Source organism: Canis aureus, chromosome 21 (genome assembly GCF_053574225.1).
Source record: "Canis aureus isolate CA01 chromosome 21, VMU_Caureus_v.1.0, whole genome shotgun sequence".
NCBI lineage: Eukaryota > Metazoa > Chordata > Mammalia > Carnivora > Canidae > Canis > Canis aureus.
Window position 1 is genome coordinate 11,220,910 of NC_135631.1, and position 141,510 is coordinate 11,362,419.

Here is a 141,510-nt window from a genome sequence, read left to right on the forward strand (position 1 = left end):
CCTTAGTGAAGTTTTGGGGTCCAGTCTGCTCCTGGTCTAGAGCACTCCAGGACATTACCTCTAAAGCAAAGGTCACAGTATTGTGTCTTATACCTGTTACCATCAAAACAGAAGTACGATGCCAGTAGGCCTCTTCAGGTTCTAGAGGCAGCATGTTTCACATGTGTTCTAGCCCATTCATCAGATGTATGAAAAGCATCCAGCTTTGAGCAGAGACCAGAGCAGAATGCATCTGCAACAGATCCAGACGTTAGTGTGAGAAGCCCAGCTGCTTGGGCCATACAACCTGACAGACTGTGGTATTGCTGGAGCTCTCCATGGTGGGAAAAAAAGGCCATGTAGATTTTATGGCAAGCCCCAGTAGGAGAATCTCTGTGTAGACCTCTGAAGTTCTGGAGCAAGGTTGTGCATCTTTATTTCTATCACCACATTTCTCTGACTCTCACCCTCCTGCCTTCCTCTGATAAGGACCCTTGTGATCCTAGTGAGCCCACCTTGACCATTCAGGCTTCTCCCCTCATCTCAAAGTCCTTAAGTTAACTGCATCTTCAAAGTCCCTTTTGTCACACGAGCCAACGTATTCATGATGGCTGATCATGAAACCCTACCTGTAGTTCTTTCACGCACTGTGGCTTGCAATCTAGTGAGCTGGTCTGCCTGATTTTGGCCAGGACAGAGAACAGAGCAAGGCCATGTTGATTTTGAACTGTTGAAAAGCTAATGGCTTGGTGGGAGCTGAGGGGTGGCAGTGGTGGTGATGCTGGGCAGGGAGATTAGCCCAGCGTCTCCGCACAGGGTGGCGATAGGGAATGTGACACGCGGAACCTGACAGGATGGCACTGTTGTGTTGGTAAGACAGCCTCCAAGCCATAGTCCATAAATATACCCCAGTCACCTGGCCACCACTATTAGAACACAGGAGAAACTGATACTTCTGAGAGTCAGAGTTGTAACAAGGCCCCTCAAGGCCTTCATTCCTTAGCTGGGAGGAAGATGGGGTAATAATAAGGATCCTCCCTCATGGAGCTGCCATGAGCATCCATGAAGGATAGGTGTAAAGGACATCATGTGGTGCCAGGCATGTAGTGGCACTCAGGGAGCATTAGTCATTGAGACGGGGCAGCCGTCTATCCACTAAGACTCATGCCACCCTTCCAGAGTGCAGAGTCATCACTGGCAAACAGCAGTCCAGCCAGACTCCACATTTCCTAGCCCACTTGCATCTGTGTGTGGTCATGGCCTTGTTTGCATCAATGGAATCTGGGGAGAAGTGATGAGTTTCTTCCCAGCTCAACCCATACAATCCCTCCGCCATATCATCTCTCTTACGTTTGGTGACTCAACGTGGATGCCCAGCCTGGCCTTTGAACCTAGAGGGTGAAGATGGCAGAAACTCCATCGACCTGAGTCCCTGAGCACACAGGGCTGGCATCTTCCTGGTATCTCACTGTTGTTGTTCTAGTGTTAAACCACTAAGATCTTGGGATTTACTCTTTGTGTACCCTAACAGATATAGTCGTCAATGATTGGTTGGCCATCTGATCATCCTGAAGATCCAACCCAAGAAATAAACTTAGCAGGAGGCTCAGAGAGAAGCCTCAACAGATCTGAAAATGAAAGGATGGGACAGTGCATCAATTATGACCCTCAGGTACCAGGACTGACCCTGCTGGATAGTTTGGGGTACAGAGGCTAAATGTTGTGTCTGGGGTCAACGGACCTGTTCCTCATGACAGATTCAAATCATCAAGCACTTCTCATGTGCTGTTTCTCAGATGCTTTGTGGTTTTCTTAACATTGCCCCGCTGGAGGAGCAGGGGAGCTGGGATTCAAGTCTAGGGCACGCTCCCTGTGCCAGACCCCCTCTGTGGTCGGCTTGGGGGAGCGAGTTGCCAGACTCCCAAGGAGATTTTTAGTTTCAACAATGTCCAAGACATGGCTAAAGCCATCCTAATAAGATGCTTAGAATCAGATCTGTATAATCAACACAAAAGTCCTCAGGAGAGGGCTTTAGTTTATAATTCTGGGGCCAAGAAGTCTACAAAATTTGGGTTAGAAGATATAGAAAGAGAGAATGACCTGGCCTGTTTTCTCCTCTTGCTTCCTCTGTCTGGCCAACATCATTAATGTTTCTGGCATTTTTACTCTTGGCTCTTTACCTCAAACAAAACAAAACAAAACAATGTAGCTTATTTATTATATTTTAGATTTTGAGATTTATGGGTTCACAGTTAAATAATCTTACGGGGATTAGGACAAGGGTGAACTCTCATTACAGATGTCAATATCTTTGGGTCCCAGATCCCTGAAGAGCCGTCTAAGAGAGTCTGTATTTCATAAGCAAGCATTAGTAATATGGCATATTAATATCTATATTCATTATCTGTTGCCACAATAATGCTGAGTTATGGCCACAAAGACTCAGAGGCACACACCAATAAGCGTGTGTTTGGCTCAAGGGTCTGTAGGGTTTCCTGGATCTGGGGCAGGCTTGGCTGGGCTTGGCTGACCTCGGCTGCATTCACCCACGCCTCTGCAGCCAGCCGCAGGTTGTCTGGGCAGCTCCGCCGATCTTGGCCGGGTTTGTGCTCCGATCTGGAGTTGATGGGCTCTCAGCTGCTCTGGGATGGCCTGTTCTGAGATGCTGGACCGACTCAACACTGCTGCACAAATCACATCCTCCAGCAGGATAGACCAGACCTATCCTCATGGCAGGTGCAGAGGAGCTGCATGAGGAAGTAGAAACATGCAGAAGCCTTTCCAAGTGTGTGCCTGCGTCACATCTGCTAGCATCCCATTGGTCAAAGCAAATCCCACATCCAAGCCACAGTCCAAGAGGAGGGACACTAAAAAAGGTGTATAACAGAGGACACAGGGAGGGGTAAAGAATTTGGCAGTAGGAGGAGAGGGGAGGAGGCATTAATGCCATCGATCTACCACAAAACTGATCATTTATCATGTGTTTACTGTGAGCCAGGTCCTGAGTCAGGTCCCTTATACACACGACCTTCAATACTCCGGAGTATTATCCTTCTGTCTCTGACTTGGAGCCTCAGAGAGGTGGAGTAGCGTGCCCAGGGTCACAGAGCTGGCAAAGGGCAGAGCTGAGATCAGAATTCCAGGTCTGCTGACCGCAGGAGGTGACCTTTCCATACCAACCCATGGCTTGGGTGGACGTTTATTTTATCGCTAATTTTGAAGGATGTCTTACACCTTAACTGTTTAGATTTCTAACTAAAACAGAAGATCAACGTAGAGGGTTTGGGCCTTCGTTGGTTTGTTAGTGTGAACACTGTGAGTATAAAATTTTCACATAAAACGATTACTCCCAGATAACAAGAGTAACAGTGGTGGCAATAAAACCTTAACGAGAACTTACCAGTGACAAGCACTAAGAACTGTCCATATGTGACACTGTCCATAAGATTTAGGCCTCATAATTACCTTATAACACAGAGTCCATTCTCCCTCATTTTAGAGACACTGGTAAGAGGCAGATGCGGGCTGTAACCCAGGTAGGATGGTGCCAGAGGTCATGCTTCTAACCATCCCGCTAAATGGCTCCCTTCCTTTGTTAGGTAGAATGCAATGGGTTTGGGGGCCACTTTGGGGACAGTCGGCCATGGCCCTGTGAGCCTCTCTGCCTTCACAGTGCCCCTCTATCTCAGGTGATCCATCTTCTCGGGCAGGGATGAGCCAAACTTGGGGCGGGGGTGAGGTGGGTGGAGGGGAAGCTTCCAAAGCTGCAGCCAGGAAATTGTGCTGGGAGAGAGGGGTGGGCGGGGGGACCTCTGCATGGAGTGAGCAGACCCTGGCCATGGGGACTCGGCTTCTTGGCAGTGTAGCCTCCAAGATGGATGGCCATGGCCTTCGGGGCTGGACAACCTCTTCTTAGGCCTTTGATGCCGAAAGCAGAACAAATGGGAGCCGGCCGCCCGGCCGCAGCTGCCTCTCATTAGGGCCTGCTTCCTCCGGCTCAGGACAAGGTGGACCCACGCGGTAAGCCGGGGCAAACACCAGATGTGTCCGCCACAGCTGGCTGCAAAGCCTTGCTCTTGACTTCTTGGCCTCCCTGCCCCTCACCGGACGGCCCCCGAGCCCTCCAGCCAGAACCTGAAGTCAGAGTGGGTCCTCCCTCCTGCTCTAGCACCGCTTTCCCCCCACACCCACCCCGGGCAGTGCACCCCCCCTTCCCCCGCCAGCTCCTCTTTCAAAATTCGTCCCTGTCTAAACACTCTCTCCACCTCCACCTCGGCTGACAGGGCCCGAGCCAGGCCATGCACTATCCCTCCCCAATATTGCAGTAGCCTCCTGTTGTGGGTTGAAAAATCAAGAATTTTAAATTCCTGTGTTACAGTCCTAGCCACCCCCCATCCCCCCTGCCTCGGAAATGGGACCTTACTGGGGACCAGGGTCATTGCCGATGTCACTAGTTACAATGAGGTCATACAGGATAAGGAGGGGCCTTAACCCAATAGGACTGGTGTCCTTATGAAAAGGGGAACCTTGGACACGGACAGGCCCACAGGGAGAGCACCATGTGAAGAGGAGGCAGGGGTCAGGGTGGCTCTCTGGAAGCCTTGGAACACCGAAGATTGCGGGCAAACCACCAGATGTTAGGGGAGAGGCCCAGGACACACTCTCCGTCCCAGCCTCAGAAGGAGCCAGCCCTGCTGACGCCCCGATCTCAGGCTTCCAGCCTCCAGAATAGTGAGACAGACGATTTCCATCGTCCAAGCCGCCCAGTCGGTGCTTCTTTGTCGCCACTAGCAAACCAGTACATCCCTGAATTGCGATCTCTGGTTGCTTTCTCGTTCCTCTCTCCTCCCCCACATGCGCATTACACTCCAGAGAAAATGGATATTTTAGAATTTCAGTTTAGGTCGTGTAATTCTCCTGCTTAGCATTCTGCAGCAGCCCACCATGGCCTGCGAGGCTCCCGAAGATGTGGCCCTGCCGGGCCCTTCCTCTCTCCCTCTTTTGCCCTGGCCCCCTGCACACCACTCTCACCAGGCTCCATGCCAGTCTTGGGCGCACCGAGCCCTTCCAGCTAAGGGCCTTTGCACATGCTGTGCCCTCACCCCTGTTCCTAGGCTTTGAGTGGTCCCCTTGGCTAAACAGCCAGGGAGACAAGGACACCAGATGCCATCATCATGATGGGGAGGAGGACGCCGACAGAGAAGGGGAAGGGGCAGGGAAGGATGCTGATGGAAAGCTGCCCAGCTCATAGCTCTGAGACGGGAGTTCTGTTTGCCAGGGATCTTCCAGTTTTGATATGAAGACCCAGACTCTTATCTCTATTCTTCTCCAGGGACTTGTGTAACCTGGTATAGAGAGTCTCTGGCAGAGTGGTGTGGCCTCACTTTACCCACCTATAAAATGGACCTGTATATGACCTCATTTAATCCAAACAGTGTAAGGTAGATGGTGCCTCCCTCAACAGTCGATGCTATCACTGTATTTGTTTTTGGAGGAGAGGAAAGCAGGCGGAGTCACCCAACACGAAGAGAGGCAGAGCTGGGATTTAAACCTGACTGTCCCCGGCTCCAGAGTTCACATCCTTGGCCGCCTTGCTACAGTGACTCCTAGAAGCTGGGCCTGTGACTGTCCACATCTGTGACCGTCCACATCCATCATGGGCAGGTGTCCATGGAGGTAGGGTTATGAGGCACTGCGTGCATCTGTCCAGTGTGAGTCCACAGAGCCTTTCTAAAAGGTGAAGTCCCTGCAGGTATAATGCAAGGCGGGAAAACACCCCACAAGTACATACACAGAACGGGTAGAATGGGTACACACGGAACACATTGTGTGCTATCTGCTCTGTGGCTTAAATAGGGGAGAAATCCCAAGGACACAAGTCACACTCTGTAAGGAAAGCAACAGTCACTGCTTTTAGAGAGAGAGAGAGGGTGCAACAGCTGGGGTAACCTGAGATTTTCATCAAGAAGGGGATGTTCCCACTGGGACACAGATTCCGTCTTCTCCCTTACACCAGCTCTGAGTTTGTTTGTTTGTTTGTTTGTTTTAAGCATGAGCAATATCACAAAATCTATATGTTTGAAGCAAAATTTTAATCTATGTAAACAAGCTGTTTTTAAACATTCCTAATGTGGATTGCACATTCTTAGTGGAAAGTCTCATATACAGCTTCCCTGTCACCTGAGTAGCAACTACTGACCAGCACCAGGCCTGTGTGGAGAGCCAGGCCGTGGGCTAAGAACCTTGTACATGGCTCCCCTGCAGCCCCACACGACCTTTGGAGGTAGATGGCAACATTGCTGTGCCCATTCTACAGAAAAGGAAACTGAGCTTCGGTGATGGTGGACAGGGGAGCCCATGCTGTCATCACACTGGGATCATGGCAGGCTGAGAAGTGACATCTTAATTACCTTGTTTTTCAATAACTTTATTCCAAAGATACAGATGTAGTGATCTGAAGGGGCACCTGCACCCCAATGTTTATAGCAGCGATGTCCACAATAGCCAGACTATGGAAAGAGCCCAGACGTCCATCGACAGATGAATGGATAAAGATGTGGTCTATATAGACGATGGAATATTACTCAGCCATCAAAAAGAGTGAAATCTTGCCATTTGCAATGACATGGATGGAACTAGAGGGTATGATGCTAAGCAAAATAAGTTAATCAGAGAAAGGTAATTATATGGTTTCACTCATATGTGGAATTTAAGGAACAACGCAGAGGATCATAGCAGAAGGGAGGGAAAATTAAACAAGATGAAATCAGAGAGAGAGAGACAAATCATAAGAGACTCTTGATCATAGGAAACACTGAAGATCGCTGCAGGGGAGGGGGGTGGGGGACAGGGTACCTGGGTGACGGGCATGAAGGAGGGCACGTGATGGGATGAGCATTGGGTGTTCTATGCAGCTGATGATCACTGACCTCTACCTCTGAAACTAATAATACACTATATGTTGATTAATTGCATTCAAATTTTATTTTATTTTATTTTTATTTTTTTTTTTTGCATTCAAATTTTAAAAAGAAAAAATAAATGAGTGAAAGAAAAAAATATATTTTTCGATGACTTTCTTAAGTCTTTGACGCTCTCCACCTCTCACACCCGAACATTGTGCCTTTGGCGTTCAGCAGCCCTTAGCTAGTAGCCCTTAGCCAGCCCCCAGGGAGGTGTCACGAGCAACTGAGAAAGAATGGATTTGATGTCATTTTGGTGAAAAGCAGAGCACTTTGGGAAGAGGATCCTTTTCGGGAAGGGCTGAACCTGGGGAAGTAGCAGGAGGCTTTGTCTCAGAATGGGGGCTCTCGCAAAGCCTTGGGGGGCGGGCAGTGGAGGGAAGTGGTGCGTTGAGGCTCAGGGAAGCCCACAAGCCTGGAGCTTAGCCCTTTGTCCCAGTGAGGGGACAATGGCCACTCGAGGGGGCCTGTGTCCACCTCCCACCCCCACCCCGAGCAAGCAGGATCTGGAGCCGGAGCACAGAGCTGGGTGTGCGGGGTCTCCCGTGGCCCAGAATGTGGTGGGGGGGCCTCCAGGTGGGTGTCCAGGGACTTCCTTGCTGCCTCTGTGGGGTCAAGTTGGCTAAATGATAGAAAGGTGGGGAGGTGGGGAGGGCCCCAAGCTAGGGGGAGCTGAAGGAGAGGCCGGAAGGAGGCCAGGCTGCCTCTCCCCAATCCCGGGACCAGCCTGAGGGGTTCAAAAGGCCAGAGGGACGGGAGGCAGGAATCCACCCGCATGGCCCCCGGAAGCTCACTGCCCTCAGTGTGTGGAGCTAAGTGTTATTCCGTCAGCAGAAGGAGGCCTTCTGGTAAGTGAACATTTGTCGCAGAAAAATAAAGTTTCAGGTATTTGCACACCTGGGTTCACAGCCTATAAAACTTACACCTGCCTGATTGGTCTGTCTCATGCTGAGCTGGTTCCTGCTAGAATGTCCACCTCTCTGCACACCCATCAACACACACACACACACATGCATACACAACACACACCTACTTCCATGCATGCACACACACCATCACAGATACACACCTACTTCCATGCATGCACACACCTTCACACACACACACCTACTTCCATACTTACACACACTCCATCACACATACACACACACCCACACACACACACTCAGGAGCGTCTCTCGCTGACCCTGTGTGAGAGGCAGAAAATGCCACCCCTCCTCCACATTTGTCCGCGTCCTAATTCCTAGAACCTGTGTTGTGTTATGTTCCATGATGGGGGAACTAAGCCTTGTCCTAGTTCAGGCTGGGGGCTTGCACAAGAACTTATTTCTCATGGTTGGGGCTGCTGGGACGTCCAATATCCAAGCACCTACAAGTCCAGCATAGAAGGTTCAGGCCTTTTTTGGTCGTGAGTGTGAACGGCTTAAAATAAAATACAACTTTAACACAAAATGATTACTCCCAAATCAAAATAATAACAGCAAGCATGACCATGATTTACTGAGAACTTACCACGCAGCCAGCACCGTGCCGAGAGCTTCCCCGTTCCCGCCTTGGAGGCAGTCACATTCTGCATGTGTCTCACGGGGGGCGAGGAACCGGACTAGCTCTGTTTCCCCTCTTATAGGAACACTGACCCGATCAGGGGGCTCCATCCTATAACCCAGTTGTGTCCAAAAGGCCCCCACCAAACACCATCACGTTAGGATTTCAACATGTGAGTTCTGGGGGAACAGACGTTCCGCCCATAGCAAGGTTGCAGAAGGAATGAAAGGTGCTGTGGGTCCCGCTAACCTCGAGAGAGGAGATTAGCCTGGATATCAGGGGGCCTTGTAAGCGAACGAGAGTCAGTGTCAGAGCCACAGGGGGTGTGCAGGGAGGCCTGTACCGCTGCCTTTGAAGAGGGAAGAGGGCCCTGGGCCGAGGAGCACAGGGCCCCCAGGGGCTGGAGAGGGCAAGGGAGTGGCAGTCCTGCCAACACCTTGGTTTGAGCCCAGTCAAACCCACTTTGGATTTCTGACCTCCAGAACCATAAAATCATAAATCTGTGTGATTTCAGCAATGAAGTTTGTAACAGCCATGGTGGGCAACTGATACACCTGCATCCTCGGGGTGGCCCTTTCCCTCTGCTTCCCTCCTCCTTGCTGCTGTTCCCTCACCCCATTCCCTTATTCTTTGTCCCCCAAGACAACTGCTCTCCATTCCTGGACCTCTAACCTAGTCCAGAGCAGGGCACACTCCTGGCATTGGGTGGCTCCCCAGTTCCCGTTCCCACGGGGCATGGTGAGGGTGAGACAGGCGGAGGTCCGGGCCTTCCTTGGGCCTTGGTAGTCTTTTCTGGGCCAGGCCAGCCGCCCCCACCCCAGCCAAGGGTGAGAGTGCAGGCGGGGGCTCCTGCCTGGAATGGCTCAGCGAGGGCCGGGAGCAGGGAAGGGGGCCAGAGGGGCTGCTGGAGGTGAGTGGAGGGGGTGGGTGCACAGGGAGAGGGTACCAAAGTGTATCACACCTCGTAAAACAGTGCAAACTGGAGCGCGGAGAGGTACTGGCCTCAGGACTTTCATCTCCTGTCAGTGAAGCCTGATCAGCACTGAGCCGGGTTTTCAGCTCTTTAATTCCAGATGTGGCTCAAGGCCCATCCGCAGCAGGGCTCCTTTCTCCCTGCCCTGTTCCCACAAAGGCCGAGCAGGGAAAGGCTGGGCTGGATGGGGAGGGGGCGGAGGCCTTTGGGACCGTGTTCTGGCGTCACAGGAGCCCGGCCAGGCCAGCCCGGCTGGTGGAATGTCACGGGCCACACTCTCCACTGGGTGCTTGGAGGCCTGGAAATCGGAAGGTCAGGTCCTTCTCCTGAATGGAGACCTTGGTCAAGTCAGTTTCCTTTTCTGCCTCAACAGTCTTGGTAAAATGAGGCACCTTCTCTAGCTCCTTGCGTTAGTCAATAATTAAGCCTGTAGTGTGTGCTACTTTTTGTTTAGTCTTGGGAGACGCAGGGGGATGAAAAGCAGGTCTCTCTGCTCTTGTAGAGTACCTATTCCAGTGGGAAGGAGCAGTGAGTCCCACATAAACACACAAAGAAGCAAATTACTCAGACCATGAGAAACGAGATGGTGCGGCCAAGAAAACCTTAGGGGAAGGACCTTCAAGAGGAAGGTGATCAGGTCTGAAGAGGGGATGTTTGAGTGGAGCCAATGGCCAGAGGAACAGCATCCTAAGCTCAAGGAACAGCAAATGCAAAGTCCCCAAGTGGGAACAAGTTTGGCGCATCAGAGGAACAGAAAAACCACTAATGCTGGCATAGGGTGAGGGACAGGGGTAGGAGGTGAGGACAGATGGATAGTCACAGGGGTCAGATTCTCTAATCTTAAGACTAGGTCAGGTGCATGGCAAAGTCTAGAGGTATGTAGTTTGGGGCTGGCATGGCTCTACGCAGCGTCACGTCCCCCGCTCCTTCCACGTTGCTACTCCACATTCTCAGCACGTGACTTCTCTCCTCATGATCCAATGTGGCTGCTGGAACTCTAGGCATCAAGTCCAGTTCCCAGTTACACAGAAGGATGAATTAAACACAAAGGCAGGCAGCCTTTCTCCTGTTTGGGGCACTGTCTAGTAGTCAACACAACATTTTTGCTCTTATTAGCAGGAATTCTGGGAAATATACTCTTTATTTCAGGTGGTTACGTATCAGCTAAGAATCAGGGAGGAAGAGGAGACTGGGTATTGGCTTACACAACAGGCAGCCCTGCCACCTGCCTACAAGGTAGAGAGTTCTCATCTAGAGCCCCCCATCCCTGCTGCTTGCACCTCTCCAGCCCACATCCAGTAATACACGACTTACCCCATAAACTTAGTCTTCCCCGTCTTAGAAATTGGTACCATCCCTCTGTTGCCCAAGACACGAATTTGACAACTGTTCCCCCAGCCCTCACAAAGACCCACATCCAACATATCACCAAGGTCCTCCCATTCAGCCCTCAAAATACGTCCTGAATCCATCCTCTTCTCTCCATCCCCCCTGTCACCACCTTAATCAAAGGCCCAGCTCTCCCTTGGCTCACTCCAGCCACAGTGGCCTCCAGATGGTCTTCCTGCTTCGTCACTATCAGTTCTCCACGGAGCAGACATAGTCATCAGTCTAAAAGTCACTGGCTCTGTCTCAAGTCCTTCAGGGGCTTTCAGGATAAAAATAATGAAGTCCCAAATCCATGACATGGTTCTGTGATGACCAGGCTCTTATCTTGTCTCATCTCTCTCACCTGTCTCTCTCTTTTTCTCTCTCCTCCTCTCCCCCCCCCCCCACCTGTACCCCGGGCCTTCTTTCAACTCCTCAAACTCCCCAAGCTCCTTTCTCTCACAGGGCCTTTGCACATACGGTTCCCCCCACTGAGAGCACCTCTCCTGCCTCCTTCCCACCTGATTGAATCCTATGTAACAGGGCCTTCTTACCGCCCTACCCCGGAGGAGCTAATTTGCTCCCGCGCCACCCTGTGTATCTCACCAACAGTCATCGCAGTTGCAGATAACCCACTGTTTCAAGGCCGTTCTCCTACCAGAATGTCCACTCCCAGGGGCAGGGAATGTGTCATTTTCACGAAGGGGGGGTGGGTGTGCAATAAACACCGGTTTAATGAATACACTGAACTCTGTCAACCCCTGCCCTCGGGCCAGTGCCAGCTGAGGCCTCCCAACCTAAGGAGGGACACCAAGCCTCCTCGAGGGGAGAAAGCATACATGGTGGGGAGGAGCATGTGGCTTCTACTCCCCGGGCCTGCCTCAGTTTCTCCATCCATGTAAAGGGGACAGTGAACTATAAGGTCCCGAGAGTCCTTGCAGTTAGCTTTCATATTGGTAAATAAGAGCAGAGCCCTTGAGTATCTCTGAAAAACCTAGGAGACGTATTTAAATGTGCAGCTACCACTCCGTGAGGTTTGGCTACGCTGGTCGCCGATAAAGCCTGACATCTTGGTGGCTTTAGCACATCAACAATGTATTTCTGGCTCACATCATGTCTGCTGTATGTCAGCTGCTTCATCTGGAACATGTGGCCGCCAAGGTCCGGAGGCAGGGGAGAGAAACTGAGGGAGCGCATACCGGCTCCGACTGCCTTTGCCTGGAAGGGACGGCACAGTTTTCGTGCAGCGCGCACTGGCCCCAAAGAGTCCGGCGGCCTCATCCCAGCTGCAAGGGAGTCTGGGAGACGGGAGAAGCACTTGGAATATTTGGTGGGTCCTGACTGCCTCCGACATGTCCCCACGACGAGAGGTGGCGGGGAGGGGCGGCCTCGGGGCAACACGGGGCAGCCAGCACCTTCCCAGGGCGGGCCCCCCAGCGCACTCTTGCGCTCACGTCCGCAACCTCAGCTGACATTCAGGGACCCCCACCTCTCCTCTCTACCCGCGGAGCATCCAGCTCCTCAGAAACATCTGGAATCCCTCTTTCCCAGTGGGAGACACGGGGCTGGCCACAGATGGTGTCTCGCCAATTCTGGGACATCCTTGGTATGACTAAGGGGACATCTGTTCTCCCTTTGTCTGGAGTGCGGTCAAAGCGAATGAAAAAGGAGAGTGGTCGTTCAACCGAAGAGAACACATTCGACATAGCTAACTCGCTCCGTCTGCCCTTCATCCTCGCACCCGGCCATTCAGTGATGCAGGACGCGTTTCGTACCAGACGCTGACTGACACTTTGGATGCAGAGCCCCTGGAACGTGCAGAGGAGGGCTGAGGACGCGCGAGCATGGCACAGGGACCTGCCCTCAGCAGCAAGGCTAACCGGCTCGGCGGGACGGATAATCGGAGAGTAGCCGTGATGACGACAAGGATGCTGAAGACCACGGTGACAGCGGTCATTTCCTGAGCGGTTGTGTGCCAGGCACTGGGGTGCTGCGCTGAGCGCCTTACAGACAGGATTGCCTCTGGACCTCAAAACGATCCCAGCGGAGCGATAACGACCATCCCCACTTTCTCAGTAACTTGGTGTCCGAAGGCAGCTTGTGGCAACTGTCTTCTCAGGGAACGTGGCGGTGTCTCCACGGATCAGTTCCCCAGCGTGATTGAGAGCATGGGTCCTCACGGCAGGGCCTCTGAGCCTGGGTCTCCAGCCCTCCTCTGTTTAAAGTAGCTACTCCAGGAGCTCTGTGTAGGTGGCATCAGCCTGTGGGTCAGTGCCCCATCCTTTGCTTCCCCTCTGCCTCTGCCTCTGTCCAAGGCCATATCAACTCTCCCTGGGTCTTAAGATGGTCCCCTATATGGCCTCCTTGGTTGCTCCTCTACCCACCGTGCATATGGCCAGCAGAGGGCCCTTTCCCATGTAGATGACCCTCCCACCCCAGCTACAAAGTGCCGTGACCTGTAGGACAAAGCTCCTTCCACCACCAGGCCTTCCAGCCACTTGCGGTCTGCCACTGCCTGCCTGGAACCCCGGCTCCAGTCCTGCCTTCTCTTGACCCCTCTGGCCTATTTCTCCAATTGTGCCCTGACCCTCAGCTCTCTGAGCCCTCCTTCACCCTGCCCTACCCTAGATCCCTATTTACCCAGTAAATAGTTGTTGAGTGTTGAGCCCATGTTGGTTTTGTCTGCATCTGTAGTGTCCACACAGTACCTGACACATCTTGGGTTTTTGGGAAACGGTTGTTGAATTCATGGAGTTAAAATGAGATGAGATGGGACCCTGAGCGATTGTCTCATTGAGAGGTTTCAAACAGGTGGCCCATAGGCTGGTTTCAGCCAGCATCATTTAAAATTCAATTTTAAGCAACTGTCAGCATTTTTAAAGGGGGCGATTCCACAGAGGAATGAATCCCGCTTTCCGACTTCTCTTCAATAATCAGAAGAGCTGCCCCCTCCGCCCCCCTCTTCCAGGACCAACTCTGACAATGATCCCATTGGTTGGAGCTGAGTGGTGGCTGCTTCTTACAAACAGGGCAAAGGTTCTCCGTTCTTCTACAGCTCCTACCCAGCTTACTTCTGTCATTTATGCAACATGTGTCCTGGGCTTCTGTAGGCATTGACATCTTCAGTCATTTAAAATCTTATTTTATGGGATGCCTGGGTGGCTCAGTGGTTGAGCATCTGCCTTTAGCTCAGCGCGCACATGATCCCGGGGTCCTGGGATTGAGTCCTGCATTGGGGTTCCTGCAGGGAACCTGCTTCTCCCTCTGCGTATGCCTCTGCCTCTCTCTGTGTCTCTTATGAATAAATAAATAAAATCTAAAAAAAACCCAAATAAACCTTATTTTCTGAGTGGACATAGGTGCCTGCTGGGGGTGGTGCACGGTTGCTCTTAGCGGCAAAGCTAGGGCTAGGACCAAGGTCCCTGCCTCACCTTCTCCACGCCCCACTCCCCGCGCGGTGCAATTGGCCCTGCACGCACCCCACACGTGCTTGGAATCTCCGTTTTGGATTTGACTTAAGCTCCTTCTGCTACAAGGTTAGGATGTTTTAGAGCCTTCCTGAGTCTCCATCGGCTCCTCCCATGACCACCCCCAGCGAGCTCCTCGGTGCCCTGAGCTGGGCGTCCAGAGCCACATCCATCACGGACACTGGGCTGTCAGCACGGCCACGTGCCCCACTCAGAGGCCTGAATCCAGAATGGATTTATCCCAGGGGGAGCCCCGTACACTTTTATGTCTTCAATTCATTAGATGTTCTGTCAGCAGCATAAATCAGGGCTGGACCCTCTTCTCGCACACTCGGGAACGGGGAAGACACGCAGGGAACAGATAGGAAAAGCCCGGAGGGCTGGACGGGGCAGATGGTGATTTTACAACCCTTACATTTATCCCTGTGTGTGTGTGTGTGTGTGTGTGTGTGTGTGTGTAAACCGAAAAGAGGTCTTAGAGAAATCCTAGAGGGGACGAAGAAGGAGAGGATGGATGAGGAGACTGAGATTGGGATTGTGGCTTTCTCATAATCCTACTAGATTCTTCTAACTCCATAGTCAAAAAATCTTCCCTTTTATCCTGCCCAAGCACGCCTAAGGGGAGTGGTCGTCAAAACACAAACAAAAGGGACGCCTGGGAGGCTCAGTGGTGGAGCATCCGCCCGCGGTCCTGGGATCGAGTCCCGCATTGGGCTCCCTGCAGGGAACATGCTTCTCCCCCTGCCTGTGTCTCTGCCTCTCTTTGCGTCTCTCATGAATAAATAAATAAAATCTTTAAAAAAATGTTGTGTAGGTGTAATGTCCCAGGGCATGCCCCAGCAAACACCCACGGCAAAAAGCTCCATTCTCCATTCTCCTGATGCCAAGAATGCCCCTCCCGCTCCTCCCTCCCTCATCTCCCCTCTCTAGCTCAGGTCCTGCCCAGATTATTCATTTACAAGGCCTCCCCATGGTTTATCCCACTGGAAGACAGCACACGGAGTAATCCTTTTAAAATGTAAAGATGAGTGTGTCACTCCCCAGCCGAAACCCCCAGAGCTCCCACCACATTCAAAGTACACCCAAAGTCCCTACCATGACCAACTGCCCCTGCAAGAGTTAGCTTCTGGCCACCTCTTATGACTTCACTTTTGCCACACAGGCCTTCTTGTATTTATTTGCATCAGAACTTATGCAAAGTACTTGTACTTATTTGCATAAGGAACTTGCATGCTCCTACCACAGGGCCTTTGCACTTGCTGTTATATCTTCCTGGAGAGCTCTGCTTCCTTCCGTCCTGGAGGATCATGCCCTCATTTCACTCTGATCTCTGCCCAAATGGCACTGCTTCCTTGGGTCTCCTTGGGTCACCCTGTCCAAAATATTCTCCCCTTTCATGCTCTATCCCTTGTTCTGCTTTCTTTTTATAGCACTTACCACAATCCAACATGTTATATGTGTTTGTGTATTTGTAATATTGCCTCCCTTCCATTAAAAATGTAAGCTCTGTCAGGGCAGGAGTTTTCATGTGTTTGTTCCCTACTGTACTCCAAGAGCTTATAAAAGTGTCTGATGTCTAGCAGGTCCTCACTAAACATTTGTTGAATGAATGAATGAATGAATGAATGTAAGTGTTTTTGCAACTTATCAAACAAAGGGGGCAGGGTTGTACAAGATGAGATGTGGAGAGGGAAAGGCTCAGACCACAGAGGTTTTGGGTGACCCTGGTAGGGAGTTTGGGTTTTGGACTAATTGCAATGAGGAGCTGCTCAAGAATTGAGCATGATTTGGGGTTTTATTTGTTTGTTTCTGTGTTTTTAAAAAATATTTTATTTATTTATTCATGAGAGACAGAGAAAGAGGCAGAGACATAGGCAGAGGGAGAAGCGGTCTCCCTGCGGGGAGCCTGATGCAGGACTTGATCCTGGGACCCCAGTATCATGCCAAAGGCAGATGCTCAACCACTGAGCCACCCAGGGGTCCCACCTACACACCATTTTTATATTATTATTACCTCCACTGAGCCACCCTGCTGTCCAGGAACCACCACAGGCGTGGACTCTCATCTATCTAGCCTCCCCCGCCCATGTTTTCCACACACCTGAAAAGGTATTAGACTCACCCTGGCATGAAGTCAGACTCGTTGGGAGAAATGCCCTTCTCAGGATGGAGAAGGGAGAGGCAGGGATTTTGTTCCTCATATCCCCAGACTCCTTCCCATGTCAGGGCTGCTGCTTCTAGAAGGTGGGTTCCCCCAGCCCGTCTGGTACCTTCGCCTAGAGCTTCACCCTACCATCCTTCCCCGATGCCTATGTTGAAGTCCTAACCCCCAGCGTGACCGTATTCACAGTCAGGGCATTTAGGAGGCAATTAAGGTTAAATGAGGTCATGAGGATGAGGTCCTGACCCAGTAGGATGGGAGAAGAGGAGGAGATGGAGACAGCTGTCTCTACTCCCTGCTCTGGCGCCTCCGCACCCACACAAGGCCAGGTGAGGACACAGGGAGAAGGCAGGTGTCTGCAAGGTGGGAAGACAGCTCTCACCAGGAACCGTCCTGGCGACACCTTGATCTTAGGCTCCCCGGCCTCCAGAACCGTGAGAAATAGCCTAAGTCCCCAGCCCATGGCCGTTCTGTTAGGGCAGCCGGAGCGGACTGGGAGGTCTCGATCATGCGGTAAAAACACTGGGCACACCTCCCGCCCCAGACGTACAGCTGTTGATGAATTTCTTTTTTTTTTTATTGATGAATTTCATACACATATCACGTGTTCTACTCTCAGTCTGTATATTACATGCACAGAAAATGTCAGCTTCTCATTTTTAAGATGGAGAAATAAAAACAAAGAGAAGTTTTGCTCTTCTCAGGTACCCCCGTGAATCCTCTTCACCCCACTTCACTTTGGAGAGATTATTTTAGAACGTAATGTCTGTTCTTCAGGAAAGCATTTTCTGACCTACAACTCATTCATTCATTCGTTCATACACTCGGTCACTCATGGAACAAATCCTCATCGAGGACCTACCAGGAATGGAGTAAAATACAGGCTGCATCAGGCACCTGGGTTCTCCTCTTGAAGGCAACGTCTTATGGGCCTCGCTGTAATGCTGTCTCCTCTGTAACTGGCTGTTTAATTACCTGTATACGAGACAAGACATCTTTCTTTCCTTCTTTTTTTTTTTAAATTTTTTATTTATTTATGATAGGCACACAGTGAGAGAGAGAGAGAGGCAGAGACACAAGCAGAGGGAGAAGCAGGCTCCATGCACCGGAAGCCCGACGTGGGATTCGATCCCGGGTCTCCAGGATCGCGCCCTGGGCCAAAGGCAGGCGCCAAACCGCTGCGCCACCCAGGGATCCCTCTTTCCTTCTTTTTAAGATTTTATTTATTTATTCATGAGAGACACAGAGAGAGAGGCAGAGACACAGGCAGAGGGAGAAGCAGGCTCCCTGCAGGGAGCCCGATGTGGGACTCGATCCCAGGACTCCGGGATCACGACCTGAGCCGAAGGCAGACGTTCCACCACTGAGCCACTCAGGCGTCCCCAAGACATCTACCTTTCCCACCAGAGGACAGAGGCCGTGACAGTCCTCACTCAGTGTTGCCTCTTCGGTCCTTGGCGTATAGAGAGCATTCAGCAAATAGTGGGTGGATGAACCATGAATGAACCACTCAACGCAAAGTGAATGATAGCATTCACTCCCCCTTTTCTCTCCCTTTCTTCGGTTCAGTCTTGCCATGAAAACACGTTGGAGTAGCTCAGGGGCAGGCGGGCAGGCGGGCTGGCCAGCAGAGTGGGAGCGGGCTGGGGAGAGAGATTTGTGAGCAGGGGCCAGGTTAGCAGTGGTTCTATTACATCCCATTAAGCATATGGTCATGATTATAATAAGCACATGAGTTATGGCGAGTGACATATGTTTCTTAAAAAGAAAAAAAAAAAAAAGGAGTGAGGAGGAAGAGAGAAAGAAACACAGCAAGGCCCAGAAGCAGCCTGGCTGGCTGGGCAGGGGAATGGCCCAGAGGGGGCCTGCTCAGGCCCACAGGGGCCCCTGTGGTTTTTAACTCCTTCCCATCCTGGGCATGGTGTGCAGGGAAAGAGGGACTCCTGGGGGTCCAGTCAGGGTCCAGGGCCTCCAGAGGGGATCTTACCCACCTGTCTGAGAGCCACCAGAGGATGGGGATGTGGTCAGCCCAGCTTGGTGGCCCTGGATCTGGGGCAGGGCCTGGCCCAGAGCAGACATATGGTGTGGGTGCGTATGGAAGGAGAGAGGCAGGGTGGACAAAGGAGAAGAGGAAGGAGAAAAGAAAGGATGAAGGAAAGAAAGAGGGAGGGGAGGGAGGAGAAGGGAGTTTCACAGCTTTCTTATATTCCTGCAGCAGCTGGGCTCCATGCTGGACACGACGTGGTGTAGCAGGGGAGCCCTGGGTGGGGGTGGGCACCCCTGCGTCCTCCCGGGATTCACCATGCACATCCTGTGTGGTCTTGGACGAGTCACTTTCTTTCTCTTTGTCTCCCCTGCTCTGACTTTATGGGGGCTGCAAACCTCCAGGTGGAAGGAGCACAGAGTCACCTGCCTTCTGCCCTAGCCTCAAAAAGCCCTTAGCAGGACAGGTCCTAATGGATCACCTGTTCACCTTCTTTCTCACCCATTTTTTCTGGACCAGAGGCCTGTGTGTCTGTGCTGCCTGACAATGAACTTGCCAGTTTTCTTTCACCTCCCTTTCCTAACCTTCCCCTCGCCCCAAGGTCAAAGGGGATTATAACCAGAGAATCAAAGACCTGAGCATCTTCAGCACACCTGTGACGGAGGAGAAGACCACATCTGGGCAGCAGCAGAGGACAAAGCCTCCTGTTCTGGAAAACTCCACCTCACCCTCTTATCCAGGCTCTGGGAAGAGACATCAGTGGCTGTTGACGGAGGGCGTGGGACTGGGTGTGAGACCTCGCCCACCCAAACCTGGGCAGTCAAGACGCGCCAAGCCCCATCTCTGAAAATGTGCCCAAGAGCCCAATCACCTACTGAACTGCTCCTTGACTCACTCGAACAGTTTTACACCCTCTTACCAGATGAGGAGACGTGGTCTGCTCAAAATGTCACAGCAGCAGGTGGCAGAGCCAGGCTGGGATCAAGCGTCCTCCTCCCTAAGGCCTCTACCCACCACTTCGGAGAAGAGATTGGCTTCTCTCAGCTGGTGTGACTGCGGGCAAATCGGGCTACCTCCTCAGGACTCGATGCCCTCACCTGCAGAAGGCGACCACCCTCAGAGGACGTCTGGAGGGGTAATCACAGCGACACCAGGCACAGAGCTGGGGCAGCAGCATGGGGCTGGGGGCTGGACCAAATTAGAGCTTTCCCGGCCTTTCCCCACAGGCAGGCTGCTGGACTATCCTGTGTTTTGAAAGATCTTATCTCTTGAACAAACTTTGTTTTAAAGTAATAATTAATTTATTTCCCCCTTCTTATCCCTCCAATAAGCCTGTGGTCATCCTGTGAGATGACCTCCAAGTCCACACTGGGCTGTGGGAAGTCCAGCCACCTCCACAGGAGTCCCCGAGGAGGGGAGCTGTAAGGGCCTCGGATCTGTCGGGCCCCACCACTACCACCCCTCCCCGGAACCCCTTGCTTAAAGCCCCTGAGAGGTGGTGATGAGGGCAAACGCGGTCACGGGCCACCATGGAGCTCACCTTCTGGGCCTACTTGTGTTCATTTTGCATGGGAGGAACCCGAAGTCAGAGACATCATGTGCCCCCCAGGTCAGGAGTTGGGAAGGGGAGAGGCAGGGCTCCAGCCCTGTCCGACTCCAGAACGAACCCTCTGAATTCCTTCCCATGCCTGAGTCTGGGATTCTGTGATTGGGGTGGGGATGGGTGGGGGGGTCCGAGGCACCCCGAGCCTTGCCTGCAGGACTTCCCAGACTAGCAAAGGCCACCCGACTCCAACTGATTTGCCCCAACCTGCAGGGCAGCAATGCAAAGGCACCACAAGGCCCTGTGTGATGCGGCCAAAGGCTGGCAGCCAGGGGGCCCTTGAGCTGAGGGACTTCCGTCTCTGTGCCTCAGTGTCCCCCAGTATCCAACACAGCCGCTAGGGCTTCAAAGGGCTCTTGTGAGGCTGCCAAGAGCTAGAGGCCAAAATGTCCAGCCAGCATGGCCTGCGGCTAACAAGAAGGGCCCCGGGGCGGCTGCAGGCCTTCTCTGTGCCTTGCCAGGAGGGGGCGGGAGGGGAAGGCGGGGGAGCAGCGCATTCTGGGGGCCTGTCCTGAGAACCCGGGGCCGCCCCGCAGAGTGATGGCCGCAAGGGGACAGACCCGAAGATAAATAAGAACAGTCCGCGTGAGCCGGGGCTCATCTTAACACTAAGCAGAGGGCCCGAGGCTGGACTTGAAAGCCTCCGGGGGAGATGGATGGGCTGCTGCCGAGGCGGGGGCGGCCGGGCGTGGGGGGATGAGTGATGGGGTGTCGGGGCGCTCGGTCCCCGCCAGCGCGAGATGCCGGCCTCTGTCCGGGCCGCCGGGACATGTGCGGGGCCCGCCCCTCCCGCCGCCGGCCGGGATTTATGGCTTCGTTAAGGCCCGGAGAGGGGCCGCGGCCAGGCCTGCGGAGGGAGGGTTTGATGTCAGCCCGGCTGCCCCTGCTGGATTTCCGCCCTGCGCAGCCGAGGGGAAGCCGGGCCGGGCCCCGCGGGGCCGCGGTGACTCGGGTCACGGAGGGAGGGGGCGAGGCCTGGCCTCCTTCCTTAGGTCCCTGAGGATTCGGGGGTGGAGAGGCCCGGGCCTCCGGGTGCCTCCCTCCGTGGTGCGTCCTCCGCCAGCCTCTGCCCCTGCCCCTGTGCTGCCCCAGCGCTCTGGCTCTTCCAGCCACTGTGCTTTTCCCTTGCAAGCCCGACGGCCCAGAGTGGGGGCTGCTCTGGAGACGTCCCACCCAGCCTCGCAGCCGTGGCGTCTGTGCCACCTGCTCCGGGAAGGCCTCCGGCCAGGCAGCCTGGAGCCCCTTCCTTCTCAGGGCTCTGGCCCAGCCTCTTCCACGATCACTGGGTCTTTGTCCCTTAAGAGACCATGAGCTTGAGGGGCCGGGAACCCATTTTTCTTCACCTTGACATCTCCAGAATGTACTCAGTGGCATTAACCAAATTACCATTTACTGAGCTCTTGCTGGGTGCCAGCGGCAGTGCTAAGTGTTTGACGGGAATGGAAACTGAGGCTCAGAGAACCATTAGCTATGATTCAAACGGAGTCTGTCTGAGTCCAAAACACCAGTGCTCCGACTACTCAGCTAAGCACCAGCCTGGGGCTTAACCAGCAAACGGGGAAGGAGAGGTTTCTCTTTTCCTCTGAGGTCGCCACCCAACCGCCACGGTGCTCATCTGCGTGACAGTCTGACTTGGCGTCTGTCCTCCCATTGGTCCCCATAGCAATCCTGTGAGGTCAGCATATTATGATCACCCATTTCACAGATTGAAAAAACAGATTCAGAAAGGGACATGCCCCCCGCCAAGGTCACAGCCAGAGGGTGGCTGAGCCAGGCCTAATGGACGTTTCCCTCCTACCCCATGCTCAGGAGGACCAACCTCGGGGCCGTGCGGGGACTCTGCAAGTGGACCCCTGGTCCTTCCAGCCGGGGGGAAACAGAGGAACCTTCTAAAGTCCAGGCCTTCCCTAACACATCCCCACTCTGGGAGGGATCGTTCCCTTCGGTGGGATAAATCCTCTGGCGGGCAGCCAGCCTGCTCCCTCCCGAGTCCGGGATGCTCCCAAGTGGGCCTGACTTCCTGCCCACCTTCAGCCCAGGCCTCTGCGCCGGCAGTGGGGCCCCTGCCATATTCCCCTTCCTGTCCCGGCCTGTGGCTCCAGAGTCAGCACAGCTGTCGGGAAGCAGCCTTCTCCCACCACCTCGGCATCCCCAGTGGAGGCTCTGCTTCGAGCCGGGGTGTGGGTGATGGTCCATCAAGGCCGTCGGGGAGGAGTGAAGCCAGGCGAGCTGGTTCCACCTCCAGCCTGCCCCCCCTGTGCCCTCCCCTTCCCTGCGGTTGACAAGTTGGGACTCTCAGCACCTGTCCCAGAAGATTAGTCAAGATCCTGTCCACTCACCACTTAGGAAGGGAGGGAGGCTCGAAGGAGGAAACTGGCAAGACTGCAACCTCTTTGGGACAGGAGCACGGTCAGAAGTTGGGTCTGTCTCTGTCACCCATTTTTTCACCCATTCGCCCATTCACCCACTGTGTGCAGGGCAGGGCTGGTGGGACGCCTACTGTGTGAGGCGCTGTTCTGAGCATCGAGAGGCTGCCGTCCTGAACAAGACAGTTTTCATAGAGCAACAGTCTGGCAGGAAAGATGGACTTTAGACAGATCACGAGAGAATGACGAACTCCCGCCTTGACACATCACTTGCCTCACTGTTCTGCTCAAATGTCACCTCCTCAGAGAGACTTTCCCTGACCTCCAGGCCTAAAATCCCACCCTGTCAATCACCATCTCGTTTCTTGATTACTTAATAGCAGCATGTGTGTTTGGTGCTGTGTATTTTTTTATCTACTGTGTTTCCTACAAGGACGAGGTGCCACGAGAGTGGAGATGAGGTTTTCTGGTGCCCGGTCTTCACCACCTGGCAGGTAGTAAGTGCTCAATAAATGCCTGTTGAATGAATGATGAATGGGTGAATGAGAGGAGGCAAAGAAGAGCCTCCTGTGCAGAGGCCAGGATGCCCAAGAGAACTGATCAGGCCCCTCTTGATGTTCTCGAACAGGAGGGTCCCTGGAGGTGGTGGAAGGAGAGAAGGGCGGGCGGTGGGAGTGAATGGGTGACGGGCACTGGGGGTTATTCTGTATGTTAGTAAATTGAACACCAATAAAAAATAAATTAAAAAAAAAAGGAAGGTCCCTGGAGGCTGCCAGAATGGCACTTGAGGGGGGTGGCATCTTTCAGCAAGCCCTGGTGCCACCACGAAGGACTGTAGATCTTTGGAGTAAATCCTAGAGCTGCCACCTGCTGCATGAGTGATTGTGGGCAAGCGTTTAACCTCTCTTCTTCTCGGTTTTCCTCATCTGCAAAACGGGGATGAATGGAGCAGCTACCCTGCGGGGCAATGGTGAGGACACATGGAATGACAGCTGTGGGGTTTTTTTTTTTAAGACGAGAGCTGACCTGTGGTGAGAGTGTCGCACATCCTGGCATCATAACCCAGTGCTGCCTCTCGTGTCCCATGAAAAATTGAGCCAAGGCGTTCAGGAGTTTAAAGAAGTGGGTCCTGGTTGGCTTCAATTTAGGAATGATGGGGTGAAAAGTCGAAAGCACTGAGCGTTAGTCCCTTTCCGGTCTCTCGCTGGACCATATCTGCCGCTCAGCCTCAGTGTCCCCATCTGCTTGAGGAGGCGTCAGCCAGCTTCTCTCCAAGGCTGAGGCTCCTCCCCCAGCCCATTCCCAGCCAAGCTCTCCGTTCCCAGAGGCCTTAACTTCCCGTCAGAGACCTCAGGGCCGTGCACAGCCAGGCCTTCACCTCCTGCACGAATATTTTGCACCTTCCCCCAGCCCAGATGTCCTGGAGTCTTGCCTCTTTGGCTCTCTCTGGGCCTGCTCTCTGTCCTTGCTGGCTCCTAGCCAGAAAGCCATTGGCTGTTCCCCATGCCCCTAATGCCTGCCAGGGGCTGCTCTGCCCTGAAAAGCCCTCAGGACCCCCCTCCCCACACATTCCCTAACTCCCATCCACTTTCTGCAGAGGAGGTCATGCCCATACTTGCAGTAATCAATTTCAGGGGGTTGACTCACAGTGTGGGTTGGGAGCTCCTTGGTCTTGAAAAGGGCCCTGCTTGCCCCTCTACCCCCTATCCTGGGGAGACATGCCCCAGGAAAGTGTACACACACACACACACACACACACACACACACACAGAGACAGCCTCAGGAGGGCTGCAAAAGCTTTCCCCTCAAGACAGAGAGCTTGTTCCAGAAACTCAGGACAGTGGGAAGGGGTGGCCGAGGGGCAGGCTCTGGCAGCGGGCCCAGAGCTGTGGTTTCTGACGCTGCCTCTGCCTGGGGGTTGGAGGGGAGCTGGGGGAGGGGGAGGAGGGATGGAGAGGAAGCGCTGAGTCGGCAGCTGAGCAGTGATGTGGAACATCTCGCAGGGCAGACCCCGGGGCCAGGTGACCTGGCTTCTCCTAGTTCGCTGAGCCCCGGGAAGTTACTGTCCTTCCCCAGGCCTATTCTGGCCTCTGCGAAATGTCAGTTCCAGACATCAGGCAGGGTGCGGCCACGCAAAGAGCAGGCCAACTCAGGTCCCGGTCCCAGCCCAGAGTGGAAGGCTGTCCCTTACCCTGTAGAGCTGCCATGAGGATAAGAACTAGTCTGTGGAAAGCATCTACTGTGGAGCCTGGAACACACATCCCTTCCTTGGGGCAGCCTGCCTGAGCCCAGGGTGAGCTCCATGCCCCCCTCCGTGGGCCCTTTCTCCACAGACCCTATCCTTCAGAGCAGTGACTGCTGTCTGTAATCATACATGTATTTATGGGGTGATTGGATGAACGCCCTCCTTCCCCACTAGATTCTAAGGCAGGCACCTGAGCGGGGCATGCAGTAGGAGGTTCTATGAGATCCAATTAGGAAACCAGAACAGGTATTTCAATGGAGGGAATGTAATACAGGGCACTCGTTCTGAAGATGCTGGAAGAGGCCTGAGCAGGATGGTGAGGCATGGCACTGACAAGGAGGGACAGGAGACCGATACTTCCTGAGGTCCAGGGGACCAGAGACGAATGATGACGACAGAGCCTGGGAGTCAGGATTATTGGTAGGGACTTGGACCGTAGTAGTACAGGGGCTGCCCACAAGAGCTGAGACTTGGAAGGAGGGCCTGTCTCCGGGACCTGGAACCATAGAAGTGACCCAGCCACTGCCCAAGATGCCATGAAAGCAGGGGGTTGGGGATAAAGTACCCTGGCTCCTGCCCTCTGGTTCCCAACCTGTTCTTCCCACTGGCCCAGGTGACAGTGGCAAGGGAACCTGGGAGAGATGTAGTTCGGCAGGCTCAGCCCTGAGACACAGAGTAGGATGGAGAGTAGGGGACATATCTGAGAGTGAACAGACAAATGGCAGGCCCAAGCCCCAACTCTCTTATCTGCTCACAAATATGTAGTATTACAAGGCACTGGGCATGGATTTAAGCTCATTTATAAGCTCACTTATTTTTTTTTAAGACTTTACATATTTGAGAGAGAGAGAGATTGAGAGAGAATAAGAGAGAGAACACAAGCGGAAGGGAGGAGCAAGCTCCCCACTGAGCAGGGACCCTGATGCTGGGCTCGATCTCAGGACCCCGGGATCATGACCTGAGCCAAAAACAGATGCTCAACCCTGAGCATTTGGCTCACTGAGCCACCCGGGGGCCCCAGATGAACGCATTTAATGAGCATTTGTGTGTAAAGAGAGAAGAGCGGACACACAACAAATGCTGAGGATCCTTGTTAGCGGTGCTGCTGTTGTTAGACTGGCTCGAAAGGACTCAGTTCTGCCGTGATTCTGGGATTTTCCTGACTCCAAGACCTGCACCCCTGCCCTGGCCTACGTGGGCCGAGAGAGCCGGCACCCAGGCCCCAGGATCCCACGGCTGAGAGCAGAGGAGGAAGGGCAGAGGATGAGGGCCCTGGGGCCCCAGCCCCCGCAGAGCCCCTCCATCTGCCCCGGGCTCCGGGCTCCACGGGGAGTCAGCGCTCCCTTTCTGAGCCTGTCAGTCAAACCCAGTCTCTTGGAAGTTCAAGCGTGGCCAAAAGGAAGCAGATTTCAAAACACACCTCTGCTTGCCCCCTCTCCTCCCCCCGCCCCTCATGGCTGCTGATCCGGGCTCCCCGGGGGGCTCCCTTGCCCCTGGCCTGTCCCAGGCAAAGCCCAAACCATACAGATCTGGGGCAGAGGCCCAGGGCGGGTGGTGGGGAAGGAGTGAGGGGGAACCGTGTGGGTCCCAGGCCTGGCTGCGGGCTGTTCCTAGTGGGTGGGTGAGCAACCTGAGACACATCAGCTGCCCCTTCTCCAGGGAGGAGGGACCGTGGGGGCGGCAGGGGAGAGGGGCCTGACCTCTGAACATCAACGAGGCTGAGGGCCCTGCTGTTTTTATTGCTCGATCCCAGCACCAGCACTAAGCGTTAGCTTCTAGAAGAGTCTCCATAAGTTTCTATTGAACGAACGAATGAATGAATGGATGAACATATTCCCTAAGGAATTTATTTCTTCCAACTAAGAAGTCTAACACGGACGCTGAAAGTAAAAGCGGGGAGGTGTCGGGCTGGACTGCCCCCCAAGAACCAGAGCCTTTGTCTCAGCTGGAAGTGTGGGGTCAGAGCCCTCGGGCACCATCTTGATTCGTTGCCTTCTACCTGTGTGACATTGGACAAGCCTCAGTTTTCCTCACCTGCAAGATGGGGAGAGACCCCCCTCCTCCAGAGTGTGCTACGAGGCTGGAACTGAACGAGGTCCTGCAAATAAATCCTAACACAGCCCCCTGTGTGCAATAAAAGGCTTTACAGGTATCGGTGACCGTTGGACGTCACGGAATGAGCCAGAATGTCCTCCTGTGGCGTTGTAAATAGTGTCACAAGCATGGCCAAGGGCCCTAGCGAACAGCCATTGCTTCTTGTAATGTCTTTGCAAAAACAGATGAAAGCGAAGCAATGCCCAGTCAGGGAGGCCGCTCTAGAAGGAGCGCCTTGACCTGAGGGTCTGCCCTTCCCAGCTGGTTGGTTACGCCCCCCCTCGCTTTCCTCCCCTGGCACTCCCTCCCTGTCACAGCCCAACCATGAAAGCAGTGACAGCGGGGCCATGCCGCTCACTTTATTGCAGCGGTGTTTTCCATTTGCAGAGTCTCTCTCCAGAATGTACATGGAAATTTTAAAGAAGTGAGTTAATATATGGATGATGTCTTTATTGTCAGGACACTTCCTGAATTAGAAATAAAAGGCTCTGCTGAATTCAATAAAATGACATGGTAGGGGGAGGGGGAATGTTGGTTTTCTTGTGTTGTTTTTTTTTTCTCCCCCAGAATCAAAGCCCTCTTATTGTAGCTAGCTGGAGAGGTGGGGGGGTGGGGGTGGGTGGGTAAAACTTTCTGAAGTTCAGAGCTTTCGCCGGAAGATTCCTCTGATAACACAGGAGTAGGTTGGACATTGGTGTTCAGCTTCCCCCAAAGTGAAGCAGAAACCCGTGCCTTCCCGGGAGCAGAGAGCTGGGTTCCCCGCTGCCCAGGATGCCCAGGATGCGGGATGCGGGCTCACCTCTGGCCCTTCCCTGGCCCTTCCCTTCCCTCTGCCCCTAGAGGCCCCCAGCCTAGGAGTCACACGGGAGCAGGGTGCAGACCGTCCCCCCTGCCCTCGGAGTCCCCCTCCCACGGCTGAATCCCCCTTCCCTTCCTCAGGCCCCACCAACCATGCGCCCTTATCTCCAGCACCCCCAGGCAGGGCCCACCCCACCCCCTGCCCTATCCATCTTTTGAGTCTGAAGTCTATGATTCATTAGAAGAGGCTGATGGCAAAGTAGACTGGAAAGACAAAGCCTTGGGGACTTGGTCCCCTGCCCTTGGTCTCTCCGTTGTGCGTGGCCTTGAGAAAGTATCTTCACCTCTCTGTTCCAGTTTCTGCAGCTCTGATGGGAAGGGCCAGCCCAGGGCCTGGAGGCGCTGCTGCTGCTAGGCCCTTCCCCAAGGCCTCGTCATCGTCGTCATCATCGCTAGGGAAGAAGCAAGGGGGGGAGGGATGGAGCCTGTGGGATGTTGGCAGTGCAAAGAGCCCGGCAGCAGAGAAAGGAGAAACAAAGGTGGGGGGGCATTTTAAGGAACACCTGCTATGCCCCCGGCAACCTTACTCTCCAGAGTCAGAGAGATTAAGTTACTTGGCCAAGGTCACACAGCTAACAAGAGACTCAGATTCAGACCTGGGCTGTCAGACTCCGGGTTCATGGTTAGTGTCTTCCACCCTTGAGAATGTCTCCCCAGAAGCCCCACGTGGGCAGGAGTCTTGACAGGCAGGTTATGATGATCCAGGAGTGGGCAGCAGAGAAGCCCCTCGGGGCAGAGCCCTGCTGCGAGGAGGGGTGGGGAGGGAGAGCGGGTCGGGCACAGGCCCCGCAGTGACCCTTCCCCTGGCAGCCCGGCTGTACGCGATGATGGATTCCGCGTCCACCCGGACCACGCAGGTTCTGAGCGCTACCATTTGTCCCTGAGGGAAGCCCCTGGGGTCTGGGAAACAGCCTGTGGACTCAGACACCTGAGTGGGGTCTGTTTCCCGGGGTCCCAGTGTCTCCGAGTCCAATCCTCATGTCCTGGTGGTGGATTTGTCCGCTCACCCTAACCCCCAGTCACTCCCAGTCCCTGCCTTCCCTGCTGCCCTCTGGGTCCCCATTAGACCAAGTGCATGGAGGACCAGGACCCAGAGACAGGGAGCTGGAAAGAGCCACGTTCATTGGCCAGTCTCCTCTGCATGGGGTGGGGCTCCCAGGGTTTGGGACTCCAGCAGGAAGGAGGTGGGTTGCCTGGATGGGGAGGGAGCCCCTGTCACCCCTCATCTGAACAATCCTCAGGGAGCCACAGGGTCTGGCCGAGGAGGGGACACTTTGGCCAAAGTTGCAGCTTTGCCAAGGACAAGAGAGGCTTTGGGTTCCAGCCCTCTGCCCCACTCGTTCCCTCCAGCCACCCCGGGAAGGAACCACGATACCAGGCCCTCTGCGATGAGTCGACCCAACTGCTGAATTCCTTGAGTGAATGAATGACGGCTCTGCTCTGTGCCTTGTTTCCCCCAAGTAAAAAAAAAAAATAGGAAGGATGACACCCTTCCTCATACAGTCCCCACTTTGGGACTGTAGGACCTTCTCTACCTTCCTCGTTCTAATCTTTCCCTAAAATAGGATGACATCCTGCCTCCTCCTCCCTCTGGCGACCTGGCTCTGTTTTCCATGAAATTTCTAGCTAATCTAAGGAAGGCGTCCTGCGTTCCTAGGCTCCCCTATCCTCCCCGAGGCCTCCCCATCCGGTTCTGCGGAGAAGGTCACACCAGTCTCATGGCGATGGCCAGCCCTGTGGTCACACCCCGACTCCACTGCACCGGAGCCGGCGCCCTCAGGCAGGGTGTCTCCTGCTCCCCGTGTGTGTGACGGCGAGGGCCCCCTGGGTTGTTCGGTGTGTAGGCTGAGCTCCCACGGCCTGAGTCACCCTCTTGATCCACCTGACCAAGAGCCAAGAGACCAGCCTTAGGTTTCAGACCTGGTCACTAAGCTGCTGGGACCTGGGGTACCTACCTCCACATCTTTGTGCCTCGACTTCCCCGTCTGAGCAGTGAACACGTCCCTCCTCCGTTCCACCCACCTCTCCCATTGCCCCAGACACTCAGAGGCGCCAGTGGGGCGGGTTCGGTGGCCGCCGCCTGGGGAGGAGCTCAGTGGCCGGGCCTGGAGGCCCCGAAGAGGCCGCAGAGGTGGGAAGGGAGCTGTGGTGCTGCCGCCCCTCCCAAGCGCTCGCCCCGGGCACATCTGCAGCCCCATCTGGCGCAGCCGGGCCCCACCCGCGCACATGGTCCTGCGGCCAGACCTCCAGCACGCCCTCCCGCACCCCCACCCCGCCTGGCTGCCTTTCCCGCCACCCCCGGATTTATACCCATAATCAGCATATTTAGCAGTTCACCACATTGTAGGCCAAACCATAAATCCATCTCAGGCAGGGCCCTGGGAAAGAGCGCCCCGAGCTTCCGCAGAGCCCCAAGGCCTGCTCCCCAAGGCCTGCTCCCTGAGTCTCCAGGCGGGCAGGGGTGTCAGCTGTGTCCTCAGGTGTCCCTTTGCCGCCAGAGGCTGAGCCGGGCAGCTAAGAGAGCAGAATAATCCAAACGGTGGGAGGAGGACTCAAAGGGAAACATTCTGCTTTCAGGCACTGAGTGACACAGACTGGGCTGGCCCATTCTGTCCTTCTGTTGAGGGGTAAACTGAGACCCGGGTTCAGTCTTGAGTCATCGAGGGCCAGCTCAGCAAGAATGCCAGGATGACCTGTCATGTCTCGAAGGCCTGGCCAATGCAAGTGAACTTCTAATTCTTGAGTCTGGAAGTGGCTATGAATTATGGGCAGGAGGTGGAGTAGGGGGCCTCCCCATGCTTCATCCCCATTTCCAGCTCCGCCCCCATTTCCAGCTCTGGGGTCATGGCAATGGGGGTATGACCCCCTCTGAGACTGTTTCTGCCACATTTATTTCTGGGCTCTCTCCAGCCTCCTGATCCAGCCTCGTAGCCTCCCCGCCTCCCCAGCCCCAAACCTAAAGAGATAGGACCGTTTAGTCACCGATTCTACTCAAAAAAAAAAAAAAAAAAAAGGAAACAATGCTCTCAGAAAGCTGTTACCAAGAAATGTGCATAGCAGACATCCTGGTGTCCTTAACCCACCCTTGAACCTGACCCCTGCCCTAAAAGGCCAGCTATGAGAAATTTCTGAGCTCTATATGGCCCAGATGGTGCAATATGCACTTTCTGGAGACTTCTCACTAAATCCTGACATCAGCCCCTTGGACAGGTAGGAAGATGATGAAGAAGATGAAGCAGATGGTGTGGTCGAGGAGCAGAGGTAAGGCTGTCTGTTAAGGGATCTGAGCCTTTGTGGCCGTGGGCATCCTGGGTCAGAATGAACCTCCTTCTTCTGCTCTTTGCTGTTCCCTGCAACCCAGCTGGCCTCAAGTGGCCCAGCCTTTCCTGACCCCAAAGGGCACGCCGACCTCCTCATTTTCAGTGCCACCATCTGCACTGTGCACCCCCCCCCACCTCCTACGGGGGTCCTGGGGCATCTCACAGAGATGGATACCAACAGGTGACCTCCCCAGCCTGACCAGCAGCCGGATGCCTGGTCTTTCTCCCCAACAGCCCCGGGTGCTTGTCAGAGCAGGATTTGGGGTCCCAGGCCCTCTGTTCTCTGCTCCATTTGTGCTTTTAACAAGGGTTTGTTGAGCTCCTGCCTCAGGCCTGGCATCGTTCTGGTGATGGAAATAAAATCTTTGGAAAACAATGTCCTCTGTCTTACTATCTTCGTCACAGGCTGTCCCTGGGCCTCCCGTAAGTGTCCACTGATGGACGGAAGCGGGGCTTTACAGGAGAAGTAGAAAAGCCACGCCTGGACCCAGAAGACTGGGGTGAAAGTGCTCCCTTTGCCATTAACTTACCTTGCGACCCTGAACGGGTCTCTCAGGCTCTGGGCCTCAGCCTCCTCATCGGTCAAGTGGGAGACGGGAACTCTCGCAGCCCCTTGAGCGAGTTTTCCTGTTTCACTGTCTCAATTTTCTCCATGCCTCCCTGCCACTTATAACTTTATTAGCTGAATATTATGCTTTAAATAATGGCACTTTTTTCCAATTAAATGAATTTATTTTAAAAGGAAATTTTAAATCACTTGCACAAATGCAAAAACTCAGTATCACTTGTCATGAGAAATAAAAGGTAACCAGAAAAATAAATACAATGAAGACAAAATAATGTTATTAGCGTCATCGGAAATTACTCCCTGCCAAAAGCTGCGGTCCCAGGGCCGTGCTCTCTGCTTTATTCATTCACTTAACGAACGTCCCTTGAGCTCCTTTCATGTGCCAGGCACTGTTCTGATGCTGGAGATAAAGCACTTAAAAGAAACAGACAAAAATCCCTGCTTGCCCGGGGCTCAGGTGCTGGGGGATAGAAGAACACAGGATGTGTCAGGAAATCAAATGGGGGGTGGTGGCCCCCTCATCCTGGAGGGTCAGGAAAGGTCTTGATATGAATTTGAGCTCAGAAGGAAGCAAGGGCCCAAACCATCAGGGTATCTAAAAAAAGAGCATTCAGATGAGAGAAGACAGCATGTGCCAAGGCCCTGAGGCAGGAATGTGCCTGCGTGTCTGGAGAATCATGAGGAGCCCAGTGTGGAGTGAGCTGCAGGGGAACAGTGGGAGCTCAGATCGGAGAAATAATAGGGGGGCTGCTGGTAGCAGGGACAGGTAGGAGTATCCAAGAGGAGCTAAGGATGGCGGAGCCCCAAACGGAGACCTCCTCCCTGGCTTAATGAGAGGGAGAGAAAGGAGTAAAGGAACAACTCTCTGGGTCCGTGACTCAGTGCTGGGAACTGCTGGCTCTTTCTAGCCTCCCAAGTCACCCTGTGGAACCCCAGTGGTGGCCCGCAGTGGCGCACATTCCGACTTTCCAGGGAGCACACCCCCCCCCGCCCCTGCCCCCAGGGGTTTTATTTATTTATTCATTAGAGACAGACAGAGGCAGAGACACAGGCAGAGGGAGAAGCAGGCTCCCTGCAGGGAGCCCGATGCAGGACTCGATCCCAGGACCCTGGAACCACGCCCTGAGCCAAAGGCAGAACTTCAACTGCTGAGCCACCCAGGCGTCCCCCAACCTCACATTTCTGTGTCTGTACCTTGTGTCGCCTACCTCCCCGGACAGCCAGCTGCACACTGGTAACTCCAAGCAAAGCCCCTGGAGACCCCCTCTGTTCCAGAGGCCCCGCGAACACAGAGAAGGTGATGGCTCTTGACCAGGGAGGCCCGTCCATCCTTGCACCAACCCCAGCGGGGCAGACCATTACTCCCCCATTTTACGAAGGAGGAAGCTAATGCGTATGGGGGCGGTGGGTGGGGGTTACGACAGGACCGCCTGCTAGGAAGTCATGAGATAGTTGGCCCCCCAAGCTGGACTGGTGGGACCCCTAAATCTTGTCATCGTCCTCCATCCTACATGCAATGCTGGTAGCGAACCACAGAGGCTCCTGGTTGAGGAGAGAAGCTCCAGGTTGTGGGGTGAGGGGTTTCTGAGGCCGGGTGGCTGAGTGCCCCTAATTGCTGGGCACCAGACCCTTGCTCAGCTGGAGAAGTCAAAGAAATCAAAGTTCTGAGCTCCCCTTCAGGCAGCCGTCAGAGTAGGGAGACAGCTCTCTTTCCCAAAGCTCTCTTTCCAGAAGGATCCACTCCAGGGGTGGGGAGACAGCCCCCAAAGCCCTCTTTGCAGAAGGATCACTACTGGGGGTGGGGAGACAGCCCCCAAAGCCCTCTTTGCAGAAGGATCCCTACTGGGGGCGGGGAGGCAGGGGAGCCCAGGGCTGGGACTAGTATGAAGCAAGCAGCACCCAGGGCACAGAGTCGAAGAGCACTCCCTGCAGAGCGGGTGCCAGCACCACGGAGACAAGTGTCTCCTTATATTTTGCTCCCTGGTGTCTGGCTTGCTTCAGCCCAGCCCTTGAACTGGGGCCCTGCCCCCTAGCTTCACCCGAGGCAGAAGGAACTCTGGCCACCCCCCACCCCCTACCACCACCACTCTTTCCAACAGCCCAATGCTTTAGAGTCACAGGCTTGCGGAGGTGACCCTGCTCCTGACTCCGGTTCTGCTTCCTATTCCTGTTCTGTATGATTTTAGGCCATTCCCTCCGCCATATCCCTGGGCCCTGGTTTCCCCACCAGGAAACATGGAAAGTTGAATTAGATTAAATCTCCAGAGCATTAGGATCACTTGCAATACATGCACGGGTGGGGTGGGGGAGCCCTACAGATTTCAGGGCCCCCCTTGCAACCTACCAAACCAGAATCTCAGGGTGGAGGGGCCCAGAAATTAGTATTTTAAGTCTGATGAAGTATCCGGTCTATGAGCTACTTAGAGCTTTCCAGCTCTAGAGAAAAACACCGGCCATGCATGCACGCATGTGTTCATCCAATAAAGCAACATATGTCTTGCGTAGCTAGAGCTGTTCTAGGTCCACAGCTGGCAGGTGGAGGCAGCCACGGTTCTGCACTCGGAGTGCACACCTGATGTTGAGGTGAGAGACAAGAGACAAGGTGAGATGGTTTTAGGTGATAAGATCTGGGAGGTAGAGACACTGTGGTGTGGGGTGGGAGGGGCAGGGCTCCTTTAGGATCCTTAAAGATGCCTCTTTGAGAAAGGACATTTGAGCTGACACCTGGGTGACATGACACTCTGGAGGAGGGGTATTCCAGGCTGTGAGAACAGTCGTGCAAGGGTCCTGGGGCAAGTACAAATCTGGGGCATGGGAGCCAGAGAGAGGCCAGTACAGATGGACTGTGGTGAGGGTAGGGAAGGAGCAGGGTGAGGAGAGCAGGGCCTGGGGCGGGCAGGGGGCGCCTGGGTAAGGCGTTCAGCGGGTTATAGCAGGATGGGATCTTCTTCAACAGATGGCTCCGGGTGCTGGCTGAGAACAGACCAGAAGGGACGCCAGCGGAAGCAGGGAGGTGACCTCAGTTGTCCAGGTGAGAAGGCCTGGTGGCTAGGCTTGGAGGAGGGACAGGTGGGGTGCAGGTCCGATCACACATCCTCTTGGAAGGAGGGTGGACAGAAGTCTTGAATGGACCTACCTGTGCTCCTGCGGAGGGACGTGCGGGGGGGCCTGAGTGACTCAAGGGCAGGGCAGGTCTCACTGGGCCCTGTGCCCCCTTCAGAAGCCAGGCCTGGCGGTGTGTAAGGAAACAGCCCAGCAGAGCACAGCTAATTCCTCATGTGTCCTCAAGATGGCACAATTCCAGCAAATGCAGGAGAAGCTGACAGAGGCCCCTTCGGGGCAGGGGGCTCCCTCCGGCCGGACCAAGGGGTGGTCCAAGTCCAGGGGGCACCCCTCACGCTGCCTCCTAGGTGAAGGGTGCCGCCCGGGGTGGCACAGCGAGCAGCCGTCCTGGAGTCTAAGCTCTGGTTCTCCTGATGATGCTGACCAGTTAGGGGGCTCAAACCGGGCCTGCTAACAGCCCAGGCTTGAGCTGGCGTGGCTGGGCTCAAGCTCAGTGGCCCAGCTCTGGTACGTACCCAGTGTGTGACCCTGGAGGAGCTGCTTCCTCTCTCCACGCCTCAGTTTCCTTGCCTGTAAAATGGGGCAATGACAGCATCCGCCTCACGGGGTTGCTGGGGAGATTAAATGAGCTGACATGAGGAAGGACTCTGGGAGAGGGCCTGGGCCCTGGCTGCCCTCGAGACCCGAGACCCGGAGCGGCTGTGATCAGTGGAGTTGCTGTTAACATTCCCTTCTTTGGTAACTGGACGGGGAGGGAGTTTGGTCTGGGCAGGACGAGGTGTGATGAGGAAGGGCATGTACGCCCTTGGGTGGGCAGGTGGGGGACAGACACCACTTGTGTGCCTGGTCCTGGATGAGCTGGACGCAGAGGGTACAGACAGGCCCTGCTAGAAAAGTTTCATGTCTCAATAGGGGGTGGAGGGGCAGGGAACTTAGCCAGAGAGAATGTTCCCACCCAGCAGGGTGAGTGCTGGCGAGTGGGAACCAGAATGACCTGGGAGGCCCCTGGGAGTAGACTGGCATGGCTGAGGAGGGACCCCACAAACAGACAAGAGGAGGGAGGGAAGGAGGGGACTCCTGGTGTCTCTTGATGTGCCGGGAGACAGGTGGGAGTGGCGGCAGCAGAAGCAGAGCGGGTATTTGCTAGAAAAGCAAAGGGGCCAGTACCTGACAGAGAGAGAGAGAAAGAGAGGGTTTGGGGAGGGAGGTTGGGGAGGAAGGGGAGACGTTCAGAGGGCCTGGGGCCAGACGACAGAGCTTGGCATGCTGAGAAGTGAGATTTCAATTTCTCTCACTGGGAGTCCCTGGAAAAATTAATAAGATGATCTACCAATGGCCTATAAAGGGTCAGGTGCTGACACACCATCTCCTGTCGTATTCTGAGCCACCATCCTGCCATCAACAGCTAGTATTACCTCTGTGAGGGATGAAGACACTGAGGGCCAGAGAGGGCAAGTGATTTTCTCAAGGTCCCACAGCTGGGAGGTAGTAGAAGCAGGAGTAGAGCCTCGGCTCATGCTCTGGGATACCTTCCTGAAAGTAGGGAGGGTGGGTTCTGGGCTGAGAACTGGGGCCAGGTCTATCGTGGCCCTGGCCTTGCTATGGGACCCTGACTCAGAGCCTCCTGCTCCTTCCGTGGGAAGTGAAGGGGGAGGTGAGGGAGAGGCGGTGGGGAGCGTTGAGAGATGGGCCTGGAGGAGAAGCAAGGCTGGTGGGGCTGGCTGTGACCTGAGCAGGCGCCAGAGGCTGGGTCAGCCTTGCTCTGGGGAGCGACGGTTGGGGTGAGATCCCAGCTCAGGAGCGTCCTGGGAGCCTCGGGGCCTGGCCTGGAGTTAATTAGCCCCGGGAAGGGGAGTGTGCAGGCGGTGACCCTCAGAGGCGGCTGGCGTCCTGCTGGCCCGACACCGGGCCAGCACCCACGACATCCGGCCCACTCCCTGCAGGCCCGAGAGAGGCTCCAAGTGAGGGCCAGAGGTGGGAAGGGCCCAGCTCCAGCCTGGGAGTCAGGGGACCCGGCCTGCAGCCCTGGCTCTGCCCCCGGGCTCCGGGGACCTCAGACCCTGCTCACCTCTTGGCCAGTTTGCCACCCACCTATGCAAGCCGATGGATGCAGCCATCCGCTCCTTGCTCCTTCCGTGGGCCCCCTTCCAGGCCTGAGCGGGTGGGGAAAGGCCAGGGAGATGGGAGGTCCCCTGGGGGGGGGCTGTCTGGGCTGTGGGAGGACATGCAGAGTCATCAGACTTGCACTGGGAGGGGACTTTGAGGGACTGGCCTGTGCTTTGAGCTCTTTGGGCTGCTTGGGGTCACAGCAGGGGACGAGGTCAGAGAGGGGTGGAGCTCCTGGCCTTGCTCTATCTGCTTCCAGGCCTGACTCTCCCAGGAGATGCCCTGGAAGCAGGCTTCTACAGCTCAAGGTCAGCCTGAGAATTCCCGACCTCGGCCAGTCCCAGTTCACAAAGAGGGGAGGGGACTTTCTGAAGTGGCACGGCCCAGAGGGGACAGAGGTGAGACAGAAGTGCCAACCTCCACTCCCTTGTCCCCTTAGCTCTAGCATGTAGGGCCCTCTAGAAAGTTCCTTCCTCTATCCAGGTGGGCTCATGCGGGCACAGAAGTCACCCAGAAGTAGGGCCCACCTGGACCACTGGGCACCCCAGACAGCCTCATTTATTCCTCACCCTTTGTCCTTTCTTCCTCAGAGGTCCCGGCTGATGAACTTCTCATTTCGTTTCCATGCAGAGAGCCAGAACCGGTAAGCGAGGGAGGTCCGCACGTGTCCCGAGGCTCCCCGGCAAATACAGGGGGAAAGTCAGCTTAAAAACAAGCGATAACTGGGATGCCTGGGTGGCTCAGTGGTGGAGCGTCTACCTTTGGCTCAGGGCATGACCACGGGGTCCCGGGATCGAGTCCTGCATCTGGGTCCCTGCATGGAGCCTGCTTCTCCCTCTGTCTGTGTCTCTGCCTCTCTCTGTGTCTCTCATGAATGAATGAATAAATAAGATCCTAAACACACACACACACACACACACACACACACACACACACACACACACACAAGCAACCAGAAAGCAAATCAAACCTTTCCTATCAGGGGCGGCCTGGTAAGCTACCTGTGTCCTGTCCTAGCATTATGGCTCCCACCTGGAGGATGAGGAAACCCGCTCACAGAGGTAAGTAGACACTTGGCGTTGCCGGCTGGGACCAGAGCCCAGGCCTCGAGGCTCCACGGTGCACGGTGCACGCCTGCCTGGCTGCAAAACGACTTCTCCCCGGCGCCCCACCTGCTGAGCCAGCAGCATCCGCAGCCGCCCCTTGGGGAGCCTGGACCCGGCGCCCAGAGCCCGGAGCTGCCCCATTTCAGAGACAAGGGCGACACCCGGTGGGCATTTGTGAGCATGACATGCTGACTCAGGTCACCGGAGCAACCCCGAGGAGGCGGGCGCCCGCTCACTCCCACACTTCCGCCCTCAGTGCATGTTTGCTGAAGACCCGCTCTGTGCCAGGCACCGCCTGAGATGCTGAGAACCTGGAAGGAAGTGTCTACATGTGAATTTTTCACTCAACAGCTGTTGAGCTCGGTGTGGAAAGCAGTGCATACCTGATGTGGAGACACTGGTGGGTTTTAAGCGGAGAGGAGGGAACAATTAGATTTTTGTGTTGTGATTTTGGTCTTCCTCTGGAGTGGAGCAAAGGGCTCAGGACCGGAAGCTATGATCACAGTTGCTGGGCTGAACTGGGGCAGTAGCCACGGGAGTAGGGGGCAGGAGGGCAGAGAGGGAAAGGTCATCTGTCCTCATCATGGAGTCATGTGGCCACAAGCTTACCTTTGCTTTACTTGGTGAGAGGGGAGGAGAACATGTTTCTAGTTGGCTTCAGGAGCCAACCAATTCATTCACAACTATTTATAAAACGCCTGCTATGTGTCAGACATCGTTCTAGAGGCTGGGGATATAGTAGGAAACAAGGATACAAGGTCTTGCCCTCCTAGAGCTTATACTATAGTAGGGGAAGTCCAACAACAATCTAAAAAGTAAGATAAATGAAGATGGATCAGATAAAGCAGGGCAATGTGCTCAGAGAGACAGTATTTGTAGCAATTCAAAGTAGAGACTTTGGAGGCCAACCTGCTGAATTCTCATATTGCCACTTGACTATGCAGATCTGGAGACAGAGTGTTTCTAGCAGAGGGAGCAGCAAATGCAAAAGCCCTTAGCTGGGAAGGTGCATGGGATATTGGAGAAACAAAAGTGTGAGACTGAAGCATGGGAGGGGAGGAGGTCAGAGACGTAGGCAAGCGGTCAGATAACACACATGGTAATAAGCCTGGAGTTTGTCTGGAGTAACAGGATTCCATAGGGAAGTTTGAAGCAGGAGCAAGACAGGCTCTGATTCACATTTTTAAACAACCACTCTGACGGCTGAGCAGAAAAGATTGTATTGGATGTATCTGGAGATAGAATTGGCTGAGCTACTGATGGATTATAAATGACAGGTGCAGAGGAAAGGGGGGAATCAAAGGGGTGTTCCAGAGGTTGGACTATAGATGATTGGTGCCGTGATTTGCTGAGACAAGGCAGCAGAAGGAACAGGTGTGCAGCAAGAGACCACAGGGAACAAGAGCTCTATGGATGGTCATACACGAAGAGATGAGGCATAAATGCACAGACGCATGAATCTCGGAACGACTGAACGGATCTGGAATTACAAATTTGAGTGTCATCTCATTAAGAAAAGACAAGCCATGGACTGGGAGAAGATACTTACAATTCTATGTCTGGACACATCATGAATTTTCAACAATATCACAATTAATACCACCAATGTCAGTACCAGCCCATGATCAATGGAAACGTTAGTATGTTGCAGTCACCAATATCATCATCAATTACAATCAGCATCAGCACCATCATCACCATCACAACCATCAATGTCACCACCATCACCATCCTATCGCCCTCATCATCATCATCACTATTGTAATCATTGCTACCATGACCACCGTCATCAAAATTACCACCACTCTCAGTTTCACTATTAACACCACCAGCAGCAACACGACCATCCCGACCAGTCCATCAACGTTACTATGATTATCACTATAATCACCTCTGTCTCCAACGTCCCCACCTGTACCACTATGGCTATCACCATCACCTTGTCACATGACCATCACCAGCAGTAGCAGCAGCATATCACCATTACCATTCTTGCCATCATCACCATCATCACCATCATGATCTCCATTACGTCACACCGTATCACCACCATCTTCTTCCTCATCACGATAGCCAGTGCCATCACTGTCAGCATCGTTACACCATCCCCACCAACGCCTCCATCCCCACCATCCCCACCATCAACTCCTCCACCTCCACCATCACCCCTCCCATCACCACCACTGTATCTGCTACCATTTCCATCACTGTCGTCCTCATCATTATTAACTCTTGAATTTCATCCTTCCAGTAAAGCCAAAAGCGCTTCACCTGTGATCTCACTCATCTGCACTAATCCTTGGTGATGCCGAGCTCACACTTTCTACTTTGCAGATGGGGGTGAGGGGAGACTCCAGCAGGGGTAGGACCTTGTTCAGGACCCAGCCATGGAACAAGAGACAGGTTTTGCTTCTGGCAATGAGGATTTGTGTCAGGGGGTCCTAGAATTTGAAGATGAGTTTGGGGAAAAATCATCCTCAAAATCCAAAGACATTGAACCAATCTTTCTAAGACAAACTTCAAAGGTACAGATTATCTACTGCTAGCAGGACTCCAAAATCCAGTGGCGTCAACAAGATGGAAATTTATCTCTGTCTTGGGCCAGGCTGGCATGGCTGCTCGAGGCTGGGGGAGACCCAAACTTTCTGTCACATTTCTCCATCATCTTCAACATGCAACTTTCGTTCACTGCCCAAGAAAGCTTCCCCAGTTCTCATTGCTATGTCCACATTCCAGGCAGTGGAAGTAGAGGACCAGAAGGCATTCCCATCTCCTGTGGGGATACGATCTGGAGGTCGCACACATCACTTCTCTGGACACCCACTGGCCAGAGAGAGGGGTCTCCCTCCATCCAGAACATAATTTGGATTCTACTAATACTAATTACTATCTTAATAAAATCTGCTGCTTATCCAGTAACTACTAAATGTTAGATTCCATGCCAAGAACATCACACACACCATTTCTAATCTCATGCAATAGATTCTACTATTCTTTTTATTACCTTCATTTTGCATGTGAGAAAAAGATGCTGTTCAGAAAGCTTAGGACCATAGTCTCTAACATACCTCCCAGACTCTTCTCTAGGGCAGAGAGCTGGCTGACAATCAGACATCAGCAGCCTTGTCTGTTCACTCATCCATCAAATCAAGGTTAAAAGGATCCTCAAGTCAGAAAGCCTGGATTCAAATGCTAATTTGATGACAATAGTGATGATGATAAAAGTGACAGGGTGGTTGTGGTGGTTAGGAGGGTGGTGGTACTGGATTGTCTTGTTCCTCAGCCCCCTCAACCTTTGGCTGCTATCTTGAGGTCTAAGATGGCTGCTGCCTCTCCAGCCATCACATCTGTATTCTAGCCAGGGGGAAGGCAGAAGGCAGGGGCAGGAGGAGGAGGAAAAGGTGCTCTTCTGGCCTTTTAAGGGCACAACCTGGAAATTTTTGAAATAGAACACAGATCACATTCTTTTAAATATAGCAATTATGGATAAAGTTCATTACATGGCTATCTCCCTATACATAAAGACCTGCAAGCAAATTCCTCTCAGATCCAGGAAAACAGTATTTAAAGTTTGTTTTGTTTTGCTTTGTTTGTTTTTAGATTCCAACGTTTAAGAGTGATCATATAATATTTGTCTTTGTCTGACTTCTTTTATTTAGCAAAATGTACTCAAGGTCCATCGATATTGTCAGCAGTGAAATGACAAGTTTTAATTCATTTTTATGAATGAATACTATACCATTGTGTATATGCACCACATCTTCATCCTTTCATCCATCGGTGGACACTTAGGTTGTTCCCATATCTTGGCTATTGCGAATAATGTTGTGATAAACATGGGGGTTCACATATCTTTTTGAGTTAGTGTTTTCATTTTCCTCTGATAAATACCCAGAAGTGGAATTTCTAGATCATATGGTAGTTCTGTTTTTAATTTTGAGCCACCTCCACACTGTTTTCCATATTTTCCTCCACACTGCACCAGTTTACATTCTCACCAACAGTGCACCAGGGTTCCCATTGCTCCACATCTTTGCCAGCACCCTGTTACCTCTTCTCTTTTTGAAGATAGCCATTCTGACAAGTGTGAAGTGGAATTTCATTGTAGTTTTGATTTGCATTTCCCTGGTGCTGAGTGGTGCTGAGCATCTTTTCGCATACCTATTGGCCATCTGTATGTCTTCTTTGGAAAAATGTCTATTCAGATCTGCTCATTTTTAAATTGGATTGTTAAATTATAAGAATATATTATGAGCAACCAAATGCCAACAAGTTAGGCAATCTGGAAGAAATAGATGAATTCCTCGAAATGTATAAACTACCAAAACTGAAACAGGAAGAAATAGAAAAACTGAACTTACCCCTTAACCAGCAAGGAAATTGAAGCAGTATCAAAAATCTCCCAACAAACAAGAGTCCGGGACTGGTTGCTTCCTAAGGAGAATTCTACCAAACATTTAAAGAATTAATACCTATCGTTCTGAAGCTGTTTTAGAAAATAGAAATGGAAGAAAAACTTCTAAACTCTTCCTATGAAGCCAGCATTACATTGATCCCAAAACCAAAGACCTCACCAAAAAGGAAAATTATAGACCAATACCCCTGATGAACATGGATGCAAAAATTCTCACCAAGATACTAGCCAATAGGATCCAACAGTACATTAAAAGGATTATTCGCCACTACTAAGTGGGATTTATTCCTGGGATGCAAGGGTGGTTCAACATCAATGTGATACATTCATTAATAAAAGAAAGGCTAAGAATATATGATCCTCTCAATGGATACAGAAAAAGCATTTGACAAAGTACAACATCCTTTCTTGACTGAAACTCTTTGGGAATAGAGGGAACATACCTCAATATCATAAAAACCATCTATGAAAAGTCCACAGTGAATATCATTCTCAATGGGGAAAAACTGAGAGCCACTATCCCCACTGTTGTTCAACATAGTACTAGAAGTCCTAGCCTCAGCAATCAGACAACAACAACAACAACAACAACAACAAAATAAAAGACATCTAAATTGGCAAAGAAGAAGCCAAACTCTCACTCTTCTCAGATGATGTGATACTCTATGTGGAAAACCCAAAAGACTCCACCCTCAAAATTGCTAGAACTCGTAGAGGAATTCAGCAATGTGGCAGGATATAAAATCAGTGCACAGAAATCAGTTGCATTTTTACATGCTAACAATAAGACAGAAGAAAGAGAAATTAAGGAATCAATCCCATTTACAATTGCATCAAAACCCCACAAGTTATCTAGGAATAAACCTAACCAAAGAGCAAAGGCTCTGTACTCTGTAAACTATAGAACACTCATGAAAGAAATTGAGGAAGACACAGAAATGGAAAAATGTTCTATGCCCATGGATTGGAAGAACAAATATTGTTAAAACGTCTATGCTACCTAGGGCAATCCATACATTCAATGCAATCACTATCAAAATAACATCAACTTTTTTCACAGAGCTGAAATAAATAATCCTAAAATTTACATAGAGCCAGAAAAGACCCTGAACAGCCAACAGACCAAGAAAACCAAAGCTAGTGGCATCACAATTTGGGACTTCAAGCTCTATTACAAAGCCGTAATCATCAAAACTCTATGGTACCAGCACAAAAACAGACACATACACCATTAGAATAGACTAGAGAACTCAGAAGTGGACCCTCAACTACTCTTGACAAAGCAGGAAAGAATATCTGATGGCAAAAGGACAGTCTCTTCAACAAATGGCATTAGGAAAACTGAACAGCCACATGCAGAAGAAGGAAACTGGACCATTTTCTTACACCATACACAAAAATAGATTCAAAATGGATGAAAGACCTAAGACCTAAATGTGAGACCAGAATCCATCAAAATCCTAGAGGAGGACACAGGCAGCAACCTCCGTGACCTCAGCCACAGCAACTTCTTGCTAGACATATCTCCAAAGGCAAGGGAAACAAAGGCAAAAGTGAATTATTGGGACTTCATCAAGATAAAAAGCTTTTGCACAACAAAGGAAACAGTTGACAACACCAAAAGACAACTGACAGAATGGGAGAAAATATGGATGAATGTCTTATCAGATAAAGGGCTGGTATCCAAAATCTTTAAAGAACTTATCAGACTCAACACCCAAAGAACAAATAATCCAACCAAGAAATGGGCAGAAGATTCAAACAGACATTTCTCCAAAGAAGACATACAAATGGCCAACGGACACATGAAAAAAATGCTCAACATCACTCAGCATCAGGGAAATAGAAATCAAAACCACAATGAGATACCACCTCACACCAGTCAGAATGGCTAAAATTAACAAGTCAGGAAATGACAGATGTTGGAGAGGATGTGGAGAAAGAGGTACACTCATATACTGTTGGTGGAAATGCAAACTGATGCAGCTGCTGCGGAAAACAGCATGGAGGTTCCTCAAAAAGCTAAAAATGGAGCTAACCTATGACCCAGCAATTGCACTACTAGGGATTTATCCCAAAGATACAAGGGTAGTGATCCAAAGGGGCACCTGCACCCCAATGTTTACAGCAGCAATGTCCACAATAACCAGACTGTGGAAAGAACCGAGATGTCCCTTGATGGATGAATGGATAAAGAAGTTACGGTTTATATATACAACAGAATATTACTCAGTCTTCAGAAAGGATGAATATTTACCATTTACAGAGACGAGGGTGGAACTGGAGGGTATTATGCGAAGTGAAATAAGTCAATCGTATGATTTCACTCATATGTAGAATTTAAGAAACAAAACAGGATCATAGTGGGAGGGAGGGAAATATAAAACAGGACAAAATGAGAGAGTGAGACAAACTATGAGAGACTCTGAATCATAGGAAACAAACAGGGTTGCTGAAGGGGAGGGGGTTAGGGGGATGCGATTATGTCCATCCCAGGGTGATGGACATTAAGGAGGGCACATTTTATAATGAGCACTGGGGTTATATATGATTGATGAACCCCTGACCTCTACTCGAAACTAATAATCAACTTTATGCTAATTAAGTGAATTTAAGTTTAAAAACAGGAGCAAAAGAAAAATAAATTGGATTGCTAATATTTTTTTTGCTTCTGAGTTGCACGAATTCTCTATATATTTTGAGTATTAGTCCCTTACCAGATATGTGATTTGCAATTATTTTCTCCCATTCATCAGATTGCCTTATTTTGTTGACTGGTCTCCTTTGCTGTGCAGAAGCTTATTCTTTAGTTTGATGTGGTCTCATTTATTTTTGCTTTTGTTGCCTTTGCTTTTGGTGTCAGATTAAAAAAATCATCGCTAAGACTAATGTCAAGGAGCACGCTACTTATGCTTTCTCCTGAGTTTTCTGGTTTCACGTCTTACTTTCAAGCCTTCAACCTATTTTAAGTTGACTTTTGTGTATGGTGTAAGACAGATTCTTTCTTTTGCATATGGCTGTCCAATTTTCCCAGGACCATTGATTGAAGAGACTGACCCTCCCCCACTGTATATTCTTGGCTCCTTTGTTATAAATTAATTGGCCATACACACATGGGTTTAATCCTGGGCTCTCTATTCTCTTCCATCCATCTATGTGATCTGCAGTTTTCCTTTCCTGTAATGTCTTTGTCTGGTTTTGGTATTAGGGGAATGCTGGCCTCATAGAATGAGTTAGGAGGTATTCCTTCTGCTTCAGTTTTCTTTTACTCTTATTTATGGCAAAATTTAGGACACACGGCTATGAATATGAAACTGTATATGTTCATTATAAGGAAAATGTTAAAAACAAGTGCCTGTCTACCCAAGCCAGGAATTGTGACCTTGGGATAATGACTAAACCTCTCTCTTCACTTTCCTCTGGTGTCACCCACCATGAATCACAATAAACACATCTCACCTATAAGCCTGTTTCAAGTATCAAATAAATTACATGTTAAAGGCTTGGCACACTGCCCAGGACAAGGGAAGTACTCAAAATAATCATTATCACTAGGACCAGGTCTATAATTTTATGCAGAGATGTATGTAGAGTGTAAAAATCTAACCCATGCCTGAAGCGTTAGATAGTAAATTTTGTCTAGTGAGGTACTACATTCTTTTTGCTCTAAATGGGAAAAAATAATGCATTCCTTACCCATCCAAAATTCCTCACCAACTCCCCAAATGTGATGTGAACATACATGATAATCTACTAAGGGTTTCTGTATAACCTAAAGCAGCTAAAACACCAATTGCCTAATTGTTCAACTCCTCACGGATCCATTAGCTGGTCTGTTTGTCCACAGGGCACATGCGGTGCCAACCTGATGCCCAGGGGTTCCTCGGTGGATGAAAGTTGTGTGTCCACCACCCAAACGATTTCTCAAGCTTTTTCAGAAACACCATGTCATACTCAGGAAATGTGGTAATGCATTCCAGAACCAACCACACGTTTATAATCGTCTTTTATGTTCTTAATATATGAAAAAAATAGTATATCCATTAGGTGGAGGCAAGTGTGTGGCCAAAAGAATGGTTCCATCCTCTTGTCCCCTTCACTACCAGACTTTCTTATAAGTAGATTAGATTTTCTAGGTCTCTTGGCTCCCTCTGTCTCTGCACAGGCTTTTCCTTCCACGAAGAAGACATTTATACTTAATAATGTGGGGACGATGATCATGGTGGCTCATGGCTGCTTAGACGGTGTAGACACTGGCTGTGGATGCCCGTGAAGAACTGCAGAGATGCAATTGGGACTCACACCAGTCTTCTCACTGGATCCACCCACAGCATAAATGTCCTTATGCCACTGTCCTGCAGACTCACAGAGCAGGCTATTTGCTCATTAGAGAATAAATTTGGGGTAAACATTTTTTCAAGTCAGTGTGTGTGTGTGTGTGTGTGTGTGTGTGTGTGTTGCCCTCTCTTCAGAAGAATTCTTTTTTTAAAAAAATATTTTATTTATTTATTCATGATAGACACAGAGAGAGATAGAGGCAGAGACATAGGCAGAGGGCGAAGCAGGCTCCATGCAGGGAGCCCGATGAGGGACTCGATCCCGGGTCTCCAGGATCACACTCTGGGCTGAAGGCAGGTGCTAAACCACTGAACCACCCAGGTGTCCCTCTTCAGAAGAATTCTTATTCTGTTATCTACAAAACAGCGTAGAGCAGGGTCACCAGGGGAAGAGGGTGGTGGCCCCAAAGCCCCTCCCCACTGAGCCACCAGAGTGGACTCCAGGCACATCCGCAATGACATAAAGGTGATCAGGACCATAAAGCTCCCTCTGGAAAGCACTGAACCAGGTTTTTTCTATATTTCCAACATTGCAGTGGCTAAAGCACAGTCAGTTTTGGGGATCACCTGCAGGAGGTGATATGGAGCTCTGCTGTGTGACTTGCTTTAACCAGAGGAATGTGGGCAGAAGGGACACACGCTACATCTGAGCAGAAGTTCTGGGATCCATCTTGGGGCTTGGCCATGGCTCTGTTTCCCTCTTCCATGAGAAGAGCATATCCCAAATAGGGGCTGATTTTTTCATCTTGAACCTAGGAATGACCAAGACACAAGGAGCAGGGACCACCTGACCCACAGAAGTCTTCAGCAGTCACTCACATACGTGAGAAACAAACCTTTGCTATTATAAGTCAATGAGGTGTTCAGGGTTCTTTGTTACTAGAGCATAACCTCACAAAAGCTGACTAATACAGGGTTAAGAGAGGAGGGGGACACTAGAAAAGATAGATGACCTTTGAAGTTCCTTCTAGGCCCTCATTCCAGACTCCTTGGTTCATTCTCAGTCAATGGGATGTGGATCCTGAAAAAGAAGGCACTTTAAGGGAGGTGCTTTGGCATATTTATCAAGTTTTGAGTCTGGCAGTCCCTGGCCAGCTTTGCCGCTTGCCAGCCGTGGGATCTTACTCAAATTAATTTAAACACTCAGAGCCTTAGCTTTCTTCTCCACGAAATGGAGGTGACCATGTTCCCACCTCAGAGGGGCGGTGTGTGGATGAGATGAGGCAATGAATGCCTTTCATCAGTTGGAGCTGTGGGGGGCTACTCTCCTAGCTGCCCTGTGTCTTTGGAATAGTCTTTCTACATTTGAGAAAATTCTCACCCGACAAGCTCTACCTCCCAAGGTGGGCACAGAACACCCCCATCACCACCAGCCTCCATGCAGCCAGCTCCTCCTTACGGATGCCCCCTTGCAAGGCTCAGCTTTGGAGGGAACAGGCCCTGCCAGTGTCTCCCATGCTTTACTGGTGTGACTGGGGTAACCTCCTGGCGGAGTGGTGCTTCCCCCGGGGTGGCAAAGTTGACTTCCTAGAGCCCTGGGGGGCATCGGATAGAGCATGACAACAGTGACAGTTGTCTTATGAGGCCGGCTCTGCAGTAGAGATGAGTCTGACTCTCCAGCCAACTCCAACCCCCTCGCTCAACAAATTAGGGGGTTTTGCAAGTACCTTTTAGTAAAGTTTTCTACATTGACAACTAGATTCCTCTTCTTGGGCTTCTAGTGCCAACTGTAGTTAATATTATTTTGTCACCACTAGAGTCACTGGTCCTTGAGGCCTCCAGACACCAGGGGGACCGTAGGCCAGCAACCATCAGCTCTTAAACCCCACACCCCATTTCCTTTTGTGGGACAAGTGAGGCGTCTGCAGCTGGATCTACTGAGGAGACCTAATTTCATGTCTACCCTAGCCTGGCCCTCATGCCAGGGCCCCACTCTGCTCCTGGGGGCCTGCCTGCATGGAAGCCAGGAGCAGGTAGGAAGCAGGTGGGGACACCCCCCCTTCCAACCCCTGCCCCCCAACCTTTCCTCTCCTGGTCTCTCTTCTGCTTCTCTGGATTGGCCGCACTGAGTGGTGTGGACACCAGAGGGCAATAGATGCTCATTTTGGAGGGAAGGGTGCGGAAGAGGTTTTGTTTGTTTTTGTTGCCACTTCTGTTGGTGACAGAAATGACTTGGGGACAACTAGCAAGTCCATGGTACAGAGCTAGGGTAGCCAATGTTGTGTGTGCACCTTGCAGGTGAGGACACAGACCCAGAGATGTGAAGGGGCGTGCCTCGGGTCTCAGGGTTCAGGAGTTAGCAGAGCAGGACTGGAGCCTAAACCATCTCTCAAGGCGGGGGGGAGGGGGGAGTTGCTGTGCTAACCCTGCGGCTTTCATCGGGAGGTGGTGGAGAGAAGGGGAAAACAGAATGGGGTGTCCTGGTCTCCCTCCAAGGTCTCTGCACTGCTGCTGCTACTCAGAAAGCTCTCCGTGTGAACACCAGTCCAACCAGTATCTGTCCAGCCCAGGATTGCAAACCCAGCTGCCGACGGAGGGCAGGCAGCTCAGAGAAACAAGAGAAGCAGCTTGGGTGGGCAATGGGGAGTGGCGGGGACTGCGGTCCACTTGAGGGTATGTATATAGAATAAGTGAAAGGGGCAGCCACACTCAGGCCCTGCAAGCTGTTGCCCTGTCAGAAGGGTGTGTGGATTTTCCTATTTTCCAACAGAAGCCCCAAATCTAAATGTTATGCGAAATTTCCCAATGTTGAAATGCTGGTGACAAATTCAAAGCTTTTTCAACTCATCGCTCCGAGCCTTGCTGTTCTCAACTGTACGATGGGGAGGATGTGTACCCCACTGGCTTCTTGGGCCTCAGGAGTGTTCTCTTTGACCTCAGCCTGATTCAGAGAGGGATCCCACTCTGGTTTTGTGCAACTCTACTCATTGGCAGGTGTAAAATGGCAGTTCCCATCCCTGTGCCCCTTTCTGCAGCATCTCCCTGTCCTCCTTAGGGACTTTTAAGAATCTGGAGACACTGAAGGAGGGTTGCCCTGAGGAGCATTCTCTGTTTTCTGCCCCCAGCAACTCTTACTTGGGCATGAGTGGGTATGGAGGCCACCGTAGATGGACTACAATGTGAGCTACTGACGTTTAAGGAAAAAAATAGTGAGATAGGTTTAGGTTAACTTTATTTTTATTTTTGTATGTAGTTAATATGTTAAATAATTTTTTAAAGATTTTCTTCTTTTTTTCTTTTTTTCAAGATTTTATCTATTTTTCACGAGAGACACATAGAGAGACAGAGACATAAAGGGAGAAGCAGACTCCCTCTGGGGAGCCCAATGCAGGACTTGATCCCAGGACCCCGGGATCACGATCTGAGCCGAAGGCAGATGCTAAACCATTGAGCCACCCAGGCACCCCTTATTTATTTATTTATTTGAGAGAGAGAGAGAGAGAGAATGAGCAGGGTGAGGGGCAGAGGGAGAGAGAGAATCAGGCTTCCTGCTGAGCAGGGAGCCTATTGTGGGACTCAATCCTAGGCCCCTAGGATCATGCCCTGAGCTGAAGGCAGACGCTTAACCTGCTGAGCCACCCAGGTGCCCCTATTTTACATAATTTTTGTCTCATGTTTTTAAATTTTGTTTCTGTGTGTGGTTCAAAACACATAAAATGGCCAGTAAAATAGTATACATCTCAATAATAAATAAATAAACTAACATATGTTAGGGTGTGAGCCCATGACTCTTTGTGGGTGCCCAACCCCTGCCACAGGGTTGAGCTGATGCCTGAAAAGGGAAACAAAACAAAACAAAACCAGGCATCCAGGGAATTGTGGATGGGGACACATCACTGAATCATCTCAAATAGTTTAAAAAAACCAAAGCTTTATAATATGTGAAGTGCTTCACAAATGCTGGTCATCAAATAAGTTAAATATAGTCAAAGCCATTTTTTTAGTGGCTATATTTTTCTAATGGCCCATGGTAAGAGCTTACCTGAAAAATGAAGGCTGCCATGACTGTTGTCCTCTTGCCATTGGCATTGTAAGCCTGCAGCGTGCTCCCCTTCACACGCCAGCCTCCCCACTGTGCCAAAAGCCCCCCTGAGGCCAGGACTGGGTGGCATTAACCCTCAGACCTCGAGTTGTAGCCAGGGGCTGGTGGGAGAGGGGATCGGAACAGGGGTCTAAATGCTTTTCACAAAATGATTGAGACGAGCTGTGGGTCAGGCTCTCAGGTGGGAAGACGAGCTGTGGGTCAGGCTCCCCCAGCTACAAACCAGCTCTAAGGAGCTTAGAGTTAAATTTAGAGTTAAATTTGAGCTTAGAGTTCAGATCCTCCCAGAGGAGTCCTTTGGAGAAGCCAGTAAAGGTCAGGGGCCCTGCTGAGTGCAGTCAAATGCACTCCGGTTTGAGAAACTACTATTAACTGCTCTCTGAGTGAGGACAGAGTTTGGGGCAAAACTTGTGCCAGGAAAGGACCATACAGCCCAGCAGTCTGGGGACCAGCATCCTTTCTGCTTCTTAGGCTGGAAGCTGGGTCCCTTCAACTCATTGTGAGTCTTCAGGGATAGACTGCACACAGGCTCAGGGTTGGGTGCTCCGAATGTGAGTACCTGGGTCCTGCCCAATCTGAGCTTCTCCCCTGGGGCTCAGTTTCTGCAACAGCAAACTGGGTTGGTGACAAACTGTCACTTCTCTTTCTTCCATCGCTGACTAGTTGTATGTCCTTGGGCAAGTTACTTGCCTTCTCAGGGTCTCTATTTCCACATCTTAGAAACCGGCATCATAAGAGATAGCCTATAGCTCACAGAAGTCATTGTTAAGAGGATCAAATGAATGGGATTTAAATGTACCATTTTAAAGAGACAGTCTAGATGAAGAGGAAAGGGGTCTTACCTCTAACCTCTATTCTGAGGACTCTCCGAGGAAGGAAGATCCTACATAACCCAAGCACACAAGACTCATTGTCCCTCGGACTTCTGAGTCATCTGTGTGCAAGGAGTTATGCAAGACACATTATACACCTTTCTCTTTAAATCGGCTTCATTCAGACATTCAGTTCCCACCAGAGGAAACTCTCCCCTTATTCTGAGGACCCACTTGGTGCAGATTGTATTTTCCAAAGATGGCTGTGACAGTATTTTCTCTTCTGCAGTCTCTTCTAGAACTTTGCCACCCCCTCATCAAGAGAAGGAGATTATGTCTCCTCTCCTTGAAGAGGATGGGCCTTTGTGAATGCTCCCACTAATAACATATAGAGGAAGTGAGGCTACATGGCTTCGGATGCTAGGTCAGAAAATCCCATGTGCTCCTACCTTGTTCTCTGTTTGCTCTTTAAACCCAGCTGCCTGGGGACACCTGGGTGGCTCAGTGGTTGAGCATCTGCCTTTGGCTCAGGTTATGACCCCAGGGTCCTGGGATGGAGGCCCTCATTGGGCTCCCTTCAGGGAGCCTGCTTCTCCCTCTGCCCATGTCTGTGCCTCTCTCTGTGTGCCCCTCATGAATGAATGAATGAATGAATAAATAAATAAATAAATAAATAAATAAATAAATAAAATGTTAAAAAAATAAAAAGAAGAAGAAAGAAACCCAGCTATCTTGCAGTGAGGAAGCCACAGCAGCCTGCAGAGAGACCTCATGGAGAGGAACTGAGGTTTTGGTCCACAGTTCTAGCTGAGTTCCCAGCTAGCACCTAGCACCAACTTGCTAGCCATGTGAGATCCCCAATCTGTAAAGGATCCTCCACCTCCAAATGAACCAGCTGACATTGCAGAGAACAGAGATAAGCCTTCCCCAATGAACCTGCCCCAAATTGCAGATCTAGGAGCCATATAAATGATTGGGTGGTTTGTTACAGAGCAATAGGAAACAGACACACCATTCTTCCCTCCTTCCCTCCTCCCAGAGTTGTGTAAAAGTCTTGGAGCCTTACCTAGGCCTGGGTACCTGGGTACCAACAAGACTCTGATACCAACTTTCTTGACTACAAGGACCTTCAGGTCTCCTGCTTTGCAGCTCCTGTGCCACCTTTGGGATGGGGGAATCATCTCAGAGGCTGGGACCTGCAAAGCCATACTCTTTTTTTTTTTTTTTTTTTTAGAGACAGAGCACAAGCAGGGGAGGAAGGGAGGGCAGAGGGAGAGAGAGAATTCAAACAGACTCCATGCTCAGCATGGAGCCCATTGCGGGGCTTGATCTCATGACCACAAGATCATGATCTGAGCCAAAATTAAGAGTTGGACACCTAACTGACTGAGCCACCCAGGCACCCCAAGCCTTTTAAGGTCTTGCCATATCACCATCTCCCCTACCTCCAAGTTGGCCATTTGATAACTTCTCTCAAGTCTTTCTAGGGTAGTTCTTCTTGCTCCTTTTCCCACCTCCCAAACTCTTGGCATCACTTCTGGAATGGACCGAGGAATTCCCCAAAAAGGAGGAAGTTGTCTCTCGCTAGAAGCAAATGGCCAAGGCAAATCATGACAAAGCCTGTCCGCTGCTGGGAGACCAAGCTAATTTGATATCTTAGTAAATAATTCAGACACCCCTCTCCTCAATGACTTAAACTTCCAATATGTACCAGGCAGTGTGCTAGGTGCTGGGGAGACAGGGACAAGCAGCAGGGCCATTCATAGGCCCAGGCAAGAGGGCCACCTGTGTCCACTCAGAACTTACACCCCACTGCCTTCCACAGTTGTGCTTCAGATATCCAAAACCCTACACATCTCTGCCTAAGTGGTTCCAATATGGTTCAGATCCGTCCTTCTGAGAGGACAGAAGCACCCGTAGAGGGGTGACTGGGTGGTAGCTGTGGGTAAGAAGTGTGGACAGAGCTTGGGCACGTGGGCTGAGGTCCTAAGTCCTAGGCCACTTGTATGCACAGGACAGACATGGGGCTGGGAAAAGAATCTGAGTGGATGGGCTGAGAGTGGAGGGGTCAGGGCTAACTCACCCCGCACTGCCTCGTTCCTGCACAGAATTCTAAGGAGTCCGAGAATTCTAAATTTGAGCATGGCCCTCTTGGTCATTTTAAAGAATATTTCTCAAGGTAGGAGGATAAACATTTTATTTTATAGTCTAGTAAATGTTGAAATGTAAGGTATGTGGGGCCCAATCTTATATTAACATGTTAGGGGAGTTCTGTGGAACAGGACCATTAGACCCTGAGCTCCTCTAGAGATAGTGGCAGCTGCGGCACCATGGAGGAACTGCAGAGGGTGGTAGGAGAGTATGGCAGAGATTCTAAAATCTGCCTGTGGATGGCCCCTCCGTGTTGCCACAGCTGCCACTATCTCTGACGTGGAGTGACAGACCAGAAGGGGTAGCAGATGGGACTCTTGTGAGTGAAAGTCTGCCTGGAGGGGAAGGGAGGGACTGATGTGATCCAGCTGTTTTGCCAAGTGCCAATCACCATCATATACCCTCAGCTTGAGGGAAGGGACATGGGATAGGGTAGAAGAGGAGGGTATTCTATGCCCATTTTGCATGGGTTGCCTAGGAACCCAGTCCAAGAGTAGCACACTGGTCCTGAAAGTGGTCCCTGGACCAGCATCATTCAGGAGCTTGCTAAGCTCTGGCCCCTTGCCGGAAAGATGGGGTCCCTTTATGGGAAAGACAACAGTGTGGACACTGCTAGGCTTAAAGATCCCCCAGACTCACTCCCCTAACTTGGTGTGAAGATTCTATAAGGAAGACTTTTTACTGGAAAGAGAATGTGTATTGAGCATGCACAGTGTGCAAGAGTGGGCAAACATTTCATGAACGCTACCATGTTTAATCCTCAACAGCCACTGTCATGACGGGTATTCTTATTCCCCAAGTACAGGCTTTTCCCAGAGAAGTTCAGTACCTTGCCTTGGGTCACCAGGCTCCCAGGATGCTACCCAGTTTTCGTGATTCTCAGACCACTCTAACTTCTTCACAATTATGCCCAACAGTGGTTCTCAAACTTGCTTGTGATTTAGAATCACCTAGAGGCCTTGTTAAAAACAAATTGCTGGGATCCCTGGGTGGCGCAGCGGTTTGGCGCCTGCCTTTGGCCCAGGGCGCGATCCTGGAGACCGGGGATCGAATCCCACGTCGGGCTCCCGGTGCATGGAGCCTGCTTCTCCCTCTGCCTGTGTCCCTGCCTCTCTCTCTCTCTCTCTGTGTGTGTGACTATCATGAATAAATAAAAATTAAAAAAATAAAAATAAAAATAAAAACAAATTGCTAGGCTCTTGCCCCAGAGTTTCCCACTCAGTCCGTCTAGAATGGGGTTCCAAAACACATGGTCCTAACAAGTTCCCAGATGCTGCTGCTGCTGTTGTAGATCCTAGGACCATGCTTTGGGAACCACCATGCTGGGCTGGGATCCAGCTCCCCACCCTACTCCACCCAGGCAAAATGGGCATAATCATACCCTCCCCACAATGGCGTCCTTTGTGAGATGCCAATGAGATAATGGGAGTTAAAGAGCTTTGTCAGCTGCAAGGTGAATGGTCCTGGTCTTAAGGAGGAAAGCTGCCTGAGGCTGGTTCCCGCCTGGGGTCTGGGAGTGCGGAGGGCTGGGATGCAGGTCCTGGCACCACAGCCCAGCCCTCTGGAGATCTTTGCAGCCCATCTTAATTCTGACTCACTTCTTAAGAGAGAAAACCAGCTTCTGGGGCTCAGGCCAGCAGCTCCTCCTGCTACCTGCCTCATCAACCCACGCGTCCTTTCCCACCTCGGGCAGCCTGCTGAGTACAGCCCCAACAGCTGGCTGGCCAGGGCCACTTCTCCAGGGGCCAGTCCAGGCAAGCGGGGGCAGCGAGGAGCTTGTGATTCTGGACTTGGGGCCGGATCCTGCTCCCCGCTAGCCTGGGACTCAAGAGGCCGTGACTCCCCTTCTCTGAGTCTCAGGTAGTTCATCCAAAAAATGGGCGCAACAGGAGTCCCATGGCGTAGAGTCGTGCGAATTTAAGGGCCAGTCCTTTTAACATGGCTTGGCATAGAGCCCGGCCGCTGGCGAGGGCCCAGTCAGTGGTAGTTGTTAGTATTTTCAAAAACTGCCTGGGCCCAGGCCGCCTGCTGATAAAGGCCGGGAGCTGGAACGCAAACCGCTCCCACGCCGCCCGGTCGCACCCGGATACACCCGCCCAGGAATGCCAGCTTGGGGGCCGGAGGCCGCCCGCCCCGGGTGGGGGTTGGCCGGGCAGAGCAGGATTAGGGAGGCGCTGGGGCGGGGAAGGGCGCGCCTGGGGCGGGCGGGGTAGGCCGGGGGAGAACGCGACCCCGGCGGGGCGGCGGGGGGGTGGGGGGCGCTGGGGCGGACGAGGAGGGCCCAGAAGGGGCGGGACTGTTGGGCCGAGCAGTGAGTGGGGCTCCCCTCGCAGCCGGGGCTGGAGCGCGGCCCGGGCTGGCGGGGAGCCAGGCTGCAGCCCCGCAGGGCGGGGGGGCGGGAGGGGCGCGGAGGACCGAGCCCAGGAGGCGGGGCCAGGGCGGGCCGGGGGCGGGGCCAGGGCGGGCCGGGGGCGGGGCCGGGCGGGCCAGGAGGCGGGGCCAGGGCGGGCCGGGGGGCGGGGCCGGGGCGGGGCCGGGGGCGGGGCCGGCGAGCCTCTCCGCGGGAGGCCTGGCGGGCGGAGCCAGGTCGGGCCCCGGCCGCGCACTCCCGCGGGCGGGGGCGGGGCCGGGCCGGGCCGGGGCGTGTCCTCCGGAGGGGCGGGGCCCGGCCCGGCCGCTGCGATCCCCGACGGCCGCCGGTGGGACTGGCGAGCACTGAGCCCGGGGCCGCGCAGTCCGACGCGGACGGGGCGAGCGGGCGACGGCGGGCCTGCGGCGCCGAGCACCCAGCGCAGCCAGCAGGTGAGCGGCAGGGGGGAGGCCGGCCGGACGGACTGCAGCGAAGCCAGTTTTCGTCACCCCTGCCGGGCACGGCTCGGGCAGCTTTCTCGGAGCGAGCGACAGGGCCACGGAGCAGCTGGTGGGCGAACAGGAGCCCAAGTCCCCGAGTTCTGATCCCCCAGTTCGGCTCCGTCGTCTACCAGCTGGGCGGCCCCGGGCCCGGCCCTCCCCGCCCTGCTGACTTCTCAGGTTCCATAAACCGGGGAGGCTGAGCCTGGCGAACTACGTGCTCTGGTTGCCCTTTCCCACAAAAACCCCGGAAGGCGAGGGCTGGCAGGTGAGAGCCACAGGTATTCACACGCGCTGCCTGGCTCTCCCTGCCGAGTGGCACTGAGCCAACTGAACTCTCCTGGATCCTTAAGCGGAGTACTTTAAAGCTCACACCACTTCCTCAGTTGGGGCTTGAACCACAAGCCCTGGGGAAGCAGCCTAAAGCAGGGAAATGTCAGTTTCCCCTTCCTCCCAATACTGAGATCCCCCTAAGACTAAAGACTCCCAGCCTCAGCGGGGCTTTTGTCCCCTTCCTGGGGCATTTCCAGGTGAGCTGGCCTGGTAGGCCCTGGTTGGAAACCAGGGGACAAGTTCTTATGGGAGGTGGGTTGGGTTTTGGGGAAAGCAGGGAAAACCCCACCAAACTCTGGGCCCAGAGTCAAGCCCAGGGCCCAGGGCTCTTGCTGCATGCTCGGGATTAGTTCATTGGGTTGGAATTTTCTGTTCCTGGTGGTAATGGGTGCCCTGTGCCAGGGCCATAGTAAGCTGGGCAGCCTAGTTCCGCAGGCAAGATCGTAGGCTCTGGTACCAGACCGAGTAGGATTCCACTTCCTCCAAGCTTCAGTTTCCTCATCTGTAAAATGGGAGTCCTGATAGTACCCAAGGGCAGTAGCGAGGATTAAACAGAATAATTCATATGCGGTGTTTAGCAAGGTCCCAGACACCCAGTGAGTCTGCACTATATGACAGCTGCTCTGATGCAGATGGGCAGGTGATGGGCTGGCTTCCTGCCTGGGAATGAGTCTGTTTTTGGAGGGCCAGAGGCTGGCTGCAGCCCCTCCTGACCAGAAATTCCCACCTGCCACCTGCATCACTTTGTCCATTTCGGGTTTGGGGAGTGTGTCATCTAGACCAAAGAGTGGGTGAGTTTTCTGTAATAGTGCTTGAGGCTGGCGGTCATCCAGTGAAGTAAACCCAAAAATGTTTACTGAGCACCTACTATATTAGATAGTGCAAGGAGATACAGAGGTGATCTAGCCAGATCTGGGCTCTGCCCTCATTTTGAGTTGCTGACAGTGAGAGGGCTCCCCCACCCCCACCAGGCTCCTGCTGGGGAAGATAACACACACCCAGGGCTTGGGGCCAGATGAGATTTCATGAGTCTGTACTGCTCTGGTGTCTGGGACCCAGCTATTCCACTGAACACTTGGCTTGAGGTGAAGGTGAGGGTCAGTGTGGGCGCCTGTTACCTGTTCAATCAAGGCGGGGCACTGAAGAAGAAAGACTGGGGGTGCTGCATGTCAGCTCCCTGAATGCCCTGGGGAGATGGAACCAGCTAGAAAGTAGTATGGGACTGCAAGCTGCACTATATGGAGGAGATAGTGTGTGTGCCTCTGGGAGGGGAGGATGCTTAAAAGCAGTGAGACCCTAGAGAAACCAGGGTAGGGAGAGAGGGAGGGGCTTCCTAGTCCTGGTGACAGGAGCAAGAGTTTCTGCCTGGGCTCCCAAGTCCTGGTTGGGCTTGGATCAGCTTGGGGCCACAGACTCCCCTGTCTAAGCATGTAAACAGTGTAAGATTAGAGTGTGGTGTTGTGGGGAGGAAGAGGGTCAGTAGGTGTGAGGCCCGTGGGGGGAGGAGGAGATGTGCATTTCAGACAGTACTTACTAAGCCAATACTGGGAAGTCTTCCCCACACCCCTCCAGCCCACATGATGAATGACGAAGGATGACACACTGCCCCCATCTTCAGTTGCTGACCTTCTGGGAAGGGATACCAGGGACTCTGATAGGAGACAAAGGGAAAAAAGGATTACAGGGAACTTGCATGGATGAGGTAAAAATCTGGGGGGTGGGGGTGGGGAGAAGTGTCTTAAGAATTGGGAAGGTTTCCTCAGCTCCAGTGAAAGCTTTGGGCAGAGGAAAATACCTAGGCAAAAGCACAGGGTCAAGGCGTTCAGGGAATTTTTAAGCAACTGCTAGGCTGATCCCGTCCACCCAAAGGACTGGGATGGCGCAGGGCTGTGAAGGGGGGATGGTAGGTTGGATCAACTCATGGAAGGCCTTCAATGCCAAGGGGAGATGTTTGGATCTGATGTGTAGACAGTGAGAGCCACTGAAGGTTTTTGAGCTGGGGAGTGACATAATCAGAGGGGCACTTTAGGAAAGCAGCCTGCTAGATGTGCTGGGGTGAGGGGCCCAGCGGTCAAGGGAGAATGATCCCGTAGCTATGGTGATGGGGAAGGAGGGGCCTGCAGGCCTGTGGGGATGTCTGCTGCTGGGAGTGAAGGAAGAGGCAGCATCAGAGTGGTGGGACGAGAGCCAGGGCAATGTAGAGAGCAGAGAGAGGATCCCCACATATGACCTGTTTTTCTTCCTATTCCCCCATCCAGCCTCAACCCTGGTGCATAGCAGGGGCTCAGAGGTGCTGGGGAGGGTGATGCATGCTATGGAGTGATAGGGAAGGAGCCGCCCAAGGAGGCCCTGTGCTTACCCATGAAGGGGGGGAGCATCCAGGCCAAGTGGTGGGAGCTTGCACCAGTCAGTTGGTGGGTTTGAGAGCAGGGTGGACGGGGAGCAGTGCCTGTGCCACTCCACCTCCTGGCTATATAGCCCAGGGAGGGCTGCGGTGAAAGCTAGCTGGTGGGGACGGAAATTTCCCATATGTGGGGAGTGAATTTTGGTTGGCTCTTCTGAAATTTCAACAATGTGGGGCAGCCCCTTCTCTTGAATCTTCAGACTTTGGGCCACTGCCTGGAAGCTCCTCCTCCTTCTCATTCCTCCCCACCCTGGGGACCCAGTCCTGTGCCACCTGAAGATGATGCACACACGCACCCAGGGTGAACTGGGTGACTCCTCTCACACGTGTAATAATTGCGCCCACCCCCTCCCCCTTACCTTCGCTTACCCCTCCGGGCCCAAGGCTGAGCAGATCCAAGCCCTGTGCATTCTTCTGGGTTTGGAGTATCTGGGGCCAGCTGGCACCCCCTGGTTTTGGCTTGGCCTTGACCCCTTGATCCAAACCATTATAGTCACTTCTTCCACCCCATGGGAAGCTCCAAGGGGGCGGTTATGATTTAATCAAGAGCATCAAACAGTCAGAAGTTGGCTCAGTGAGAGGTGGGGGTGGGGGAGGGAAGAGCCTGGTCCCCTCTGTGGGACAGGATGGGGCCAGGGCTTGGGGGGTCTGTTTAATCTCAGCAGGAACTGCCCTGCCCACCGGCTTCCCCTCCTCTAAGCCTGGATCTGAGGAGCCAGGAGGGAAGCCCAGAGGTAAACACAAGGAGCAGTGTGGTATGTGTCGCTTCCCTCCTCCCCATATGTCCTCCTGAAGCTGCCTGTCAGGAGCCAACCACAGGCTCAGGACCTCTGTAGCAGGCCCAGTTGGTGTCTGGGGGCTGGCTGGTTCCTGACTCACCCCTGGGGATCCCCCTACACTTTGGTTTTCCTGTCAGCAGCTGATTCACTGTGTGCTGACATGGAGAAGCAGCTGAAAGAGAAGAGGCCTGTATTCTGGTTCTCGGGGTTAGTTCCAACTCTGCCGTTTCCAGGCTATGTAACCCCTGATATGTTCCTTCTCTCTGGGCTTCCCTTCTCTGTTGTGCACATGCCTGTAAGTTACTTGGCTTTTAGGAAGTTATGTGGCCTGGGATCTGTTGTTGGCAAAGTAGGGCACGTGTGAGCACATGCACACACATATGCACACACGCACCCAGGGTGAACTGGGCGACTCCGCTCACACATGCAATAATCGCGCCCACCCCCTTACCTTCACTTACCCTACCTGGAGCAACGTCACCTACCTCTGCCTGTCTGTAGATTAGGGAGGTGTCAGGGCCTGATGGCAAAAAGCTGTGGACTCGAGCTGGCATCTGGACGCTGCCCCTTCTGAGCTTTGTGACTGTGACCCTTTCTGAGCCTCAGTTTCTGAATTTGTAAATTGGAAGATGGGAACAACCTCCTAGGGTGGTGGGAGAGTAAAATGACACAGAGCAGGTGCCTCCTCCGTGTGACCCCAGGCTTTCTGAGGGTGAGTAGGTCTGAATGTGGATGGCAGATTTCTCTGAACCCTTCCTTTCCCTCCTCCCTCCTCTGGGCTTGTCTATACTGAGTCCTTTCCTCTTCTTCCGTTGCTGTTTTGTGGCATATGGAGTGTCTCCGTGAACCCTCCCAGGCAGGGACTGCCTTGTCCATCCTTGTTTCCTTGACTCCTGGCACAAGGCCTGGCACACAGCGGGCTCCTCAGGAAATGATGGTTGAATGAATAAGTAAGTGATTCTCCTCGGGGTGGCCCAGCTCGGTGCCAGATCCTTGGTGACTCCTTGGCAAAAGTGGAGCTGGGAAGCAGGGTCTGGATGCCTGTGCCTTGTCCTTCAAGTCTGCCCATCCTGCTCCTGGAACCTGGGTCCAGGGAGGCGAGCATGGTTTGGCTGGTCTGGGACTGCTTGGGGTAGGGCTTCAGCTTCCGTTGTGAGGCCTGGCCTTTCCCCTCCTGAGAGGGGAACAGCCTGACTTCCTCTGGTTCCAGCCTAGTGAAGGGGCTGCTTTGACCCTTAGTGAACCCTGACTTGGTCAGCAGTTATTTGTGGAAGGTGCTACTGCCCTCTGGGAGGCCCAGCCCTGACAGTCTCTTTGCAGGCCACCAGGTATGTAACTCACTCTCCCCTCTGGCTTCTCTCCCCACAGTGGGGGCTTCTGACTCTCCTTTGGACGCTGTGCCTGACTTTCTTTCTTGTATTGAGGGGTGATCTGGGACAGAAGTTGTTTCTGGACCTTGGCTTATAGAGCTGATGCAGGCGCGTGGACACAGTGCTGGAGTCTTTGTGTTAGGAAGCCTGGGTTCAGTCCTGGCTCTGCTGTGAAGTTGTACAGTGACTTCGTCTAGGGATGTGACTCTCTAGGTTGATTTTCTTATTCTTTGGGCAGTAAGTGCTCCAGAAGCCAGCCTGGGAGTCCAGCTGGGGTTGGCCCAAATTGGGAAAGAACCATAAGCAATGTCACAAACCAAACTGCCTGAGGATGATTCCTGCCTCTGCAGCTTACCTGCTGGGTGAGACCTGTGGCAAGTGTCTTAGCGCCTCATTTCAGGATCTAAAATGGAAATCATAATAGTATTTACCTCATGGGGTTGTTGAGAATGATATGAATTAATATATGTGAAGTACTCATGATAGGTGCCTGGCACATAGTAAGTGCTAATATATATAATATAGTAATATAATATAATATATCATAATATATATAATATAGTAATATATTATATAGTATATAGTATATATAATATTATATATAATATAATATTATATATAATATTATATATATCAGCTGGCTTTGGTAGTGCTATTATTAATAGGAAGCAGGATTTAAATTTTTTTTCTTTTTTTTTATGATAGTCACAGAGAGAGGGAGAGAGAGAGAGAGAGGCAGAGACACAGGCAGAGGGAGAAGCAGGCTCCATGCACCGGGAGCCCGACATGGGATTCGATCCCAGGTCTCCAGGATCGCGCCCTGGGCCAAAGGCAGGCGCCAAACCGCTGCGCCACCCAGGGATCTCCAGGAAGCAGGATTTAAATCTCCGAGGGTATGAAAGCTTGGTGAATAGCCTGAGTGTGAGGATCAGGAAACCCCAGCCCGTCCTTTACTTGCCATGTGACCTTGGTCAAGTTACAGCCTTTCTCTGGCTGCAAAACTATTAACTATTATCCTGCATTTGCTGCAATTAGCTTTTGTAAGTGAGGCGCATGTGATGTCACGGTGGGTAGTCGCAGAGCTTTATTCAGAAGGACTCTGGGTGCCTAGCCCATTCTCCTGCGTGGAGACAGACAGCCACTGTAGGTGGGCAGGTCCTGGTGCTGCCATGGGGTCACTGCAGACACAGAATGGCAGAGCTGCCCCCACCCCACGACTGCACTCAAGGCTGAAAAGTAGATGAATAAGTACATTTAATTACACAACAATGGGATTATACAGATCAGATTACAGACTTTTATTTTTTTTTTATTTTTCCCAATTTTCTGAATCTTCTGCAATGATTTCATATTCTTATGCTCAAGAAAGAAGGAACACACACAACAGAGCTATCGAGCAACTACTATACATATTTAAACAGAAATGTATTATTTGAACTTGGAATCACATTCAGATTTTTGTTGTTAATAAGTCGTTTTGGTTTTTTTTGTTTGTTTGTTTGTTTCCCCAAAAGGGGCCAGGATTGGTTTGAAGTGAGTATCAATTTGCCAAGCCGCAAGACTGAAGGAGTGTCTGTGGAGGGAGTGGCTATGCCCGCTGGCCTCAGAGCCTGGGAGACAAGAGGCAGATATGCTTGGAGGTGTCCTCCAACTTCCATCCTGGGGGCCATGCACCCTGAGCGCTGCCTGTTTAGAAAGCTTTCCAACAGTCCTGGACACCAGAGGGCTTAATTTCCTCGTGTGTAAAATAGAGATGATGATGATGATGATGATGATGATGATGATGATGATGATGATATCCAATTCAGGGCGGTGCTGTAATAATAATAATAATAATAATAATAATAATAATAATAATAATAATAATAATAATATATCCAATTCAGGGCGGTGCTGTGAGGATTAAAGGTCCCTAACACACGGTGAGATTTTAGAGCTCCCTCTTCTGAATTCGGAACCCAATGGAAACAGACCACAGACAGCTGGAGCTCCGACAGGCAGCGTCAACACGGAGCAGGCTGGCCGGGGAACGTGGCTTCAGAGCCGGGGCCCACAGGGCTTGCTGACCGTCTGCCCTCGAACTGGCAGAGTTACCTGTCCGGTCGCAGGCGGCGCAGGGCAGGGGCCGGCCTCCCTGCAGGCGCAGGTGGCAGCAGCTCAGGGCGGCGCAGATGGAACGCAGCCTGCAGGCAGCCCGGCTCTGGGGGAGGGGGGCCCCGCGGAGCATGCGCGGTGCGTCTCCTGGCGAGCCAATCACAGAAGCCTCCGTTGGGGTCCGGGAGGTGAAGGGAGGGGGCGGAGCGAGACCCGAGGTGCCCCCCCCCCCCCCCCCCCCCGGTGGAGGTCCCTCCGTAGGGAAACAAGTGGAGAGGGGAATATATGTTCCCCTGGTGACTACTATAAGGCGCTTTGAACGATGCCAGGTATGCAGGAAGCGCTCAATACATGTTAATTTGTCGTTGCTAATAATCCCGATACACCATGAATAATCCTACTACAGTTGGAAGAGTCACTCTGGCGCTCGCTGTTTTAGGAGATGGTTTATTAGGATGTTGTTGCCCTGTAAGACGCCCCGGGTGTGTAGAGGAAATAGAAGCTTTAGCTGGAGGGCGGAGGGCGGGGGGACGATTGGTTTGTCTGGGGCCCCGCGGACGTGAGTGGGTGGCTAGACCTTGGGTCCCTGTGGGTCACAGAGACAACCCCCCTCGCTGACCTCGGGTGAGCCCACAGCAGAGGAGTCGGGGGTTAGGAGGGCGCGTGGGTCTGGCTGCACTGGACATTCGGAGGCCCTGGGCGAGGCCCCCCGAGCCCCGCTCCTGGCGGGGTGGAGCACGAGCTCCCCGTGGGCCAGGAGGCTGTAGAGCACACTACCCAAATGGTGCCTCTCAGAAGTCCCTAGGGGGCAAGCTGCAACTACGTACGGGCCAGCTCCTCCTCCTGCCTCCGCTCGCCTTTGGGTGAGTGTCTCAACGGCTCACAACCTTGGTTTCCTTCCTCGTGGACTTTGGGGTGGTTGGTGATAACCCGCCCCATGGCTCGCCTGGGGGAGGATTCAATGAGGCAATGGGTCTGGGCAGATGCTGAGCAGTGCCCCCCCCCCCCCCACACACACACACGCAGTGTGCATCCTCAGGGAACCCCAGAGAATGATGTGAAGGCTGCTCCTGCCACCAGAGACAGAGGACTCTGATCCGGGGTGAAGGAGATTTCCAGGGCTGCCCACAGCTCCGGGGGTCAGGAGGGCCTTAGGCTTCAGGGTGCTCCATCCTGGATGGGACTGTCTGAGCCCAGCTTTGACCTGAGTGTTCTTGGCCTAGCGTGGAACTCAGGGGCTTGTGTTTACCCCGACGGGATTGTAGTTAGTGTCACTACCTATCGAGTCTGTTGGACAGCATCCAGCCTTTGCTCCCATACCTAAAGGCTTGGAGAACTCACTATCTTTCCTCTCTGCCCAGATCTGACTCTTAAAAAAAATATGGTATAGAATCTGAGCAAATTCAACCTCCGGTAGCTTCCACTCATGGTCCTGATCATGCTCATTGAGATGATGTCCCTGTGGAATGTGACGCTCTGTGGGGAGAGCAAGCCCCTCTTGTAGCAGAGGCCACCCCAGGCCAGTGGTTCTGATGTAGGAAAGAGGTATTTCTGTCAACTGTTTAAAAACCATTGTCTATATCTGAACCAAATGGGCGCGCGTGCACACACACACACACACACACACGGTTGGGATTATACCATATGAACCACTTCCTGCTCTAGGTTAACACTGTAGAGGGAGGTTAACACTGCGGAAGGAGGATTGTTCTGTGATATTCAGTATTCTTCCACAGTGTGTTTCCCAGATCCATAGTGTCACACTATGTGGATCTACCGTGACCCAGTTTAGCGTTCTCCTACTGGCGCACATTTAGGCCATTTTGAATTTTTCATTAGCTTCCACATCACTATAGTGACCACCTCGTCCATACGTATATCTTGTGCTCAAATCTAATACTCTCCATGGAGTGAATTCCTGGAAGTGGCTTTTAAACTCATGGTCCGGGGGCACCTGGGTGGCTCAGTGGTTGAGCATCTGCCTTCGGCTCAGGTCATGATCCACTGGTCCTGGGATCGAGTCTCATGTGGGGCTCCCTGCGTGGAGCCTGCTTCTCTCTCTGCCTGTGTCTCTGCCTCTCTCTGTGTGTCCCTCATGAATAAATTAAAAAATATATAAATAAACTCATGGTCTGAGGACCAGTTCTCAAGACAAAACCTTTTCCCCAATACCCACCAGAATGTACCCCCAAACTTAGCTCCAGCCCCACCAGAGAGAAAGAGGGCATTGTGTCCCTTGGTGCTAGGTGCTTGTGTGTGTGTGTGTGTGTGTGTGTGTGTGTAAGAGACAGAAAGAGAGAGTCAGACAAATGGGCTGCTTTTCCTCTTCAACGAGGACTTTTGACCCTCCTTCTGTCTCCCTTCCAGGAGCCTGTGGTGTCATTAACTAATTATAGGATCTCTTTACTATTTAATGACCTTTCTCCATGGTGACTCCTTCCCAACAGCCTTCTGGGAGCCAGGGAATGGGGAGATGAGTCCGTGGGAGGAAGTTTCTCTGGAGCAGGAGGTGGATCCTGGAGGTGTCAGAGTCTCCCGGAGAGTTTGTTAAAGCACAGATCATACCCCCAGAGTTTCTGATTCCATTGGTCTGGGGTGCAGCCCGGGAACGTGCATTGCTAACAGGTTTCTAGGAGATGCTGTTGCTGCTGATCTGGGAACGATGATTTGAGAACCAATGCAGTAGTGGAATGGGGGCAGGGGAGGCTGTGTGGTGAATCTCAGCTCCTGGTGCTGCTGACAGTAGGAACCCTGTCCTGTTGAGTAAAGGCTTGCATGAGGCCTAAACTCACCTTCCGCCTGCCTCCACCTCATCACCTTTTCCAGTATGTGCTGTTATATTATTTATGTACAAGAGGATAAGATGTTTATCACCATCCCCATTTTACAGAAAGGAAAACTGAAGCTCTGACAGGCAAGCTAATATGTCCAAGGCAGCCCTGAAAGCTGTCAGGGGTACTGATACAGGAACCCCACCCTTGTCACCTCCTCCCTTCTTCCCCTCAATACCCACCCACCCACCACCACCACCCCCTGAACTGTGTCACACACTCTGGGCTTCCCTCATGCAGGTCCAGTGAGGGGGCTGGGAAGGCAGCTTCCCCCACACTGTCTCTGAGCCAGGGTCTTGCTCTACTTCTTATTCCCACTCACACCCTTCCACCCCCCACCCCGCCCACAAGTCGTTCAGTAACGTGACCCTCTAAGATCCAGTGTTCTCCAGTCAGTTCATGTTCCCAGTTATTGTTCTGGGCATTTTTCTGGGAAGCCTCGGAAATGTGCCTAAGCCGTGGCTGCCACCTGGCAGGTACAGCAGAGGAAGTGGGAGAACCCTCATCTGTGGGGCATCTCATCCGTGCCAGGCCCTGCCCTCCTTGCTGCCATGGTGTCAGTCCCCCTCCCTCCAGGCCCATTTTACAGGTGAGGAAATGGAGGTCCCAGGGCTGTAGCAGCTCGCCCAGGGCCACAACTGAAGGTGCAGAGCTGGCCTTCCATTCCCCAACTCCGTGGTCTAGAGTGGCAGTGGATCCTGGACCAAAGGAGCTGGGACTTGGAGGATGGGGAGGAAACCCATGCTCTACCCACTACCCACTAAGAGGGTCAGCCGGAAAAAAATTAAATAAAAAATAAAAAAGAGGGTCAGCCTGAGGGAGCACTTGCTGTGGGAGGGCCCTGGCTTAGCCGGCAGGAGACCCTGTCCAAATGGTGCTCAGCTACCATCTCGGCTGTGTGACCTTGGGAAGGTCACTCCCTTCCTTGGGGTGTCAGAGTTCTCATTTCTGCTAATGATACCTTATGCTTTATAGCTTTTAGCCGTGGACACTTTCTCACGTACCTATTCCCGCCGGCCTCCCCACACCTCATAAAATAGGCAGCAAGGGTATTATTTCTGAGCCCATTTTACAGATAATGACAGGCTGTGGGTGACATGCCCAGGATCCCACAGCTAAGGGGGTGAACCCTTATTGCCTTATTGCCTTTGCTCCCCTTCCTGAGCCTGGCCCATCACCCCAAGCTGCCTCCTCAGCAAGGAGGGAGAACTCTGGCCTCCTCTCTGTTCTCAGCCTCTGCACTGGAGATCCCAGGGCTCTTTAGTTGGGCTGGTGGGTTTTGGTTGCGAGGGGCTCCAGGAAAGGACTGGACTGGGATCCTCGTGCTGGGCCAGGAACCTGTGAAGGGAAGACAGGGTGGCTCAGGCCATCCCTGGTACTGACTCCTGCCTGGGCATTTGGGGTCCCTGATGGTGAGCCCCTAATGCCCAAGGAGGTGGGGTCCAGACCAGCTGCCCTCCTACATCAGCCCCTGGTGGCGGGGCGGGGGGTGGGGGTGGAGAAGAATGTGCCTGCCCTGCCCCCCTGTACTCCTGTAGAATTTTCCAGACTCCCAGCCTGGGGTGCCTGGACCTCACAGCTCTGTCTGAACACCCTCACCCCCTCCTCTGTCCCCTGACTTGAGTCTTCCTCATTTTTCCAGGCCCGGTTCTGACCACCTTCTTCCCTGGGGCCAGCTGTGGTGTGCTGGCCAAGCGGACTCAGCTGTCTCGGGTCTGTCCAGCGGGTGAGCTAGTTAACCGGGTTAGTTCATTCCCCACCCAGGCCATGAGGGCAGGGCTGCGGCTGCTGTGGGTCTGAGCCCGCCCCCCCCCCCCCCCACCCCGGGTACACCTGACTGGCAGGGCTCAGGGTGCTGAGTCTGTGTGGACCGGGGATGGCTGACCTCACCTTCAGGGTCGACCTCAGACTCATGGCTCTCATACTTTGTGACCTCGAGCAAGTCCCCCTATCGTCTCTGAACCTCTGGCTTCCGTCTCCTAAAAATAAGAAAGCTACTTTTCCTCCCTGACCGCTTGTGAGGCTTGCATGTGATAAAGTGTGCAAAACACCTACCACTGATGTCTGGTGGGTTCGAGGCGCTCAGGAAATGCCTATCCCTCCCTCCCCTGCAATCGGCTCAGGCTTCATTCCGCCTCCGCCCACCTAACACCCTAGAGCAGGTGTCTGGTTGGGCCTTGGTCTGAGGCCTGAGCTGTATCTCCTCTAGCCTAGAGGGTGTGCGAGGCTGATAAAGGGGGACAGATTGGGGAGAGGGACAGAATCAGCTGCAAACAGATATGTTTAATCAGGCTCTGCTAGGTCCAAGTTGTGACCCCGGGCACAGGACCCCCCTGAGCCTCAGTTTCCCGACCTGTAGAAGCGAGATACTCCTACCTTCTGTGTTCTCAGGATCACACTGGAGGCTTCCTGGCAGGGTCGGGGTGGGAATGCAGGTGACCTGAAGCCCTGAGTGCAGCCTCCCAGGAGCCTCTCTAGCCTGCCAGGGTTCATTTGTACGTCTGTCTTCCTAATGCCATGCAAACAGTTCCCTCTCCCTCTGGTCACCCCGGGGGCTCACCAGGCTGTTGAGTTCTTGGCTCTGGTCCTGGTGTGCTGGGTCGGTCGTCTGGCGGGGAGCAGCATGTCTGAGGGGCTGGGCCTGAGGGTGGTGGTGGTGTCACTACAGGTCCCCATGTTGAGAACTCTTGGAATGCTTGGCCCCTGGGGCCCTCTGAGGACACAGACCCTTTCCTGTAGTGTCAAACACCTTCCCTTTCCATGTCTGTCCACCCCTCCTCCTAGTACCCTATGGCCCAGAACCTTCTTGCAGTGATAATAATCACACGCTTCCCTTTGTGGTGCTCTACCATTTTTATTCCTCAGACCCTCCACCTCCCTGTAAGATGGGAATGAACTGGCCATCATCTCCCAGAGAGGGCAGGGGGCGTGCCGAGGCCCACTGCTGGGACTCATGGCCTTTCCACCCACCCCCGATCCCCACCTCTCAGCCCTGCTCACAGTCTTGGCTGAATTTTGCCTTGCAGAGGCATGTCCCCTGCAACTGGGAGTGGGAAGCAGGTTGAGAGGAGGTGGAAGTAGCAGAGCCTAGGTCTCCAGGGTGAAGGGTCCTGGGTTCCCGCCCCCGGAGATTGGGGTGCTGCGGGCACAGGGCCTGCCCTGTTCGCAGAGATGGAAACTAAAGTTTCGGGAAGGGCCATGAGTACAGGGTAGAGTGAGTTGGGCTCTGTCCCTTTGTTCTCCCCACCCTCTCAGCCCCCCAGGGCTCTGAGGGCTCAGGTTAGGGAACTCCATGGGGCTGTTTGGGACCTGGCTGATCAGGACTGGGGCTGAGCCACTGTGGGCTGAGGTCAAGTCCAGCTGCTTCGGCATCTGAGGGGTCTGTGAGTGGCTCCAGAACCCCTTCCCGTGATACAGGCCCAGCCTGCTGGGGAAGGGGAGTCTCAGGGGGGCAGGTTATGTCCCTAGCTCTGCCTGGCACTCCCAGAATGGGGGGGAGGCCAAGGCTGAGGAGAATGTGCAGGGGAGGGGATGGGCCGTTGTTGATGGCTGCTGGGGGACACTGTGGGCAAGAACGCAGGGTGTGAGCCTCTCAGGGAGGCCACAGGGAGGCGGGCTCTTGGCCATAGATGGTGAGGGGTGAGCAGGGGGGAGGCGGAGCTGGGCTGGCTACCCGGGCGGCCTGCCTTCCTGGGTGGGTTTTGCCTGAGGTTTCTCCGGGGGCTTCCTGCACAGACCCCAGAGGGCCTGAGGTCTGTGGGTTGGAGATGTGGCTGCGCAGGGGGCTCCCTTCGCCCAGGGTCTGTCTCTTTCTCCCCCCACCCACTCCCACCCACTCATTCTCTGTCTCTCTTTCCTTACCTCTGGGTCTCTGCCCTCTCTTGCCTCTCTCCCCCTGCCCAACCACACCCCCCACCTCAGTCTACCCTCCAAGTACCTCTGAAGCCAGAACATCTCTCTTGGGGTGCCAAGGACCAAGGCCACCCTGGCTGAGTCTGCCCAGGCTCTGCTCCTGGGCGATCCCAGAGGACCTGACAGCCCCAGGGCCCTCGCTCCATGGATGTGGACCCCTGACAGGCTGTGCCCCAGACGTCAGCTGTCTGGGCTGGTTAAATGGCCCTCGCCCTGCCTGGGAACCTAGGACTTGGGCTCTACTTGCTGTACGGGAGGACTGCCCTTCCTGCCAGCCTCGGAGGCCCTGGAAGCCTACAGCCCACTGTGGATATGGACTTCTCCAGGCCACACCTCCCTGAAGCTGGGAGCCTGCCCCAGGGAAGGCCTGGCGAGCCTGGAACCTGGGGCCCGTGTGCTGGTGAGGTTGCCCTGGACATGCCACATGTCAGAAGCTCTCAAGATGCAAGCAGAGGAGACTTGAGAGCTGGTCTTGGACACAGGGAGAGACGGGGGCAAGGCTCAGAAGATGCCACCAGCAGAGACAGGGCGTCTACAGAAGGGAAGAGGCAGGTGGGGAGGGGTGGACAGAAGGAGAGAGTGTGAGACCCCAGAGAGCCCTGCCCTTTCCTTCTCACCTGGGCTGAGCTGCTTTAGCTGGGTCTCCGCCAGGAAGATCCCCCTCCCCCTGCTCTTGGAATTAAACACTCGCTCCTGTCCTCTACCCTTGGCCCCATCTTTTCTGTGTTTTCACCTAAGGACCCACGAGAGAGAGAGTCCCCATACCCATGCGTGCAACGATTTCCTGTACTGTGTCTCAGTCATCCACCCTCTTTGACTCTGACTCTGTCCCTCTCTCTTCCCATCAGATACCCCTAGAGCCAAAATGGCTCTCAGGCCTAGTGGGGCTAAGAACTGTAGCCTCAGGAGGCAGTACTATTAGCCGCACATCTGTCTGATGCCCACCCTACCTACCTGTGTGGAGGAGATTAGGGCCACCAGACAGTGCTCTGAGAGAGTCTGTGCAGGAGAGTCTCCTGGGAAGGCTGTTTGGAGGAGGTGGCATCTCGGCTGCCCTTTCTCTTTCCTCCTGAACCCAGTACCTAGGGAGAGGATGCTGTGACTGAAGAGCCTGCCTGATGCCATGCGGGGTCCCTGACTAGAGTCCCCTTCCTTCTCCCTAGTTGGCTCCTGGGGGCCCACACTTATCACCCAGCCTCAGTCCCGTATGAACCCCAGCCCTGGCCCAGGGCTTAACCCTTTGTTAGCCACCTGCCGCAGGGCTCTGCGATGGCTGTGAGAGCTGCTCTCTGGTGCCTAGTGAGGTTCCAGAGTATCTTCAGTTGGTTGGGTTTGGAGGCTGGGCTGTGAAGCCCAATGAACTTGGGTTGGGCCTTGGCGAGGCTATTTTAGTTTCCTATCATTTATAAATGTGTTTCTGCAGGCTGTGTAGCGTGACGGCAGAGCGTCGAACTGGTGGGGTTCAAGTCCGAGCTCTATGGTCTGTGTGACCTTGGGCAAGTCCCTTTCCCACCCCACACCTCACTTTCTTCACCCATAAACTGGGGTTCACAGCAGTAGTCACCTCATCCGGCCAGGATGAGGCAAGGATGAGCAGAGCCACGCGAAGCACTTAGCACAATCTCTGGCAAGTAGTAACTGCAGAAATGTCAGGTTTTGTTATTCAGGACCCAAGACTATGTTCTGAGGTGCATGTCTTGTGTCTCAGAGGGAGAGCTGGAGGCTGGGTGCTCTTGAAAGTTATTGTGTTGGATTCCACGCATTGTCGTGGGCATGGCTCGGGGTGGGAACCCTGAGTGGCAGTGGCCACTTGGGAGCCCCTGGGAGGGCAGCCCCTCAGGCCTTCTGACCCATGGGCCATCCTAGAGGAGGCATGCTGTCCTCTTTCAGGTCGCCTGTGCTGGTCAGGCCCGGGTGCGTGTCCTGGTGTTTCAGCCTGCCTCTCTGCACCCACTGCCGTCACCGCTGGCTAGTGTGGGGTGCGGGTTCTGAAACGCTTGTGTGTGAAGCCTGCAGATGCCTGTCCCTGTCCCTGGTTGCTCTGATTCCGTGAGCTCAGGACCCCAGGAACGGCCCCTCTAACGCCCGGCTCCAGTGACCTGAGTGAGGATGCTCGGTGGTAGGGAGCAGTATCACAAAGTGGGCAGGACACTGGATTCCAGAGTCAGAGGGTCCAGAGGAACACAGGCTCAGCTGGGCCACCATCTGTCCTGTGACAAGGCCCAGTGCCACCACCTTCCTGAGCCCCGGAGGTCCCACTTGTAAAGCAGGGACGATGAGGCCCCTCTCTCCACCTCAGACTGGGGTGGGCCTGAACAAGGCAAGGTTAACGAAGCATCGCTCATGTGGGGTTGCTTCCATAGGCGGTCATGTCATTCATCTGTCCCCCTCTGCCTGACATCTGTTTCATGATCTTGGGGACAACAACCTACCTGGGGCAGTTTGCAGGAAGCTCTGTGTCCTGCATCTCAAGGGATGGTCTTCATGCACACTCTCCTCCTGCCACGGGAGGACGGGCATCATTTTGCCTGACCCTTCCCACAGTCTCCTGTCTCTGTATGCTTCCCTCTGAAGGCTTGGCAAGCTGATTCCTCCTTCCTGGCCAAGCCTTGATGTGCCCATTTTACAGATGAAGACACCGAGGCTCAGGGTTGGTGGGCAACTTGCCAAAAGTCACACAGCTCAGTGAGATAGGGCTTGGCACTGAGGTGTCTCTCAATCCAGAGGCCATACGATGACCTGGTTCATCATTCTCTCCCCTGCCATGGGGCTGGGGAAGGGGCTAAATTCTGAAGGCCTGTCTGGGAATTCAGGTCTTCCTGCTAGAGCCCCTCAAATCTGGGGCTCCTGGACAGCCTCTCAGCTAGTTCTAAATGTCCCTCTAACTTAGGGTTTCCCAAACAATAATGCTGAATGTACCCAGTGCGTTAGGATGGTTGGTTATCTTCTCAGCCCTTGGGAACAGAGGCCTGGGCTGGTCACCTTGGACCAGGTGTGGTTCTGTCTGTCTACCTCAGGGTACCAAACAAATATGTCTACTTGTCTACACGTGAAACAGGTTGGGGAGCCCTGCTGGCTCTAAACAATTCCCTCCCTGCCCCCACCAAACATACTAAGCATGTACATTCCCCGGATGGATGGGGGCTCATGGTCCTCCCTGGACCTCAGTCTCTTTGTCTGAGAAATGGGGATGAAGTAAGTGATGTCAAAAGCATCCTTCTAGTGTTGTGGATCAGAGTGTGTAAGCCCTAGAACCAATGTTGGGAGGGAGCAGGGTCTGCCTGGGGCCCAAATAGCCTGCAAAGAAGGCCAAAAACAGTCCAGAAAGGGAGCTGTGGGGAGGGAGAAGTCAGGGGCTATGGCTCAGCCTCAATTTGAGTCTTTGGCTGTGTGGTGCCAGGTAGGGAGGCTGGAAGGCTTAAAGTGTCTGCTCTTCCTGATGCTGCACCCTCTGTGCCAGTGGCCTCTTCTTCATGGCCTTCTGGGCTCGTGGCCTTAGACAAGTCAGTGAACCTCTGAGTCTCAGTTTCTTTATCTGTTAAGTGGGAATAACAATATCTCGGGGTAGGGGATATTATAGAGAATAAATCAGACAGTGGGAATGGTATGATGCAAACTCCTCTGCCACAGTCTGGCCAGGGGTGGCTGCTGTCTACATTCCTGTGGTACCCCTGGCCTTTTTCCCTCAAATGCCAGAAGTCCACCCCAGCTCCAGGTGTTAAGGTCCTCAAGAGAACCAGAGCCTGTCACCCCGGCCTGTGGGGTCGTGTGGTAGGAGCCTTGGAGTCTCACTGGGCCTCAGAGTCTGCAGCTGTAAGACTAACAGGAGGGCTTGGGGCTTCACAATCCTGTGATTCCTGGGAGGAGTGAGTGTCTTCTGACCCCGGTTGGCAGAGGTGGTGAGATTTTTACCCTCAGGTAAGAGATGAGACGTGGGAGCTCAGGGAGATTCAGTGGCTCAAGGTCACACAGCTAATAGGAAGCAGAGCTGGGATTCAGACCTAGGTCTTAGGAGGGAAACGTGAGCCTAATCATGTTCGGTGGCCTCATGATTTTCCTGCTGCCCAGAGAAACAGCTTTTTACTTTTTCTTTTCTGTTTTAACAACAACAACAACAACAAAAGGTAAGAGCAGAGAATGAAAAATACGATAGTGAAGAGGTCAAAAAGCCAGCCCCTGGAGCTAGCTGAGGTTTCAGGAAACATATCACCTGTTACACATGAAAACAAACACAGCCACCTGTGGCCAGCCTCTTTTTTATGGGTGATCAGGACAAAGTCCAGAGAACTGGAGAGCTGAGTGGCTGAGGACTAGCTTGCAGGTGGAGAGCCCACAGGTAGGCGGGCTTCCAGAACAGAGCAGCCAGGCCAGGCTTTCTCATTCTACCTTCTGCCCCAGCAGGCGACTGAGCTCACGTGGTGCGATCAGTTGTCGACTCACCAAACTGGCTAGACCTCTAGGCCTCTGGCAGGCCCCTGAGGCATAGCCAGAGGCTCAGAGACAGAGGCTCTGCCCATGCGCAGGACAGAGGCCCTGTTCCTTAGGTCGCCCAGCCCTGCCCTGTTCAATCCCCACCCTGTGGCCCAGGCCTGCCCTGCTTAACCCTCACCCTCTTGCAGGGGACCAGTAGCCGTCACCAGCAGCCGCCACCCTCTGGCATGGAGGCCTCCAGGCCATGCATACATTTGGAGGCCTAATCAAGCCCCTCAGAGGGCTTTGGACTGTTGGTCGGGAAATCAACAACTAACTTCTGGATAGTAATTGTCATTATTGGTCGCATTTATTTGACACTTCCTGGGTGTCAGGCCCTTGGCAGATGCTAGTTCATATAAGCCCTGCCATAGTTCATTAGTAAGTCCATCTGACAGGTGGGGAAGCTGAGGCACAGTGATGAAGCGATTCCTCGAAGCCACACAGCTGGTAAGATGTGGCAGGTTTGGCATCCTCAGGCAGGGAGAGTGGGAGGAGCGGCCAGGGTGACCAGCATGGACTGAGCCCTACTAGGTACTGGCTGGATTGTGGTTCCTCTTCCTACCTGTGTGTGGTGGGTGGGTTTAGTTTTCCATCTGCTGAGAAAGGGGCAGCGCCACAGTGTTTCCCCAGGTTATGTGGCTGCTTTGCAGCAGCTCCGGGAGGGTTGGGGTGGAGGTGGGGGTAGGGGAACCCAAGGTTGCAGTGTGACTTTCCTGTACCTGCATGTGCAGAAGGAAGGCCTGGTGAGCCAGGGCAGGGCAGCAGGTGCACTGGGCCCGTCCAAGTCCACCACTGTGTGCTTAGGCTTGATCTTTCGGTGTGACTTGGAGGCTCTTGCTCTCGCCATCCCCTCTGAGAAACGCAGTGATTTGGAAGGTCTTCTGCAGAGTGGATATTGCTCCCCGGAATAAATGACCCCAGAGGGCGTGAGCCTCCAGGAAGTTGGAGTTGGAGCAGAGGTGCAGGGAGCTTCATGGGAGATTCCCTCAAGCCCACCTACATCTCCCTCTGAGCAGAGGGACCAGGCCGTGCTGGAGACTGGGCTTGTGGCAGTGGGTCTCAACACATTAGAATCCTCTGGAAAACTTAAAAGATCCCAATGCCTGGTCCGTACCCCAGACCAATTTAATCAAGATCCCAGGGAAGGGGGCCCAGGCATGAGCAAGTTGTACAGCCCCCAGGGTAATCCTGACCTATAGCCGAGATAGGAGATCAGCGGCTGCTCTAAGGCAACTGGGGGATGAGGGAATTAGGAACCTCTTGGCTTTCTAGGGTTTGTGACCCCCTGAAACCTGACAAAGGCATGTGCATCTAGAGAGAGTTCACAGCTTCCACCAGCTTCCACCTCTTTTCTAGAGGAGATTAAAATCCATTCTTGGGAGTAAGCAACCACCCCTTCCCATAAACCAACAATGTCATTTTTAGAGACTGGAAATCTCCAGTTACTGGATCAAGGTTGGTTTGTCCCATCACCTCTAAGCAATCTTTCCTGACCTCCCCAGACACCCACTTCCTTTTCCTTCTTTCCGCAAATACATACGGTGTGCTTAGCCCATGCTTGGAACTGCTTGGGGCTCGGGGATTGTGGTGAATGTGAATGGCCGTCCCCTGGAGGAGCCGTGTTCTAACGGGGGCTCTAGACACACTCGAGAACCCGTAAGCTAATCGCAGTGAGTGGGCCATGTGACAGGCCCCGGTGTCAAGGATGCTGTTCCTTACAGTGGGCAGCGAGCCTCCCTTGCTCCCTCCACCTGTACCCCTCACCCCCACCCCGAGATTCTGGTGACTTGGTCTGGGCAGAGTCAAGGGCCTGGATGTTGGCATGTTTTGATTCTACTGTGCAGCTGGAAGCGAGGCCTGCCGTGTGGATCAGGTGTTCAGGGGAGGCCTCTGGGAGGAGGGAACTTGGCCCATGGGAGGAGGAGGAGCCAGCGGAGGGCTTTGGGGGGAACACTGAGCTGAGAAGCAAGAGAAGAGATCAGCAAGAGAAGAGAGTAGCCTTAGGAATGCGTGTGTGTATGGGAGGGGGAAGTGCTGAGGACAGAGGAGCAGCGGACAAACCAGGCAAGGCCCCGCCGGCTCCATAGGAGCCTGGATTTTATAGGGACCATGTCGGCTACATCACGGTTACAGGGTTGTAGGCAGGGGAGCGACAAGGTCTGGTTTACAATTTTCAAACCCCTTGCCGTGTGAATAAGGGATTGGGGAGGATAGGAGTGGAACTTGGGACCCTCAGGGAGCTGCCCTGGTCCAGGTGGGAAGTGGGATTTGGGGCCCCGGCAAAGCACTGGACTAGAGGACACAGTTTTGGGCTGTGGGATGAGAGGGAGCATGGGTGAGTGTGGCTTTCAGGTGTTTGGTCTGGGCCAGCAGGGGGGTCGCGCAGGGGCATCCCCAGCCCCTCCCCCATCTGCAACCCTGCAGCTCTTAGAATCCTTAGCACCAGCCCCCAAGGTATCCTTGAGAGCTTCTGGTTTGGCATTTCCTAAGAGGTGCTCCATGTGGTATTGAGGGCTATTAAGTGTAAAAATCGTTTGAGTTCAGCAGTGCTTGCTGCCGAGCATTCTGGAGATGTTAATAGGCTGATGTGCCGGTGGCTCCTGGGGAGAAGTGGCACTCCACCGACTGGGTAACAGCAATACCTTCTGTTCTTAACAGCGCGTCTTCTAGGACTCGTACTGAGGAGCCACACCCGAAACCACTGCTCCTGTCCCAGCCCGTCGTTGAACAGGTGAGGCGGCAGGCCCAGGGCGGGCAGTCACCGTGCTGTGCCTCGAACCCCGTGCTCTGCTAGAGCAGGGACTGAGCCTGCACCTCCCCACTTTGGGCCTGCAGGTGCCACGGCATCACATAACTCTTTTCCCCCCCACACTGTTTAGGACACGCAAGTTCTAGGATCAGGCTGGAGGGCTGCTACCCCATCCTCCCAAGCCTCCTACCCTACAGGTGCAAATTCACAGGCCCCGACACAGACAAGGGGTTCTCTTGAAGACACCAGCTCTTCCCCAGGCCCACTTCCTATACTCAGGGTCTTCGAGGAAGGTGAAGGAGCCTTGGCAATGGGTCCTGGCAGTTAGGGCTGGCTCTGAGGGTGCTCACCCCACAAAACCCCCACCCCACCCCTTGGGTGAGGACAGAAGAGGCCTGAAAATAGAGTCTCAGCTGACTCAGGGGCAGAGGGTATCAGTCTCCTTTCAGGTGGCTGAGCACTTGAAAGTTCTGGTGTTTTACATGGAAGTGTCTCTTCCCTTCACTCCTCCATCTTTCCATCTCCCCATCTCTCCATCTCTCCTCCATCTCTCCATTCTCCTGTTTACCATCCCTCCAACTAGCCATTGCTCCATCCTTCTATTCCTCTATCTCTTAACTCCCCATCTCCTCATTCCTCCAACCCTCCATCCATCTTTCCATCATCCTACCATCCAGCCATCGCTCCATAGATCCATCCCTCTATCCCTCCATCTCTTCATGCTCATGTCCACCCATTCTTCAATCTAGCCATTGTTCCATCCTTCTTTTGCTCTATCTTTTCATTCCCCATCTATTCATTCCTCCATCCCTCCATCCCTCCATCCAACTATCCATCCATCCAGGCAGCCAGCCAGCCAGCCATCCTTCCATTCCTCTATCTCTTCATTCCCCATCCACTCATTCCTGCATTCCTCCATCAATCTACCCATCATCCCTCCATCTAGTTATCCCTCCATCCCCCATATCCCCATCCATTGCTCCATCCAGCCACCCATCCCATCTTTCATTAGGTAACATTTGCTGGGGGCCCACTTTGTTCTCATAAATAATACATAGTCTTTCCTCTCAAAGTATCACAGTTCACAGGGCAGATGGGACAAATAAGTAGAACATTACTGTACAGCATCAGGAATTAGAATAGCAACTTCCATTTACTGAAAGCCTACCACATGCCAGGCATTTTAGCCACATTATCTAATTTAATCTCTGGACAAATATTCCAAATGGATTTTATTTTCCTACTTTTACAAATGAGTAAGGTGAGGCTCAGAGAGGTTATGTCATTGGTCTGCGATCACACAGCAAGGAGATAAGAGAATCACATTTGTACCCAGGCAGTTGAACACCCGAGCCTGTTCTGGGAACTGATCCAGTCGCCAAAGCTATTGGCAGGAAGCAGAGAGGGAGTGTGGCTAACCAACATGTGTGTTGGCAGGGACAGGCTGACGGTGGTAGAGACAAGGCTGGCTGGAGTAGGAGGTTTCCTGGAGGTGATATCTGAAGTCAGTCTTGAGGAAGGAGTAGGAGTTAGTAAAATATCAGCACAGTAATTTCATTGCATGAATTGATTTGGCGTAAAATTATATATTTGGTCAATTTCAATTGCAGTTGCTTAGAAATGGTCGATTTACCTGCTATACAGTATAACATCAAGTAAGTATGGCCTTCCTATTGCTCAGACAGCTGTCAGTGGCTGTTCTGGAAATTTCCAATAAAATGCGCACGTGTGCCGTTCCCTTGTGTTGTCGGCGGTCCATATAGCTGGCAGGAAAGCCTGGGAAGACCCCCCAGTGTTTACAGAAAGTGCATACGTGGAAGCAATACACTGGGAGACATTCCCTTTGTTCAGTTTTGTTGGCAGATGAAATCCTTGCCCCTTACTCCTTCCAGAAGTGCTGATGAAGGCCTGCCCCTGCTCTGGCCCACTGAGCCCCCCTGTGCCAGCACTGACCTCACTATCTGTTTATAGCGGTGGGTTCAGTTGGGGCCCTCACTCTACAGGTGAGGGGCCTGAGGGCCTGGAAGTCCCCCTTCCCTGTGCCCATGTGCTGGCAGAGCCAGTGTTTGAACCCTTATCTGGGGGGCCTTTGTCTTCTCCCTCTTGTCTGCAATTCCTTACATTCAGTTCTTGCCACCAGCTCGCTTTCCCCCAGGATCTCAAGCTGAAGGCGGTCCTGACCCTTGCTGCCTCTTACAGACACTCGTGTGTACCTCATTGGGTCCCCTGCATTGGGGACATCAACCAGGGGGCATGGCTGTGTGCCCCCGCAACTTTATTTAGGGCCATTATGGTGTGAATTTTGCATGCTACAAAAAATCTTTTTATTTTATTTTCCCAACTAGTTAAAAATGCAAAATCTGTTCTTAGTTCACAAGTTGTACAAAAAAAATAGGTGGCGGGTTGGATTTCATTTAGAGACCCAGCTGGCCACCCCTTGCCCTACAGCAGTGCTTATTCCCATCTCATGTATGAGAAGACTGAGCCTCAGATGCCCCCCGACCCCCTGTCCCAGGCCCTCTGAATCCAACTTTGTGGGGGAGGTGGTCCCATCGTGGCACCACCTGGGCATGTTCTCAGCCTGAGCTGACCCCCTGCCCTCCTTGGAACTGCCCATCTTCTGCTCCGTGGTGCTTTGAGGGGGAAAATCTGGACATGGAGGGAAGAGAGCCTTTGCATCCTTGGATACTGGCTAACGTGCCCTGGAGCCGCCACCCCAAGCTCTGGTTCCCAGCGCCTTCTTCTCCCCCAAGTGATTCCGGGTAGCCTCTGGGTCTGCCCAGATGGGCCAAACTGCCTGCCAGTCCTGGGGCTGCCTGGCTTCTGTTCTAACATCCCAGCTGCCTCCTGGAGAGGATGGGGCAGCCTAAGGGGTGAGGCGGCCTGGGTTCTGTCCTTGCTGGTCAATGTGCTGGTGATTTGGGGCCAGCTCCTTCACCCCTCTGTGCCTCTGTTTGCTCCCAGGACACCAAAGGGGCTTTGCCGGATGCCTAGTACAATTTGTGTGAGTGTCCGAGACCAGCAATGTTGGTCAGAGTCTGGAGCATCAGGGGATACCCACTTAGCACCTCCACTTCCTTTTGCCCACTTGGGAATCCCAGCCATCCCCACAGATCCCATTATACCGTCAAGCCCACCCCTGCTTGTGAGCTGTGTGACTTGGGTGGTTACTTCACCTCCCTGAGCCTCCCCCTCACCTGCTGGGCACAGGAGGATTAAGGGGGATGCCCGACACCAGTGGCTGCCTGGACTCGATGCCATTCGAGGGCAGCTACTCCTCCTCATTCCCTGGGCCCAGAACTGACTCTTGTCCACAAACTTCCCTTTTCTGAGCACTCCCAACCCTGTGAGGCGGCCCTGGCAGCCCAGCCTGAGCAGAGGATGTGGGAGCTGAACGTGTAGAAACTGCTTTCCCGTACCCACGAGAAGCAAGCAGCAGTTGCCAAAGACCGTTTGCTACTTCTCCAATTGCACAAAAACCCAGTGCGCACCACTCGGGCCCTTGGCCGCCGCTAGAGCGTAGTTAGTGAGGTTCTTCCAGTAAAAGGGTGACGTTTCTGTAGACTGCTTGGGGTTCAAGCCTGGGTCAACCACTCGGGGCGTCCCGTGTCACTTACTGGGAGGAGACCCAGCCAGGCACACAGGTCCAGGTAGGAATGAAAAACATGCCTGCTCCATGTGAGAATCTTTCCTCTGCTGCTGTTCTGTTCAGCGCAAGTTTCCGAAGAGCCTGTGGCCTGTCAAGCGCTGTGCTGGAGAACAATAATGCTCCTTTATGTGGACCATCCCCTGCAGGGCTCCCTCGGGCCAGCCTGGGTCCGGGATCACCGATCTCTAGCCCTCCTGACACAGGAGAGTCCTTGTTTTCCCCACTCTGGGTGTGGAGTAGACCCCAGGTGGCATTGCTGAGGCTGGACTTCCCTGACTCCCAAGTCCCAGCTTGGGACCCTTCTTAGACCCAAGCCTTGGACCCTGGTAGACCGGAAGAGCCATTCAGTCAAATCTTCCCATGTAGCACTTGAATCCCCCCAAATGATCTATTCAGACTTTGCTTCCATGCCACTCGTGATGGGGTGCTCATTACTACCCAGACAGCCTTTTCCTTCTCTGGACAGCTTTGTTTTATGTTGTGCCCAAATCTGACCCACAGCAAGGGGTCAGATCTCTAATTGAGATGTCAGAGAACTGGACTCCCTTAAGCCCTCTCCCCTATCCCGGGAGCTATAGAAAGTCAAAGCTGAGCTCCCCCTGGCAAGGATGATAGAAGATTATTATTTCCAGAAAAGGCAGAGGGGACCTGCTTATGGACAGGGGATGTTCACAAGGCTTAGGACTGTGAGTTTTACCCTTTATTACCCTTGCAGGAGGAAGAAGGGGTGAAGCCTGCCCCTCAGCCCTCCTTCCCTCTGCTCTGTGGCCTGCTCCCCACCTCCCCTCCCTTGGGGCCTGTGGGAACAGGACTGGGCCTCGTGCCTGCTTCCCTACCCCCAAGCCCAGCTCTGCCCAAGCAGCTGTCCTATGCAGCTGTCCTGGCCTCAGCTGCCCAGCGCTGGCTCCCATCACCCCACAGAGCTGAGAGCTGGCTGCTCTCATTCCTGGATTGTATGGCTTCAGGGAGGGGTGAGGGCAGCCGGCTTGCAGCTCCCCTCTTCCTCCTTGAGTCCCGCCCTGGCCTGTGGTCCATCAGTGCGGAAAGACAGACACCAGCGTGCTCCAGCATGGTTTGTGTTGTTTCAGAAACATGGGTGTATCACCCAGGATGACAGTGAAGAATTGGAAACAGCCGTGTGTCTAACCATCGAGTGTTGGTTACATGCTCTGTGATGTGTCTGTATCTGGGACTTTAACCCCTAGGATCCTTGGGGGCTCCTGCATGGGTTTTATGGGGCCTGAGAACCCCCGGAAATTATATGTAAAATGCTGCCTGTGCATGAATTTTTCTGGAGGAACCTGACCCTCCAAAATGTTAAATGATCAACAGTATGGAATCCTATGCAACATGTAAAGTTATGTTGTAGAACATTCTTCCAGCATACAGAGACAGTATATTGTAGAATGAAAAAAGCAGGTTACAAATCACGCTATATAGTAAGAGCCCAGTTTTGTTTGAAACCATCTGTGAGACACACATGCTACAAGCATAACTACTAAAATGATGACAGTTTTTTTTTTTTTTTATCTCTGGGGTGAGATAAAAATTTTTGTTGGATTCATGTTACTCTGCTGGATGTTCTGTCCGTTGGATGTTCTACAAACTTGTTCCTCTACTGGTTCCCATTGTGAGGAAACGGTGGAAGGAGCACTCGGTCCCTTTTCTGAGAGTCTGGACCACCCTCCCTTCTCCCCCAGCAGCCCCCTGGCCCCAGAGGGGGCTGCAGATCCGTGCCACAAGCTGTGGTCTCTTCTCTGGGTCTCCAGCAGTCACCTGCTAGCTTCCTGGCCTCCTAACTTTGACCAGCATCCATGTGGGTATTTCCAAAGCCCTAGAGGATCTTATGTAATTTCCCTCCAGGCTCCATTCCCTCTGGCCTGGTAGAGGGGCCAGGCCAGACTCCAACTGTCAAAACATCAAGCAACCGAGATGGCCTATAGGCCTACCCTGCCTAGCTGTGTGGCTTTGGGCCAGTCATTCAACCTCTCTGGGCCTCAAGGCGCCATAAAATGGGACCTTATGTTAGCACCTCCCTCTGAGATTGCTGCAAGGACAAGCTGGGATGATTTGGGGCTGCTGGGTCACTGATGCCCATCAGCTTTGTTCCCTTTCCTCTTGGCCCTGACCTACCTGTCTCCTCTCTTCTCGCCAGGGAGCTCCAGGACCGGCAGGATGGGGTCAGCCTGTATCAAAGTCACCAAGTACTTTCTCTTCCTCTTCAACTTGCTCTTCTTTGTAAGTATGACCAGCACCAGCCGACCACCTCCAGCAGAGACTCTTCCCTGGGGCAGCCCAGTCTGAGACCCTGCAGAGGCTCCAGGCCCAGAATGGTGGTGGTAGGGGGTGGTGGGTGGGGGCTGAGGCAGACCATTGCAAATGGAAGTGGGTGGGGCCAGCCAGGAGATCTCCTGGAACTTGCATTCCAGCTGGTTCTGTGGCAGGGCCCTGGGTACCTCTCTGAGCTGTCCCCTCTCCTGGAGCACTAAGGTCCTGGCTAGTCGGGGTTGGAGGTGGGCGTGGGTGGGGAAGAGCCCCCTGGGTGTCCCCTCACTCATCCGCAGAGGGTTCCCTGAAATCTTTCGTGCCCTGTGCTGGCTCCCCTGCTCTCCTGCGCCCCCTCTGAAGAATTTGCTGTTATGATCCTAGATTTCAGCAGCCCCTTCCCCCCACCCCCACTGGGGGGGTTGTACCCTCACCTCCCAGACCGTGTGCAAGAGAGGCAGGCTTGAGGCCAGAGTGGGGACACAGTCCCCCTTCCCCAGACCCACCCTGGCAGGCCTCACCGAGTCCCTGAGCCCCAGGGCCGCCCAGATGGAAGCCTGGTGTCCATCTGGAGCTGGTTTTCCTCAATTTTCCTCTCAGGCCTGGCACTGACTGACTCCTTTTGCTTGCAGTTGCCAGGATGATGTGTGTGTTTGAGTGTGTATGTGAGTGAGAGTATGTGTGTGAGTGTATGAGTGTGGACACATGAGTGTATGAGTATGGATGTGTGTATGAGTGTATGAGCAATCAGTGTGTGAGTGTGGGGGGTAGGGAGGAGACTGATGCATGTGTGAGAGTACATGTTAGTGTGCACGTGTGTGAAAGTACATGCGTGTGTATCTGTGAATGTATGTGATGGGGCAGGGGGGAGAGTGATGCATGTGTGTGTGCATGCATGTGTGTGAGTGCATGTGTGTGAATGTGCGTGTATACATGAGTGTGTAAGTGTGATGGGGCAGCAGGGAGTGGCCCAAGAGGCCTTCCTGGGCCCCGGGGGGCTTGGGGGCTGTGTCTCCTCTGTGTTGGTGGTTCAACCTCTAGCATTTAAAAATCAGGCTGAAAAACAGGATGTTTTTATTATGATCTGATTTTATTTTAAAAAACTATACACACATATGAAGATATTTTGAGAGGAGAAGATGCCTCTTCTGACAGGGATTCTTGAGAATTTGGATTTTCTTCTGCATGCCTCTCTACATTTTCCAAATTTTCCACAATGGACATGATTTCCTGGGGAAAAGGCATTACATAGGGTTGTAGACAGTTTGGGAAGTAATCGTTCTTAATTCCCCCTCTAACTATAACCCAACACACAGGTGCTTACAAGTGTGCTCCTGGCACATGCAAACCCACACACGTGCACGTGCACACGCATGCATCCAGACCTGCCCTGCCGGTTGTCCACACTGGCTCTGGCCCCAGCCCCCTCCTCGGGGACAGTGCTGAGGCCTTGTGTGGCTGTCATCCAGCCAGATCTGGAAGCCACCTAGGGCAGGGCCTGGGCACCTAGGCTTCTCTGGCTTGACAGTCAGCTCCCTCCTGGCTGGGCCAGGGCTCTGGGAAATGGTTGCCCATACAGCCGGAGCCAAGCCTTCCCTGGCAAGTGCGTAGCTCCTGGGCCTCAGCCTGGCTTCAAGGCCACCTGGTCAGGACTGGGGAACAGGAGGGTCGGAATGCTGTGCTTCTATCCCTGGGACCCTAGGGATTGGAGCGAGGAGTCTAGGCTATGGCCTAGGAGGTGCGGGGGCTTGCAGCCCAGGGGCACAGCCTGTTCACCCCATGCAGTGAGAGGGAGGGGATAGAGACTTTGCAGAGAAAGGAAACAGGGTTGATGGTTTTGGCCAAGGAGTCCCTTCTCATCCTGCTCCTAGCCTGCCCCGTGGAGCCAGGACTGGAAAAGCTTGTCTCTGGCCAGAGCTTCGGGGGCTGGCTGGCGGGAGTCAGGTGTTAACTCCCTGTGTGCTGGGGCCCAGGATGGCCCCCCAGGATGTGGGGATGGGTGGGGCGGGAGAGGGCAAAGGAGAGACTTACAGGGACATTGTGCATTTGTCCACTCATTCGCTCATCACCCATTCGCCAACGGGATATTTGACATCTCTGTATTCAGACCCCGATTGTGGGTGCCAGGTGGACACGCCAACAGAAGAGCCATGGTTTCTGCACTTGGGGCTGTATTCTGGGGGTGCGGGATGATGTGGGCTCCAGTCAAGTACTTATTCAAATGGATGATAAAAAGGCGGTTGTGCTAGGTGCTGGGCATGAAGGATACGGCCCCCAGGAGAGCAGAGAATAGGGCAGTTGACCCTGTCGGGATGGTCAGCAAAAGCTCCCTGGAGTTGTAGGTGTGGCGGGGCCGGAGCAGGAGAGGAGAGGGGAGTTCTGGGAGAAGCAGCAAAAGTCCAGCGTGGGGGAGTGGGGCAGAGGGTGGCTCCCCGGGATGCAGGCCGCACCCGCCTTCCAGGAAGGATTCTGGTCTTCGTTTTATGCACAGTGGGAAGTGGTTACATGATCAGACTTGTGGTTTGGAAAGTTCGCTCTGGCTGCTGTGTGTGCTCGTGTGTGCGTACATGTACACGTGTACATCCTTGCCTGCACCCCTTCCCGGCCCCAAACTCCCCGCAAAATTGCCTCATCAGCTATTCTTAGGTTCACAGAAGCCCAGAGGCTGCTGATGCTGTTCTGGGGAAAGACGCTGGCGTGAGGGTCCTGGCTCCTGGCTGAGCCCGTCGGGAGATTCTGGTGGAGCTGAGGGGTGGTTCATGTGGGGGGTGCCCCATGGTTCCAGTCTTGGTTCACAGAGAAAGAGGGGGCCCTAGTGTCTCCCCCTGTTTTTTTTGGCCGCCTGGCTGGGCCTTTCTCCGGCTGGCCTACAGCCTCCTGGCTGGTCCAGCCATACCAGATGGCAGTCGTTGAACATGAGACCCACAGAGGGACCGACAGGCCAGTGCCTTTTTGGGTGCTTTGAGGCCAGCTGAGGAGGTTAGCTGGGCAGTCCTGGATTTCCATCGACTTGGGGCTGTGTTTGCCCAGAGGGTATTTTCTGCCCTACCCTGTGAGAGCAGAGGTGGGCAGGTGAGGGGCTGCCATAGGGCTCTGAGGTACACAGGAGCAGACTGTGGGCCGGACGCCTGGCCATTGGCCAACCGTGCCATGAGGTGCAGGCTTGGGGTGGGCAGGGCCTCGAGAATCATTGGGAACCAGACTCCCAGGTTCTGTAAAGTCCCCCTTCATCCCAGCAAGCTGTGTCACCTGAGAGGAACCTTTCCCCTCAAAAGCACCTCAGAAGCCTCCCTGTCCCCAGAGACTGACTTTCCAGGTGAAGGCCCAGGACCGGTCCCAAGGGTCCCTGCTGCTAGTGTGCCACCATCTGGCCTGGCTTCCAGCCCCTCGTGGATGGACTGGGTGACCTCTGGCAAGGTTGGGGCCTCTGTTTCCCCCATCTGTAGCATGAGGACAGTAACAGGGTCCACCTGGCAAGGGGGGAGGTGGCGTCAAGTGGCCTGCCGGGAGACAGGAGAGATGTAGGGTCATCATCAGAGATGTAGGGTCATCATCAGCTGCGGTTGTTTTTAAGGGGCCCAGAGGAGCGTAGGGTGAGTGAGGTCCTCGCTTGGGGATGAGAAGTGGCACCACGCTGTGCCTCAGGGCTTTGCTCCCTTTAAAAAGCAAAAAAAAAAAAAAAAAAAAAAAAAAAAAAAAAATCACAATACCCATCCCGCCTTTATTTAAAAGGTTGATATTTTATCATGGATTTTAAAATTAATTCTGGTTTTTAAAAAATAATTACTGTAAATTCTTATTAATCTTGGTTGCTGAGTTTTTGGTTTTCATTTTTTATTTTTTGGCATCCTCTTAATTTTTATGCCCAGGGCAAGCATCCTGTTTGCCTTACTCTGGGCCTGGCTCTGGCTTTAATGATGATACTGGGTAGAGCAAGGCTGATGGAGCCCCTTGGGCTGGGGTGCTCACACCACCCCGCAGGCTTTGTCAGTAGCTGCTGGCCTTGCAGAGTAGGGGATGATGGCTGAGGTGGGGACCCGGAGCCTGTGATAGAGGTGGGTGGTGACGTGCTAGGACTCTCAAGGTGGCTGATTCCTGAGGTGGGCTCAGGCCAGGCCCTGGGAGAAGGGCAGCACTGTGGGCCTGATGCAGGATCCTCTACTCCCCAAGGGAACCTGGGCCTTTGCCCACACTGCAGGCTCTTCCCAGCCTTAGCTGGCTTGGTGGGATGTGGATCTTGGCTGGGTTCCAGCTGGGGAGATAGGCTCAGGCTGTGGGCCTTGCAGATTAGGGGAAGAGGGAGGAAGCAGGGAATCCCTGGGCCTACCCCTGCCGCTCGCCCCACACCTGCCTTTCTATTCCTGCCTTTCCAGTGGGTTCATGAGCTCATTCCTTTCCTGAGCATTTAGCTTATAGGCCCCTGGACATACAGAGCTGCGTGCAACCTGACCCTGACCTCAGGGAGCTCACAGTCCACCAGAGAGAGACACACACAGAGCACATTAAATCCAGTGGGAGAGGGGATCCCTGGGTGGCTCAGTGGTTCAGCCCACTGAGTGGCTCAGTGCCTTCAGCCCAGGGCGTGATCCTGGAGTCCCAGGATCGAGTCCCACATCAGGCTCCCTGCATGGGGCCTGCTTCTCCCTCTGCCTGTGTCTCTGCCTCTCTCTGTGTGTGTCTGTCATGAGTAAATAAATAAAATCTTTAAAAAAAAAATCCAGTGGGAGAGGCACCTGGGTGGCTCAGGTCATGATTCTGGGATCCTGGGATCGAGTCCCACATCAGGCTTCCTGCATGGAGCCTGCTTCTCCCTCTGCCTATGTATCTGCCTCTCTCTCTCTGTCTCTCATGAATAAATAAATAAAATCTAAAAAAAAAAAAAAAAAAAAGAAAGAAAGAAAGAAAAAAAAAAGCCAGCAGGAATGGCTATTAAGAAGGGTCCAGGGATCCCTGGGTGGCGCCGCGGTTTGGCGCCTGCCTTTGGCCCAGGGCGTGATCCTGGAGACCCGGGATCGAATCCCACGTCGGGCTCCCGGTGCATGGAGCCTGCTTCTCCCTCTGCCTGTGTCTCCGCCTCTCTCTCTCTCTCTCTCTGTGTGACTATCGTAAATAAATAAATAAAAATTAAAAAAAAAAAAAAAAAAAAAAGAAGGGTCCAAAGGTAGTTACCACAGAGTAGGGGATCCTCTGTCTGCCTGGGGGGGTCAGGAGCTCTGAACAGCAAGTGGGCTTTGTTGTTCAAGTCCATGGAAGGATTTCTCCAGAGCTTGTTTGGGATGTCCTCAGCCCCTGAGCCAGGCTAGGGTGGAGGGGATGAGCATGGAAGAGGGCCAGGAGGTAAAGTAGAAAGGTACTCCTGGGAGGAGGCTGCACCCCTCAAAGCTAAGAGGCATGGTCTGACCACGTATGGGCATGGGGTAGGGGAGATGGAGGCAGAAGGGGCTCCCCACGCATGGCCCTACTGTGTGGTTGGTGGTGTGTACCAGGACTGGGGGTGTGGGAGTACCTGAGGATGGAGGTGGTGCTCCCCCCATGTCCTCCCTGGCTGCAGGGGCAGCTGGGCAGGACCCCCTCAGTCCCCCATTCACTGCTCCTTCTCCTTCCAGATCCTGGGCGCGGTGATCCTGGGTTTCGGGGTGTGGATCCTGGCCGACAGGAGCAGTTTCATCTCTGTGCTACGTAAGGGTCCCTCTGTTCCCCCACCCCTCACCTCCCGCCCCGCCCAGCTGGCTCTGGAGCGGTGGGCCTGGGCAGCAGGCAGGGCAGCTCCTGAGACTTGAGCCTCAAAGCCAGTCACTCTTCCAGCTGACCTCAGGGCCTTGCCCAGGTCCTGTGCTGACCACTCTGCTGTGGGCCCCTCTGCAGGGTTTTTCGGAAAGAATTTTCTCTCCCTCCCCACACAAAGCTGCTGTTGTCTGAAGAACACTGGGGGTTGAGGGAGTCTTGCTCTCCCATCGGGGCCCTTTCCCCGCAGCCCTGACCTTGAGAAAGCCTCTTACATTCCCTGTCCCTCCGTTTGCCAGCTCAGCAAGATGTGGGCAACAGCCCCTCCCCAGTCATTCAGGGAAGTGTAGGAAAGGCCGGGAAAGACTGATTGTCAGGAGTTGATGGTGTGCCTACTGTGCGCCTGGTGCCAGCTAGATGCGTCAGGCCTGTGGACCGAGGGGGAAGTCACCAGCCCAGCCTCCGTTGTTTGTGCTCATTGTGTGCCAAGCCCGGGGCCCGGCATTTTGCACATGAAAATTGCCTTAATCCCACAACAGCCCTGCAAGGTATTCTAGTCCCACCTTACAAATGAAGAGATGTGGCTCAGAGAAGTGATGCCCCTGGCTCGTGTTCACAGAGTCAGTGATAGGTGTGAGACTTGAACCCCTAGAGCTTTGATCCTAAATGCTGCCCGTGGTAGGGGGAACCCAGCATGGAAGCCCCTTCTCTCACTATTGAAGCAGAAGGAAAGAAGCCCAAAGCACTCCTGCACAGACGATGAGAGCCTTTCCAGGTCTACTCACAGCCTCCCCCAGGAAGCCTGCCAGGCTTGCTGCACTGATCTCATGGGCACCCTGAGGTGGAAGGGAGGCACAGCTGAGGGCCCCAAGTAGCACAGTGATGCCACTCCCCTCAGTGAGTGCATCCTTGGCTCACTTCCCTCCCAGCTGCCGCTGAGGCAGCAGGTTTGGCCTCAGGCCCACGACAGCTGCTTGATTTGAATAAAGCGGAACCAGGCTAGGATGGGTGATGGAGAGGCCACACCTGTCACTGTGGCCCCAGGGGGCCAGGCCTCCCCTCAGACCTGAAAGGAAGCAAGGATGGTCCACCCTCCAGCCACATCCGATGCAGCCTGGGGCTGGCTGTTAGTTCTGCCTCCTTCTGGGGGGCTGCAGACTGGGGGCTTGGGTCTGCATTTCCCACCCCTGCTCCCTATGCCTTCCCAATGGGGGACACTTGCTCCTCCGCTCTGATTAGGACCAGGCTCCCCCACTTCCTGGCTGTGGCCCACACCCAGTGGGCCCTGCACCGTGGGGCAAAGTCTCAAGGCCCAGCTCACCTGCTGCATCTCTGTCCTCTGCACTTCGCCCCCGGCCGCAGGAACCCTCCTGCTGCACCTCTGGCCTCCTCCCTGTTCAGTTCGCAAACTCTTGAGCTGCCGGGATCTAGAGGTCCCCTAGATGCACCCGGAATGTTTGCACAAATACAAGGGCCCTGGGCCCACCCCAAGGGATTTGACTCCATTGGTGTGTGGGTGGTGGGCCTGGAGCACTGTCGTTTTTTAAAAACTCCCCAGGTGATTTCCCAGGCAGCCAGGGTGCAGAAGCACTGATCTAGCAGAAGGAAAGATTTGCTAAGAGTCACACAGCACATAAGGGCCAGGGCTGTGACCCAGGACTCCTGACCTGCTCTGATCCAGGCCTGCGTGACACAGCTCTTCCCTCACCTAACTGAAGCCTCACTGAGTCCACAGGGTGAGGTGTCTCTGTCCCCATTAAACAGTGCAGGAAATTGCAGCCACAGAGAGGGAAAGTAACTCATCCCAGGACACACAGCCAGGGGCTGGAGCTGGGATGTGAACCAGGCGGCATGGCTCCTGAGCTCCCACACTCCGAGCCCCTGTACTGCAGGGTTCCATAGGTGTCACGCATTCCTGCCTTAACCAGAGGGAGCAAGCGCCATGGTGTGGAGCAGACTCTAGGGCTGGGCTGCCGAGGTTCAGATCCTGGCTCTGCTGCCTGCTAGCTGGGTGATCCTGGGCCAGTTACTTCACCTCTCTCTGCCTCTTCATCTGGAAAATGGGAGTAGGAATAGAATATATCCCATAAGGTTATGGCGAAAAATTAAATGAGTTAATATACAAGAAGCATTTAGAACAGCTCCTCCTAAAGAGTCACCCCTACGTAAGTGATTGTTAAATTGATAATGACATTTTTAGGAAGGAGGATTTAGTTCGATTTTATAGAGAAAGAAACAGAGGCCAGCGAGGCCAGCGAACAGCTTGCCCGCATTCAGAGCCGGTTAGCAGCAGAGCTGGGATTAGACCCCCTATGTTGTTGCCTCGGGTCTCTTTCATATTGGGCCGCTTCTACCTCGCTGGCACCTGCCGGGCCCGGCAAGACCAAGATGTTTCTGCCATGCACAGCGGAGGGCCCCCCCTTCCTAAGTCAGGTTGCTCAGATTGGGGCCAGCCCGAGACTCCGGGTGAGGTCAAGGACTGGCGTCCACTAGATGTTCTGAGAAGCCGAGACCCCGCGGCCGGGCTGGCCTTCTGGGGGAGAACCTGAGTTGGTGGTCTCAGCCCTGGGGTCTTGCCTGCTGCCCTCCCGCCCCCCTGGCGCTCCCCGCTGGGCTTCAGGGCTCTTAGGGACAAATTAGATTGTAAATCTACCCTCAGCGGCCTGTTGTGGAAATAAAGCAGATGATTCGGATAAAGGGCCTTGTTCTGGCTGGCACGCAGCGGATTCCAGGCCGTGCCAAGTTCCTTTTCTCTGGGAGTAGTCCCTGGGAGGAACCCGAACCCGGGAAGCTTAGAAAAAGTAGCACTGGGTGGCTTCCTCCTGACCATGCTGATTGCTGAGAGCAGGGCTGTCAGGGCCTGGAATGAAAGTGGGGGTTCAGTGCCAGGAACCCCCCACTCTCCCCCCAGCAGGGCACTGTCTCCTCCTGCCCACATCCCCCCTGCCTGCCTGGGGGCTCCTGCAGAAGAGCTGGGCGGGAGGCAGCCTTGCCCTGGCACCCTGAGAGCAGAGTGGGCTGGCCAGGGCCCTTCCTGAGCTCCAGAACATCCTGTCTGACCAGGAAGTGGAGCCGAATCAGGCCCTCCTCTCCACCCACCCTTCAGCTTTGTAGTTACTTCTTAAGGGCAGGAACGCCCCCTGGGTGGCCCGAGGTGGGGCCCTCAGCTTTCCGAGGCCCCCCAGGTTGCTGGCCAGTGTTCTCCTTGCTGACGTCACTCCTGCCAGCTCTGGACATGCCCCCCTTAGGAGAGCACAATAATTTGCAGATTCCAGGTGGTCTTGCAGGAAAAGTCTGTCCAGTTGTGATGGACCCAGGAACCTACATCCCTAAGAGGTTCCCCTGATCTGCTAATGCACTCCAGGATGCTCTCCAGCTTTCTGGAAACATCCTGCCCCAGCTGCCTCCTGAGGGTGCAGGGGCTGTGGTGGGAGGAGTCTGCAGCCCCCTGCCAGTGGGGGAGGCACATTGACCCTGGCGCTCCTGGCATATGACCACCCCTGGGTAGAGCGCACCTCATCCAGGTGGGCTGAGAGTGGGGGTGAGCCACGACCTGTTCTGGCAGGGGATGTGCTGGGCTTCTTGGGAAATGCTGGTCCAGTGCCCCGACCTCCACCCACCTGGTGGGCTCTGTCTGCCCACGGCCCTGAAGAGGGTCCCTTGCCATTGGGCCCCTCCCTCCATGCCTGAAGCATGTCACCTGTCGGACTCACGGTGGCCCGTTCTGTCTCCTTCAAATACATCAGCCTCACTCCTTCCTCCTTGCTGTTCCCACTGCCTGGAACTCCTCCCCCTCTCAGATCTTCACTAGGGCTGCGTCCCCATTCTCCTCTCAGCTCAAATGTCACCTGCTCAGTCCAGCCTTCCCCAGCCACCGGCCCACTCCCTGCCCCACGGCTCTCTACATGGAGCCTCTGTGTCTGTGTGCAGCTCTTCCCACAACCAGGAGATCTGTTCCAGGCACTTATTGTCTCTATGCCCCCACCCCACTGAATGGCAGCTCCTTGGTGTGGGGACCTCCTCACTCCAACTTCTGTATCCCCAGCAGCCAGCACCCAGTCTGGCCCACGGTGGGCACCTGGTAAACTGGTTAGCTGAATGAATACGCGCCTGTGTCAATAGGTGTGTCCCATGCGTCAGGGGAAGGAGCCTGCAGGTCTCTAAATCCCAGCCCCGCCCTGGGCCCCCACCGCTCTGAGCCTCAGTGAAATGGCTGGGCCAGTGCCTACCAGACAGAGCTATGTCAGAGCTGGGGTTGGTGTGTGTGGAGCCCTAGGGACACAGGGAGTGGGTGGGACAGCCTGGTATTTACCGTTATAGGGACAGGGAGGAAAGCAGGCCTTTAAAGCCTGTGACCTCAGCAGGGGGTGAACCTTCCAGGCTGTGGTTCATTCATTCAGCACACCTTTCGGGCGACACTTTGCTGTGCCAGACGCTGTTAGGAGTGCGGTATAGCTAGGGGCTCAGCAGGGATCAAAGTCCCTGTCCTTGTCCAGTTCACCTCGAAAGGTGGGGTCGCAGACAAGAACAGCAGTAAAACGTAGCTTTTGCAATCCTAAACACCAAGGAGAAAATTAAGAGGACTGGGGATTAGGATAGATTGGGGGTGGAAGGGAGAGAGGGCACACATCCACAGGAGGGATGCGGGGGCAGGGAGCAGGGTCCCCGTGGGTGGGGCAGGGGTGGGGGGCTGACCCCAGTGCTCTGACTCCAAGGGGAGCGGTCCCAGACCTTGGGGCCCTGCTCCTGGTGGTGTGCCTGGCTGATCAAATGCCCTTCTTTCCACCCCAGAGACCTCCTCCAACTCCCTCAAGGTGGGGGCCTGTGTCTTCATCGGTGTGGGTGCCGTCACCATGTTCATGGGCTTCCTGGGCTGCATCGGTGCCATCAAGGAGGTCCGCTGCCTGCTGGGGCTGGTGAGTTCCCTGTTCACCAGTGGGGCCTATGCTACCCTGGGCCAGCTGTGGGAACGTACACAGCTGTGAGTGGGATGGGGGCACCTGCGGGGGGCCATGCAGCTGACTCCATGCTGCTCTGTGTTCCAGTACTTTGCCTTCCTCCTCCTCATGCTCATCGTCCAGGTGGCCGCTGGAGTCCTCTTCTACTTCAGCACAGGCAAGGTAAGCATCCTTCTGGCTGGGCTGGGCTGGGCTGAGGGAGAGACAAAAAGGCCTCTTAGTTGTCACAGACAAACTCATGAGGTGCCCAGCAACTCCCTGCCCCACCACCCTGGGTCCTTCGGTCCCTGTGACCTGCTGGGATATGAGGGGGGGCAGCATCTTGGGTGGAGTCGCTGCTGGGCCTGCACACAGCTCTACCCCAGCACTTTGTAGCTGTGGGGCAGCGGGGAAGCCACTCGCCTCTCCGTGCCTGTCTCACCTTTCTGCAAACGAGGGACAGTGATAAATTTGACTTCCAAGGTTCTGGCGAGGATTTATCTTAGTAAAACACAGCACAGTGCTTGACATGGTAAACGCCCAATAAATGTTGTTTTTCTTGTTTTTATTCAAGCACCTCAGCAAGTACTAAATCCATGTCACTCATCCACAGATGAGGCCCAGGGAGGAGACTGTCAAGAAAGAGATTAGTTTTGTGGGGCACCTGGGTGGCTCAGTAGGTTAAGCGTCTGCCTTTGGCTCAGGTCATGATCCTGGGGTCCTAGGATGGAGCCCCGCATTGGGCTCTCTGCTCGTTGCGGAGCCTGCTTCTCCCTCTCTCTCTGTCTACTGTTCTCTCCAGCTTGTGCTCCCTCTCGCTCTGTCAAATTAAAACAAAAAATTAGTTTTGTATCACGGAGAAGGCACTCAGCTTTAAGAAATAGAAAATCAGGCTGACTGCGGCTTCAACTCTAAAGACATTTGCTGTCGACTTAACCAGAAGTTGGGTTGGACTCTCAGGGACCATGCTTCCCACTCTCTGTTCAGTATCCTCATCATGCCGCTTGCTTCTTCACACCACTCACCTCATGGTCACAAGACAGCTGCCACAGCACCAGGCACAACATCCATACTGGTGTAGCCAGAAGAAAGGGCAAGGGGCAGTGCCAGCCACCCCCCGCCCTTTTATCTGAAAAGCAAGTCCTCCAACAGTCTTGGCTAGACTGGGTCACAAAGGCACCCCTGGCTTCAGGGGGACTCTAAGGACAGAGGCATAAGGGAGAAGAGAAGCTGGGAATAGCCACTGGGTGAGACAGTCAATGGTGACTGTCAAGGTGACCCCCTATGGAACACCTACTGTGTGCACATGGCATCTTCTGGAGGCTTTACACACATTGTCTCATCCTCACGGCAGCTGTGCCCTGTGTTAGGTTGACAGAGGGAGACAGATACTCAGAGAGGTTAGAGCAATAACATCACAAGAACTAAAATCCTCAGCACCCTTGCAGTTGACTCAGGGCACACCCTATACTACTGAGTACAGTGCCGACCACTTTACTTTCATTCTTTCATGGATGCTCTCCATGCCTCCCCTGTCAGGGTAGCATGAGAATCCCCATCCAGCAGGGGAGGGGCAAAGGCACCCAGCCTGCCAGGGGCCGGGCCAGGCAGGGGCACAGACTCCAGGACTTAGACCCATGGCACACGGCCCGTGACCCAGCGGACCCTAGGACACCCGCCTTCCTCCAGCACTACGGTTCTCATCCACCGACTACGCAATCAGAGCAGGTGGCTAGTGGGTTCATTTCACCACTGGAAGGTCCAGTTGCCTCAGATCACCCTTAGAAGGAAGGTGGGAGGGCAAGTGGGGGGCTCAGCCAGTGAACAGCAGAGCCCGGATTTGAACCCAGGCAGCTTGCCTTCTGGGTTCATCAGGGTGAATTTGTCATTGCCGTGGTTCCAACCTGAGTCTGCTCTACTTATCTGTCATCCACGCCCAGCCTGCTTCTCAGGAGAATACAGCTGAGTTCCAGCACAGGGACAGGGTAACTAAAATCATAACAAGAGGTTGGAGTGCACACCGGAGGAGGAAAAGCCATGTCCCGGAAGCCAGGGCACTGGATATTGTCACTGAGGGCTAACTTGAATACTGAGCTTCCCAGCAGCCAAGGCTAAAGGGGAAATAGCAGTTTCAGTAGATGAAAGGAAGCTCTCTTGGCTGTCAGACAGGAAGCTGGTGTTTAAGGGAGGGAAACTCTTTTTCTCCGTGAAAGGATTGTGAGATCCAGTCTTTTGATTTCTGCCCCTTGGCACCTGGGGCTTCTCTGGGACCCAATTAGGGTGGACAAGAACTGGGCCCTGGTGAGCTGGTTTCTATGACTCAGGGGTCTTGGGCGGTCCACCTTCCCACAGTAATAAAGATGGCATCCATCTGTCGGATGCCAACCACATGTCAGGAGCTGGGCTGGTAACTTGATACACATTTCAGTTTCACAAGCGGTTTCCAGTGTAAGAAACTGAGGCCGGGAAAAGCAAAATGGCTTGTGGCCACAGCCACATGTAGCTTGGATGCGTCAGAGTGGAGCATTCCTTCCCCATCCCTCTGACCCAAGGCCCATGCCTCCCTCTACAGCACGCTGCCTCCCTGTGGGCTGTATAATCTGCTTGGCCGACGACCAGCAGCTATGCCTCGGAGGCGTCCCGCGGCCCCTGAGCAAGGCTGGTGTGGCGAATCAGGACTCCGGACTGCAGTCCAGACTGTCTGCCGTACCCGCCCCCCACATTCCCTCCTGCTTTCCCCTCCCCACCAGGCTCCGTGCCTCATGCCCCCTGGTCCCAGCCCAGCTCACCTGGGCCCACCTCTTCTGCAAGGCACAGGGACATTTCCTGGCTCTGCGGGGGAGGTTCTGGCACCATTCTCTGCCCGAGTTGGAATGAATGATTTATTTTTTCTCTCCCAGCACACTGTAAATCCCGCTGGGAGACTAAACATGTCCTTGATGATGTTTATTCCCGCAGATGAGGTCCAGCTGGGGAGGTGGGCCTTGGTGGGGCCTGGAGGAAGAGGCCTTTTAAAGGCAATGGGCTGGACTCCTCGCCCCCCCCCCCCCCCCCCCCCGCACTGTCCAGGCCTCCTGGGCAGGTGGGAGGGCCTGAGCTGCTGGGTTCCCCTCGTCTCCCCAAGTTTTCTCCCGGGATGGCACTGGTCCTTCCTGCCCCGCGTTCCCATCGGCCATTGTCCCCAGGGCAGCAACAGCGGTGGGGTGGGGGACAGGGGAACGGTGGGACCAGGCACATGGCCTCTCAGGCCCTGGGTTCTGTGTCCATAAGTTGAGGGGAGGGCTGCTGGGCCCCCACTCCCACCCAGGGTTGAAGTGAGCACAGCCAGCAACACTTTTATAAGATGGAATGGTGGCCTAGGCCTCGACTCTAGAACCAAACGGCCCCCCTATGTTGGAATCACCTCTCGGAGGCCCTCGGCAAGTGACTCAGCCTCTCCGCTCCACGTGCCTCGCGGGTCAAACAGCAGTAACCACACAGGTCCACTCCCCCTCTGAGCTGCAATTCTGAAATCTAAAAACCACTCCGAAAAGCCGAAATGGCATTTGCAGCTTATTTGATGGCAAAATCAAACCCAAACAGAGCAAGGCTATTTCTGGCCTCTGTGTACCCCATTTAGGTGGCCCTCGGGAACTATGAATGGGAGAGAGTTCGGGGTGTGACACAGACCCCAATCCCTTTCTAAAATTGGAACATTGCTCAGCGCCACAGCACGCTGGGCCCGAGGGCTGTCTCACAGCTCTGTGCTGCGGATCTGAGAGCGACGCCGTATGGGAAGGGCGTAGTGCAGCGCCTGGCCCGGGGCAGATATTTGCTGGCATCATTGCAAGGGTTTATACTGTGATGTTCACCATCATTAACTTCCTTGATGCTTAGTGAGGGCTCAGTAAATGGCAGCCGTTCCTGTTGTCACTGGTGTTAGGATTAGCAAGAGCCGTAGGGGCCAGGATTAGGGAGTGGAGGTTCCTCTGCCTCTTTCCTCCTCTGACTATCCAGCCCCTGTTCTGTGGCCCAAGTCTGGGCTTCCGGGGCCCTGCGTTCTAGGGTGAGCTCTGCCATTGGTTGCTCATGGGCTCGGACGACATAGCCAGCCTCTCTGAGTCTCAGCTGGCATCTTGGGCCTTTCCCAGCTCGACACTGGGATTCGGACTCTCCAGGAGGTGGAGAGTGGGAGAGGGTCAGGAGGGAGGAAGCAAGCACACTCTGCTGGGCATGTGCTGGGCACTGGCCTTGGCACGCTCATGCAGGTCATACTGCTCACCTGCCCCACAGCCCGCACAGGTGAGGCCTCTGGGACTTTGGTGGGTTATGTCAGGGCCTTGGGCCGAAGGCCTGGGGGCTGAGGCTTGGAGGGCAAAGGGCTCGCGTGGGCTGGGTGAACGCTGGGGGTTGAGGTGGTGACAGTGGCCAAGCCGCACCTCTGTGTGCCTCCCAGGGAGGATGGTCAGGGAGCTCTATGATGCCCTCCCCCCTCTTTCCTTTATTCACCTAAGGAGCTCAGAATAGCCAGTGGGCACGTGCCTGCCCTAACTTACAGGTGGTAAGACAGGTTCCCCGAGGACAATGCCTTCTGTGACATGCCTGCTCCCCGTGAGGGAAACTTCCTGATCCCCTGGCCAGGGCTGCTACCAGCCTTGGGGCGGGGGGCAGCTGGAGCCAGGACAGAGAGAGGTGACCTTCGTCTTCCCTTTTGGGAAAGAAAAGAAGGCATCCAGGTGGTCCTTCTGGAAGGGGATCATGGAGAGCAGTGAGATGGAGATTGTTAAGGCCCCGGGTGCTGGGTGCTAGGTGCCTACATGGCTCCCTGGCTGTGGAGGGTGGGGCCTGAGTTGGGCCCCGCCCTCACGGAGCCTACTGGGGCCTGGGGACTTCTGGGGTAGCTGATTGTGTACATATGCAGCCCGATTTCAGGAAAGGCTCAGGTGGTGACTAAGAGTAAACACGCCACCTCCCCCTTCTGCATCCACCATCGCCCTCATGTCCTATCAGGATCCCAGGCTGAAGCCTCAGACCCACTGTATCTGCATTCTGGCAAAGCTCTTGGCGACATATCCTGTGGGAGCCCCGGGAGAGAACAGGAGGGTGTGGGTCCATTTCATTGCTTGGAGAGCCACCTTGTTCTCGAGGGCAATTTGATGCATTTGCATAAAGAGTGTGGAGAGAGCTCTGGACATCATCCCAAGAAGTGGTCAGAGGAGCCAGAGAGGAGGGGGCGAAGGGAGACTAGTCTGGTCTTGAATATCCAAATGGTTTGTCCTAGGAGAGAGCGACCTGATTTGTTTGGTATGATCCCCTCTGGGACTTGGGAGGGAGTGAAGAGGAGAGAACTCAACATTAATGAGTGGAAGTCATTGGAGCTCAATTTAAAATAAAGTGCATATATCAAGAGCGTCCCCACCCCTGCGATGTGCCACTCTGTGAGGTCCTGAATTCCCCGTACAGGGAGCCTTTAAGCAAAGCCTGGAAAAAATATGGGAAGGACTCTTAACATTTGCATGATATGCTACATTCAGAGGTCTCTTCTAATCATCCTCTGCGTGAAAAGTCACACTGCAGGTGAAATGAAAACACAGCATCGTGGTACTGGGGAGTCACCCCAGAGGATGGTGCCGTCTGGGGTCAGGTGGAGATAGTGGGTGGTTTGCTGTGGTTGAGATCTCAGGCTTCTGGGGCTGGAAGTATCAGGGTTACAGCCCTGTCTCTGCTGTTTGCTAGCTGTGTGGTCGTAGGAAATTTAAGCCCACTTTTGGAACCTGCTTTCTTTTCTGGGAAATGGGGAGGATGGTAGTTCCAGGGCTGGCTTCCTAGGCCTGTGATCTGGGCAGTTACATAGCGTCCTCCACTTAGAAGGATCCATGCTTGGTTTATACTCAGATGCTACTGTGTTGAAATTCTTAGTCATTTTTAAGCAAGGGACCATGCATTTTCATTTTGCACTGGGCTGCAATTATGCTGCTGGTCCTGGGCAGGCCTTTTTTTTTTTTTTTTTTTTTTCCTGGGCAGGACTCTTCATTGCATTGATAATAACACAACTGGCCTGAGCCGACTGGAGGCTCAGCTGGTCCAGATTTCCAAAGGCTGCCACCAGGACTCTGCCCCTCTCCATCCTGTGCTCCTGCTCTCCTCCGTCGGCTCCCTTCTCAGGCAGGCAGTCCCCCAGCGGAGCCTCAGGTGGCCACCAGCCACAAAGGCCCTCATCTCGCCAGATTAGCAGAAATAGGAGGTCACTTTTAACCTGCCCATCCTTGAACCACTCGCTGTGCCTAGGATGGAGAAGGCGCCAAGTGGCGACCTGGGACTCGCCCGTGTCAGTGAGGGGAGCAGGGCTTCCCAGGCTTGTGGAGGAATCGAGGGGGTGGTTGCCCCTCAGGAAAGGAAGTGCTGTTTCAAGAAGGGAGCATCTGGTGCCCACCAGGTGGAAACCACAGAGGCAGGCCCCGCAGGGATGAAGTGAGAGAGTGAGCATCTCCCCACTCCCCACTCCCCGTTCCTTGCTCTCTCTTGTCTCAGGAACTACCTGGTTGCCAGGGTGACCTCCCTGAGCTCCCAACATGGGCTCCTGGGCATTGGGATCCCAAGGCATCAGCTCTGAGCTGAACCAGCTCCCACAGCGGTGATCCCTATGGCTGGGCTCTGTCTCTCACCCACATTCAGGTCTGCAGGATGGTGTGGTGTTTCCATGGAAACCACCCAGCCTCAGTGGAAACCACCCGGCTCCATCCCTTTTCTCATTTCAGGGGGCCTGAAAGAGGGAAGTCTGGGCTGCGTGGCAACCACACAGGGGTATAAATAGAGACTAGGTCCGCGGGGGAGGGCAGGTAGGACAGCTGTGAGACAGGCGGCTCTCCATGCAAATGCCTCCGGGGGCCACCCCCCTCCTCCTTTCCACGCTTCAGGGATCATCCACCCACCACCCACCCGGGAGGAGAGGTGGAGCAGAGATGGTCGGGGCAGAGAGACCCGGGACCCATGGGAGCCAGCCCCAGCTGTATGACGTAGCAGCTTCTCCGGGCCCTCCTTCACGGGGCCCTGACCTCCTTCAGGGTGTGGCCAAGTGGTTTAAGTGCTGATGGAGCTTAAAGGGTCACAAACTGGGTTCTGGGTCCCGATCCCATCTCTTCCCTATGTTGGCTGTGTGACCTCCGCCAAGTTAATCAACCTCTCTGGGCCCCGTTTTCCACATCTCTAAAATGAGGGAATGAGGTACATACCGAGGCCCTAGGTCTGTTCTGAGGATTAAAATGAATTGATGCACTGAGAGTGCTAAGTGCGGGCCTATAACAAGGGTTTGGCAAAAGTTGGCCACTGCTATGGTGATTAATCACCCAGAGGGAAGCTGTGTGCTTCGTCGTAAAGCTCTGTGAGTAAAACAGAGAGTGCCATGCTGGGAGTTCTATGAAGAGGTAGAAAGGCAAAGGGCAGTCCTGGGGGGGGGGGGCATTTCCCAGGGTTAGTGGAGGGAGGGGGCGAGGAGCCAGGGCTGCGGGTCCATCCGGAGGATGTGGGTTCTCTGAGGGCTGCGTTTGTGAGCTGCCTGTGGGGTGCTGGCGGAAGCCCGCTCGCTGCCTTGTGAGCCGGGCCCTGAAAACCCCTGCCTGGAAGTACCTGTCCTACATCCTAATTCCCCTTTCCCCTGAACCGGAGGGGGGGGGGGGCAAGTTTGCAGACGTCCCCTTGGTGGCCGGGCCCCTCACCCTGGGGCTCTGTGGTGACAGCAGGTGGCTGTCCCTAGCTTCTTCATGCTGGCGTGCCAGGAAGGCCCCTGAGCAAGGTCCACGGGAGCAGCCAGGCGGGCCCAGGCTGGGTCTGGCTCTTGGGGGGCCCCCCTGGCTCCCACCTGGGGCACGGGCCCCCGTTGTCAGGTCTCAAGGCAGGTTTCGGTTTTACCTCCCTTTGCAACTTGTTCCTGAAAAGCTGCCGCAGTGAGATCCCCTGTTGAGAGCACCACTGAGGGACCTTTGGTTCCCCGTACCCCTCACCCGCCTTCTTGGGAAATCATTGTTCCCTTGGTGTGGGGTTAAGGTAGAGTGGGCGCTTCTCTCCCTCACCGAGGGACCCTGAATTCCCAAGCCTGGTGGAAGACCAGCACAGTCAGGATTTGGGTTTTGTGGGGCCCCGGGGGCAGGCATGAGGATTAACTGGGAGAGCGTGGGAGCACCACCCCCACCCGGTGTGTAGCGTATGGCAGTGACCGTGCACCACACATCTGCCGTGGCCAGGCTTCTCCAGAGACGGTCCTTGCTCCCCTGGATCGGACATTCTAGTGGAGGGGACAGATAATACGCCCTGAACACAAAAGAGCATGCAATGGCAGTGCCACGGAAGGAAAAGACAGCACGCCTACCCTTGCAGGTGGAGGAGGGTCAGGGAGGGGGTGGTGGAGGGGGTGGAGAAGGGGTGTGTTCTGTCGAGTGGTCCAGGAAGGCCTTTCTGACAACGTGACTGAAGGAAGTGGAGGGGTGAGCCGTGTTAATGTTTGGGGGAAGAGGATACAGGTGGTGGGCATAGCAAGTGCAAAGGTCCTGTGACAGGAGTGCCACCTCGCAGGAAGCCAGCAAGGAGATCTGTGTTATTGAAGCAAAAGGAGCAAAAAACAGAAAATGAGGTTTGGGAAAAGCAGGGGCCAAACAACGTAGGGCCTTGCGGGCCGTTGCCAGGATGTTGGCATTCTCCCCGAGACGGATGAGAGCAGCGACATGCAGAGATTCACATTTAAAGGGTCCCCCAGCCGCCGAGTGCCACTTAGACTATAGCGCAGGAGCAGTTGGCTCTAACGACACTGGGCTTGGTGTGGTGGCCAGGGGGGCTGGCACCCAGGAGGTGCTAGGAAAGTAGTTGCAATGGACGTTGGTCCATTCGAGTGTCAGTATGTCCCCAGGGATGGGGTGGGTGACAAGGAGGCCGTTTAAGTAGATGTGACCAAAAGTGGGGCACGAGTTTCCGGAAATCCGACCTTGACTCTTGTTCTCCCCTCTGCAGCTAAAGCAAGAGATGGGCAGCATCGTGATGAAGCTCATCCAGGACTACAAGGACGGCCAAGAGGACAGACTGCAGGAGGCCTGGGACTACGTGCAGGCTCAGGTACGTAGGTGGCGGGGGTGGGGTGGCGTGAGGATCCCGGCCTGATGGGTCTGGGTCTGGGCGTGCATGCGCCTGACAACAGTATGCCGGTGGGTGGGTGTCTGTTAGGGACAAGGGGCCTCTGCAGAGTCCCCCTGCCTGGCACCCGGCTAAGCACAGTCCCTCACGCGGGGGGCCCTGGGTCTTGGAGGCTGCCCGTGGCTCACTGTGCTGTGGTCTGTGGCGAAGGGCGAGGGCCCTCATCTCAAGTCAGGCTGGGGAGTCCGTCCTGGGGGTTAAGGAACTGGGTGCCCAGGCCGACATGCTGAGTCTGAGTGAGAGCTACCTCTGGGAGGGTATTGACGTGATGTGCCCATGGGAACCTCCTGGGGTGAAAGGAATGTTCTATCTACATCCTGATCCAACTTGCAGTTATGCCAGTATGTGTGTAAAAATTCATCAGGCTGTTTGTGCACTTTAGTGTATGTGTATTATACCTCAGTTAAAGTGAGAGAGAGACAGACTGACTGAATGACTGATTGGCAGAATGACTGACTGAATAAATGAATCAATGAATGATTGACAGACTGACTGACTGAATAAATGAATCAATGAATGATTGACAGACTGACAGAATGACTGACAGGTTGAATGAATGGTTGACAGAATGATTGAAGACTTCTGACTGAAGACTGAGTGAATGAACGAATGTTTGATGGAATGGCTGACTGACTGAATGACTGACAGAATGACTGAATGAATAATTGACAGAATGACAGAATGACTGACTGACAGACTGAATGAGTGACTGATAGAATGAATGGATGGATGGATGATGGCCTGACTGGCAGACAAGATGACTGATGGACAGAATTGACTGACTAAATGAATGAATGAATGAATGGATACATGAATACATGAATGATGGACTGAGTGAGACAGAATGAATGACCGACTGAGTGAGTGAATGAATGAATGATGAATGAATAGGTAGATGGATGGATGATGGACTGACTGGCAGACAAAATGACTAAGTGACTGACAGAATGACTGACTGACTGACAGAATGACTGACTGAGTGACTGGCTGACAGAATGACTGACTGAGTGACTGACTGACAGAATGACTGACAGAATGACTGGCTGACAGAATGACTGGCTGACAGAGAGACTGACAGAATGACTGACAGAATGACTGACTGACTGACTGACTGACTGAGTGACTGGCTGACAGAATGACAGAATGACTGACAGAATGACTGACAGTGACTGACTGACTGACTGACAGACAGAAGACTGACTGGCCCACTGGGTTCCCAGCCTGCCCTGTTGGTGAGCCGGTGGCCGCGCACACAAAGGGGCCCCGGGGCCCAGGTCCCAGATGCTGTGCGCCCCGCTGCCTCCCACGTTCGGCCTGACCCACAGTTGCCGACTCTCGGGGTCCCTCGGGGACAGCTGGTGCGCGCCCTGGGCGGGGCTTCCCGCGGCACCAAGGCCTCCGGGTCACTCCCGTGTGCCGGGCGCTGCCGGGGATGGTGCCGCTGCCCGAGGCTGCTCCCGCCTGTAAAATGGGGCTACGGCTCGTGCTCGCCCGACCGTGGCACCTGCGCGGCGCTCCTGGGGCACGCGGGTGACGAGGGTTTACCGGCCACACGCGGCCACGGAGGACGGACCTCGGCCCGAGTCGGGGTGGGCCCGCCTGGTGCAGCAGAGGGCCAAGGAGGGCTCCTACTTCTGCCCAGTGCGAGGTGCCAGCCTCCCTGCCAGAGGGGGCAGCCAAGTGTCTCCCTGAAGTGGGAACAGGAGAAAGGAACCTTCTGGAGCAGCTGCCTGGCGCCCCAGAACGCCTGAGCGTGCTTGGCTCGCCCCCTGCTGGCCGCCCAGAGATGGGAGGGAAGCAGGTGGAGGATAGCCCCACGCCCTCGGGCAATGGCATGGAGTGTATCCATGTGAGTCCCCTTAATCCTCCCGGAGACCCTGGCAGAGTGGCTCGTGTCGTCCCATTCTCCACGTGAGGAAGCCAGGCCTGGCGGCTCGCCCGGGCGCAGGGCACCGGCCCTCCCTGACTCGGTTCCACCTGCCCCTGGTGGACTTGGCCTCTCAGATCCCAGTCCCATCAGGATTTCAAGCCCAGACGTGATCCAAAGCCCTCGGGGTCCCCTTCACGAGCCCCACAGAGGCCCCTTCCAGCACAGGGAGCCCAGAAGGGCCTCTCCCCTTCTGGAACTAGACCATTTTCTCTTCTAAAAGGCACAACTGACCATAACTCCTTTTCACCTTGGCAACCAGGAAGCTCAGAGCCAAATCCCAACCCCAGCATGTACACAGCAGCTCGATGCGGAGCTGGTTCCTGTGCTCTCCGGGTGGGGCCCGGATACCTGGCCTGCCCCGTAACCACCGTGTCCTCCCAACAGCCCTTTGACTTCGGAACCTTGGTTACCCCATTTTGCAGACGAGGAGACTTGAGGAAAGCACTTAAACCAAAGTTAAGCCGCTGGCGGATGGCAAGGCTGGGATTCGAACCCAGTAGCCAGACTCTAGACCCTGCACTCTTTTTTTTAAGCAGTTTTGTTTTTTTTAAGTAGGTTCCACAGCCACCCTGGGGCTTGAACTCACGGCCCTGAGATCAAGTGTTGCATGCTCCACCCACCGAGCCAGCCAGGCGCCCCTAGACCCCACACTCTTACCTGTGTGTGCCCTTCATGTGTCCACACGTCCGTGTTCTCTTTGCACCGCAACGGTCCCTCCTGTCCTGCCTTTACTTTCCTGCTCCTGACTTCTCTGTTTCTTGCTGTTTTCATATTTATGGTGCGTGTTTCCTGAAAGCCCCTTCAAGTTCCCTGTGGCTCCCAGAAGCCAAAGTGAAGCCTAAACGCTAATCCTGGCGGTTCGGCTGGGACGAGTGGGGTGGCAGGGGCGGCGGCGGGGTGGGGGGGCAGCCCTGAGAGGGACAGATGTGAGTCCCCGTCCTCGGGGACCCCGCCTCTGCCAGTGGGCGTGAGCGGCCTGTGTCCCCCGCAGGTGAGGTGCTGCGGCTGGGCCAGCTTCTACAACTGGACGGACAATGCCGAGCTCATGAACCGCACCAATGTCACCTACCCCTGCTCCTGCGAGGATAAGAGGGAGGCCGACGACAGCTTCCTGGTGCGGAAGGGCTTCTGTGAGGCTTTCAACAGCACCAGGACCGAGAGTGGAAACAACCCCGAGTACTGGCCCGTGTACCGTGAGGTGTGTGCGAGGCCGGAGTGGGGATGGGGTGGGGGGGTGGGGGGCACCTGTGCCTTCAGGTACTCAGGCCCCTCGGCTTCTCCTCCCTTCTTCCCTCCCCTCCACCCAGAACCTCTCTCCGCAGGCCCTCTGGGCTGGGGTGGGCCCTCTTGGGCTTCTGCGTCTATGGGGCAAAGGGTGACGTGACCGTGTGCTCCCCTTCTAGGGCTGCATGAAGAAGGTGCAGGCGTGGCTTCAGGAGAACGTGGGCATCATCCTGGGCGTGTGTGTGGGCGTTGCTGTCATCGAGGTCTGAGTCCCTCCCCCCTCCAGCTGCCCCCCCCCCCCAGCTCTGCCCTCTGGGATTGGCCCTGCCTCCTCAGGGAGGCTGAGCTCCATCCCCTTCTAGAGGCCCCAGAGCAGGCCTGGCCTGACCACTGCCCCCCACCCCAGGGGGCCCCCCTACTGCTGAAACCCCAGGCTGGTCACAAGGCTTTAGTTGTGGATCTGCTTAATCCCACTCAAAGCCTGTGAAGCTCAAGGACCTGGACCATGAGATGCTGTTCTGGGGCCTCCGGGGGACCGGGTGGCCCTGCCTCCCTCTGACTCTTGCCCTGTCCCTCCGTAGCTCCTGGGGATGCTCCTGTCCATCTGCTTGTGCCGGCACGTCCATTCTGAAGACTACAGCAAGGTCCCCAAGTACTGAGGCACCTGCTGTCTCCCACCTCCCTGCCTGCCCCCAGGCTCAGGGCTCCTCAGGATCTCCCTGGCTCTCCTCCAGGCTCACCTCCCACCTCAGTCGCCCATACCCATCCTGTGCCGGCTGGAGGTGGGGGGCTTCCTGGGGCCTGGACCCATCTCCCCACCTTTCTGTCTCCAGACTTGAGCCCCAGCTGCCAAGCTATTCTGTGGCTCCTCCGCTTATTGCCTGCCAGGATTCCCTTAGCAACCCAGAGAAAATGCTCCCGAGGCATCCCTGCACAGGTAGACTGGGTCTCTACCTGCCTTGGGATCTGTGTGTATTGGATGGGGGAAAATGTATTAAACTTTGGGGTGGGGGTGGGGGGTCAGATAAGGCACCCTGGGCTTCAGGGGACTGCCCACTGCGTGGGTAAACTCTTTTGTCCACTCTAAGGCTTCTCTCTTTGGTTTCTACATTTTCATTGAAGGTAGTGGGAGAGGGTGGGCCTTACCTGACACGAGTAGGAGGAGCAACCCTTCTGCAGGCCAGCTCCAGCCTCACCCAGGCAGCTCAGACCAACCTAGGCCACGTGATAAGCCGGGCCGAAGAGGGGCTGCCTGGACCGGGGCTCCGGACTGGCTCTGGGCTGTCTAGGGAATCCCGGGGGTGAACGCTTGGGGCCCGGAACAGAGCTGGTCCTGCATTTGCCAGGATCCCGAGCTGCCCAGGGAAGTGAGAAGGATGCTCTCCCCCAGGAGAAGCTGAGGCTGGCCTGTCCTTTGCCCCCTGGGAAATGGGTGGGTGAGGCTGTGCCCTGCGAGGGAGTGCGGAGGGGCTCTGTGCATAGTTCCGTAAAACATGTTTGCGATGTGACAGCTAACTATTAAAGAGGATTTGTAACAATCCAGCTTGCTGCCTGGCGGTGCTGCTTCTGGCGACCAGAGGAGGAGGGACTGGAAAGAGCCAGGCCCCCCGGGAAGTGGGGCCGCAGGAGGGCGATGGTCGCGAGGTGTTTCTGCAGAGCCCACCAGGTGGCGCTGCTGCCCCAGCCTGGGAGCCTGGCCGAGCCCCAGTGACTCCCTGGCTTCTCCAGGCCCCCGCCCAGCCCCAGCCCCAGCCCCAGCCCCAGCCCCGGCCCCCTCTCACTCCAGCTGGAGCGCTGGTGAAAATGCAGGTTCCAGGCCTGGAGGATTCTGAGGCAGCAGATCTGGGATGGGGACAAAGAGTCTGCATTTTTAGCAGCCCTCCCAGGTGATTCCTGAATCCTGATTATGAGATTCTTGGGCCCTGCCTGATAAGATGGAGCTACAGATGCCCCCCCCCCCCATAGCCCCCCTCCTGCCCCCTGGTGATCCCCCAAGAGAGACAGAGCAGGGGGAGCAGGCCAGACAGCCCTGTCTTCAGCGAGCGGTGGTGGGGCACACCTTAGGGACAGTCCAACTGTCGATCTGAACCTAATTGGTTTCTTGCAAGAGATTTTTGTGGCTGATACTGTGGCCTGTGGAAGGCACAGGGGACGCCCCTGGGGGTCGAAGGACCCTTACGCTCCACGGACCCTGTTCTCTGCTGCAGTCAGAGACCCTCCCCGGAGCTCACCCAAGGCAGAGAGGGAGTCATGCCAGTTTATTTTATTTATAACCTGCCTCATTCCACAGGGAAGTACATGTAATAAAACAGGAAACATAACAGGGAAAATATAAGCTTACAAGGAAGCGTAAACATGGGTGAGATAAGTCCAGCCAAGTTGCCCAACCTGGTGATTGCGAATCCATGCTGTGCTCATCCCACCTTCTCCACCACTGTGCTCGCAACAGACATCACTAGTTGATCGCCGTTCTCATTTCCTTAGCCGGGATGCACGCTGGCCATGTTCCAAGCTGATATCACTCATGGCAGCCTCGAATCCTTCCCAATTCAGTACCGTCCACCAATCTAGTTGGCATGTAAAGTGAAAGCAATTACCTTTGACAGCTCTAGTGGCTGAGTTGAGTCATATGTAATTTTGCCTCTGAGCTTCCTGGTGGTCAAAGCAAAAAGGGAAACTTTCTCAGTTATAGCTCTCATTTCCCAAGGTTTCCTTAGCTTAGCTACCAGGGGGAACGTGACTGGCTGGAATGTGGAATTAAAGGCCACCCTCAAACACACAAACTCTGGTATCCCTTCACGACTGGAGCAAAAAGCACCCATGAGCTACTGTGCCTGACCTTGTGCTGGTTGTGGGCAGTGAGGACCGAAGCCGTGCATCTACCTGCCGAGGAGGAGCCAGGAAGGCCAGTGAATGCGCACAAAGCAATTGGGTGACGATCTTACAAAGTAATTGGTGCTTGAAGAGCATCTGCTCTGTTCTAGTCCCGCTGACATATGTTAACTGATTTACTTGCTATAATGCTAGGAGGTGTGGGTCCATTATCCCCCGTTTACAGATAAGGACGATGAACAAAGGGTTAAATAATTTTGTCTCCTGCAGAGAAGAGCAGGAACCACACCCTGGCCATCTGGTTGTGCAGTCCGCGGGCTGAGGTGGCGTCGCCTGAGGGAGTCACGAGCTGTCCCACATCTACTGTCGGCCTCCTCCGGCCCACAGGGGGACCCGCGTGCCACCCTTGCCCTGATGACGGCCTTGTAGGGGGAGAAAGGCTGAGTTAGGAGACAAGGCTTGGTCCCTGGCTATGGGCCAGACTCCCCGGGCAGACAAGGAGATCTGAGTCTTCAGGTGGGCGCGGGGCTATGTGGGGTGGGGACACAGTCTGATTCAGCCCAGAGGTCCCTTGGTGCCCACGCAACTGTCCCACGTCATCAGCAGGTCTCGGGGAGGGCTTCCCTGAGAAGGGCTTGGGCCGTGGGTAGGGCAGGCCTGGGTCCAAAAGGGGGCTTCGCTGCTGTGTAGTCACATGATCCCGGGCAAGCCTCTTGGCCCCTGGGGACCTCCCTGTCCTCGTCCGAATGCCAGGATGTTGACAGGGTTGTGGGACGCTCGGGTGCTGGGAAGGAGGTAGGAGCCTCAGCAAGGTGCCTGGCTCCCTGGGAACCCTGAACCAGAGTGAGCAACCCTATTCCTTGGCTTTGCCCATCCTGCCGTGTTCCTGGCTTTCCAGTCTCCGTGGCAGACTGTGGCAGGACACGGCTGCGGGGGTCCTGCGCAGGGTGACGGTCTGCAGCAGGTGGGGTGTGAGGCGCACGGGGTGTGATGGGGCGGGAGAGAGCAGGCCAACAGATGAGGGGCTTTCCTGCCCTTTGGGGGTGCCTGCTGTGGGGAGCTCCGGCATAAGGCCTGGAGAGGAGGGTGCAAGGGGGCCGGTGGGTTCCCAACGGGGGTCTCTGCCAACGTGAGCTCTCAGGGTTCCATCAGGCACCTGGCTTTGGAGATAATACCCACCCATCATGAACACAGAGAAGCCGGGGGCCCCTGTCTCCCCTCCTTCCCCCACTTTAGGCCTGGGCGGGGGGAGAATGGGATTCTGGGATGGACAACGAGAGCCCCCACCCTAAGAGCAGCAGCAGACGTCAGCTGGCCAAGAATGGGGCACCGAGTAATGGGTCCCTCTGATGCCCAGGGGTTTGGGGCTGAGACTGGAAGTCTCGAGAAGGCTGGGGAGCAGGGGGCGGGAGGCCTGAGATGACCACTGTCCCAGGCCACCTGCTGACCCCCAACCTAAACAGGACCAGCTGAGGGGTGTCAGCCTCGGATCGCCTCTGGCCTTGGGTTGTCTCCCTCCTGGGTGGGCAGAGCGAAGGGGAAGGAGGAAGATGCTCCCTGACCTACTGTTGAGGGTCCTGCCATCTTCACCCTCAGAGAGGGTACAGGGAGCGTGTCAGGTTGGCTCTTCAGAACAATAGGGGGTCCGGGGACCTGGGTTTGGATCTCGCTGTACCTCCGTCTTCTCATGTGACCCTGGGCCCCAGAGAGCAGGGGTGAGCTCAAACTTGTGCTTGCAAAATAAATACCGTAAAGAAGGCTGAGAAAATGTCAGAAGTTATTAAGAGAGTGGGCTGATCCCCCAGCCCGCTTCCTCCCGAGGCTTGTCCCAGCGCCTCGCAGCTGGAAAGTGCCAGAGCCAGGACTGGGACGGCACAGATCTGACTCTGAGATGTCCTCCTGCCTCCACCGCCTCCCAGGCTTCCTGGGACGATTCCCAGGCTGGGTTGTGTTGTCAGACCATGGGCCTAAGTTCAGTAACATCTGGTCATCGTGAGCACGGAGGCTGCCGGGCCCCTCACTCCTACCTCCTGGGGAGGTCCCGGTTTCCACTGCCCTCCTTGCCCCCTGCCTCCCCCAGGCTTGAGAGATTCATGGGGAGAGAGCACAGTCCGGCTTCTCTAATTCCTGAGTTGGCCCCTATAGCCAGTCACCAATCCCAAGCCCACCTGGGGCTTCCATCCTTCTTGCCTCCCTGCTTGGGCTGCTGAGCCATCTGAAGGGCGACCAGGCCTTCAGTGGGGGGACAGGGCACCCCCAGGCTGTCATCTCTGTCATGAAGGTCCAGGCCAAGGGATATGCCACTCAGATGACTGGCACAGGGGCCCCATAATGGCCTGGTTGCTGAGACAGAGGGCAGGAAGGCCCAAGGGTGCCCCTGGGTAGAGTCCCTGCTGGTCCCAGGGAGCAGCATAGGTGGGTACCAGCTCGGGGTCGTTGGGGGAGCCAATGGCGGTGTGCAGGAAGTGTCCAGGAAGGGGGGCCGTCTGGCATGGATGCTGGCAATGGGCATAGGCGCCAGACTCGAACTGGAATAAAGTCCTTCTGTGCGGATTGGCAGGAGGTGCAGGGGGGCCTAGGGGTTGGCCGGGGGAGGATTGTTGTCAACCAGGAGAGAAATATTCCGGTATTTTAATGACTGCCATGGCTGCATAGGCGAGCACCGCCGAACGTCCGCCCAGTGTGTGTGTGCACGCACGCAGGCCCTGCCTCCCCTGAGGACGCAGTCCATTCCTAGCTGTGAGGGAACCCAGATCTTCTCCTCAGACGGAGCCGTACCTGGCCAGGGTTGGGCAGGCACGAAGGGGCAAATGTCCGCCAGCCTGGAATGTTCCAGACCCGCCCTGGGAGACCCCAATCCTGCCTGCTTCCTAGCAGAGCCTCCTCCGCTCCCTCCCTGGGGTCTTACAAGTGAGCAAGTTACCCAGGCTGAGGAGCAGCATGGTGAAGGCGGCGCATGCCACTAATGACACGCCAGCCACCAGGGCGTCGTCTCCCAGGCCGGGCCAGGACTGCCACCACTTCCTTTCCCTGCAGGGGGACAGATACCTGGCGGCCCTCTGGGGTCCCTGGAACCTGTGGGCTAGGCTTCATTTGCTCACCATTTGTTTGTGGTTTCACTCATTCATTCATTCGTTCGTTCATTCATTCCGTGAATACTTAAATGGGCACCTACTATGTGCCGGGCACTGTTCTAGGCTCTTGAGAACACAGCGGTCAAAGAAAAGCAGATCCCTGGGATCCCTGGGTGGCGCAGCGGTTTGGCGCCTGCCTTTGGCCCAGGGCGCGATCCTGGAGACCCGGGATCGAATCCCACGTCGGGCTCCCGGTGCATGGAGCCTGCTTCTCTCTCTGCCTGTGTCTCTGCCTCTCTCTCTGTGTGTGACTATCATAAATAAATAAAAATTAAAAAATATATATATATGTATGTTTAAAAAAAAAAAAGAAAAGCAGATCCCTGACCTTTTGGCACCTGTATTCTGATGCCTACACGGAATCTGGCACCCTCACCTGTACTCACCTACGCACCCAGACGGGCACACGTGCCGCACACGCATGCAACCACCACCACTGCTGACAGCCCAGTCCACGCCGAATGTTGCTGTGGGACCCCCGGGGCCCACCCAGAGCCTCTGGCATCCTGTGGAAGGAAGTAGCATAATGAACAGCGAGTGGACAAACAGGAAAGGGTGCGGAAGCGCTCACGCTCAGCCCCTTCCCCTCCAGCCACACTCCACAGGAATCAGCACCCCCCTGGCTGCCCCTTCCCAACGGAAACCAATCGAATCAACCAGCTCCTGCGCTCAGGAGTAACAAGCCAAGTAACCTCGCCGACTCCTCTGTGACACAGAGGCTGTAAGTCCAAACTCCCGGCGTTACCATGGGAATTGCATGAGGTAACGGACACCAGGAGCTGCTGCTTCCCATGACCTGTCCTGGGCTTCGGCGGGATCCCCCATTCCCTGGCGGTGGCCCTGCCTGGAACTTGGTGCCTCCAGGGCAGGAACTGGGGCAGGAAGCCATCTGTGCCCACCCCTGCCCGGTGGGGTGGAGCCTCCTTGCTTCTGGGGGAGGCCTGGCAGGTGGGAGGGGCCGGTTGGCTAATGCAGGCCATCTGAGCTGTGAGTGGCCGCCCCCACCCCCAGCTGCCCCCTCTGAGGTCATTTCCCCAGCACCTGCCTTCTGGGCTGGGCTGGTTCCCACGGTGTCACCTCAGATGCCTCAAGTAGGCCCCCTGGGAACAGGAATGGGCTTCCTGCAGGATGCTGGTCGTGCTGGAAGTGCAGAGGGGCTGCAGGGGAGGGAAGGATGGAAGGTGGGGTGGAAAGAGGCCACTGAGAACCAGGACCGTAGGGGTCAGAGGGTGCTGGTGGCAGCTGACAAGTGAAGAGCTCTAGCCTCTGCCCGTGCATCACACACCCGGGTGAGCCCCACTTGTGGCTTCTGGGGTGACAGCAGCCCTGTGTTCCCAGCAGCCAATCTTCTTGGTGCTGGTTTACGGAGGACTCTGGGCCGAGGGGCCAGGAGGTATCCTGTGTCCAGCAGGACGGGAGGAGAGAGCCCCTTTCCCAGGGGGGCCGGGCTCCAAGCTTCAGGGAGCCCACGAGGAGGGAGGGAGTGTAGCAGTGAAAGGATGCTGCGACCAGGACCCCAGCCAGAGCCCAGGAAAGAGCCAGGCCAGCTCTGCAGGGGGAGGCGTGCCTTGGGCAGCAGACACAGGCCGGGCAGGGCAGCCGGAGGAGAGAGAGTGGGAAGCCAGCGGGCGTGGGCCGGCGCATGTCCTGGTCCCTGTCTCCTTCCCAGTCCGCAACATCACCATCCGCTGGCCCAGCTGCATTGTGTGCTGCAGGCTGCCTCTCGGCACCGATCTAGGAGGCGTTGTTCACACTGTAGTCTAAATAAGCGGCCCCCCTGGAGTTGGCAGCGAACAATAACCAGAACCACCGCACCTGAGAGCCTCGCATCCACGGCCACACAGTGGGGACGCGGGGATTGGCCCCTGGAGCTCGTGGCTCTGCGTCCAGTGCCCTCTCCACCGGGGAGGCCAATGGGAATAAAGAGCCCTGGCTCAGAAAATTTGCTGAGGAGCTGGGCCCTTTTCAAAGAGGCTCAACTCAATGAGATCTGACCTTTCATCCATCCATCTGTGCAGGAACTAAGGGGCGCCCACTGAATGCCAGGCTCTGCGGAGGGAATCAGGGCGCAGCCAGGTGAAGGAAGTCCCTGGTGTCGCGGAGCTGGTGGTCTAGAGAGGGGACACAGGCAAGAAACACAAAGTTAAACCTCAAGATGTACCCTGTGTCAGAGACAGCCGGTCACAGCTCTGTCCCTACCCGCCAGTAAATGCACAGGAGATGACCGAAGAAGCCTGTCCCCAGATGGCTCTTGTTACCCCACGTCCTCATTGCCTGGGGTCCCCGGGGGGCTGCCACTCCCCAGGAGGCTGGCTGGCCGAGGGTTCAAGGAGGCACAAGAACCAATCAAAATGTGGATAAAGGGGCGCCTGCGTGGCTCAGTGGTTGAGCGTCTGCCTTTGGCTCAGGTTGTGATCCCGAAGTCCCGGGATCGAGTTCCACATGGGGCTCCCTGCATGGAGACTGCTTCTTCCTCTGCCTGTCTCTCTCTCTCTCTCTCTCTCTGTATGTCTCATGAATAAATAAATAAAATCTTTAAAAAAATACATGGATATCAATGTCATGGCGTCTCGTGGATTCCACGTGGGCAGAATGACCTTTTCCAGGCGGCCGAGGGAAACTAAAGCTTGCGATGGTCTAAAGACCACCTTTGGGGTTGGGATAGATTGATGAGGTTCCTTAGTGGACAGCTGGGGCTGCCTGTGGGGAGGGGTGTCCTGGGGTGTTGCGTGCGTTTCCTTCCTCTGAGCACTGAGGGGGTGCAGGCATCAGGTCCCCAGGACTCCACGTGTGGCATATGTGCAGCCTGCCCTGTTTAGACTCTGGTCTCCATCTCCGGAGGGTTAGAGAGTTTGCAGGTGGCAACCTGCCTCTGCCTACAGGTAGGAGATGGAGCGGTGAAGCCATCTGGGAGAGCCACGGGCTTTGCTGAGGTGGGATCATGAACTGCCCTGGGGATCAAGAGCCCCGCGTCCTGTCCCAGGGGTCCCCTGTGGTGGCTCCGTCACTTATTGGCAGAAATGGTCACTCTCTTCCCCTTCTTGTGTCATTGCCCTTGGCAACGAGTGTGACTGTGCAGCCTGCTCTTCCCTGAGTCTTGGCTGGCCTTGTGCCTTGCCGTGGCCAATCGGATGTGGGGAGGGGACAGTGAGTCAATCCTGAGCCCAAGTCTCAAGAGGCTTCATACCCTCCCTCCGCTCCCCAAATTCAGCCACTGCCCATGAAGAATTCTGACCCTGCCCAGGTGAGCCTGCTGCAGGTTGAGAGGCAAGTGGCCCCGTCACCTCATTACCCCAGCCCACCCTCAGACACAGAGCCACCCAGCTCACCTCTGGCCAGCCACAGATGCAAGAGGAGGACTGTAGGATCACCCAGCAGGTGAACCTTCATTTTCGATCTGCAGAATCATGAGCCGTGGTTGTTTTCGGCCCTTACATTTGGGGCCAGTTATTACACGGCGTAGCTGGCTGATACGGTTGTTGGGCTTAGAGAAGAATAATGATGACAGCAATCACTTGCAGAGGGTCCTTGGCCCACCAGGCCCATTTCCGAGCTCTTGGAGGGATCACCTCATTCACTCCTCCCATTGCCTCCTCCCAGTGGCTCTGAGAGTTGGAACTTGGATCCTCCCTTTACAGATAAGAAACCAGAGTGTGGGCCAAGACCCTCGTCTATGGCGGGGCTGCCTGAATCGTAAGAGGCAGAGACAAGATTGAAACCCGAGTCTGTCTTCATGGACTCAGCCCGGAGTCACCTTCCCCGACGAGCCTCAATGTCAGAGCAAGCCAGCAGCACGGAGAGAGGGTGTAATGTATTCTGCACACAGGGGCTGACGTCACTAAGAATGTTCTCAGCCTTCCGTCCCCCAAGAATTATGTTGCATCTCACCCCCAGCCAGTGCCTCTAATTCCAGTGTGCTTTTAGAAGAAAGACAAAAGCACAGATGTTGGGATCATTTATCTCTTCTTTAATTCAACCTCCTCTTTAATCAGCAAATATTTATTGAGCACCTGTCATGAGCCCATTTCCATAATGTTCTTTTGTTCGTGACACCTCCTGGACCCCTATTGCGTGCCAGGCCCTCACTCAGCGCGTGTGACTGTTACGGGGACGCTGTGGTTGTTAGGATCATCCCTCCCTCCACTTCACAGATGGAAAAGCTGAGGTTCCAGAGAAGGGCACTGGCCACCCTGAGGCCACCAAACTGCTAAGTGGCCAGGACGGGATTCCAGCCCAGGTGTGGCCAAATTAAGGCAGGACCTCTGCTTTCTCCATCAGCACAGCTGTGGCTTTTTATTAAAAGGATTTCGACATTTCCCCGGGGCTCTGTGTATGGCAGGTAGTGGGGCTGGAGGGCCCCAAGAGAGATGGGGTGTCATAAAATGTTCCCTGACTCCAAGAGCTGGTCGGCCCCCTGTGTGCTGCTCAGGCCCTGGGTGATGCCACGGGCGCAGCAGGCCCAGGAGGAAGGGATGTGTGCTGGGGGTAGAGAGAACCACAGGCTCCAGCCCACTCTCCTTGTGTCTAGCCGACAAGTCACCGCCACCCTTGGTCCCTGCCTGCCCCACCCCTGTGCTTCGCTACTGGACTGCAGCCATCAGCCAGCACCAGGCTCTGGGCACGGAGCCCTGGCCCTCCTGGCTGACCTGTTTACAAATGGGGAGTTCAGAAACAGTCTGGGCTGCCGCCTCCTCCCAGGGCAATCCCTGGGATGGGGGCATAGCTGTAGGCCTCCCGGGTTTCTCAGAGCCCAGCCCCTGCAGAGGCTGCCTCCTCCAGGCTGGCAGCCGACCCCATGCAGGTGTCCTGGTCCATCAGAATCTAGCTGTGAGGAACCCCCTGGCGGCCCAGCAACTCTAGCAGGTGTGACTGTGGGAGCTGGAGGGGAGCAGAGCTGAGAGGCTCTCCCCCCAGGAGGGCAGAGGGTCATCCAGACAACGGAGGGGGGATCTTATCCCTGAACCACACATGGCTGTCCTCTCCCCTGGGGGGAAACATGGGGTGCTGGAAGGACCCCTGCCTGCACTGGGGGCCCTCATCGGCTGAGAAACCACAGACCACTCACTCTACCTCTCTGGGCCTCCATGTCCTCCTTATGAAAGTGGACAGAGAATGCTCGGAGCCACGTGCCAGGCGGACACTAGTAACTCGTGCCGAGCCCGTGCTCAGCACGTTGCACACTGTCTTCGTTATTGCCCCAGACAACACGAAGACCTCGGGATTCTTGGCATCATCCCCATCTTGCAGATGAGAAATCCGAGGAGGCTCGGAGCAGGGAAGTAAGCTTCCCAGGGTCACGTAGCTGGTGAGCCGGTGGCCACAGGCTGCCTGAACTCGGCCACCCCACCCGCCAGTCCCGGGGCTCCGCCACATGGCTGTCGGCCTTGCTTCCCAGGGAGGTGACAGTCACAGGTGCCGGGACACCCTGGCCGGTGTGCCAGCCCCTGGTCGGGGCCTGCTGCCCCACCCGCCTGCCTGATCTCGAGGAGCAAGTCGCCAGCCCCTGAGCCCCCTTCGTGTCCTGAACTCCTCTGCTATCCCGCTCAGAAATGAGTTGTGCTCCCCCCGCCTCTGGAACCATCTCCCCCTGTTCTCCTGGCTAAGCCTGCTTTTCCCTCCAATCGGCCTTCAGGCAGCTTGCATGTCACGTCCCGGGATGATGTGAGTGGCTTCGCTGTGCACCCCCCCACACACACACCGTGGCCTTCTCCTGAAGAAGAAAGCACTGCCTCCTCTCTGCCCACATCCGGGCCATGGGTTCAAATCCAGACTCTGCCCCTCCCGAGCTGTGCAAACACCAGCAAGCAGGTCGCTTTCAGCTCCTCCCTGCAGAAACGGGCATAATCGTAGCCTCCCCTTGTGGTGGCCACAAAGGCCAAGTCAGTTAGCCCAGGGGTGGCCTTAGAATGGCTGCCTGTCCTGAGCAAGCGCTGGATGTCTGGCCCCCACTTCACTTTCCCCGTTGGAGCTTTCCTGAGTGTGAATTGTATGTGACCGCTGGTTAGAGTTCCTGCCTTCCTCCCAGACTCCGAGTTCCTCGGAGGGTGGAGAGAGCTTCTGGCTCGTTCCTCGCCCTGCCCCCAGCTGGAGCACAATGCCTGGCACAGAGAGGGCAGCTAAGACATATTTGTTGCGTGAATGAATGGTTACATGGGTGCGTGACTACAGCGGACCCCGTTCTCAGCGTCAGAATGAGATCAGGTGATTGGGGAATGCAGGCAACAGTGCTTACCCACGGTTGCCTGATTTAACAGCCACTTAAGCCTTTTCTTAGAGATCTGGATTCCTGGGCCTCACCCTCTGGAGATTCTCATTCCCTGATTGTGAGGGGCTCCGGGAGCCTGCGGTTTTAACAAGCACCTCTGATTCGTAGACACAGGCAGTTTGAGAAATGCTGGTTTAGAACAAAGCTCAAAGAGGAAATCCATAGAAGAGGGAGGCAGATACACCGTTAACATGGCCCAGAGGCTTGAGGCGAGGGTGTCCCCCTGTCTGAGGGGGTGGGACAGGGAGAAGACCCTGGAGGGCTTCCTGAAGGAGGTGGCCCTGGGGCCAACCTTGAGGATTGGGAACAAAGATGCAAGGGTCAGGGGTGTCCAGCTCCCTCCTCACAATGACCCCATCTAGAAGACAGAGGAAGGTGGCATAGGCCCAAGTCCATTACCCATGGACCCAAGTCCAGGGTTCTGTGAATCAGGATGCCATGCCCCAAGGGAACATCCAAGTGTGATGGCGGGTCTGCTCCATTGGAGAGGGAATGGGGTCCAGGCAGCACTTTGCAAAGGAAGCTGAGACAGGAAAAAGCCTCAGACCAGTGACTAGGCCAGTGGGCCCTGCCTGGAGGAGGTTGCCCTGGCTCTGGGAGGGCGGGGGGGAGGACCCGGGGCAGGGGTCAGTGGTCATGGTCAATATTCCTCATTTCCATCGTGGCCCATCCAGAGCTGTATAGCAGGCATTAAGACTGCTGTTGGTGAAGGCATTGAGACTGTATCCCGGACACAGGGAAGACAACACCCATCTTGGGAAAGGTGGGAGGGCAGGGGCAGGGGCATTTTATTGATAAGTGTTGACCGTGAACTTGGCCTCCTGAAGTCCAGCCTCCAGGAAAGCCACTGTACACCGAGGTCTCCATTCAGGCCTGAGTCTGCGAGTGTGTGTGTGTGTCCCCGCAGGTGCACTGTGGGGCTCCTGAATGTGTGTAGGGACGTTGTCTTCACCACTCTATCCTGAGTGTCTACCACAGTGGCTGGCATGTAGTGTGTGCTCGATGAATGATCGGATGAGGTGCAGCGGCCCCCTACGTGTCATCGCCACAGTTCCGGGTAAGATGGAATTTGGGTCTGTAGGGCTGCCTAACAGCCTGCAGGCAGGGCAGGACCTGCTCGGACCTTTAGAGCCTAGCTGTTTGGAGAGACAGGAAGCATGCATGTGCAGGAGATAGAGAGCCTAGAGAGCCACCTTCGATGGCCAAGGATTTCATGGAGATGAGCAGTATTTGCCAGGCAGGCGTCGCATGTGCTAAGGCCTAGAGGTGTAAGACGCTCTTCTAGGACCTGGGGCCTGCAGTGTACAGATGGGGAGACTTTTCTTCGAAACGTCACTCTGGTTGCTGTGTGGGGAAGGATTGGAGAGAGGCTTGAGTTGGGGCAGAGACAGCGATCTAAGCAAGAGATGTCTCCTGCCAGTTGCAGGAGGGGAGGTGAGGAGGGTGAGCAACCCTGGGACTGAGGGATTCCCCAGCATGCGGGATTATCAGCTCTGAAACCAGGAAAGTCCCTGGCAAATCCAATGGGGTTGTTACCCCGAGGGTGGGTGTGTCCTCAGAGCAAGGGGCCAACTGGGAGTAGCAGGAGTTAGAGAAGGCTCCCAGGTTCAGTGTGGGCAGCTGAGTGAAACACCATTTACTGGGCTTGGAGACCCAGACCCTGAAGGAAGGGCATGATGGGGAGGGGGGCAGCACAGACAAGGAGTCATGGTGGAAGGAGAGCAAGGCCAAGAACAGATTAATGACACCCCCCTGCTAAGGGAATGAGGGTCAGGTGGCTAGAGAGGAGGAGAGATCTTATCACAAGGATTTCTTTGGAGGGAGATCTGATTGGATTTCTGCCCCTGTGAAGGGGGAGAGGCTTGGTCAGTAGCTTCCTCTGGGTGCAGAGACAAGGGTCACAAGGATCATGTGTCTCCAGGGGGTGGGGCACATGGTGGACTGGACAGAGTTGGTTCCCACCAGGATGATCTGAAAGGACCAGAAAGAGGCTGCTATGTGCTAGGATGAGCGGGAGGAGGCACTTTGGAGGTGAGATGGGCCGGGACACCCAGAACTCATCAGAGTATAGGACACATGCGTTTCCTGTGGACCAAACATAGGCCTTGTCTGCCAAGGTATTCCACAAGCCACAGATCATCATCATCATCATCATCATCATCATCATCATCACCAGAGTTGTGTGGTCTAGCAAATTTGGGGAACAGGAAACAGAGAGTCTGTGGACCTGGAAAGCCAGAGAAAAGGAGGCGCATGGCCCATGTATGGGAGGCACAGGCGAATGTTCCTGGTTGGGAAGGGCCTCTCAGGACCCTACAGTCAGTCCTACTCTCTGCAGGGCCCTGTGAGCAGAGCCAGTTCACAACAGACCCAGCGAAGTCAACTTTTCATTCCCTCCACCTCTCCCTCTCCCTAAGCAGCCTGGCAGCCTCCGAAATAGCAAGGAGCAGGACAGGGAAGGGGGGGGCAGAGGAGCAAGGACACATGCAGGGGTGAAGGAAGGCCAAACCGGCTTCAGGGCTCGCTGGCTGTGGAGGACAGCAGGGCAGAAGTACAAAATCTCATCTACGTGCGAGGCTGTGATGGATTACCTGGGACCAGATGTTTTTCATAGTTGACCTGACTCTGTGTTTGCAACTTAAAGGGACCGAAGAGTTTTTGTCACCTAACAGACATCAGAACACTTGGGGCACTACCTGAGTAGTGAGTGTTCATCCAGGAACGGAGGAAGAACTTATTCCCAAGAATGAATCATAAAGAGACATCGGGAGACAAGAATACGGTTGCTCTCCGCTTCCAGCCCATGGGTTCGGATCAAGCAAGGCACTGGTTTCAACCATCATGGGTGTGAATCTGTCTCCCCTGCTACAATGGGAGCTCTTTGCGGGCAGGCCTTGTCAAGGTCAGCCCTGTCCCTCAGGTACCTGGCCCCATGTGGAGGTTAATTTCCTCCCTTCCTTCCACCTGACCCTGTGTGCTCAGGAGGGGTGGCGTCAGGCACCTGTGAGAGGGTAGCCCAAGCTCGTGGAAGTGGGCAGAGATTTGGCCCATCCCTGCTGGCATCTTCCCAGTGTCAGTCACATAAATCAGACAGCGCATCAACCAGCGAGGAAATAAACAGGCCATCAGACAGTCGAACATCCATCAGGGGATGGTTGGACACCAGCCTGGCCAATCAGATGCATAGACCAACTCATGATCACTCTGCACTCAATCTGATGTGGAAATCACTTTCCCGAGCCCGCTCCCAGGACTCTGAGAATGTCTCTCCTCTCCCTGAGCCCCTACCCCACCCCCACCAGCCCCAGAGGCCTGGTCTCGGGTGCTCCTGGCACAGTGCCCATCCCTGATCAGCAACTTGGCAGCCTCCTAGCTGCTGGCTCCAGTGCTACCCCTCCTCCTTCCTCTCCTTCCCAAGGTGGGAGCTTCAGGCTCTGCCAAAGCATTACTAAGAGTGAGGGTGACATCATCCTCCTGGTCCCACCCCATCCTGGCCCCGCTTACCCTTCACCCTTGGCTGCCCCTGAGAATATGACACATCCTGGGTGGGGGAGGGGGCCGTCCCTTGGGATGGACACCCGCCCGAAGGTCCTCAGGCCCAGGCTCAACACTCAGACTGCCCTTTCTCTCTCTCCAGCTGGAGGCTTTTCTGTCTTGCTGGAGCAGAGACCAAGCCAGACAGATCGACATGCATCCAGCTGGGTGGCCCTGGATAAGAGCCTTTATCTCTTTGGGCTTCATCTCTAAAACAAGGAGGATAATTAGCCCTGCTTCAGAGCAGAGAGGGAAATGTGAGGCTCTAATGAGGTCCCGTCCATCAGGGAAAAGAACTTTGGTCTATCTTGATTGCCTGTGGGATATTTGTTCCTAAGATGCATATTTACACATACCACTACCACCAAAAATAAAGTAACAGTAGTGAAGGCATGTGTAGAGTACATTTGGGAAACAATGCAAAACCCCCTCTTACCCCCATCTGCCCAACCTTACCTCAGATTTTCACAACGAACACAAGTTTTTATTGGTATTCTTATTATCAAAATATATGATTACTATAAAAAGCCACAACGGAAGCAAGTGTAAAGCTGAAGATGAAGTTCCTCAGCTCACTTAAAAATATAAACAAGTAACAAGAGCCCATACATACATAAACACGTTTGAAAATTAGTCAAACACAACTTCTAGAAATGAAAAATGGCATCCTTGAAACTGCAAAATTCAAGGTATGAGCCAAATAGATTACGTAAAGCTGAAGACAGAATTAGTAAACTATAAGATAGAGCTGCAGAAATTCTCCTGAGCACAGCTCAAAGAGGAAGAGAGTTGAAGAATATAAAGGAGAAGTAAAAAGATGTGGAGGATAGAGTACAGAGATCTAACTCGTGCCATTAGAATACTAGACAGAAAGGAGAGTATAGGGAAGAGGCAATATTTGATGAGATTGTAACTGAAAACTTTCAAGAGCTGTTGAAAGATGGAAATCTTACATCCAGAAAACCCAATAATTCCTAAGCACTAAAAGTGAAATCCACAGCTACCCACATTCAAGTAAATCAGCAAAGGTAAAGGACAGAGAAAGAGGGAGATATTATGAAAGCAGCCAAAGAGACATATATATTGCCTCTAATGGAATGGCATTTAAGCAGATGGAGCAGACTTTCCAACAGCGACAATTTAATCCAGAAGATAGCAGAATGGTATTTTGAGCATATTTGAAATTTATATTGCTGAAATTAAATAGCTGTTTACCTAGAATTCTCCTTCTAATGAATCTACTTTTCAAGAACAAAGGTGTAATAAAATGAGAGAGCTCTCCACCAACAGACTTCCAGAGACCCTCCTCCAAGTCAAGAGACCCTCCTCCAAGTCAAGAAGAAGACAAGGATATCTGCTCTCACCACTTCTGTCTAATGTCGTCTTGGAGTCTCTCGCCAGAGCAATCAGGCAAGAAAAAGAAACTCAAGGCATCCAGATTGGAAAGGAAAAAGCAAAACTATCTTTATTTGCAGATGATATATTCTTGTTTATAAATTATCCTAAAGAATCAACTCAAAAACTATTAGAAGTAATAGACAAATTCAGCAAGGTTGCAGGATACAAGATCTATGTACAAAAATTTATTGTATTTTTACATATAGGCAACGAATAGCCCAAAAATGGATGTAAGAAAATAATTCCATTTGCATAAAAATAAAATAAAATAAAAATACTTAGGAATACACTTAACAAAAGATAGGAAAAAATTGGATTCTGAAGAATGACAAAACATTACTGAAATAAAGTAAGGAAGACTGAAATAAATGGGAAGATCTCTACTGTCCATGGATTGAAGCCCTAGTATTGCTAAGATGGCAATATGCTCCAAACTGAATTACAAATTCAATGCAACCTCTATCAAAAGCCCAGCTGGCTGTTTTATAAAAATTGACAAACCGATCCTAAAATTCATATGGATTTTTAAGGGACCTAAAGTCACTAAAACAAAGTTGGAAAAGAACAAAGTTGGGGGTGGGGCTCACAGTTCCTGATTTTAAAACTTACTAGAAAACTATAGCAATCAAGACAATGTGGTGTTGGTATAAGGACAGACATATAGACCAATGGAACAGAATTGAGAGTCCAGAAATAAACCAGCACATTTATGGAAAATAGTACCAAGATGACTCGATGGAGAAAGAATAGTCTTTTTAACGAATGGTGTTAGGACAACTGGATATCCACATGCAAAAGAATGAAGATGGGCCACTTCCTTATACCATACATGAAAGTTAACTTAAAATGGATCGTAAAACTACATGTAAGAACTAAAACTGTGAATCTCTTAGAAGAAAACACTGGTATAAATCTTAGTGACTGTGGGTTAGGCAAAACCTTCTTTGATACAACAGTGATAGCACAAGCAACAAAAAGAAAAATACACAAATCAAATTTCAGCAAAATTTAAAACTTTTGTGCTTGAAAGGATACCATCAAGAAAGTGAAAAGGCAAATACAGCATGGGACAATATATTTGCAAATCAAATACAGTGAATAAAGAACTAGTATCCGGACTATGTAAAGAACTTTTCCAACTCAATATTAAAAAGACACATAATCAAAAAAATTAAATAAAAATAAATAAATAAATAAAAAGACACATAATCCAGTTGAAAAATAGGACTTTAATAGACATTTCTGCAGAAAATATGTACAAGTGACCAACGAGTACATGAAAACAGAAGTACGTGCTCAACATAATTAACCATCAAGGAAATGCAAATCAAAACTACAATGAATACCATTTCACACACACTCAGATGGCTATAATTTTTTAATATTTTTAGAAAGAAGAAAGAAAATATCAAGTATTAGTGAGAACTGTAGAAAATAGAACCCTCATTTATTGTTGATGAGAATGTAAAATAGTGCAGCCACTTTGGAAAACAGTTTGGCAGTGTCTCAAAATATAATATGTGGAGTTACCATATGACCCAGCAATTCCACTCCTAGATATATACCCTAGAGAAATGAAAACATACATTTATACAAAAAGTTGTACATAAATGTTTATAGCAGCATTACTCATAATAGCTAAAACTGGAAAAAACCCAAATGTCCTTTGGCTAATAAATGGATAAATAAAATGTAGTATATTCATTCAATGGAACATTATTTGGCAATAAAAAGCAATGAAGTACTAATACAGGTTATAATACAATGACCCTTGAAACTATTATGCTAAGTGGGAGAAGCCAGTCACATACAAAAACCCCACACTTAATATGATTCCATTTATGTGAAATGTTCAGAATGGGCAAACCTATAGAGACAGAAAAGAGATTAGTGGTTGCCTATGTCTTGGGGATTTGGGGGGAAATGTGGATTGACTGCTAATGGTTACAAGCTTTCTTATTGAGGTGATAAAAATGTTCAAAATTGGTTGTTGTGATGGTTGTGCAACTCTGTGAATATACTTAAAACCATTGAAATGTGTACTTTAAAGGATTTTTTTAAAGATTTTTATTTATTTATTTACGAGAGACACAGAGAGAAAGAGAGGCAGAGACACAGGCAGAGGGAGAAGCAGGCTCCAGGCAGGGAGCTGGACGTGGGACTCGATCCCGGGTCTCCAGGATCACGCCCTGGGCTGAAGGCGGCGCTAAACCGCTGAGCCACCCGGGCTGCCCTGAAATGTGTACTTTAAATGGATGAATTATATGGCATACAAATTACAGTTTAATAAAAGATTTTTTAAAAATATATTCTAAGCAGAAAGGAAAATACCTGAGGTGGAAGGCCTGAGATGAGCAAAAGAATGGTGAGCAAAGATTACGATAAATATGCGGTTAAATTCAAAACACAATGACTGTGTAACACAAAGCTAATAATGTTTTATTTGGGGGAATGGAATATAACAAGGTGGAACATATTTAGCTTTGTTATGCTGAGTAAGAATGTGAAAATATTAAGGGTAACAAGCAATAAAATAAAGAAAATTGCTTAACTAGTAGAGAGGGAAATGGAACTCAATACACATGGAAATCTGAACCTCATCTTATCAGTGGCTATCGAAGCAGATCCTGCAGCAGCTGTACCTATGGGTAGAGTTTCATAGAGAAGGCAAAACTTACTATAAACCAAACAGGCCATAAAGTACAAGATATTGGGGCATTGGCAGGTAACACTACTTTTTGTTCCTATTGTTTGTTTTTCTCCCAAATATGTTTTTCAGTGAGGATCAAATCCATATGAATCTACTTAAGAGAAGCATAGGAAGAAAGAGAGAGAGAAAGGAAGGAAGGAAGGGAGGAAGGAAGAAGAAAGAAAGGAAGGAAGGAATGGGGGGAAGGAAAGAAAAAAGAAAAAGGGAAAAGAAAAGAAATGCAAAGATGTACAAATAACACAATACAATGGTGGGACAAACCCAAATATATCAGTAATCACAATCACTATAAATGGACTAAATGTTCTGGTTAAAAGACAAAGTTTTCAAACTAAATTCAAAATTAAATTACAGCTCTAAGCTAGTTATTTTTAATCTTTAAGATACATTTGCTTGTGTGTTTTTTTAAATAGCAGTTTTATTCACATACCACACAATTTAAAGTGTACAGTTCAATGGTTTTTAGTATATTCACAGAGTGTGCAGCCTCCAATTTTAGAACACCCTCATCACTCCAATAAGATACCCCAAGCACACTAGCAATCACTCTCCATTTCCCTCAAAATTTTTCAGTCCTAGGTAATCACTACTTTCTAATTTTTGTCTCTATAGGTTTGTCTATTCTGGATATTTCACTGTAATGGAGTCACACAGTATGTGGTATTTTGTGACTGGCTTATCTCACTTAGCATGATCTCTCCCAGGTTTGCCTGTGTGGTAGCATTTCTCAGTACTCCATTCCTTTTTACTGCCAAAAAAAAATATCCCATTGAATGGATATACATTTTATCTATCCATTCATCAGCCAAAGGACATTTAGGTTGTTTCTGCTTTTGGCTATTAGAAATAATGTTGCTATGAGCATTCATGGCAGTTTTTGTGTGGACACATTTTATTTTTCATATGTTTTGTGTGGATATATGTTTTCTAGGACTAGAATTGTTAGATCACATGAGGAAGTGACAGATTTTTCCAATTCCCATTAGAAATATGTGAGGGCTTCAATGTCTCCACATTCTCTCCAGGACTTGTTATTACCTGGCTAATTAATCTAACCATTAAAATGATAATGCATCGTGGCCCCAATCGGGGTTTTATTACAGGAATGTAAGGTTGGCTTAACATTCAAAATTCAAAGTAATTTTTCATATTATCAAATGAAAAAAGAAAAGTCATTTGATTATCTGAATGGAAGCAGTAAGAGCATTTGTCAAATCCAATATCCATTCTTTATAAAAAAAAAAAACTCTCAGGAATATAATAGAATAGAACAATAGAATTGAATAGAACTTCCTCAACATGATAAAGGGTAACTATTTAAAAAAAATCCACAATCAACATCATACTTAATGATCATAAAACTGAATTTTTTCCCTCTAAGATGAGGTTCAAGTCAAAGATGTCCACTGTCACCATTTCAATTCAACATTTTACTGGAGGTTCTAGCTGGTGCATTCAGGCAAGAAAAAGAAATAAAAGATATCCTCCTTAGAAAGAAAGAACTAAAAGTGTCTCTGGTTTGCAGATGACTTTGTGATCTCTGCAACAAATCCTCTGGAATCTACAAAAACACTACTATAACTACATGAATTAAGAAAAGTGGCAGGATATAAGATCAATATACAATAATCAATTATGTCTATATTCTAGCCACAATAGACAATTGAAACAAAAAAATATAATTTACAATCATATCAAAAAATATGAAATCCTTAGAGCTATATCTGAGAAAAGATGTGAAAAACCTGTACACTGAAACATATTGCTGAGAGATGTTAAAGAAGAACTAAATAAATGGAGAGATGTACTGTGTTTATGGATTGGAGCTCAATATTGTTGAGATGTCAATTCATTCCAGATTGATCTATGATTCAATTCAATCCCAGTCACAATCCTGGCAAGCTGTTTTTGCAAAGATTGACAAGCTGATTCGTGCATTCAGTTGGACATACGAACAAACTAGGATAGCTAAAGCAATTTTGGAAAAGAACAAAGTTGGAGGACTTACACTATCTCATTTCAAGGCTTGTCTATAGCTATGGTGATTAAAACAGTGTGATATTAGCATGAGAACAAGCGAATAGATCAATGGAACAAATAGTCTCTAACTAGACCCACATATATATAGTTTATTGCTTTTGAACAAAGGTACAAAGTCACTTCAGTTGAGAAGGGAGAGTTGCTGAGAGTTTAGCTGAGCTACTCCACTGTATTGCTGCCTCAGCATCGATTTTGTTTGACCTGCGGGGACCTTAAACTGATACTCCCTCCTCACCCCCGCCAACTGCAAGTGGGCACCCTAGATAACAGCTGACAACATCACATGCAAATGTCAGCTCCTGATATGACTCTTGCAACTGCCCTTATGATCTTTGATTTCTGTTGCCACCTAGGGTCCTTCCCTTGTGTGCCCCTGGATGAGCTAAGAACCCCTCCCCCACCATGGAGCTTACCAAAACCCCACTATCTTGCTCTGAATTGACCATTCCATCTTAGCCCGGGAACTCCAAAGCACTCTACCCACTTACGCTAAGAAAGACAAATGCCCCAGGTTTTGCCTTTCTCTCTCTGATTGCGCTCTGTTTTGACCTCCCAGTATGGCCTCTTGGGGCATACCCTGTACCTCCTCCAGGACTGTGGATAATAATTTGTGTCTATTTCAGTTTGTGCTGTGGTTTGCTGTTGAATCTTGACTCGCCATCTGGCACTCTGTGCTCCACTTAAATGTTAAGTTAACAAGTCATAACGATATTCTTGTCCACATGTGATGCTGGAACTATTGAATGTCCATATTTTAAAAATTAATTTTGATCCATACCTCACACCATATATAAAAACTCTCTCAAAATGGATAGCAGACCTAAATGGAAAATACATAGAATTATGCAATTTCTCAAAGAATACAAGAGAAGATGCGTGTGACCTTGGGCCATTCAAGAAATGACTGGAAACTGGACTTCAAAAAATTAAGAACTTTTGCCTTTTAAAAGGCATTGTGAAGAGAATGAAAAGACGATTCACAAACAGGAAGAAAATGTTTGCTAATCACATATCTGAGAAAGGTCTTCTATCTAGAACACATAAAGAATTCTTAAAACTCAACAAATAAAAATTAGAAATGGGCAAACAACTTGAACAGATACCTCTCCAAGGGAAATATACAATACAGATGTCAAATAGCACATAAAAAGATTCCCAATGTCATTAGCCAAATAGGGAAATGTCTTAGTTAACCAAGGAAATGCTCTTATATACCTATTAGAATGTGTAAAATGTGAGAGATAGACCATACCAAGTGTTGGTGAGAATATGTCAGAACTCTCACACACTGTTGGTGGGGATATAAAATGGGCCACCCACCGTGGAAAATAAATTGACAGTTTCTTAAAACGTTAAATATATACCAGCTATACAACCCAGCCATTCTGCTTCTATTTACCAGGAGAAATGAAAGTATGTTTCATTCAAAAATGTATAATCAATATTCATGACAGCTTTGTGTTTACAGTAGCCCAATAGTAACAATGTCCACTGAAAATTGAAAGGATAAAAAAATTCTGGTATATTCATACACTGGAATATTACTCAGCAATAAAAAGAAAAAAATTATTGATACACATGGCAAATTAGATGAACTTCAAAGTAATTATGCTGAGTGAAAGAAGTCAGATAGCAAAAAGTATATGTTGTATAATTCCATTTTATAGAATTCGAGAAAATGCAGACAAATGTACAGGGACATAAAGCAGATCATTAGTTACCTGAAGGAAATGTGGGGGAGAGGTAGGGAGGGATGATCAAATGGCATAAGGAAACTTTTGGGAAATGATAGATATGCTCACTCTCATGAAAGCAGTGATGGTTCCACAGATGCATACGTATTTCAAAAGTCATCATATTGTACATGTAGTATACATAAAGTTAATTTATGATGATTACATTTCTATTAAGCTGCTAAATTAATCAGAAGATATTATCTACTACCTCTAAATACAAAATTAAATTATATAGCATGAATGAACATTTAGGAAAATAAAACTTAAAAATTGGCAACAGAAGAAATATGAAGCAAAGCGGTGCCCTCTGAAGGTCACAGGGGACCCCTGATCAGAATTGTCTTAGTACCACAAATGAAACCCAAACCAAAGTTTCAGATTCTTCACTGTTGAAAACACCAGGCTCAGACAGCTTTACAGGCAAGTTTCAGATAATTCCAGTCTTGCACAAAATATCCAGAGGTCAGAAAAGTGAAGGTAATCCCCAACTCATTTTTATGAGACAAGTAAAACCTTAATACCCACGCCAGACAACGATACAATGAAAAAGAAAACTAACTCACTCATAAACATAGGGACGAAACTCCAGATAAAATGCTAGCAAATGGAATCTTCTAATGAACAGAAATGACAACACGTTGTGTTCAGTGTATCCCAGGAATGCAAAGTTGGTTTGACTTCGGAAGATAGATTAATGCAATTTAGCGCAATCCACAAGTCAAAGGAGACAGCCACATGACAAGCTCAATGGATGCAGAAACAGAGTGCAATAACTTTCCACATCCATTCATGAAAAATCTCTTGGGATGCCGGGAAGAGAAGAAATGCTTCTTTAGCCTAGTAAGCAGTATCCACAGAAACCCTATCACAGGCATTATAAGCAGGAAGAATGATTGAAAACGTTTGCTTTAAAATTGGCCATAAGACAAAGATGCTTGCTAACATCACTTTTCATGAATACTACATTGGAGGTCCCAGCCAGCACCACAAGACAGAAAAGAAGATAAGGTAAAAATGTTTAAAAATGAAAGGATATATTGGGCAGCCTGGGTGGCTCAGCGGTTTAGCGCTGCCTTCAGCCCAGGGTGTGATCCTGGAGACCCGGGATCGAGTCCCATGTTGGGCTCCCTGCATGGAGCCTGCTTCTCCCTCTGTGTGTGTGTGTGTGTGTGTGTGTGTGTGTGTGTGGCTCATGAATAAATAAATAAAATCTTTAAAAAAAAGAAAGGATATAAATATTGAAAGGAAAGACAAAATATGAAGTGCTTGCAAATGATGTGATTGTTTCATGGATGACCCAAAAGAATTCACAGATAGGGCACAGCTGACGCTTGAACAGTGCAGGGGCTCTGACGTCCAGCCCCCCTTTGCAGTCAAAAAAGTTCTGTGTAGAACTTTTGACTCCCCCCAAAACTGAACTACTAATACCCTACTGTTGACTGGAAGCCTTACTGAGAACATAGTCGATTAACACATGGTTTGTATGGGATATGCATTAAATACTGTATTTTTTTACAATAAAGGGAGCTAGAGAAAAGAAAATATTTAAAAAATCATAAGGAAGAGAAAACACATTTGTAGTTCTGGACTGTATATATTGGAGGGAAAAATCCACATAGAACCCACGCAGTTCAAACTCGTGTTGTTTAAGGGTCAGCTGATTTAGGATTAACAGGAGAATTTAGCAAGGTTGCTGGATACAAAATCAACATAGAAAAATCCTTCATGTTCCTCTGTCCCAGAACCCTTAGAAAATGCGAATAAGGAGGGCAGTGTGTATAGTCGTTGCCACCGGGTCAGGTACCCAGCTCACGTCTTGGCCTAGAGAGCCGCAGGGAGGCAGCCTGACCCTCACCCTAATATCCACGAGGTGGATCACGATCAGGCCGCAGGAGACAAGGCACCACTGGGGCCAGAGGCTGGAGAGAGACATTTTCCATCTGGAAGCACTTTACTGGCGGCCTGGGAATGAGCAGAACTGAGAGCCGCGAAGAAGAGATAGGAAACGCCGGTGTGGACAGTGGCTGGAGGTGGGAGAGTGCCAGGGGCGGGTGTGGGCTGCGGCCTGCACGGTGGCCTCTCACCTCCTCCCACGCTCCTTCCTGTGCTCCTCCCTGGGCTCAGCAGGGCCATCCACACGGATCCCAGCCCCACCCAGTCCTGGGGGCTCCTGGGCGAGCTGGGGGCCTTCCTGCCTGTCTGCTGGAGGAAACCTCTGTGAGGTGTTTTACTGCGGGGACCCAGGGCAGCTGCGATCCAGGGCTGAGTGCTGACCGGGGACTCGGGAAGGAAGAGGGAAGGGGCCTGGATGTTTGAACAGCTGGGGTGGATCAGGGGCTGCCATCCCCTGCTCCCCTCCCCACCCCCTCCTTCCCGGCTCAGGTGCCTCTTCCTACCTGGGGCTCTAGCTGTCCGTTCCTGGAGCTTTATGACTGCAGGGCATTTTCTGCCCTCCGGCAGACTGGGGGTCTGGGGTAAGGGGCTCATGAGCGTATGGGCAGAGGGTGCTCTGGGTTTTCACAGAGAGCTGGGTTGGAGGCCCAGCCAAAACCAAACACACAAGTACATGTAGATCCATCAGAAGTCCCGGCTAACTTGCAGAGCATAACGTACAAAGGATACCTTCTCAGCAAGGGATACAGGGCAGTTCAGTCTCCCATCTCCCAGTTCCCCATGGAGACAGGCCTGGGAGAGTGGCAATTAGACCTGGAACTTTGGAGATCCCCAGAGAGGGCTCTTGCAGCCCCAAGCTCCAATCACATCTCCCCCCAAAACCCAGCCTGAATTCCTTATATGGTTGCAAAAAATGGTCTTTCAGAATTCCTGGCTCCTGAATGTAGCATCTACCGAAACCTAGCACATTTATTGGTCTTGCTTATCCTTCACGGATGCATTATAAGGACTGAGCATCTCCAGGGATGGTCACCCTGCAGCCACCTGCCGGGGACTGTGGCCCTGAGTTCTCTCCCACGTTACAAGGTCTGGGAGGGGCTGACCTCATGAGGTTCCACGTGGCCCACACAAAACCATGTTCTCAGAGTGTCCCCTGCAGTGACCAGAGTCGCTTTCAGCGAGAGCCCTCAAATGACATGCGACTCCCCAGGAAATCTCAGAGATGGTGGAACAGAATCACCCAAAAGTAAGGGGCAGAGAGTGTTCAGCACAGGTGGCCTAGAGCAACAGGATCGCTTAGAAAGACCGTGAAGGAACAACTTGCCCCTGCCGGCCACCGCTCGGTGGGAGTCTCTAAAGGGACACACGGTTAGTGCAGGTCTCAACCACACAGCCCCCCAGCTATGTAAGCTTGCCAGGCCTCAGTCCTCCCCTCAGTAAAGGGGGGACAGTGACTCTGATTCGTGGAGTCATGAATATCAGACGAGGGCGCTCACATTCTGGGTTTGCTGCCCACCTGCTGCCATGGTGGGCGAGGCTGGAAACCCTCGTGCTAGGCCTGGCCATCCCAGATTGCCTGGGTTTCCTGCCTCCAGGCGGATGGCATCCTTGCCACTGCTTTGCCAGGGCTTTCCAGCCCCATAAAGCAGGCAGCTCCTGGAGTGTGGGGATGGGGTGGCAGTAGGGCTGGGGCCGGGTGGGCCAGATGGATTTGCTGGCTTCACCTGCAGCCTCCTGCTTGGGTCGGGGTGGTGGGGAGGCTCCAAAGGAAGGGATCTCACAGGAGAAGCTAGGGGCATGAGGGTCACAGCCTGTGTTGAGGTCAAGGTTCTGAGTCCCCAGGAGAAACATAAAAGCTGGGGCACCTGGATGGCTCAGTCGGTGAAGCATCTGCCTTGGGCTCAGGTCATGATCTCGGGGTCCTGGGATCAAGCCCCGAATCAGGCTCCCTGCTCAGCGGGGGAGTCTGCTTCTGTCTCTCCCTCTGTACCCTCACCTCCACTCATGCTCTCTCTTTCTCTAGTGGTCTCTCAAATAAATAAATCTTAAAAAAAAAAAAAAAGAAACATAAAAGCTGGACTCTCAGTTCTGTTTCTCCCTGGCTGCTTCCCTCTGCCCTTATTCTGTCTGGCTCAGTACTTCTCTCCTGCCTCCACTTATGCAGACAGACATGGTGGCAATACCCTCATGGCCACTCAGGGCAGACCCTCCCTGGCCATGCGACAGTGCTCCGGTGGGGTTTCCTGCCCTCTATGAACTTAGGGAACCCAGGTCTGATCAGACCATACCTGATGCCCCCTTCCTTCCAACCCCCCTGGTGAAGGCAACCACAACATGTCACTTGGATCAAGGACTCCTAGGGCCCAAAGCCTGGCGGAGACAGTGACTCCTGCTTGGAGCTCTGGGTAAGGAGTTGCCAGGGCAGGGGCTCCTGGAGAAGCCAGGGCCTTTCAGGGCTGGGAGTCCCCCAGAAGCCCTGTATTTCTCTTCCTTCTGTGCCGAGCCAGGACCCTGGTGCTAGACCTTGCCTTGGGACCACCGAGCTGTGCCTGTGTGGTCTGGGGTACAGTCATTCATGCCTCAGCGGTGGAGAAGTTGAGCCTCAGTTTGGCCACTGCCTAGCTGTGCAACCTGGGACAAGTCAGCCTCTCTGTGCCTCAACTGTCTCATCTGTCAAATGGCCACGACAATGCTCAGTTTATGAGATGAGAGCTAAAGTATGCAGTGTGTCTGACACAGAACAGCCTAAGAAAGTGGGCCCTGTGGTCACTGGCTTAGCTCTCGTGCTGGGTAACCTGGTTCCCAGAGTGCCAGCCTTTCTTCTGTCCTGAAAGGGCACTGCCTATGCCCAGCTTCCCCCTTGGCCCACTCCAGGACCAGGGCAGAAGTGTGGGCTGTCTCGACAGCACTGGGTCCTGGGAAATACGCTGCTTAAATTCTAACCTTGGCTCTACGCTTATTAGCTGGGGGTCTTGGGAAATTGTCTCGTCTTTCCACTCCTCACTTTTCTATCTGCAAAATGGTGCCCACCACAGACGGTGGTTGGGGTGGAATGACAGTGTGTGTCAAGTCTCAGCCCATGAAGCACGTGCACCACTTGCTACATGTTTGGCTTTTACTCCATCCCCAGAGTCTCCTGCTCCCTTGCCAGACGCCTCTGTGGCCTGGTTGGGTCTGGTCTAGGCCGGGGAAGGCCAGGGAAGGGGGCATCAGGTATGGTCCGATCAGACCTGGGTTCCCCAAGTTCATAGCGCCCTCCCCTCCAGCCTCCCAGGAGACTGAACACCTCTCAGGCTCTTTTCCACACGAGGCAGAGATCAGGTCAAGAGGTGCTGGGTGAAAGGAAATTGCAGACAGGGAGATGCTCTGTCGGTTTTTAACCTTTCCAACTAGTTGGTTTCCATGCTCTACTGGCTGGTAAATATATTTATTATCACCCCGAGTTATCAGTCTGGCTCAGCTATATTGCTTGCCCACTATACATGCTCTGATATTAGGTTAAGTGTGTATGTTGGTGGCTGGGGGTGGGGGGCGGCAAAGTGATTCAGATGGCACGTCCCCCGCCCCCTCAAGGAGCTCAGGAGGAGAAGAGAGACACACAGCCCCCTCACTCAATGCATCGTCAGACAACGTAATGTGTGTGAGGGGAGGGGAGTGAGTAAACTTTTGTGGGGAGAAAACAAATGGTTAACTCTTGCTGAGGTTGGTAGAGGCAGGGGAAATCTTAGAAGACCTCCTGAGGGAGGCATCCTTGGAGTTGAATATTGGAGAGCAGGTGGGATTTCTTCTGGGCGAAGAGGACTGGAGTATTCCAGGGGAAGGGACAGGGGCAAACACATGCAGCCTTGAAGTGTGGGCTGTGTTTGGGGGCATACAGGACTTGCTGGAGGAAGCACTTACCGTGAAACCAGAGAAGGCACCACACTCTTGATCCCCAGAGTGAAGTGATGGTAGGGCACAGGTGGACCCAGATTTCCTCCCTGAACCAGGGCCTCTGGGCCCAGCTCCTCAGTTGATAAGATGGGGGTAAATCCTATCTTCCTCCCAGGACTGCTAGGACTGCTAAGAGGAATAAAAAGAAGTGGGCATGGAGGGCTCCTGGCTCACTGTGAGGACTCCTGAAAGCTGGTCTTTCCACTGCTTCTCTTCTGTTTCACCTGCTTCCCAACCGCAGCTGTGTCTCAACTGCTGATTCAGCAGAACTGGAGTTAGCTGTGGACTTAGCCCTCACTGTAGGGGAAGCTCTGGACTGCAGGGGCACCCTTAGGTCCAGTCAACAAAGGCTTTTTGCGATATCACAGTATGCAGCAGGCTGGTCCCCTGAAGGGATAAAATGGTAGGCCTGGTTCATGCAGAGTTCTCAGTAAGTGGAGAGTGGGGCAGAGAGGTAGCTGGATGAGAGAAGGGGTGGAGGAGGATAGAGACAGAAGGAGGGAGGACAGAGAAGGCTGGTTGGCTAGATGAGGGATAAAGGGCGGAGGGATGGGTAGGAGAAGGAGGGAGGGGTGAAGGAGGGGGAAGGGATGAAGGATAAAAGGATGGGTGGAGGAATAGAGAGATGGATGGGTAAAGGGATGGGAGGGTGGAAGGGGAAGGGGACGGCAGGATAAGGGATGCAGAGGTTGAGGGAGGCATGGGGAGGTGGGGAATGGATGGGTGGGTGGATGGATGGCTGATCGGATGGGTGTTAGCCGTTGGATAGATAGATGGATTGATGGTAGGATGGGTGAATGGTGGCATGGAAGGAGAGAGGGAAAGATGACTGGTTGGCTGGGTGAAGGGAGAAAGGGGGCAAGGACTAGGGAGAGAAGAAGGGAGGGATGGATGAAGACAGAAAGGGAGGGAATGGAGGAATGAAAGGATAGATTGAGGAAGACGGTGAGGTGGAAAGAGAGAGGGATAGATGAATATAGGGAAGGGTGAATAAAGGGCCGGAAGGGGGGGATAAAGGGAGAGGGATGGATGATGGGTGGGTGATGCGGTGGAGAAATGGACGGAGAGACAGATGTCTGGTCATCCTCTAAGGAGCTCACCTTTACCTGTCCCCGCAGGTACGGACGGAGGCCATGCGCCTGCTTGATGTCTGTTTGATTTTAGAGTGTGTGTTTGCTTCATTGAAACCAGCGCACGCAGTCGTGCTTTGGAAAGTACGGGGGCCCCCGCAAATGCTAAACCATCCCATTTTACCTCCTTCTTGGTCAGGAGTGGGAGGCGCCCCGAGAAAGACAAAGAGGAGAGAGGCAGGGACGTCTGCTGAGGGAGGAAGGAGAGGCCAGCTCAGCTGCTCAGTGTAAACTTCCCACCCCGGTGGCATATGGGGAACATGTGGCCCTTTCCTTCCTGGCACCAGAGAAACGTCATGCCAGGAATGCTGGCAGCGGAGGGCACAGAGCATTCCAGAGGGAACAGTTGGCAGTTGGGCAGGAGGCAAGAGTTTGACGCCACAGCCTGGAGCCTGGCTCTGGAGCAGGGCCCGAGAGACTGCAGGAAGCTGAGAAGAGGTGGGCCGAGGCTCGCCAGGCTCCGGGGCTCCAGGCCTCGCCCCTCCAGGCCTCCAGCGGGGACCAGGCCCCCACTGCCCCAGGCCCTCGGAGCCCACCTGGCTTTAAGGAGTCAGCAACGTGGAAAGAGCCCCAGACTTGGCTCCACTCCCCCACCCACTTATCACGGGACCTCGAACTTGTCACTCCTTTCTGGGCCTCAGCTTGCACACAGTTTCTGCATCATTCCAAACACCATCTTGCCCACCGGAGCTAGTCGGCGATGAGGTCTCTATCACCAAGGAAGAAAAAACGAGCCGTGGATATGGAGCTTGCCAGAGAGTGTGACGTTTTTCGTGTCAAAAACGGTCCATTATCTTGAAATCATGCCCACCTTCCCCTTACATTTTTGGCATTAAAGAGTGCCATTTCTTTTTTTTTTTCTTTTTAAAGATTTTATTTTATTTATTTGATAGAGAGAGAGAGAGAGAGTACATAAGCAGGAGGAGTGGCAGACAGAGGGAGAAGCAGGCTCCCCATTGACCAGGGAGCCCAACGTGGGGCTCGATCCCAGGACCCTGGGATCATGACCGGAGCAGAAGGCAGATGCCCTATCCACTGAGCCAGCCAGGGGCCCTGAGTGCCATTTCTTTTATGAAAAAGGGTCTATTAATGGTAATCTTATCAGATAACCCTCCCTTTATTGTGATATATGCCTGGGTACACAAAACCCCAAATTGTGAGCCACTAAACCAGATAATTCCTAAAGGACTTTCCAGAGCTAAGAGGGTTCTTAGATATACCCCCTCCCCTCTTGGGCTCTGATTGGAGACCTTGATGCCTATAACTTCCCTCTCCAACCTTCCACCCGTCCCCCAAGAGGCTGCATTGGCCTTGAGGTTCAGGTGCAGGGGGTACTCTGGGCCAGGACTGGGTCTTGCTTTCAATAAGCCCTCTGAGCACTGACATCTGATGCTCAGCACCCCTCCACCAACCCCCAAGCCAGCACAAGGAAGGGAGGAAGCCGTTCTCTCCTCTAGTGGATCTGTGACCAGACTCCCAAGAGGTGCCCCGAGGATTCCAGACAGTGCAAGTGTGGTCTGACGGCTGTGGCCTGTGACTTCTGCTGCATCTGGAGAGAGCCAAGCCCAAGTTGAGCTGGGTGGGCCAGACCACAGAGGACAAGAGTGCAGGCTGGTTGGCCTCAGGACGTGTGGTCTGGCTGGTGTGACCCCAGTGCTCACAGGCCCATCAGATGGAAGAGGGTGGGGCTCCATTAGAGGCAGCGGGAGCACCCCGACTGCACCGTTTCTCCCTCCGGCAGATGGCAGGCAGGTTGGGGGGCGAGGGAGGCTGCAGACAGGCAGGGCTCTGGCTTCCTGGATCTGAGAGTTTGCTCTCATTTATTATTTAGTAAATATGTCTTAATCACTGACTAAGGGATGTGTAAAGCACCCCAGAGGGGGGGGTGGGAGTCTGTGTCCGTGTGTTTGTGTGGGTTCTGCGTGCGTGTCTGTGTGTGTGCGTGTGTGCATATGTGCATGTCTGCACGGATGTGCGTCCCTGTGTGTGGGTGGGGAAAGGGGCTCTGAGATGGGTCAGGTGGGGCCTCTGGGCTCCAAGGGGCCTGGTTCCAGCAGGTAGGGGGTGGGGAGACCAGCCAATCCCTGATCACAGGAGCACATGCAGAGGATGTTGGCAGAAATTCCAGGCCCTGAGCCAGAGTCGCCAGCAAGGTGGACTCCAGGGTGTCAGGAGCCTTTACTTACCTAAGCAGCCTCATCGTCCCTGGAAGAGGGGACAATGTGGAATGGCATAAGTTTCTATTTTTTTAAATTTAGTTTTTTAATTGGTGCTACACACAGGTACAAAAATGTGGATAGTTTGGAAGGATGTCAGGGAAAAGTCAGCCTCCCATACCCCCCCCCCCACTCCCCAGTTTCTCCCTTCAAAGTTACAGGCTTCCCCTGAATCTGCATTCATGGGAAAGGCCATCATATCCTGTCCCAGGGGTGAAGACTGTGCTAAAGCATCTCATATAGATGGAGAAACTGAGCCTTAGAACCCCCAGGGGCTCAGGATTCTCTGGGTCAAACTCCTTCCTTCCACAGACTAGGAGAGAGATAGGGAGAGGCCTTGAACTGACAAAGAAGGCGGGGCGGGGGGGGGGTTGGGCCGGGGCTGGAACCCTTGACTCCTGACTCCCACCCGGCATTCTTTCTCCTGAGCACACTGCTTCCCTAGCTATTGAGCAGAGACAGGTGGGACCCCTAAGAGAGCCTGGGATATGGTCAGTGCTGGGACCCTCCCCAGACCAGGGCCACACCCTTAGCAAGACTCTGATCAGTGAAGGCTTCCTGGGTCTGAGCCAAAGCAGGAGCCTGTGGCCGGGGCCCCCAGGCTGGGCATCCCGGGATGGCTGGGGAAGGCCCACTTCCTCATCTGCCTCCATCTCGCACCAGACTCCTTGTGGGTGTGGGGTATTGAGAGGGGGGCCCCACTCTAAATGGCTTGTCATTGCTGGCAGGTGTGGTGTCCTCTCTGGGTGGCCTCTGTGTCATCACTCACCAAGCTGAGACTCCCAGGCCAGCTGTGAGGATGCAGAGACATTAAGCCCATACATCGCTTAGTTCTGGCCCTGGCACACATGCACTGCTCCATCTCAGAATGAAGATGAATGTTAGAGGCTATTAGAATATTAGAATATTGCAATGGTTGCCCCCCACCTGTGTTGCCACCTACACCCTGGGCTTGATTTCTCTCCATGGCACTTGTCAACATTTGACATTCTAGATCTTTTACTCATTTCTTTATCGTCTCTACCCCCTAGAGGGTGGGGATCTCTACTTGTCTTTGTTCACTACAAATCCCCAGCACCCAGAACGGTGTCCGACATGGAGGAGATGCTCCGTGCAAGCTCGTTGAATGAATGAATGAATGAATGAGCGAATGAACGAAGCATTTCAGCTTCCAGCTTGAACATCCTTCGGGGGTCTGATAAGGCGTCAGGGACTGCCTGAGGGAGCGAGGGGGAGAGCAGAAGTGAGTTCACCCTGAAGAACGTTAGGGTCTGACCAGTCATCAAGAAGGTTCTCAGCTCCATCAAAGGTGACAGGGACCCTCCTGGGCAGAGAAGTTGGGGAAAGGGCTCCCAGGGCCTAGCTAGGTTTCCTGATGCTCAGGATGTGGCCGCCCTCCAGACCAGGTGAGGGACAGGCCCCAGAGCACCCTTTCCCCAGGAACCCTGGGCCCCGAAGCCTGGGACAGCAGTGAGAAGTCTGTCTGCCCTGTGGCTCTAAGCCCCCACTCGTGTTCCCACGGTCTCTGTGAGTCTGCTGTCCTGGCACTTGCCCCACAGCCTGCCTAGCTGGGGGTCTCCCCCACTGCTTGGGGGTTCAAGCAGGAGCTGATTGGTCATTGTTTGCTTGGCCCTAACCCTGAGTGCCGCGGGGACTCAGGATGTTGGAGGTGTGGGTGAGGGAACAAAGGTAGAAGTGCCTCCCGCCTCCCGTCCCCAAGAAGGCAGCCTCTGCACCAGCCACCTCAGGACTCACTGCCTGCCTCCTGCCCCTTGGCCACTTACTCCTTTAAGGGGAGCCTCCGGGAGGCTCGCAAAGGCCCATCTGTGGGCTCAGATCCTGCAATTCCTTCCCTCTCTTTCCTCCCCACCCCCAGGATGGGGCTTAGCCCCTCTTTCTTCCTTCACCTCCCATTAAAATAAACAACCATTTAATGGGATTTCCTCAAGGTGCCTTCCCCTCCATGGTCAGCCCCAACCTGGGCTTAGAAAACTGGCTTTCCACCCCTGGGTTTTCTTTTTAATTGTCCTTTCCTTTGACTTGTTGGCAGGGGGAGGGGGAGTTGTGGAGAGGGAGAAATGCAGCTGGGCCTGGAGCTGCTTCGGAAATGAGGTGAGAGCCAGCCCCCTACCCCCACCCCCAAGCTGGGCAAGGATGAAGTCAAGAGGCTGGTGAATGTTCTAGGGCAACCACCCCTGGCCCCTGGGTGGGCTTGTTCCCTGTGGCAGGGAAGATGGGAAAAGAGGGGAGATTCTTGGGCTTCCTTCCAGCTCTCCTCAACCCACCTTGCCTTTGATCTTGCTTCTGCTACAGCTTCAGTTGTCAAGGCTGCTCTGTTGTGTTGCTGTGTGACCTGGGAAGGTCTTCTAACCTCTCTGGTTTCTTATTTTACCTTCTGGCGGTGACAAGGCAGAAAGGGCGTTGGGCTCCCGGTACCATCACCGTCCTTTTGAAATCTGTCCATTGCTCCTCGTGTCCACAA

The 141,510-nt window shown here is 53.3% G+C and overlaps 1 protein-coding gene and 2 long non-coding RNA genes across 11 annotated transcripts; 1 reads left to right on the top strand and 2 right to left on the bottom strand.

The window, feature by feature from the left end:
* The first annotated feature begins 55,040 nt into the window (after positions 1–55,040).
* Positions 55,041–107,749, top strand: CD82 (CD82 molecule). 9 transcript variants are annotated; one of them, XM_077862980.1, is made up of 10 exons: positions 56,192–56,326; positions 67,828–67,911; positions 83,124–83,206; positions 88,840–88,912; positions 93,749–93,873; positions 94,003–94,077; positions 102,874–102,975; positions 105,975–106,181; positions 106,387–106,470; positions 106,789–107,749. In XM_077862980.1, exons 3-10 carry the CDS (start codon positions 83,144–83,146, stop codon positions 106,864–106,866), a joined length of 807 nt encoding a protein of 268 aa, XP_077719106.1. In that variant the 5' UTR covers positions 56,192–56,326; positions 67,828–67,911; positions 83,124–83,143; the 3' UTR covers positions 106,867–107,749. The 9 variants fall into 9 exon arrangements, with proteins under 9 accessions (XP_077719098.1, XP_077719106.1, XP_077719104.1 ...); XM_077862973.1 differs by lacking the exon at positions 67,828–67,911 and adding an exon at positions 77,229–77,301 and having other exon boundaries at positions 56,259–56,326; XM_077862977.1 differs by lacking the exons at positions 56,192–56,326; positions 67,828–67,911 and adding exons at positions 58,366–58,409; positions 77,229–77,301.
* LOC144292533 (uncharacterized) lies at positions 93,506–96,815 on the bottom strand. The gene is made up of 4 exons (XR_013359898.1): positions 96,684–96,815; positions 95,192–95,255; positions 94,559–94,714; positions 93,506–94,108 (listed from the first exon to the last, which is right to left on the bottom strand). It is a non-coding gene; the product is annotated as an uncharacterized LOC144292533 (long non-coding RNA).
* A 703-nt stretch (positions 107,750–108,452) lies between the features above and the next one.
* Positions 108,453–112,401, bottom strand: LOC144293219 (uncharacterized). Its single transcript, XR_013360641.1, has 2 exons — positions 112,215–112,401; positions 108,453–108,774 (listed from the first exon to the last, which is right to left on the bottom strand). It is a non-coding gene; the product is annotated as an uncharacterized LOC144293219 (long non-coding RNA).
* Between the last annotated feature and the right edge of the window lie 29,109 nt (positions 112,402–141,510).

What these genes read in the sequence shown, in the direction of transcription:
- CD82 (XM_077862972.1), top strand. Translation starts at nt 55,056, where the DNA reads ATGCAGGTCCTGGCACCACAGCCCAGCCCTCTGGAGATCTTTGCAGCC. An exon ending in GTCTCGGGTCTGTCCAGCGG is followed by an intron (nt 67,912 to 83,123) that starts GTGAGCTAGTTA and finishes TCTTCTCGCCAG; the next exon opens with GGAGCTCCAGGACCGGCAGG. An exon ending in GGGACTACGTGCAGGCTCAG is followed by an intron (nt 102,976 to 105,974) that starts GTACGTAGGTGG and finishes TGTCCCCCGCAG; the next exon opens with GTGAGGTGCTGCGGCTGGGC.